The sequence below is a fragment of the Myripristis murdjan genome, chromosome 14, assembly GCF_902150065.1.
Source record: "Myripristis murdjan chromosome 14, fMyrMur1.1, whole genome shotgun sequence".
NCBI lineage: Eukaryota > Metazoa > Chordata > Actinopteri > Holocentriformes > Holocentridae > Myripristis > Myripristis murdjan.
Genome location: NC_043993.1, coordinates 22,703,331 through 22,819,059, shown reverse-complemented (window position 1 = coordinate 22,819,059; position 115,729 = coordinate 22,703,331). Strand labels below are relative to the sequence as shown.

Here is a 115,729-nt window from a genome sequence, read left to right as displayed (position 1 = left end):
AATGGCTTATAGTGCTGTGTGTGTTTCAATACAGAGGTGCAGTAGTTACACTTGCATAAAAAACAATTTTGATCTTAACCAACCAACCAAGGTTTGTAACTGTTTCACCATAAATGCATCACGACTTTCTGTGTGCTGGTTCCCTTTTCATGTTTTTTCGCCCCTGCCCCTCAAACAGCCTGAGTGTGTTTCAGTGTATGATATATTGAAGGACACATACCCGCTCAGTGCAGCCATGTCTCCTTCGTCAGTATCCCAGTAGAAATAGGGAGCAGCTGTTCAGCCGCTGAGATTTTCCCCTGGAGAGAAGGACCAAGTTTCTAATGAAGCCAGGCCAGCTGCAACTGCATAAACCCTTCAAGGCTCCCTCTTGGGCTCCACTTCATCTGATGCTAACGTAAGGCAGAGCAATGTGGATAGAGCTAGACAGGCCTGGGATCATGAGCATGTATAGAAATGTCCTGATCCAGAATATATCATTTTGGGGGGGGGCAATAATGTCGATATCTTACAGCATATCATGTCTCACTGCATAGAAATTGCCAAATTCACCACAGCATGTATGTGTAACAATACATTCACATTTACAAAAATATAGTGTTCATTGGCACTCAATGCGCACGTTTCTTGTCAGTGTTACAAAAAACTGGATTTGCACATGCATTCATAATCTCCACTCTCATAACAATCCATAAATTATTTAGGTAGTTACCCCTTGTAGACAAGGCTGCATGAATTGAGAAAAAAAAAAATCATATTTTAGTATTTCAAACCAAACCAGAATCATATAAAAATTACATATGGCAGACATAACACAAATTGCTGAGGTACTATATATATATATATATATATATATATATATATATATATATATATATTTTTTTTTTTTTTTAAACTTGTGCTGTAATCCTAAAACTACATAAACATGATACAATGACGATTCTAAATTAGGTCAGTTATGAGTATAGGCAAACATTAGATTGTATGACCTGTATGTATGGCTGTATCCCACATCCAGATATTTTGGAATGTGCATACAAGATGTGCCAAATATGCACACATCATGCTCAACTTAAAATAAATAAATAAATAAATAAAATCCATGCATCTTTGTAGCTAAATGCACTGCTTGTGGTCCATGTGGATACGAAGTACAGAGGGAATAATGACCGGTGTTAGATTTGTGTAAATTCTTGAGGAGAACCTGGCCCAATGTAAAATAATTTGACTCTCGAAAGGCTGTTGATAGAAGTTCACTGATGCTCCTTGACCAAGCTGACTGAGCTTGAGCAAAACTGCAACTAGGAAAACGAGAGAAAAAATCTAAATGCGCCAAGCTGTTAACAGACAGATGAAATAAGACTCAAGACTGTGACTGCAACAGAAGGGACTTGGGGGTTGAATACTTACTGAAATATCTAATTTCAATAAATCTGCAAGAATAAACCACCCTTAAATCAGTTTTGTATTCAAGCTGCAACAGGAGCTCAGTACACAGCATATTTAATATTCAAAAAGATGCACATGGCACTGGTCTTGGATATTTTATAACTTTGAGTCTATTAAGGGGGAACTTAAAAACTAAATCTAAGAGTTAATACTCTGACAATACTGGCTACTGACAATACAAACAATAAATTGATTTTCCATTCACTGCAGCTCCAGTTTGCATTTTCATGCCAGCGAGGGGCTTTTCCCTCTTGTTCCACATCACAAATGTTGATGCTAAATTGTTCAAGATTAAATAACATATGTCCTTTGAGTTTAAATTTGGATTATGCCTTTAAGGGGGAATTATGTCCATTCACTTCAAACAAGCGGAAAGTGTTAATTTTCAATGTGCTCTATTTATCCACTGACTAAGGCTCATGCCAGATAATCTTGTGATGTGTTACATCTTCTGGGATTGTAGAGTTTCATGACTATAATAATTCTGTCTTAGATTTACTTAGTGAGATTGACATACACAGAAATAATAATAAAAAAGATCCTTACAGGTTATGGCATGAAGATCCCAGAGAAGGGGAAACCCTGACCTAACCATGAAACACATGGACATTTAAGCAGCAAATCCTGTGCTGAAATTCATTTATTCACCTATTTACATTTCCTTTATCTATTTATTTCTTTTCGTGGTTAGGGCCTACCCAGCACGCGCTGAGCATTAGACCCTGGTCGCTTCACTGAACTGACATGTTGTTGGCCTGTTGGAGGAAACCGCAGACTCTGCATAGAAAGAACCAGGGCTGTGACTTGAACCAAAGTCCTTCTTGTTAAGTCACAAACCACTAAACCACCCACCATGGTGAAATGTTTGCATTTTCTAAATAAAAGATTTGAGACACAAAAGGGACTCGTAGTGCCATTTATAGGTATAAAAAGACAAGAAAAAAAAACAGAAACTGGCAAAGGTTTAAAATAAAATTTGATTTACAAGTTTCTGTCAACACTCAGGTACTGTGAAACTTTACAACCAGATATCCACCACAGTTTGGTGAGGTTGACATGGTATAAAGGAACAGGGAATGCTACACTCAGCAGACAAAATAATCTTTTAAATTAATAAAACCTTGGCATAAAAAAAAAATCATTGTAAGCAGTCCACAGAAATTAGCTCAAAGAGCTTCACAGTGGTAGCTACTGTACCGTTTTCCAGACAGCAGAGGTCCAGGGGGAGTTCAAGCCACTTATATGGACATGTGTCTCTGAACCCATCAATCATGTGTGAGTCATGATATGGGCCTTCGTTAGTCTGTGCATAGTAAAAGAAATCCACGGCTCTGGCTTGAGCACTGATATTGTGCGATTTCAGAACAATGATCCCAGTTCCAGTGTTGTGCTGTCAGTGTCCTGTGTCCAGGTCCCTCATATAGTCCTGAAGCGCCTGCAGCCTGGCATCGATCTCAGACAGCTCAGCACCTGTGTCTATGGAGCTTTCTGTGGTTGGAAATATAAAAGGGTAAGCAATTAAACATATTAGTAATTATGTGTTATTAGTGCCTGTATATTCTGGAGGACCTTTTCTGAGCTTAGCAGCAATTCAGAATCATTTCATTAGGTGACCTGAGATGGGTTACCTCTGTCTGACTTCATCCTATGTGTGGGCGTGCTGCATAATGGCTTCCGGGTCACAAGGCTTCCCCTAGACTACACAGAGATACATCACTCATTAAACATACATGTGAGAGACCAAGTGAAGATTGATATTAAACTTCAGTAATGGTAATGCTATGACACTCACCACTGTCGGGCCGTTGTAAGTCTGTTTTCTTCCTCTGAAAGCACAAAATAAAATAATTAAACAAGCAGCTGAGTGCATCTGCTTCCTCCATCGTAATAACTTCACAAATCTTGTCCAAAGGGTAATCCCAGATTAGTGCAATGACACTCCAGAGAGATAGATGAGGCAGGACTTCACCTGAACAGAGTTTTGGCCATTTCGTCCATGTCTACCAATGAGCTTTCAGACGAGTTCCTGCTCCTCCTCCGCTCTACAGATAAACTCCTGCCTCTGCTGCCAGACCGGGCTGCCTGAGGAAAGGCCTCTCTCGAGCGTGAACGGCCCCTTTCAGGGACAACCGGTGACGTCAGCATGTCCCTCCGGACCTTCCTCTGTCTGACAGGGGAGAGATGGCTGTTTAACCACTGATCCTGAGCAGCCAGAGCATCAACGACTGGTGTACTTTTTTGGATAAAAAGACAAAAAGGGAACAAACTTCTTGACTTCTGCTTCCTTCTGTCGGCGCTGTCTGTCCTGGATGTAGGCAGTGGGGTCAAAGCGTGGTCCCCGCGATCCTGAAAAAATTGTCAGTGGGTATATTGAGGTATGTACATACATATATATATATATATATATATATGCATCACTTTATAAGGATCATACTGGTTATTTTGCAAGTTTAGCATATCTACAAAATGTATACACTTCATGTTTCTGTTAATGTTTTCCCAAGGCACGCAGTCATACTTCAGAACTCTGATATTTTTCCTACCTTTTATCCAGCTATTGGATTCCATTCAATCTTCTATGATATGAAAATATGAACAAACCTTGAATGAACTTTCAGAGCCTTCAAACGTTCCTCACACCAGTATTCCATCACCATAATAAAATGAATTAGTTTTCCTAAAAGCATCACCACTGTACTGTTTTGATGGCTTGAAATTGGAGTGAAATTGTCTCTCTACTGGAAAACAGTTCCTGGGGAAATGTTTGCTTTACACAGCCAATTATCAGTTCCGTGGTTTATCAATGGTGCCGACTTTGTTAACTACAGAAGCAGAACATTATAAGGTGGGTGTTTCAACCAAAAAATAAATTTTGAATTGAGCAATTTTGATTACATTTACACTGTGGTAAATGGACCAAACATTCAAAATCACTAGTATGATCCTTTTAAGTGTATAAAGGTAACTTGACTGACACCACTTGCAATGTGGTTGGTAACTGACAACTTCTTCCAAACAGATTTTTGATCTGCAAAACATCATTTAAGATTTTAGATAACTGAAAGAAGCAACATCATTATATTAGGACTCAGGAAAACTGAAAGTAAAAAATTCTGCCTTATGTTAGAAGAAATAATGACTCAAAAGTGCAAGGGGTACTAATAACAAACACAGAGTCAAAATGAAGCCCCTGTGCTTATCTCAACATCAGGAACACCAGAAATGACTGGAGCCAGTACCGGTGGGGGAGGGTGATGGCCTCGGGATGCGAGCACGTGGTCCTGAGGAGTCTGCTCTTCTTCCTCTTTCCTCTGACCTTTGCACTCTGTCTTCTATCCTTTCTCTTGATCCTGAGCGAGCTCTTACTGTCCCGTACCCAGACCTCCTCTCACGGGAGAGTGAGCGATAGATTTCTCCATCACCCCGTGTCCCGATGTAACCAGACCGAACTGGAGTCACTCGGCTGCAGACACACAAAAAGGACACATGTATAGTAGTTAAGTGGGACATTAGAAAGGACTGAAAAATCAATGTACATTAAGTGAATGAATGAAAGAGAGAGGAAGAAGTTAAAGATATACATGCTGAGATTGTCTAACCCTCTCCGTAGTAACGCCAGTTCATTTGTGAGACTCTTGACACGAATCCGGAGGGCACACTCTGACGCCCTGAGCTCCTCCAACTAGGTAAGAAAAAAAGAAAAAAAATAATAAAACAAAACGTTAAATGCAGCTGAAAAAGACACTTTAGAACTAGGGTTTGCTGTAACTGATTGGGCTGTAAAGTGAAAGGCTCCACCTGCTCCACTAGGAGGCGCTGTTCCTGGCCTCTCTTGCTTGCTGAACGTTGGCTTTTGGCCCTCTCCTTGACAAGCTGCTCCTCCAGGGTCCTCACCACATCTCTGAACCTCCAATCCTCTCTTCCAGGTGTGGAACTGCTTCCACCAATCTGAAGCCGCTCCAGAGTCTTGGCCATAGCCTCCTTCTCCTCTTTCACCAGCGCCAGCCTTCAAAACAATAACGGATATCAGCAAAACCCCGTATCTCTCCATAACTGCAAAGACAAATGAACAACACAGTCCATGATGATGAAGATAAATGCCACTAACTCTGCTCGTAGCCGCTGTATTTCTAGCTCTGCTGCTTTGTGAGTTCCATGTGAGGTGAGAGCACTGAGCTCAGTCCTCAGGGCTCTGATTTCCCTCTGCAGAGCAGCTGGGTCAGGCTTTCCCAGGTAGGGCAGGGGTAAGGGGTAGTGTATCCTGCAGAAACAACATATTGTCAGTAATTCAACCCAGTTACTATCATCCACACAGGAAAAAATACAGTGAATCAAACCACAAGCATCATAAAATACAGAAAATCAATTTATGTGGCTATAATACGCCTACAACTCCAACTTATGCTCTGATTTTGAGATCATATATCAGCTGTGCAGTGGATTAAAAAGAGATACAAACCTGTCAAACTCCACAGTGTAGATGAGGATAAGATATCGTTTGGCACTGAGAGCAGATGACTGCTGCTGGCCACGAGGACGACTGACAACCCCTGCTTTTCTGTTTCGAAGGAGCTCCAGGTCAGCATAGGTCAGGAGGTCAAGGGTAACAGAATCGCTCATCTGCAAAAAAAACAAACAAACAAACAAACAAACAAACAAACAAAAAAAACAGTTCATGTTAAAACTACAGTAGGTTAGGAGGAAAAACAGTACGCATCCAGCAGCAGCTGACTAGAGTTTGCCTTCACTGGTCAAGTCTCAAAATCTATTTTGGGAGGAACGCACCGCCACGGCGAAATAAAAGCCGCCACGCCTTCGGAATGATGATTTTTTTTTTTTTTTTTTCATTTGAGATGTTAAAACAATTTAAAGTATATTGTATGAATGGATATATATATATATATATATATATATATATATATATATATATATATATATATATATATTTGCGCACATATACTTACTATAATCAGAGTTTGAAATGATAATTTAAATATCATGAAATGTTACACTACACTGCAATTAACTTTATTTTGAAAAATTAACACCGGAGTCATCACCCGCCTGTTTGATTCTACTGCTGCGTGCTCGCAGAGGGAGAGAAAAGGGCAAGAGAAAGGTACCTAAACCAGATTAGGTTTAATCCATTTTTTGTTCAAGCCTGTGAAAACAACCCGAACGTTATCGTTAATGTTAACATTGTAGGGCCCTATAATTTCCGCAATCGCGGACAGAATCGCGGAATTAGCCAAATAAAACAGAATCTATTTTTAACACAGAATATCGCGGAATTTGACATAATTTGAATGAAATTCTGTTTTTTTTTTTGGGGAATATGAAAGTATGTCTGGGGAAAATTACATGGAGGGAAGCAAATCTGGGTGGCACAACCCCTCCAGTCATTTCACCTGCACCTGCACCACCAAGAAAAAAAATTACAACAACTGCACCGGCACCGTACAAGTCCAAAAGGCAAAGAAAGCCTGGAAATTGGCTACAGCGGCATACTGACATAGACTGTGTAACAAAGTGAAGAGTTGCCACTCCACTCTATTTTAACTGGCTAACAGCAGCACACTGGCTTAGCTTGTCTATTCAGAGAAGCAATATCACTTCAGCTTATTTTTCAATCAATGTTATCACAGGCATACTACTGCTCATTCATTGGTAGTTGAAATGTTAGGTGTGTTTGATAATTAATTTACATTTTTAAAACAAATAATAATTTAACATATTGTTAAATTATTGGACTCAAGGTTACTGGTAAACATCTACTCCTTCAAGATCATTTATTATGTTCTACAACTCATAAACATACACTAACACTACATACGGAGTGTTTGAGCAACATATCTCCACTGTGCTACAAAAGATCCGTGGTAAAAAGTATTAACATTTAAAAATATTCTTGAGGTGGGTGGGAGGAGTTGGGGGGGAGGAGCTTGTCACACAAAACATTAAGATTAGGTTGTTGCAGTAGAAAGTCTAAAAGAGGGAAACAAGTTGCATTGTGTGCAGGGAGACTATTGATGTGCATCCTTGGGCTGTAGACTACATCACAGTATCACTCGTAACAAGTCACACCACTATCACACTTCTAAGTCCCAAACCAAAAATTAGGTCTACTTCCTATCCATGTAAAGCTTACCCATTTTCATAATGGAATTGCGATGGAACCACACTGATTTATGCAACTTTGAATTCACCAGGTACTCCTGCAGATAACTGTACACAAGCTAGACAAGAAAGAGTGTGCATTGTACTTAACAGTGACCCTAGAGATCTCGATTCAAAAGGACATCACATTTATCCACCTTGGAGCCAATCTGCAAGAGCTTTTCAGCATTAGACCTACCTTTTTGGCAGCAGATTCCAACATGCTGCAAAAAATGGGAAACTGCTTGAAGTTGCCAGTTTTGCGGGTGAGGTCTTCAATGTCTACAAAAGAAGGGGCTAGTTAGAGTGTGTCTATTTATGCCCATGGAAAACCTTTCAGATATGCCAGTCATATGCCACTTACATGCTGGATCAAACTCCCCTCTCCACTGATCAGCTGTCATTGAGTCAGAGATCTCAACAATCAGCAAACCCTTCTCCACTTCAATCTTTACATTGAACTCCACACCTCGAAATACAATATCCTCCAGCACCACTGAGCCCATCTCCATCACTCTGGGCCTGTGTGGGGGGGACAAAGGATAAAAGATTAAAGTACATTAAGCTGAAATCAGCCAACCCTCAACTGTTAAAATAAAACAACTGAGTAGTGCTAGTTGACAATTTTATCATCTTTTGCCTGTCTGCGTATTACCATGCCATACAGCTACCTCTCACTGGGAGGAAAATAAAAGCAAAAGCCACGTTAGCTTAAAGGCACACACAAAACGTTTTGGAGCTGAACTCGAGGAGAAGCATCCTTCTTGGCTGTCTGTGCTGTTCCTACCTCACCTCCAGCTGCAGTGCATTGTTTGGGCATAAAGTTTAGATTTCTGGTCCTTGATGTGGACCAGAAATCCTATGTCTATGTCTACACTTTCTATGTCTACAGATAATATGACCAAGGGAGAGCACACAGTTAAAGAATAAAATAGGAACCTTGTGGTGCCCCACAGCTGAGGAGGATACAGGACTACCGACCAACAACATACCACATGTCATCTTAAAACATAATTTTACACACACTGCTGTCGCAAATGTATTTGTTCTCACTTTATCTCTTTGTAACTTCTTTATAATTTCCCTCTATAACATCATGAATATAGTACTATTCTCACTCTCTCCTTATGGGAAATCTGTGAGTAGGGCTGGGACAACATGCGTATCTCCCGATTTGATACTATCACGATACCTGGGTGCCGATTTGATTGCATTGCAATTCTTCAAGTATTACAATTCAATACTGCGATTTGTTGCGATATTGTTTTTAGTCTGTGGATGTAGTTTCATGAGGCTCTGATCATCCTAGAGGTCACAATGGGTTTATACAGTGATGTCAAGTTGCAAAAACCGGTCTCACTACAATGAAATGGCTACTACAGGGGTTAACATCATCACATATGAATAAAATTGGGCTCACTGAATCCACAACAGTGTCAGCTTTTCAGTCAAATCCTATTTACACAATCCAATTTTAGGCCCCAGTATGCAGAAATACACCATTTTAGAATAGGCCAAAATAACACATTTATTTTGCATGCACAAACCTGCATGGCTTTTTCCCCACACTGCATGGTCCGAGCATAAAGTGGGGATGTCTGCATCCCCAAAACCTCTTTTTTCCCCGCACCAAACGTTAGCCTAACTTTAATATTTAGTCCCCTTCCTCACAACCGATTCAGTACTAAAAAAAAAAAAAAAAAAAAAAAAAAAAAAAAAAGATTAAAAAATCGTAAGTCAAGTGAATAGATTTGTTTCCCACCTCTATCTGTCAGTATAACTTAAATGTATGTCTCCTTTACAATCTGCCTCCATCACAACACACTGTAGGGGGCGGTAGCACGTCCAATTGAATCGGTTTCAAAATGTGTAATTTTATTGAAATAAGCTCTGGTTGATAGATCCCATATGCTGAATTTACAAGTAGACCTTAACGACTCAGAAAGGGTGGCAAGTCATGTTTTATGAGGTATGTACAGTCTGTCGCTGAGCCGGGCAACATTAGCGACAACTTGCTTGATTTTCATACTAGACTTAAACGTCAGTCTTTCCCACGAAAAGAGAGACAACGGCGTAAATCTGTGCTACTTTCGGCGTGAACTGCCTGTGCATAAACAACGTGGATCTCGTCTCCTGTGGACAGTAAGCGATGTTAAAGTGTTCACTGTAGAAATGCATCTTCTATGTGTGTCTCCGTTGCCTACAATCTAGCAAAGACGCGGCTCTCCTCTCCGGACCGTTAGCGCTCTGCTAACGTTAACGCGTTCAGTTTGTATCTAACCGACGCTAGCTAACGTTAGCATGCTGACAGTTAGCGTTAACATTTAGGGGCGACTGGACTAGCAGCTAGCTCCGTGTCAACTTCACTATCACGTTATTCCCTGTGAATAAACGCATGAGTAAATGTGCGGTGACTTACCCTGTCGTTGCAATGATGAGCTCGACTCAACGCCGGGTGTCAACTAAAAGCTACGCCATGGAAAACGTTGCTGAACTTCAAGTGAAATTCAGTGATTTAGCCGCTCGGGTCTCGCTGCGCCTTAACCCGGTTTCTAAACAGTTTGTAAGTCGCCGCCACTGCCGGACGAAGCGGCACGACAACCGGGAAGGTTTAATTCTTCTTCTTTTGTTTCTGCTGCCTGGCCCTTCTTCTTCTTCGGCTCCTCCTTGAGCCGTTTTCTTCTTCTTCGTCTTATTTTTCTTCTTCTTCTACTACTACTACTACAACTTCTTCTTCTTCTTCTTCTAAATCTGGAAGACGGTTGTGGCATGCATCCGAGGAGCGTGTCGCTGCCCTCCACAGTTAATGAGCAGGCAAATTCAAGATGATGTCGCAGTTTAAAAACAATATCACTAACTACCCATCCTAAATCCTGCCTAAATCCAGTCTAATCCTGTGTTTCTGTCATATACACTACTCTTCCCTTCAAACACACGTGCAAACTTCTCACATCACGTTGTAGTCCACGTCACTGGGCCTATGAAATACACAAATATCTCCCTTTATATATTTTTAAGTATATGATATGATATGATAGCACATATGCAAAAGTAATTAAATTACTTTTCATATTTTCCGTGTTACAAATTAATGCAATCTATAACTTGGTGGCTCTGACTCAGACTTTTTGTTTTCAGCTTTTCTATATTTCATATCCTAATTGCACACATTTCCAGCATAATATCTCAACATGTCAGTGTGCTCAACATTTCATGATGTAGTTATGTGGTTAGTTGCTTGTGGCAGCTCAGCTCGGCACAAAAACAAGACCGGGCCTGTAAATGTTTGATGGCTGCGTGCACCTGTTGCATAAGATCAGAGTCGAACCACTCCTCTACAGTTGATATATTCACTCAGCCTTTGTGGTGAATGGCTGTTTCCATGGAGACGTGCACCCATAAGGTAAAAGTTGAGTGACTTGAGTCTGAAGTCTGAGGTCCCGTTTGTGCATGGAGGCTCAGAAAAAACGCAGCCAGCAGAGGAATGCAGCCCTGTGGCACGTAAGCTGGAAAATGCCTGTGTGAGGTCTAACATGCTCCATTCCCATGCAGAGCAGCGCATGGAATGAACACAAAAACCGAGGGACTTCATCTCCCCTTTCTATGCCCTCCAAGAAACCACAGCAGTGGCTGCAAGTGGTCGGACATGCAGGTTTGTCCATCGCCTTAGATTTTCTTTGCTGGCTGTGTTTAACCACACAAAAATATGTTTGGCTTCTTCTGTCCTCTGACTGTTTGCTCTGCGGTGTTTTACAGGGACCTTCCGTGTCGGGGAATATGGAATGCTCTTGAAGAAATTTTGTGAGGGGGAGCAGCAGTGCTTCCAGAAGCTGATGGAGGACACGCTGAAGCCCTACGTGCCAGCCTACCACGGCGTGGTGCAACAGGACGAGCATGACTACAACATGATGGACAACCTGCTGACCCATTTCAACTCCCCTGCCATTATGGACTGTAAGATGGGCAGCCGGTAAGTTTTGAGAGTGTGTGTTACTAGTCGCTGACTGCAAACAAAACGAGACTGAGCAAGTTTGTACAAATCCAGGTTCCCAGACAGAGCCCAGATCACGACGGATTAGACAGTCAGGATGTAGCGCACATGCTTGTCCAGAGACAGAGTTTTCCACAAAAAACCTGTGACAGACAAAACACAAACACGTCACATTAACAATTCCCTGAGGTAAGCCTCTTGGTTTGTTTTGTTTTCTGACAAATTTGTTCCAATTTGAAGAGCACTTCTCTTTGGTGCACCTACCACAGTAGTAACACCGCTATCAAAATGGAGAGAGAGATGGTGGCAGCGTCCATTGGGGACATCTTTGCATCATAGGACAGGACAATTGTCAGGTTGATTAGAGTGGCAATAGTTGTCCATGTTGTGTATGTAGCCACACCATTCTGAACCTGTAAACGTATTAAAATGTATGTAAGTTTAATTTTCTCACATAGGCACAGTGCATCTATGGCTGAAACACAGTTAATTTAAAATATATCCTTCTTTGGCTGACTGGTCGATTTTTATTATCTGAGGTAAAATCTTATCTGTCACACCACCACTGCCATTAACTAAACTGAGTAAAATAGATCAACATAAGAGGTACCTGCAAGTGCATAAACTTTGACTACTCAGTAATATAAGTATAGCTGTCATACTAACCAACACACGGAGGAGCCACAAGTCTGCTTTGTAGTATTTTTTTGAGCCAGGCGCTGTAAATGTGGAGCCTGTGGCAGGAGAAGCCAATCATGGCATAGTTAGAAGAGATAACCAGGGGAAGAAACACCAACGCGGCAATCATCAACCAAGATGGAAAACAAGAGGACAGGTTAAATGTTACAGCCTTATATTCCATATATTATGATGCATTGTGCAGTCGTCATGTTGTAAATACATGCTGTGACACAGAAATGCACTGTAATTTTTATTCATAAGGCATAAATGTATCATTAGTGAGCAATAATCTCCTTTAAAGAGCCTCACCCTCTGTCCCACAGGAGCAGCCAGCCAATATTGAAGCACATATTGAGGCACCAGCTGATAAAGAATCCATAAGGCAATACTGCAGGTTTGCAGTATACATAGCCATAGCCATTCCTGAAAGCAAAATGAGCCTAATGGATTATCTGTTTATTCAATGTACATAAAACAAATTGCATGACAAATTAGGCAATCATTACATATTATTTTTGATTAATTTTGACCAAGTTAGGACTTTTTGTTAAAGTTTTAAGAGAGATAATATAAATAGTCAGAACTAACATTCTGCAGAGACCAGTGAGGATGTAGACAAGCATTGCAATCAGCCAGATGTAAATGACGCCCCAGATGTTAAAGGTCCATCTCAAGGGTGTGACCTGAGTGTCAAACACATCAGACACGTTGCCCATGGTGCTCAAAAAGGGACTTGGGGTGGGAAATGAGAAAATAAATAAAAGCATGAACAGAGCTGTCGTCAATGCACAAACTTTAGATTTCTAAGTAATCATACACCATGGTATTCATTCAAAAGGCAATCCAGCAGCTTCCAAAGAAAAAGCAACACACCGTTGCATTATGAAAGAGTTGAAAAAGGGTTTAACTTACCAACTCCTACAACAGCCAGTCCATTGAACACCAAGCTAATTGCAAAGAAAAGCACAGACACCAGTATTGCAGCAAGACGACCAGAATGATGTTTTCCCATTGTGATCAACTCTGATGGAAGAAACAAAGCAAAACAGTTTATCAAAAGGTATAAAACATATTTTGGATCTGTACCCCTGCACCTATTCACATAAGGAAATAGACTCACTGGATAGGACTCTTTCTCATTTATGAGATAATGCTTTTGTACTCTGGCACATCTGCATTAGCATGAATGGCTTATAGAGAATGAGCAGATATTGTTTGTAATGTTGCCAAGTCACGCTGCTGTTGACAGAAGCTCACAGATGATTTGAATGGAGGAATGAGCCAGAGAGGTCACTCTATGCCAATTTGTGGTCCCAGGTCTGATTGGCAAATGTTGTTGAGCCAGTGATGGTGGCATAGTCAGGGTGGCAGTGTGACGAGAAAGCGGGACAATTAAGACGCACACCTCTGATTCAGGAAGTGTGTCCATGTCCCTGGGCAAGACAGTGAACTGCAACAGCAACATTATAGCAGTATCACATTATCATCACACACTTCCCACAGGGATGTTTATCTCTAAATGATGCCTTTTTCATAAGTCTTCAGCCTCCTCATAACCCTCGCTCAAGCATATTATATTATCAAAAGAAATATATAAATACACAAATAAATAAATGTAGAAATAAATAAATATATAAATAAATAAATGTAGAAATAAATAAATAAATTCATGCATAAATGTATAAATACACAAATAAATAAATAAATACATGAATAAAAACAGAAATAAATATACATGTAGAAATATTTATTCATTTAATTATTTATGCATTTATATATTTCTATGTGTATTCATTTATTTATTCATTTATTTATTGTTTTGTCATTTTTCGTCCTTCATAGCCTTGCCAGCTAATTACACTGTGTTATGTTACTCAGTTTAATTCTAAGGTTGTACCATGTTGAATGCTAACTTTACACAGCCATTTTATTAGCCCGCTGTTTGCACTGCACATGTCAGTATAATTGGTGTCGCTCAGGCTGTTGTTATTTCATTCATGTGAAATAATTGCATACTTTATATTTTCTTTGTCCTGCTCACAGATTAACCACTCACAACTTTATGAAGTCCCATTCATCTGTAATGCCAAAGTTCCTTATGTAAAAGACAAAAAGGAAAATCTCTGTGTCCAGTCTGCTCTGTGACCGGAGTTGCTATCCAGGGTAGAGACGTCCCAGCGTATATTCATAAACACAATATTCTTAACAAGAATAAACTCGAAATATTACGAGAATAAAGTTGTAATTTTACGAGAAAAAAGTGACGATTTTACGAGAATTAAGTTGAAATATTAGGAGAATAAAGTAATTCTTGTCTCTGATATTTCAGGAGAGAGATATCAGGAAACCTGGGTTTACACAATGAGCAAAACCGTTCAATAAATGTTTAACGTGTAACAAAGTAGACACAGACAAAGAGTCCCTGTTCCCTTGCAGTACTTACCTTGAGGAGGAGCTGGTTTTGGCACGGGAGCGGCCCCAGCCCCGCAGAGATATGTACGAGAAGATGGTGGCTGTGGATCCAGAGGCCCCGACGGCTCAGGAGCAAGCCCAGCAGGCAGTGCTGAAAACCAGATACATGCAGTGGAGGGAGAGCCTGAGCTCCACAACAACACTGGGCTTCCGCATTGAGGGGGTCAGGGTAAGATGGCCTCGTTAGTTACTGATGTGTCTCGACTGAAATTAACAATTAAAAAGCAAAGAACCATTGTGCTGCAGCAAAATAAATCCTGTGAGATTTTGTATTCCTGTTCTATATTTATTATTTCATGTGCAGAAGGCAAATGGAGAATGCCGCACAAACTTTAAAAGGACCAAAAGCAGAGAGCAGGTGATGGACGCGCTTAAAGACTTTGTCGATTCCAACACACAAATTGCGGTGAGTGTGTGCTATTGTCCTTCATTTACTTCTCGAATTGTGATTCCTGTGACTCCTCTCACTTCTGAATCTTTCGTTCTCCCCAGAGAGGCTATCTAAGACGGCTCAAACAGTTGCGACAGGTGCTGGAGACTTCAGATTTCTTCAGAACTCATGAGGTCAGATGTGGTACATTTTGTGCTAGATTTGTTTTAAACACAATGTGGAAAACTTAAAGGACAAAACCACCATAAATCACGTCAACACTGTTAGAAAAAAAATGGTATATTCCTCTTATTTCTGGCCAAACACAAATTAGATAATGTCATGTTAGCATATTTCGAGTGTGATAGAAGAAAAAATTAAACTCTCCAAAGCAGCAAAAGTATAAACAGCAGGTTTCTGAGTCAGACGCTCAGAGTCTGCAGGGAGAAATCTATCACAGAAGAGGCAATTACACCAATTTCTCCATCAGCACTAGCCCTCAATAGACCAGAATGCAGAGCAGCCGCAAGGTGTGGTGTGTTTTGATTAAGCTCTTTTGGTCTTATTTTGACTGTATCTGTATCACTAATGCGCTCTCCACCTACACACAGCTGAATGAAACAGGTTCAGGCACATTCTCTGGGGGGTGCAGAAAGGCTTTCTGGAGAATGTAGGAAATTCTTACCTGGAGTAGAAGCTGACAGTGCAGGTTCATGATATACGACAGTGTACAGGTGTTGAGTTTTCTTTTACGGTGCTCATGTGTCTCTCTCTGCAGGTGGTAGGCAGCTCCTTGTTGTTTGTGCATGATGGAACAGGCAAAACAGGAGTGTGGATGATTGATTTTGCAAAGACGGCGGCCCTCCCGCCGCACCTCACCTTGGACCACCGCTCTCCCTGGGTGGAGGGGAATCGAGAAGACGGCTACCTCTGGGGCCTGGACAACCTCATTGACATACTGACAAACATCCTGCCGCTCACCTGAACGCCACTCTGATGGTGTGTGGGAGCTCCCTCTGTTGACTTTTAAACCCTCATACCTTCCTGACACAGTTAGAGATCTTTGAAGTGGACTCTGTAGAGGGCTTTAGCAGATCAGGGATGTCAGGATGTCAGTGTTAGGTACATGCAGAGAGCACATTGAACCAGCAGTTATAAGCTACACACAGCAGACGCCTGCCTCTCCTAGTTTGAAATGAGCATTTTGAACATGACACCGTATCAGCAGAATGGTGCTAAGACTTCAATGCAAAAATAAACACCGGTGGCCTGATAAATAAGTTAAGCTTTTTTCTTTAATTTCATTTTCCTCATAAGGTCTAATGATCCATTGCATTTAAATTCACAGTACTTTGGCTAAGTATATTTACATGGTATTTTGTTAACACAACAGTGTCTGCCATAATGACTTGCTAATTAGGTTGTGAAATTGTTTATTGAATAAGAGGTAAATTGCACCTTTAAGAAAGCAGTAATTCACAGGAACCTTTGCATGCCTCTCGTTCTGCAAACTTTCATCCTCTACATTATTTTAGCCTTAGGGCCCAATCTCTAATTGAAGAATGGGCTTGCCAGTAGCCAAACAAATGGCTCTGTTTGGATAGAGACGTTTTTATATGGAAATGTTCCCAATTACTCGTGTTTCATCTACAGTTCAAACTCTTAAGACCTAAATGCACTGAGAGCAAAAATAAATACACATCGTCTGTTATTGCAGTTGTCATACAGCAGCAGGCAAATTTGAGGCACTGGCGCCTGCATTTATTACCATGACAAGTAACGTCACTATACAATATTTGTGCCTCATCTATTTGGAGACCAACCACTAGCCTGCAGGGTGGATTATATTACTTATATTTTATGCATCTGATCAACTGTTTGATTTAACTTGAACTGCCTACTTAGTTAAACTCTTCATATAGCCTACATCTAGAAAGATTAAAGCATGCATGACGTGTTTTTGCCTCAAGACAGATCAGTTTAAGAGAATGCAACAAGACCCAAAATTTAAAAGGTGAAATATTGTGAATTGGAGGCCCCATCTTTTGTTTTTGTTTTTTTAATGCAGTTTATACTGACAAAAATGTATGATTAGAGTTAGAGACAGTAATGTAAGTTGTGCTGCAGACTCCCTTCTTCCAGGCTGTTTCTGAGTTATAAAAACCTTTTTGAAAGATCCTGTTCATCTTAGTATACAAGTCAGAGATTGCAGCATTTAGCTCTTTCTTTTGGCACTGTTCTTAGTTTTGTTTGGCAAAGACCTTATGCTGTATTATCAATTATAGCAACATATAACTAGACAAAAGTTGTTCATAGACATTAAAACTACAACAAGTAAATCTTAGACAGTGATGTTAATGGATGGGTTTTATATCTCTAGACAACAGCAGCCAGCTCTCGAAAGGCAAAATCTGACAGAGAAGAGAGAAATCAAAAAAATGTGGATCACAATTCATTTTTATACATGATTAACACATGATTTTTTTAACATGATTTTTTTTTAAAGAAAACATTTGTATGAATTTGTAAAATGATATAAAAAAAATGCCATAATTAACTTAATTGACACTCAATTAAATTAACTTTTGTTAATTTAATTAATAAAGGAACAATAAACAAAACCAACCTCATGAGCATACAGTGTTGGTGGTTCTTTCGTATTCAAAATTTTGGTAAATTAGGGTTTTATTTTTAGGATGTTAATAACAGCTGTTATGTCCAGCAGCAATTATATATTTGAATTTGTTAGTTATTAATTCTTAACATGCAGAAATTTGGTACCTGATGATTGAAAAAAGTATTCTCTTTTTGGGGCGTGGGGTGACATCAAGCAAGACATTCAAGGTCATCAGCAAAAAAAAAAACTGAATAATTTTGTGTATGACAGTTTTATGTGCGCATGTGTGCTGGAACTTCAGTTCATAGTTGCTGTTGTGTTAATACAAATGAGCAAGAAATGCACTGGTGGATTTTATGCAGATATACTTCTGTACATTTTTGAAAAGGAATGAAACAATGAACTGTGTAGAGCCTATTTTGATTAATGGGAAACTGTAAAATTCAGCTGCTGATAAAGGGGCTGGCTGGTGAGATGAAGGCATTCGTGATCTCTGTCTTCCACACCTGTCCACTCCAGTCATCAGACGCCAGGCAGAGGAGAACAGCACCATCCAAGATTAAAGGAACAAACAGACAGACAGAGACACTGATAGCCTTGCTCAACAAATCCTCCCACGCAGTCTGGAACAACAACAACAACAACAACAAAAGCCCTCAGGGTAAGCTGAGGTTACTGAAATAAGTCCTTTACATTAACTAAAGTTAGTAACATGAACAAATAGATCAGTCAGAAAAACGAGAAAAGTCAAGGTCTGCTATACTTCAGCCATTCAGTGTCAATCAAAATGCACTGGCACTCTTAATGAGATTTAATTAGAAGCAACTGGTAATTGGTAGAAGTGACCAAATGTCTGCTGGATCAGTCATTTTAGGCATAATTCATGTCACCCGTTGCTAATCCAGCAAGAGCTAAATTTATCTTTAATTAAAGGCTGGATGAGAAGGACAGTGCTTTTAAAATGAAGAGATTACTACAGCAATCAAGGTGTGTTCAAAGACGGAGTGGGTGGGTGGGTGGGAGATGATGTCAACACGATGAAAGAGCAAACATCAGACAGCCTCTCACTTTATACAGAAAAACAAGAAGCCTCGTCTCGCTGGTCATTGTTCAGCAGATCTGTGGTGCGAGCACACTAGACCAACACTGTTTACTGGATGGGCAGTCTGATCAACGAGACCAGGTTTTGTTTTTATTCCTCTTTACTTTGTATGTTTCAGATAAGGCTATTGGCTAAAATTTTATTAAATTTGCAATATTAATTAGGCTATGAGATGAGGTATTAAGCTGAAATAGTGATGAATTTCTTTGTTATGTGCTGATAAAATGTAAGCCAAGCATATTCTAAGTAAGTGTGATGTTTAATGTATATGCATTACATTTTATAATCACTTTCCTTGTAAAGGAATCACTTTAAAGTATAGATTTTAGTAAGCTGACAACTCTGTACTGAAGTATTTTCTTCTGTTTTATTTGCAGGCTACATTGTCTCCAGAGTCATGATTTTTCACTCCACTAAATCAGCACTGCAACTCTCCGTTGCCTCCGAGACGAGAAGTCCTCACAAACCTGCAGCTGTGTAATTTCAGAACCAAATGTAGAGCCGCCGAATGCCTACGTGTGAGCCGGAATGCCTTTCAAGTGGTAGTTAATGCATCTGGGGCGGCGTTTGACGCACATGTGCACTGGCAGAGGCGGTGCATGTCCGTGCTGTGGTGTGTCTGTGCTGCTGCAGTCATGGCTCAGAGGAGGGGGGGTGGAGGCTGCTGCTGCCGCTCCAGGTCACCCATGAACGAAGACAACGCCCGTTTCTGCCTGCTGGCCGGGCTCATCCTGCTCTACCTGCTCTGTGGAGCAGCTATCTTCTCGGCCTTGGAGCATCCCTTCGAGCTGCGTGCCCGCCATCTCTGGAAGCAGCAGCTGGACAATTTCACCAAGCAGTACAGGGTCAACCTGGGAGCCCTACATACTCTGCTGCGTCAGTATGAGGAGGCAAATGGAGCCGGCATCAGAGTGGACACTTTGAGGCCCCGATGGGACTTCTCAGGTGCTTTCTACTTTGTGGGCACGGTGGTCTCCACTATCGGTAAGTCTAGCAGATATCCTGTTTTACCTAAACATCACAGATACGGATGCAGAGGCTCTTTAATGTCACTCTTAAATAAGATACAAACTCAATAACACTGTTTTACAATACATGTGACCTGGAAAATGAGTGCCTGAGTGTGAAACTTTCCCAAGTGTATGAGGTGTGATGATTCCTCTTGAATCACTGACTCAGTCCTAATTTCAGAGTGAACTCCCTGTGTGAATTAGTCATAAAGAGCCCTCCCTCCTTTTTGAAGACCCACAATTAACCTTGTACTAATATTTCTCTTCACAAGGTTTTGGCATGACCACTCCAGCCACCATAGCCGGAAAGATATTCTTAATCTTCTATGGTCTCATCGGCTGCGCTGCCACCATCCTCTTCTTCAACCTCTTCCTGGAGAGGATCATCACCATGCTTGCTTACATCATGCGCTGGTGCCACGAACGCCGGCTGAGGTGTGCTGGGGTGGGGGCGATATCAGGTCGGGAGGAGCCACGTGAGGATGACAGTCTGGAAGGGTGGAAGCCTTCAGTCTACTATGTGATGCTGATCCTTGGGGTGGCATCCGTGGTGATCGCATGCAGCGCCTCCACCCTCTACTGCTCCATGGAGGACTGGAGCTACGTGGATTCCCTCTACTTTTGCTTTGTGGCCTTCAGCACCATCGGCTTCGGGGACCTCGTGAGCAGCCAGAGACAGCAGTATGAGGCTCAGGAGGCATACCGGCTTGGGAACTGCCTTTTCATCCTCATGGGAGTATGTTGCATCTACTCACTTTTCAACGTTATCTCTATTATCATCAAGCAAACTCTCAACTGGATCCTGGGGAAGCTGGTCTGCCCCAGGCGGGATCAGCCGTGCTCGTGCTCTGCAACAGGCTGCTGGCGGCTGTGTTGCCCCTGCCTCCACAGCAAACACCCCAACAGGAGGCTTCGACCTGCGCAGCTCGGCCGGCGGCGCTTCAAATGCAACACCGTGCAGCCCATCTCTTCCCACTGCCCCACAGGAAAAAATCACTACGCAGATGGCTCGGTGGAGACGGTGTATGACAGTGAGACAGATGCTGGTCCAGTGGCGGATGGGGTCTATGGGGGCCGACGTCTGTCAGGAGAGATGATCTCTGTCAATGAATTCATGGTGTCCAATAAGGTGTCTCTGGCACTGCTGCAGAAACAACTGAGTGAAACAGCTCACCAAGGACCACAGCAGAGCTATGGCCACCAAAATGGTTTCTCTGGGGGTGTGGGTGCATTGGGCATCATGAATAATCGCCTGCAGGAAACCAGTGTGGACAGGTAGCACGACAGAGATCCACTGGAGAGACACTGATATTGCTTGGTACAGTACTTTGTATTCTGTATGTTGGAGCCCCAAAACAAGTTGATTTCATCTAGTCAATAGTCAATCATTTGTCTCCTCAGCAGGACAAAATCAAATTACAAGAATACATTGATTTCCTTCTGATTGCCATATGTTTAGCTTCCTTTTCCTAGAGCAATTTCAGTGGAAATCTATGGGAGATAACTGCAGACCTCCACCATGGATCCAGGACATTGAAATGACTGCTCATGTTTTGTCCTATGAGGAGGAGAGGAAAAGATGCATATCATTTGAAGAAACATCATTGTGAAGAGGGGTCTGATATCCTGAAGTGATTGCCGCATTTGGAAGGCAATCAGATGGAGGAAGCAGTGAAGGACCACTTCAAGAGAATGGCTGATTTAAGAGTGCGGCAGATGTCCCCAGAGCTCCTCAACAACAACAGCTGTATGTGAGGTGGTAGTCAGTGTTAGCCAACATACAGACATGAGCGTAACGCCTAAAGTCTTAGCGTCCTCTTATAGACAACCTGCTGAATATGTATAACATCTGAATTGTGCTTTATAACTGAACAGAGCTTCTCAGCCTCACTGTGGGCATTCAGGAGACCCGAGGAAGAGACATCTTAATTTGTTGATTGCTTGCAAGGTGCCCTTCTTGTTTAATCAATGTATGTCATTGAAATTCATAGTAATCATGAATTCATTGAGATACAAGAGTTTGAACAGAGCACATCTAATCAAAAATAGGCCTTTGGATGAGGTCCTTATGTTAATAAGCACTGCAGAGATAGTCATACACTCACATCAGCAGTCCAGAGATCACGATGCAGGCTCTCATGCTGGTCTGGAGGAGATCCTTTCCTATGCAAAGATAATCCTTTTTTTTTTATCCTTTCTGTTATTCTGTATCATCTTTGCTGCATGTGTGTATCGATGCTTTGGACATAACAGCAAGTCAGAGTGTTTGGAAGACAGTTGTAGCCCAAAAGAGTAGATAAAATCATCAGTCATAAAATCACAGACCTATCCTAGTGGGTATACTAGAAAAATGTCTCCATTGTGTCTTTTATCAAAACAACAACAAAAAAAATAACATGATGCTTTCGTGAGGTAATGTGAGTATTCAGAGGGCTGCAGCTAGTGAGTCAAATAATCTTTATTTAGGTTCAAAACAATCATGACTCTTCACATGTAATGTCTATACACAGACTGTAAGGAGATTACTCATTGAAATCATACAACACTGCAGTAAGATGCTGATAAATTTTCCGACCCGCTCATTCCATGTTCTTTATTTACATTATGATCTGTTCACAATGTATTCAAACTACTTTGAAAAAGATAGGTAAGGCAGCACAGTACACATCATCCAGCCCACAGGGGAAAAATACATCTCACATATACTATAGAGTGTTTAGTGATACAGTGTGTTGGAAAAAATGGCACAAAATCTGTACATGCAGATCATTCATTTGAAATATATTTATTCATCAAAAAACATATTTTGGATAGACTTGCAGATGTTGTAAACAGTGCCTAAAAACAATGTATTTCCAGTGTCCAAAATATAGTTTGAATCAATGTCATGTACAAGAAAGCTGCACATACATTTTTTTGACCAGTTTTTGTAGGACTATATTCTGAAACTTATCTCCAAACATTTTCCGAAGTATGTGTGAATTGTATTTTGTTGCATTTTGGGAAACCAGATTAAATAAGTGGGACAAAGACTGGTGATGTTTTGCAGTTTTACAGTTTAAATTTTACTCTGTAGTGTTTCTTCACCTGAAAGAAACACCTTGTTTCTTCAGCCTTCAGGAGTAAAAGACAATTTTCTACATTCTTACCAGCTAACCCACATAGCATTCCCTGTTGAACCAAATGTACACTGTAATCTAGTTGTTTTCAACATGCTCTCCCTGGTGAGGAAAGATAGCAGACAAAAATTAAAACCTTAATTGTTAAACTCTAATCTTAATCAACTTGAAATATAACCCCACATAGTAAATTCCTTATTTTATCTCCTGTCTTTATACAACACTATACCTAACAAGATGTACAATTTCACAATAGTTTGCTCAATCATCGGTTTTCCAGTAGGCTGATATCGATGGAAATTATCCATGTCTCTCCATTCTTTAAATATGAGGCAGAGGGTTGTTGCTGGGTCAGTGTTTCTGAGCGAGTTTTACAAAATGTCCTCCTTATAAATATAAAACATATCAGGCTTTAAAACTCTTTTGCATTGCGTTTTTTTTTTTTTTTTTTATGTCAAAATATTCCTTGCTAGCAAGATGGGAGGCAAGCCTCCTGTCAGTCTCTCTTCATCACTTCCCTTTTTGTCAGATTCCACACAAGAAGAAAACTGTTTTAATATTGATGTTAATTATGAGCCGTCATCCTGGTCGGGCTTCTCAGGATCCTTCGAAACCCTGGAGGAAAAATGGTGAGTTTACACACTGTCATACTGCCTCCCAATGTAGGCATATATTAGAGCTGGGCGATATCAATAAAATCATCAGATATTGTAGCGACGACTGTTGGTGTTTTCATAAGATATTTGCACCCAAGAAATTTTTGCCAAACACTCATTAATAATGTGGATTTGATGGCCACACAAGTAGAAACAAATAATAAAACAGCTAGGACTGTCTAATAAATTCATAAATTGTATTTCTTTACTGAAATGCAGCCTAAAGACCATACTTGTGCCATATCATGATATTACAACATCTGACAATGTCTTGTCTCATATCATGATATTGATAAGATATCAATATATCGCGCAGCCCTAGTGTATAAATGATGATGTACACAATTATTATTGATGTATTTATACATTTACTCACATTGGGTAGTGTGGGCTTGTGTGTCTCTCTTTGCTGATAGTAAGCAGAAATGATGCAGTTTCTTCTGCAACACACAGACGTGACATGATGTAATTTCTCTATACACTGCCTCATTACAATACACACACACACTCACACACAAACACACACACACACACACACACACACACACACACACACACACACACACACACACACACACACACACACACACACACACACACACACACACATTTCTAGTCTCTTACTTGCTCTGTATGCCTCCACCTGGAGGTAATCCAGGGATGACAGTGGATGCCAGGACTGTGAGGACAGACAGCAGGTCAGGCTCCTCCCCTCTGGCACACAGCTCCTCATAAATCTCTATCAAATGTCACACAAAACAGAAAACACAGAGACAAACACATGAGCACATTAAGCAATGCGGCAACTCAGAGTTTTATGGGAATATTAAAAAAGGTAAGACAGTAAAAGGTGAAGATGGAGGATGTCTACATGCACACATCTTTGCATGTGAATAATTGTAACTGGCTTTCATACTAAATTATGACAAATATCAAAGGGCTTCAGCTCTGTGGGGCTGGACCGCACACAGTAGCCAATAAAACAAACAAACAAACAAAAGGGTGTCAGTATTTCAGTATTAAACCATGACAAAAATAATTTTTTAATAATTATTATAATAATTGTGATGTTAAAATGATATACTGGTGACAGTATGGCAGGACAGGATTTGGGCTTTTGATAGCATCCCATGCTGCAGCAGAGTCTGCCCACTGTGACTCCCACCTGCTACTTTGGACTCCAGCAGGTCCTCCAGCTCGGCCTCCTGGTGTAATGCCTCTGCTGACAGCTGGGGGGCACCAGGGAAGCACAGCAGGATGATGCTGATGTTGTCCAAGCTGCCCTGTGGAGCAAAGTCAGAGGAGGTGAATGCCGATGGCTGACCTCACAGATGTCAACATGTAAAACATTATTTCAAGAGGAAACCAGCACTAAATCACACAGAGCAGAAAGTCATCATTGTGCTGCTCTCCATGCCTCTGTGGGTTTAAACTCTCAAGCATGAGGCACACATGCTTAAAGGTGCTCTTTAAATCTGGGTGAACCGTGTTAGAAATAGTAAGGTCATTTTCCCCTCAAGGACATGAACACAAGAGTCCCAGAGATGCAGCAGAACTGAAAACTGTAAACGAAGTGTGGAAGAAACTGTGACATTTTGAGGTCATTGTGTGTGTCCAAGCTGAAGTCCTGTTATATAACATGGTGACATGATGGACATGATGGCCAAATCGAGCGCGGTTCAACACTTAGCCTATGCACATGGGGCCCATATTTACCCTGATGTGTGGGCGATATAACCCAGTTTGTGATAGTCATTGCCTTGAGGCAATGTGAGGAGGTTGATTGATTCATTTGACGTATTTCAAACAGTTCTGCGGGATGAAGATAGCAAAAAGAGTCAGGGCAGCACAATAAAGCTCATGGGCTTATTTCATTTTGGTCTTTTAGTTAAGATGGATTGGAGGAGCAGTTTTGCCAACTTATATTACAGGTTCATATCAGTACAAACAATAGCTTGAAAGTACATCAGGTTACATGAATAATGAATACAAATGACAAAACAGACAAAACAATAAATGACCTGTAACTATTAAAACTTGATTTTTGTTTAACTATCCATCATAAACTGCTATCTCTAGGTCACTTTCATGCTAGATTTTTTCCATTCCATCTGCTGATAATCTTCAGTTTCCCTGGCGAGACTTTCCACAGCTGTAAAAAGAAAAGTGGCCTCCCCAAGCCACTCTTAAATCTAAGCGGAATAAAATCGGTGGAGCAGCTCCTAATAGAGTCACTATGAACCTCCCTCGCTGCTCTGGAATGATTTATTAAGTATTTAGGGCCAGTGCTGTGAGCAACTCATTGTATCATACCTAGTTCAACTTGAGAGACTCTCAAAGTGATTGGGGTCGAGATGAATCCTCACAGGGGCACCCAAAGTCATCCTTGCTAATCTGCTCTGATAGACTTGCAGCCTATTTTTAAGGTGGTTTGTCAGAGTATTGTAATATGAGCAGGACACAGAGTCAAAATGGGGCTGAAACCATGCCCCTGCTAGGTGACCTTTACTTTTCTGTCTAAAAATGTAATACTGTGTATTATTACTGTATATACTGTATATTACTGTATAAGGCTGTAAAGTGTTGCGAGTACTGTTGGGCCTTATGGCTACATCTGAAGTATTTGCCTAGGTTCTAGGTTCTGTAGCATGCATTAACCAATTTAAATTCCAAACCATGGGATGTTTTGGATGTTACTACTGATTCTGCTTTTCCATTATGCAATAACAACATTTTGTAGATTTGCACTATGTAGACTTTCAACATCTATACCCATGGGAAACCAGCCACCACAAGTTATTCACATATAAAGAGACATCACAAGAATACGAGGTGGACCCAATACACTGCCTTGTGGGACCCCACATTTTGCATGTCTAGATTTAGAGTTACCCCAGGATCCACAACAGGAGTTGTATTCTCTAAAGAGGAGCTCACCCATCTCACTGTAGCATTGTTAAAAGTGACAGAAATGTATTTTAATTTAGTTCTTAATTTAGTCAAATATTCTACGATGGGCTGTATCAAAAGCCTTACGTAAATATGACAGAACCACATTCTGTTGCAGTGATATAGCTCATTTTTAACTGACAAAGGTTTGTTTTCAAAATTTTCTGTTACAATTGAATGTCTGCCTTCTTCAGTGGGTGTCAAGAGGTAGAGACCCTACATGTTCTGACCTTATAGAGGCAGAGGTCAATGACCTGAGAGCAGACATCCCTCAGGTCAGTGCAGACGCGCAGCCGACTGCGGATGAAGGCACACAGCTCCTCGTTGGTGATGGTGTCCCACACCCCATCACAAGCCAGCACCAAGAACTCATCCGCGGGTGAGCGCTCCACCACACACACCTCTGGCTCCGGCGAGACCATCTGCTGGCTGGGTGACCGGTTCTCTGCACCCTTGTAGCTGAAGTCCCCCAGGGCGCGGGACACAGCCAGGGAGCCATTGATCCGCTGGAGGGACACCGAGCCGCCTGCACTCTCGATGCGCTCTCTCTCCAGCGGGCTGTATGGTTTGTGGTCTTCAGTGGAGAAGCAAACCTGCCCAGACCGGCACAGCATGGCCCTGGAGTCGCCACAGTTGGCAAAGTAGATGTAACATGGTGAGATGAGAGTGGCCACCACGGTGGTGCCGCCTCTTTCCCAGCCTTCTCGACGCGCCACAGTATGTAGGTGTTTGTCTGTCTGCAGGAAACCCTCTATTATACCTCCTCTCACCCTCTCTGGGTCGTCCTCTGGTCCCATTCCACCTGGGGACACAAATAGAGACAATATTGAAATACTTAATGTGTTGTTAAAGCAATCGTCCTGTGAGAAGACAACTGAATGAATATATTACATATTACCACATCTATACAGAATAAAATGGCAAATGGTAAGTCCTGATATTGATGTCTGACAACAGGGAACTTTCTCTATTTTATCTCTCCTCTCTCCATAATCTCCAACAACATTTTAAGTACAAAAACTTCAGCAGAAATGTACTGTATCTCAAACAACTACCACTGCAATGAATTACTGACCCCTTTTTACTCATAAAATGTGATTAAGATGTCTCTATTTCAGCAAGCTTGATCACATCTTAGAAAGACTGAATGACAGCAGCATAAAAATCAGCGTCAATCTTTTATTACTCTTTCACCTGTGGACAGGATCTGACTCAGAAGCTGCTGGGAGCAGTACTGTGCCACGCTACTGCCCGCATGTCCATCAAACACAGCAAAGAAGCTCCAGTTGGCCAGCTCGCCACCCAGCTGTGGCACACAGTTATGGAAGTCCTCCATGTTGGCCCTCCAGCCCTGCATGCTGCCCAGGGCATAGGTGAGGCCCCAGCGGGAACATCCTTCCTCAGTGAGCTTGTCTAGGACAGGACGGTCCAGGTAGGGGCTGGGGATGACCTCCTCTCCTTCTCCATCCCCTGGCTGCTCTCCTTCTCCTGCTCCTCCGCGGCCTCCTTTGAAGAAAGAGCTGACCCTCTTCTCTGTCTCTTTCACCAGCTGACGCACAAATGCAGGCATCTCCACGCTTCCTTTCCTAGCCGTCCTCATGGCTCTTGTGCGATGCTGGGATGTGTGGAATCTTCTTTTGTCCCTGCCGGATGTTTGTGGCCCGGGACGGAGGGCTGAGCTGGGCCTAATGCTGGGCCTGTGCCGTGTCTGCGTAGCCTTGCTGCTCCAGGGCTCAAAGCATGGCTGCCTAAGCTGATGGATGCTCTCTGTGCTGGCTGCTCAACCCCCTCTTCCTGCTCATCTCCTCATTCTCCTCTCTTTCTACCCTCTCTGGAGATGTTACTGATCTGCACTCTCTCCTCTGCTCATCCTTCCTCTCCTCTTTGTTTTGTCTCTCCTCTGTCGTACTGTTATTTCACCTTCTCCCTCTCTTTTTCATAGCTCTTCCCTCTTTTACCAGCTCTCCCCTTGCCTTGTTATTTTCCCTGCCTCCTCTGTGATTGGCTGGCTATTTGTGTGCACCAATCCCTGAGCAGCATACATCATTGCTGTCATGTTTGAGCTGTCTCTCTCTACCGCCCTCCCTCATTCTCCTCTTATCTGCAACTCAGTTGTTCATCCTGCCCCTCCCACATCTTCACTAATCTCAACCTTTGATCAGTCTGGATTACCAGGCTTTCACCGTTGTGGATTACAGGACTGTCAGCCATTTAGCACGCAGTCCTGCATGTGCTAGGTGAAGTGAGAAAGAGGCAGTGTGAAGTGGAGGGAAGAGAAAAGGGTCTCTTTATAGGCTCACAGATGCTCCCCTTAAACTGATATTTCATTTTAGTAAATTAAAAAAGGGACTGTGCACATTCCTCTATAGATATTCATAAGTGTTCATTCACCAAAACTGCCAGCTCTGTGAACCTGCATTCTTAAAAACAAACAAAAATCATAGTTTGATCAACATAATATTTTATTCTGTCAATAAGTGTTATAATATGATAAAAAAAAAACATATATTTTCATGTATACATTATAAAAAATGCAATACATTTTATGCATTTTATATAATTCATGCAAAAGAGATGAAGAGGCTCCGTCTATGCAGTCAGATCATACTCAGTTATAGCCACCTGATGACAGTATTACTAACCAAAAGCCATGCTGTCAGAATTTCACCTTGTGAGCTCACTGCTAATATAAAACTAGAGAACCAAACAATTACAGGGTTATACTAAGGTATGAGTTATTTCCTTATGCAATAAATTAATGTTTTAATTATGTAAGGATATGTGGCTTGTGCTTGTGTTCCCAGTTTTAATCTGACTTTAAACAGTCAGCATAGAAGAACATATTGAAAATTTTAAGTGCACTGTTTTGGCAGACTTTTTAAAATTTATTTATAAAAGTAGACCTCTACTTAAGTCTCATATTGTGAGAAAACAAGCTTTTCCATGTTCTTCCCCATGTCAGCATTTTGTCATTGCATTTGTCATTGCATCTAATTGCTGAGAAAAAAAAAATCTGTAAATGTTCTATAGGCTATAAATCATGCAACTCAACAAGCAGTTTTGATTTGGAGACTGTAGGCCCGGGACACACCAAGCCGATGACAGAGGACATGCACCGACCGAGAGGAATGGTCAGATTGCTTTGCCACCTCATGTGTCCTGCTAAAAGTTGTACACAAACACCCCTCACACACAAACAGCGTGGCATCACTCCAGGCTGACAGTCAGTATTTGCCTGCCTCAAGGTGAAAAACCACTCCCACTCACGATTTTCTCGCTTTTCTGAAAGTCCAACCCTTTTAGTGAGGCGGCCAATCAGAGCAGAGGTTCATTAACATAAAATCAACGCCCACAATAGCCTGTTCTTTACAATGGAGACCCTGAGAGGCTGAATACACCCTACAAAAGCTGAATTTGGGGTGAGTTTTTCTGTTTTTGTGGGCTATACAATTAAAAAAAAAAATTTAAAATAAAAAAATAAAAAAATTTAAACTGTGTTAAATTACTAAAAAACAGTAAACTGGAACTTTAAGACAGCTTATGTACACTTAAGTAGGTTCACACATTGTAGAACTGAAGTATACGTCAGCCTGACCCCCACAAAAACTGAACTAAAGTATATCTGAATTTTTGTGACCTAATTTATTAAAGTATGCTTTAATCTTTTAACTTTCACCAAAGCCTAGGTATACTGAGCACCTTTTCCAAAAGTGTAAAAATGTATTCAGTAAGTCTAAATGGCATTAAAAGGGCAAGACTGAGTGTACCATTCTATACTAAATGTGCTCTACATTTTCTAGGGGATATCTTGATCATTTTACCTCACTAGTTAGTCTATTGCTACATTACGATAGGGCTCAATCCAAGCCCAAGTTAAAAGATTTGTTATGAATGCTGAATATCCTGCACTTAACAAGTGGCGCATGCAGCCTCCTTATTTCGCTGAGCTAATGTTGGTTATGTGCTTGATACTATGCCAGCATGCAAATAAATATTGTATTGAAAGCTGTTAATTTGGCAGAGAAAACTTGTGGGCGCATGTAGGCCACCAACTGGCTAAGGAGCCACAGGTCACTCTGAAAACTGAGGGACCGTCTTCACTTAAGTACATGCTGCTGTCTCAGGTTCCCAATTTGTGTGTGTGTGTGCATGTGTGTATGTATGTGTGTGTGTGTGTGTGTGTGAATGCAAACAGGGGGTATCCAATACAGGATAAAATTAGGCCAGCCAGGCCTTATATTGCTGACAGAGCTGGGGTGGCCAAAAAAAGCCTGGAGTGCTGGCCAGCAGTGGAGGCGCAGGGACGCTGACAAGAGGAGAGACGTTGGATCCCTGCTGAAATGGCCACCAAAGGTAAGAAAGTAAAATGGTGACAGCCTTAAGCAACATGAATCAGAACCGACAGGGAGGTAATGAACAGGGAGGGCACAGCTGACTGGAAGGTGGTGAGATCTGGGAGATGCAGAGCACATTATTTTCCTCAGCTGGTGTGCTGGACAGGTGCTCTGAATAGAGATAGGGTGACCAGTCAAATACTGAACCTGACTCATCGTGTCTATGTTGGTGGACAGATGGGCAGAATGGGACTAAACTAAATGAGAACCTGTTGCTGACAGAATATTGCTGTTTGTTTCATTCTGGCTGTCCGGACTGATGACTCCACTGAGATTTAGTATTAGTATATGTATTATATGGCTTAGCTTTGTTGATGAATATACAGTGGGACTGTGAAAGGCTTATAGAGAAAGACAGAAATGCCTATGTGTGTGTGTGTGATTTGTGTTTAGTTTCTTAGGGTCCAACTGTTTCCAAATTTGAGGTGGTCACTTGACAGGGCATTTTCTAGATTTCAGTTAAAACGTTTTTGTTGTAGAATTAATTTTAGGTTAAAGTTATGGGTTAGGGTTAGAAGTAAAGTAACAAAACAAGTTCATAGGTGTAACAGAGTAAAGGTGTTTTTATTTGTGATCTGTGCTTCCCCAGCTTGTGGTACAAATTTACTCACCAAATAGAAAAACCTGGACAAAATAATAGCATTATGTTGTCACTTGTGTGTGTCTCTACAAGCACGAATCTTCTGTCTGTTGGAGTGCAAATTGTGTCTGTTGTTTGTCTGTGCATGTGTGTGTGTGTGTGTGTAAGATTCCTGGATGTTTGCTTTAATCAGATAATTACCTCTAGATTTACACTATGTTAAGTGGCTCATTTATGGTTTCAGTTGTTGTTGTTGATGTGTGTGTGTGTGTGTGTGTGTGTGTGTGAGAGAGAGAGAGAGAGAGAGACAGAGACAGAGAGAGAGGAGGAGACATATTTGTGTCTTCCTATTTTTTCTTTCCTTTTGCTAAATGTTGCAATTACATAATCACTTCCAATGCATGCACACAGCTTTTATTCAGTCAGTCAGAAAAAAAGGTGCTAGTGTAAATATAATGGAAGATTCACTGAGGAGTGAAACTTGATATGTGGGCTAGTGTTTCTGAACAATACCAGAATACTTGTGACCTGGGAGTTATAAAAAGGACGATCAATGTGCTTCCTGTGGTAAAAATACTTTTGAGAAACTGACGATGAATTTAAATCTCTTGCCAGCCTTGCCAAGACAAAGAGGAGTTGCTGGCTTTTCCTTAAACAAATGTGCATTTCACTGTTGGGGACTGATACAACAGTGATTAAACATATATCCACTTCAAGACAGCTTTTAAATCTGCTGTGTACACTGTGTTTGGTATCTGTTTTGTGGGAGGAAACCTCTGGTGCACAGGCGGTGATGCATTTACATTTCTGTTAGCAGCAACGTACAGCACTTCATTTGGAATAAATAGAAGATGTTGGTAGTAAGTGCTGGGCAGTTTGAGTTATCTATGATGATTTATTCATTTTGAACCTGTACCTGAGTTTTTAGGGTTTTCCAGTTTTTCCTTAAGCACCCTGACACACCAAACAAACAGGAGGCAGTCAGATCTTGTTGAGTCACATTAGCGCTCACGACACACACAAATTCGTTGCGACTCCCACACACATCAGCTAAAAACCCATGTGAACAACAGAAAATAATCAGTTGAGGTCAGTGCGAGGGTCAGAGTTCACGTTTGTTGAACTTTCACCTGCAAATTCGCACGTACGAATAATAGAAACACAGCTCTCCTTGGTGGTCATGTGCTGTGTCCCCCAACATGGTGCTGAGTGATACAGTGCTCCCAGATTATCAACAGCCTGGTGCACCATCAGCTAGGAAACAGGAATAGATGATGCACCACTGAACATATTGTGAATAACATTAATTTCAGCTGAATTGCCAGGTTGCTGGCTGCTATGGCAGCTTTTGATACTTAAACGTTTCCCTTTGCCCGCAAGCAATGTCACATCCAGAGTTGCAGAGATGTGCAAAAAAAAAAAAAAAAAACCATTGAGATTGCTTCTTTGTTTCAGAGCGTTATGAAAAGGAAAGCTCGTTGCTCGTTTGAGTCTTTATCCTTGTGTGATCTTGAGGTTTCTGGTTGCCACTCTTGAGACTACTGCCCCCTCATGGCATGGAGGAATAGCTCCTGTCCTGCAGGAGCAGAACGTGCGTGCCTATTGTCTGTCCGTTGTGTTCGTAGACAATTTTTAGAGGTGAGGGGAGGCACAGAGGGTAGCTATGTGTTGAGATGTCTTTTTGTAGCATATATGACTGGATCTTCTGTGGAGCTGCAGGGCGGAGTCCAGAACACATTTCCCTACGGGGACATTCAAATATACCTCATCTATCTTATCCACAGTGATTTTCCCATCTGTCATCGCCTTGGTGTGTCCTATGCCTTAGATTAAGATGTTGCCTTCGTGTTGGCTGTTTTCTGTGAGAGCAAGCGATCAGTATGTGTTTATTATTTCAGCGTGACTGCTTCTTTTAACCCTAACCACTAAATCAAATTAACATAGAACAACAATAGCATCAGGTTTCTCTTTGACGCAAACGTTACCCATCTCTTCAAGTACTGAAGGGGCTGGTTGATATATATAAAACTTTTGCCAGATCCCATGGGGAGAATGGAAAAAGCACCACCCCCTTGAAGAGATGCCTTTGGTGCATAATGCAGCTCGTGGCTAAGAGCTGTTAGTTTTAATCTATTTCAATATGGCAGCATTACTGGAAAGGGATGATCCCTGTAGCGTATCAGCCACTTCACTTCTCTCTCTCTGATACTCACTTTATGACCTTAACATTGTTTCTTAAATGTCTTATTGCTGCCTCTGTCTCTCTCTGCAGTTGTGGATCTGATATACTGGCGTAATGTGGCGAAAACAGGGGTGGTGTTCACAGGGCTGGTGGTGGCCCTGGCCAGTCTGTTCCAGCTCAGTGCCATCACGGTGCTGTCCCACCTCTGCCTGGGCGTCATGTGTGTCACCTTCCCCATCCGCTTCTACTACAAGCTGCTGGAGCTGCTGCGCTGGAACCCCGGGGTGCACCCCTTCCAGTGAGTGTCCTGCAAGGCTCTGAAAGGCCAAGACAGCTCACCAGAGTCAGGCCTCTTTTTTTTTTTTTTTTTTTTTTTTATGGAAAATGTAAAAGCCTTTCAAAATAAGTGTGGTAGTGCTGTAGTCATAAAAACTGAGAAGGTTGAAGTTTTAGGCCAAATCCTTGAACTTGTAATTCCTAGTCAGAAATTCTTTTTCAGACCTTCAGTTTCTACTCCTTCAGTTTCAGTAGTTCTGTTACTTCACATAATTGTAGTGTGATTACTTGAGCCACAATGATAGGCAGTCAGAGGAGGAAATCTTGACTAAGGCCTCATTGATTCAGATTCATTAATTAATGGGATGGAAATAATGTGTGGTTATTCTATTGTTTTTTAGTAGGCAGTCAGAGGAGCACACATTAAAATGTAATTAAAAAACAAAACAAAACATGATCCTCACATGCCTTTTCTCACTTGGGCTTTTGGAAGAGAGTTACCTTTACTCCAGAGCTTTTGTTGTTGAGACAGCATCCAAACAAACACATCTTCACTTCAGGCATCCGTTTTGTTACACCTTCAGCCACCTGGACGCTGTGAGGTAGGAAGCATGAAGCTCCAAGTCGGAGATCAGAGTCAGAGTGTAGTTGGTCGTTTGGTGTATAGTTCAAAGTCCTTGTGGAAAATTTGAATGGAATTTGCAATAAATACCACAAATTTAAAGTCGTTGCTACGCTGATACATTAAGTTGTCTTCTGTGAGATAAAATACCAACTAACATCACTTTTGTGAATTTTAATCCTTAAATTAGCTTGTTATACTGATTGTTGCCAAATGAGATGCTAATCATTTGGGAGAGAGAACTTTGTCTGAGGCTAGAGGCAACTGGGAGCAAAAACCACTTGGAAGAGAGTTCATATTTAACAGGAACAAATCAAGCCCGCTATATTTGAACAAGAACATCTAAAACGTCAATAATTTGAATGTAGGCTACAACACAGCCAGGATGAGAGGGAAACGTCAGCATGATTATCATCTTAATTCATGATTATCATCTTAATTTGTACTTTAACCCTCGGAACAAAAGCAGTTTATAGGTTTATTGTGTTTATCCATCAATAAAGCCAATAATATTTCTCCACAGTGATTTTGGATCACATACCAAATGGCACAGATACGACACAAAACGGCAACTTCTAACAGTGGCCTGTGTGTGTGTGTGTGTGTGTGTGAGCTCAGGTCCTATCTGAATGAAGACAGCACTCTGACAGACAAGGACACAGTGATGCTGGTAGAAGAGGTGGTGCTGCTGATCGCCTTCGCCGTCACAGAGATCAAACGTCTGCTTTTCATTGAAAGCGTGATCGACTCCGTGAAGGTCTGCACTCACTGTTAATGTGACCATGAGAGTCCAAGTTAAAGTGTGAAGAGCAACTGAACTGGAGCACTTGAAAGCTTAATCTGGAGAGCTTTGGACATAAATGCATCATGCATCAAGAATGTGCAATGTGAATGTGCAGCTAAACAGGAGTTAAGACAAATTTTTCCCCATCCTTCTCTCTCTCTCTCTCTCTCTCTCTCTCTCTCTCTCTCTCTCTCTCTCTCTCTCTCTCTCTCTCTCTCTTTCTCTGTCTCTCTCTCTGTCTCTCTCTCTCTCTCAGTTTGTTGCACTTCTGTATCTGTTGACCTATGTGGGCTCCCTAACCAACGGACTGACTCTGGTTATAGCTGGTGAGATACACTCTGTATTCATAAAATTTACTCAAGTTTGAATTCCTAACAAGTTTTCCACCTCCTGTCTTCCTCAACCCTTATGGAAAGAAAATATATTTACCAATATATTAAATGAAATATATGATATTAGAATATATTACATTTAATCTATGGAATTACAATATATTGAAATATATTTTTATATTTGAAAATGTCTTAGCAATACATAGAATAATATATTGGTGAAACATATATTAATGCAATATATTTATATATTGCATCAATATATTGTAATATATTTCAATATATGGAGTATACATAAGTAATTGTGCATTTCAGATATTGCAATATATTGTATATGAATATATATGTGTTTATATCCCGTAATATATGTCATTTTATATTTATAAATATACTACATAATGTATTTAGATTTATATGTGATGAATACTGGGTACATATATTTAAATATACATGATCTATGACTTTCCAATTATATGGGAACATGTATTGGAAATATATGTACAGATATATGCCATGTATGGTCTATGTATATGTTATGGTTGTTTAATGGAAAATATGCAATGTTAAAAAAAATCCCAATATATTTTTATATATGTTGCGATATATACATATGTGGTATATGCATATATTGCAGTATATTTGAACATATAAAGACAAACTATTACATGTAAAAATATAGTGCCATTTTTGGTCTTGATTGCAATATATTTTTTTATATGTATCAATATATAGACATGTATGGTCTATGCATATATTTCATTATTCATATATTGGAAAATATAAAGACTAGTTCCCATATATGGAAATGTATTATCTAATATATCACATGATATTTTCCAATATACTGCATTATATATTTGTTTCGTAAGGGAACCTCTTCTCTCTGCCGGCCTTTAGGACGATGAATCCTCCACCGTTGTGATTATAAAGTTGAGCTGTGTCTCCTGTGTTCTTTTTCAGCTGTGATCGCTCTTTTCTCCCTTCCTCTGTTGTACAAAAAGCAGCAGGTGAGATACTGAATACAGGACCAGAATATTATTTCTTGTCACAATACTATGTCATCATCAAATAACTTTATACAATTATGGTAGAGAAGGAGAGAGAACACATGATGAATAATGTTTAAAAAAAAAAAAAAGGAATAGCCAAAAAAGGAAAACAATTAAATAATTTAGAGGTGTTAAAATCAAATATAATCTGCATTTTTTTTTATTTGCTCTCAAAGAATTTGTCAAGTAATAAGTTGCTATGTTTTGGGTGACATTCAGAATATTTCTGTTTTGTGCATGGAAACAGCTACCATGCAACAGATTCAGATGCAATATGATTTTTCAACTAAAATATATTTTAGTCAAATAATCCATGAGGGCAGAAACGGAGGTGGAGTCAGATAAGGTGTTTTGGATGCCCTGCAGCAGGCGGATGACTTACCTATGCATCATTTTGTTGACAGGGACGGATAAGAAGGCTGGTTAGAGCTGTGAAGGCTTTCATAAAGAAAGTCAAAAACATGTAAGTTGCTCAAACCTCATTAAATAATTAAATCTGACCTCAGAATTATTTTCATCTAAATTATAAAACTCTTTGCTGATGCTTGTTTTGTGTGGTGTAGCCTAATGTAACTTCCTTTTGTTTTGCAGATTTCTTAACATATATGATATGGTGAAATCCTCCTCTGCCTCTGCGCCTACCCCGCCTCCTGCATCTGCCCTCAAACAGAAAGTCAAGTCAAAGTAACAAGTTAGAGTGTGTGTGTGTGTGTGTGTGTGTGTGTGTGTGTGTGTGTGTGTGTGTGTGAGGGCGATGCACACACATGAAAAGCCTTCAGGAACAGGATTTGGGAAAGGTTGCAGTGAAACATCCTCTGCGGGGCCGCTGGAGGGGCAGCGCCATTCATCCCTCCACCGTGATGTTTGTTTACGGTAGCAAGATTTAATCGATTCTGACAGCCGATACAATGCTGCCATTCATTCAAGGAGAGGGAGGGGGACTGCACGCAGAGAGGAATTTCATTTATTCAAGTGTCTTCTGAGGGAAGTTTGTGATATATCTAGTTTACACAATCATCCAGTCAAACCAGGACAGAGACAGCTGCTTGATTTTACAGCAGTTTACACTGTTTATTTTTATAGGAACAGAATTACAAACTAATGTTGCATGTTCCCTGTTGAACAGTCACATATTATAGGTATGTATTATTGCTGGATGTGTTAATGTTATTTTCATCAAATTGCACATCACCAACAATAGTTTCAATATTACAGTGAGTTAAACTTGAGGTCAACATTAGCTAAAGCAGCTGGACAAGATAGTGACACCGTAAATCAAACACAAACTAACCTACATGAATTTCTTAATTATGTGTGCATTGCTTTGAATGTTGCTGCTTTTTGGCAGCTTGTTACAGCCACTGGTGTCCCTTTGTTGGAGGGGAAGCTTGTTGTTTTGGAGCAAACATTGCTGGCTTAGCCCATGAGGTCAACCTTCTGCTGAACAGTACTATGTGTAGCAGTTTATTATCATTATTAACATGAATTAATTTTGAGACATTAATATCGTTAACTTGGAAGCCTTCACTGGTTCATACACAACACTGTGTGCCGCTCAGGTCAGATTGCAGAGGAGATCTGCTGTATTGCTTTACAGCACAAACATTGCTTTATGACACAAAGCAGGAACCATTCTTACCTAACAAGTAATACGCAGCTCTATTCCTCGTCCACTATTGTGACAATAAGGTTTCAACTTCATGCTGTCTTACCTTGCTGGAGTGCATACCTCTTTGCTGTTATCAAATCAGAAACATCCCTCTAGGAAGTGACGGTTTATGGGCATTTTGAGAGACACAAAATACTGCATGTAGCTCCTCCAGGTTGTTGCTCTGTACGTCCAAACCGGTGCTCTGGGCTTCATCTTTATGTTCTCAGGGCAGCTTATTCAAGGCATACTACCTCCACCCTGTTTTGACTGGATAATTGTGTCAAACACCGGCGTCTGAAGGCATTTTAATAAATAAGACTCCTAACTATAGATTTTATCATTTAAAAAAATAAATAAATAGCATGATGAGAGCTGGTTTCTTGAACTATGAATTGAGACCCCAAAATGGGTCTGAGGCGTACATCTTGGTGGTGTCTGTGGTGCAGCGACACCCCAGAGTATCATGAGGAGCTGCAGCACCAGAATGAGGAGTGAGGAGTGAAGGGCTTGAGGGGAAACTTAACAGGGTGGTGAACATCACCATCCTACCAGTTAGCCTCACATTCAGTCTTAAAATATTATTTTGCTTAACATAAGTGAGTTTTTTTTTTTTTCCACTGGTGTGATGAGAGAGCTCTACCTGTTCCCAATGCAGTTTCACTTGTTTCCCCCAAAAATAAATAAATTAATTAAAAAGGCAGAATAATGCAGATCACCCATCCCCCAAAATAAATAAATAAATAAATAAATACATGCACAACTCAATGGACAGTTTTTGCAGTGAACATGAAAGCTTCATTTCAATGTCCAGCTAAACTTTTGCCACTTGCCTGCACTTAAAGGAAAGATACACTTTAAAATACGATAATGTTCAAAAACAATCAACTCCTCATTTTTGGCCAGAACTTGACATAACCTGCACAGTGATTTAAATTTCAAAGTATGATCCAAAAATAGGTATTCATTTCAAGTTAGATGCTTAGCTGCCAGCTAATGTTCGCATGCCAGGTGTGATGTGGTGCGCTCTCTCACAGCCTTATAGTTAAACTTCCAGACTTTGTTCCTCCCATAGTAACAAGGCTGAAATAGCCTGAGATTTAATTTAACATTATGATTCCAAATATCTCTAAATCCCTGACAACGGGGTTGACAAATGAGATGTTCACTTATCAGCTGAAGTGAATGTGTGCTGAATACACCACCTGATGGAGTTTGTTAATGAATACACTGTCCTATTGATGTCACAGTGTGGTCTGTCTATGCAGAATAACTGGTAACACACAATGGCATATCAAATGGCTCACATGGAGCTGTAAAGGCATGCTAATTTAACTAGCAGGCTGCAGATTGGCCTGTTTCACTCTTTTTTGGCTCTATTTTTCATAATAAAGTTAAATTTGTACTCATCAAAATCATTGAAAGGGATCATTTTATGATCCATCATGTGTCTTGTGTTCACACTGTTCTCAAATAGAGGTAATATATAGGCATTAATGTGCTTTAGTTCCAAACAGCCAACCACACAAGCCCAATAATTCAGCTGAAAACTATGTGAAAGTACTTAGACAACTTCTGCCAGAGTGCCCTTGAGCAAGGCTTGCAACCCACAGTTATTCCAGCACAGCTGTGTGAGTGTGTATGTGTAACTGTGTGAATGTGAAGCAGGCCAATCCTGAACAACAGAGTTTCTAACCAGCAAAACCCTCACGAGAATTAAATAAATTCATAGAAAGTCTATGAATGCATGTTACACTCCAGCAGTGACGGTTAATATCGAAATCCAAATGAATGTGAAACGACAAATGAGCTCACGAATCATGAGCAGGAGACTGCAGAAAACTTAAGGAGTTTATTCTGCAGTGTGTTTTTTCTTTTTATCTCACTGAGCTGCCAGCAGGCATTTAACAATGGATTGCTTTGGTGGCTGTTCACCTTGAATGATAAATGGCAACTGGGTAAGGCAACTGACAAATGATGAATGGTAGATAGTGATGAGTAATACCTAAATGTTGCTCTGTTTACATCACATTAGTGCTGTTTCATTCAAATCTGTGACATTATCAAATATACAGAAAACCATATGTGAGGTGAAAAATCACCTCCCATCATTATCAGATCATTTTTCTAAGTCTCAGTCATACTAACAATGTGCTTTGCCTTATGTCTTGGTGGTCACTTAGTCTTCTCTTTTAGTTAAACTTATTTTTCTATAGGTATTTATACATATTTTTTATTGTATGTACTTCATTGCTCCCTAATAAAAGTGTTTTGAAAAAGAAATCAACATTACTCAACAGTTCGCAGTGCCTCTAAAGTGCATCTAAAAGTTATCTATGTTTGTATGTCATCGCTCTTGCATACTCACCAGGAGAATTGTTCCAGATATAAAACTGATACATAAAATGCCAGTTTGCTCATGTGTGGACAGTTTTGCCAGTTTTACCAGGTCAAGAGCAAATGAAGCCATATCAGCCTTAACTGCTGGTAATGCAGAGAGAGTTGCTGGAAACACACAAATCACAGGACCACATGGAGCATTAACGTCCTGCCTGGATGGAAAAACAACATCAGACACCAGCTGACGACAAAGCCATTGTTAGCCAAGTGGGAATCCAAGATGAACAAAAATCATACTAAATACTGACGTATAAATGGAATCAGTAAGTAAACAGTGGAGTAAACAAATGTGATGACACTGGGGTAAAAATGGGTTCCTGTGAAAGTTTTCAGTTCCATAGGAATGACAAATGAGTGCAACAATAAATGATGAGCGAGGATGAGTAAATATCTTGGTGAGGAAATGTATTAACTGCAAGTGAACCATGTCTCATGCATGAATAGGACATGATTTGCACACAAATCCATGAATTCAAAAAGGTATTGAAATTTGGTTTTGCTTAAGAAGTTACACATACAATTTAGTATTATTAAAAAAAAAAAAAGCTATATATTTTCACAGATTAGCTTCAGTTAATGCTTCATGAATGGGTTTGATCTTGATTGGCATCCGTTTCCAAACAGTTGATACTGTCTGTCACACAGACAGTGCAGCAGAAAACTGTCTACTGTATCTTCAAATTATCTTTCAATAGGCAGCTTTGTCAAACTTCTCTGATATAAACCATGGTTAAGTAAGTTTTAGTATAGGTAGATGACTGTATGTGGTTCAGTGGACAGAGAACAGCGATAATACATCCAGAGCCGTTGGCATGATACCTACTGGGCCAATTTATACTCATATAATAGCAGTGACCTGAGAATATATAAAAAAACAAACAAACATCAGAGCTGTAAATCTCCATCCTTTATCAAACATCTCCTGCTAAACATCTTGTAATGTTAAAAAGTTGTGTTTGGATAAACCAGATTTCCCCTGAGTTCTGTTTGTAGAGCATCCAAGGGTCGTTTTTGTGTCAGCACACACTGCAAATAGGAGCTGCGCTCACAAGAAGGACCACTAGGTGGTGCTCTTGGAAAGTGTCAACAATTCGCTGACACAAGAGGATGCAGGAAATCTGAGCCTGTGAAGCAGAGGAGCCTAGAGCAGCTCTGACTGTGGTCAAGAAATAAATGGATCTAGACAAAGCTTTTCTTTGTCATTGTGCTGCATCATGTGGCTGTCTACTCCTCAGTCAGAAACATTACAGCATCCACAGTCTGGTGCAAAAAGGCAAAAAGTTATGGCCAACAAAACCTGTTTTCCCCCTCTGTTTTTAGAAGCAATGTGACAGTGACCTTCAGAGGAATTTCTCTGAAAAGCCTCAAACATCAGATGAAACTCTCCTTTCAGCTGATCAATGGCAGAAGCAATTTAGAGACTGTCTTATCAGACCGCTGATGATATGTGCTCCCACAACACACGTTCAAGGCTTGCGTCTTTGAGAGGAATTGTTCACCTTCAGGAGGAATGCTGAACAGCAACTCATCTGACGTTACACAGTGGGTTTAGAAATTGCCTTTCCTTTGTTTTGATCTCTGAACATGGAACAAGTGTCATTGTTTGGTTACGGTTTATGTTTCCACCCACCTAACTCCAAAATTATCCTATAAATAAATATGCTTCTTAAAATGTCATTAAAAACTTCCAAATTCAGGATCTATATTTCATTTTAAAGTGAAAATTTAAATAATAACTATCATTTACAGTCACATCAAATTAAGCTTTAGTTAAATTCACCGTGTTAATCAGTGTGTATGGTTTTATTTGTTGTTAAAAATGGGTAATGTCAAGAGGAATATCATGCTGCTAATACAGTTTAGTGGGGACGGCAGGCAATTTTGTGGGCAAAAGGTAGGCAGAATAATCTCAACAATGAATTCCTAAATTGAAGATATGGCATTGTTGCTATATTTAACTTCACTGGGCTAAACACCTTATATTTTCACACAATATGAATTCAGGGTGCCACATTGTGTTAACACCTGCATGCTGTCAGTCATCCACAGCAATTTAGTCGTTGGATTATCAGCAAAATTTCAAAAGCTGTAGGGCTCATTTGATAGCTTCAGTGATTCAGAGAACATCATTAAAAGTAGAACCAAGCAGCAAGAAAGGTTCAGTGTAGGTTAACATTTCCCCCTGCGATGTTTTAATCACGGAGGGCACGGCTTCCAGCTGATGATTTTAGGCTCACTATCTCTGTAAGGCTACAGCAAATTCTGATCACAATATGCAAGTTAAAGAGCAATTTTAATACATATTTCAAGCAAGAAAACACCTCAAATTCATCTACTTACAATGGAGAAATGAGGACATTAAGACACACTATCTAATCAGAGGGATTTCCCCACAAAATGTCAGTATGGCACTAGCTGGAGAAACTCACCAGATATTTAAAATAAAAAGGCCGGACAGTATATTTACACTGGTATGGAACGGAGAATTTACATCAATGAATGTGACCCTTCTGTGTTCAATTGCTTCTGTGAGCTTTTGATCATTTACATGTCATAACAACTGCATGTATATTATTCCTATCTCATATGTAGAGAAAAGCCTGAAATCACACATGCTTCAGATTTTCAGTGTTAGAGTTTCTGCTCTAGAGGAGGTTAGGACTCTAAACTACAAATTCTAATGCTAAACAAGCTTACTGTCTTGATATGAGAGCTGCTACACACAGATCTTGAAAAGAAATGTCTTAACCAGTCCCTTCATGGCCTGTCTTCCAGTTGGCACAGTTGGTCCCTGGTGACCTTGATGGTTCAAAGTAGGTGTGGTCTGGTCTGGGGAAACAGCTTCTCTGATTTATCCATCTAGATACCATCTCAGACAGGGAACAGAAGAAGAATGGGGCTTGCCTTTGGTGGATAGCTCAGAGCCTCAGCTGTTTTCTATCCACAACTGGTCATGTATGATGCACAAGTTGAAAGGGGGGCAGATTTGGCAAGTTTTGCTCTCTTGGTCATCGGGTTTCTGTGTATCATCGTTATATATTTAGTGATACAATAAAATGGTAACAGAGAATTGGTAAATGAGAACTAACAAAGAAAAAAACAGAAAAGTAAACTGGAAATGATGGGCAAAACATAAAAAAAAAAAAAAAAAAACTGGTGAGGAAAGATTGTCCTGTAGTGCCACCACCTGCTTCCTCATATGGACTTTCACAGTAAACTCAGTAAGTTTAATGTCGGTCAAAGTGAATGACTGTCAGTTTCCCTGGTAGACTGCGGTCAGGATGTGTCTGTCACACATAGTGTTCACGGTGATTGATGTAGACAAGGTCTGTCCCACTCTGATGACACACCCACCCCGGACAGGACAGCTGCTGAGTACAGTGCTGGGTCCCCTGCTGCGCCGGCCTTGTGGGTACTCTGTCAGCCGGCTCATTCCTGTGCTCTGCCCTGCGAGCCTGCAGACACCAAATGAGGACATTAAAACCCAGTTGTCACTGATATGTGCAGCTTTATATATACTTCATGCTCAACCAGATCAGAAATATCCACTTTGTATGTACATGGAAAAAAAAAAAAAAGCCACTTGGAAAGTAGTGTGAATAATAATAATGTACAGAGTATTTAGGCTCTGTTTCTTTTTTCTGAGAAACTGAGGGTTAGCATCAGTTCAAATTATAATTTACAGACAGCTAACAATTTTTGTAAATAATTTCTAAATACATTTCTAGTTAATTTGTGGTGTTCCACAAGGCTCTGTCCTGGGCCCATTGCTCTTTTCGATAACCATTATAGCTCAAGAAATAACATTTTCAGTAATGGTGTACAATTTCTTTATTTTTCAGATGGCGCACATTTTTACACGTCCATCAAACGCAAAAAACTCTGTGACTACTTTTGTGCTCTCTGTGTTGTGCAAGAATGAACAGATTCTGCAGTTTAAGCACTTGTGCTTGCTTTTTCTTTTACCTCCCAGTATGGGTAAAGTTAAAAAAAGAAGCAGCTTATGAAAGCATGTTGAGAACACCAATTAAAATTTAAACCATACTACATATTAAATGAGTAAGGCGTGGTGTACATATTTTGGCAACAAGTTAGTTGTCATTCATGTTTATCAAACTTATTTGACGCAACATTTCAGTGATTCCCAAAAGCTGGCCATATCTGAATATGCAGCACAGCTCACATCTGCATAAGGGTCATGAATGTCTGAGTATGTGAGTATGTGTGTGTGTGTGTGTGTGTGTGTGTGTGTGTGTGTGTGTGCGTACCTGGCAAAGCCAGGCCACCTGTGAGGCGTGGACACCCAGAGGAATAACCGGGGGTCTCTCAGTGTAGGGAGGGGGTGGTTTGTGTGTTGGAGGAAGGTCGATCCTGCACAGAGACGGCAGTGAGGAGACAGTTTAGTTTTCAAGAACAACCAGATCTCTGAAATTGCCATTTAACTGCAAAGAGTTGAAGAGTTGAAAGTGAATATGATAATTACAGTTGTGGTAATGGTGTCTGCTTTGAACAAAAAGCAATTACACGATACAAGTTAAGTCTTTTTAATTCAAATGGTTCAAACAGGAACAAATAATCTGCCCTGTGATACATTGTGGAACTCAGTTGAATGATTTTGTGCAGAAAATTATCACTTTCAAAAAGGCTGCCATACAGTAATCCTGGTATCAATTCTGTGATACTAATGACATCAGGGTTTAAGTGGTCTGACAAGGAGGATGTATGGGTGATAGAGTCACACACATAATCGTAAACTGGAAGAGTATTGATGCCTGCTCTAAAATCTCTCGCTGTGGGAGTTCTTTGTAGCCATGGAAAGACACTATAGTTAGAGTCATTTTCTCATTTACTGAAATCCCCATTCATTACTCAACTGAAACCCAGATACTGACCCGGGCCATTCATAAAATGATGTCATGAGTGGCATTGATTTTTTGACGTCGTATAGCAGCTAATGGTGCGCCTCTTCCTGACTGGGGATGACAAGCAGTGAGAGATTATTTACAGTTTATGTATTCTCAGTGACCTGCTGTCCCAAATCCACCGGGAAATGGGCTTTCATATCTATGTGATGACAGAGAGGGATGAGTCCTGTGCTCATCCTCTCATCCCACAGGGACATCCAGCCACGGTCACATGTAAGATGGTGAGTTAGTCTTTGCATTGACCACAGACCGAAAGACCACTACCTACTCACCTCTGGACCCAACTACTGGTATTCAAATAATCATACAGTGCAGCCTGAGGAGGTGCGTGCACGTAATTGTTTTCACACAATGACTCTGAAACCCTGCAGTAAGCAAGGAACTCAATTTGAGGCATGCTCAATGAATTTCATGCCGATTTCCCCAAAGAGGGCACTATCATTTAAATTCATGCACAACAAAAGGTGGAAATGTCAAATAGGGTGAAGTTTGTTTTTGCTCAGAGGCTGACTGACTGCTCTCATGAGAGAGATAGAGAGAAAATGGCGATTCAGGGAGAGGGAGGGAGTGACTCAGGGCTGAGTGAGATACTGATATTGTAGTTGACAAAGGGTGCCGTAATGCCACAATCATTTCACTGCTTTATGTGAAGGCTAATTTTGCACAGTGCAAATGTGCAAAGATTTTCTAAATTGATGCAGCATAATTAAAGAAAAACTATATAAACTGGTTGCAGTTGTATCTACCACCACCCAGCACCCAGCACCAGGGGAGTACTTGATGATCTGGGGCAGCACTGCAAACTCAGGTGTGGGGCCCCACTCATTCCCTGCTCTCTCCCCTTTCTGTTCTTATTGTTCTTAACAATCTGACCTACCTGTAAACTGCCAACAAACTCTGAACGTAATCCAATAAACAGACAGTGAATAAATAGTATGATCTGTCTCTCATCTGCCCACAAATGAAAACACATCCTTTTGACATTAGCTGCTGTCTGACTTTGCAGCGCATTGTGCTCCTGGCTGTTTTATATTCAAAAAGTGATAAAAGAAGCATATGTTGATATATTTGGAGTATAATTATTGGATGGCCTAATTTTAAAAAAACAACAACAAAACAACAACAACAAAAAAAAAAACTTATATCTAAGTTATATGACATTGGGAGCCAACACTAATAATTAACAAAATCAGAATAGAACTGGACAAACCCATAAGGTCTCATCCCCATGGATTTGAACCCATAAAAATGGGTGCCATTTAATTTTGTTCTGTCCATTCTAACTACATGTCACAGAGTTTTTCCATGCCACAGCTACTGTAATCCCACAGACTGAGAACAGACAGACACACACACACACACGCACACACTGTTTATGTCAGTCACACAGGACTCTTTGGCAAGAGTGTGACTCAGCTCCTTTTGTAAATAATTGAATGTAAAAGTTAGCTTTCTTTGCGCCAACATTAACACAAACTCCAGTGCAGGTCTACCACAGGAACAGACCCAGCAAAATAGGACGAAGGGCTCACTGCCAAGACAGCAATTACCTGCCACCCCTCAACCTTGTCCCATCACCCCCCCGCCCCTGCGCTGGTGTGTGTCCTGCTGCAGCGCTCTCTCTCTCCACGGGCTCCAAACTCCACACTGACAGGCTTCACTCAACCTCACGAGGTCACACGTCATTAATTAATCAGCCGAGCATGTTCTGCAGCAAATGAATTATTTGTTGGACTCACACTTTGTCGGTGAAAGTCGGTGCCGGGGCCTTGCGAGCCGTGAGGATGACGATGGTGAAGACTGCGATGAGGAAGAGGGAGAGGACTGCACCCATCACAGCTCCTGCCACAGCGATGGAGTTTGACCTCTGCTCCTGAGACTGGTCTGGGACAAAGCAGAGAGGAGTAGAGGAGGCTCAGTATCAAAAACAATCCTAACAGGACAACAGAGTGGCCAAGTGTGTGTTTGTAATGTGCATTTTGAGCTATAACTGGGGTTGTTTTGCTTTGCTTAGTCCAACAGGCTTTGGCGTCCTGCAGGTTTAGACTGTATTCTTCACTAAGAATCACTCACTTGACACCTCAATCTCCCTCCATCCATTTATTTTCCTCCGTCCCCCCCCTCCTCTGTAAGATGTTGCAATGTTTCTGCTGAATTGTCTTTGTTAGACCATATGCTTGTTACGCTCCATGTTGTCCAGAGAGGGGATTAGGATTAATCATGATTAAGATGCATTAAACTCAGAACAGTGGGCTTTGGCCAATCTGCAGCCATTATACAACTCACTGGCGCATGCATAATCCTTTTGGGCCAGGTAGTGTGTTAAACTGTGATTGTGGAAGTATTGAAAGAATTAGAGGACAAAAGGTGAGAAAGAAGGGGGGGAAACAGTAATAAATTGTGTGATGGTCAATTCCAGTTGATTTAGCCAATGAGGTGGAAAAAAAAAATCAATGTACTGAGATGAGAATCTTTGGCAACATTTCAATTATGATGCAGATTAAACAACCGCAGGCTCAATACCACTTCTGTCTTACCTCTCTTGACTATTCTCCCTTCATGTCCTCTAAAAGCAAAGAGCCATTTGGTAACCTTTGATGGCTGTTGAACTCTGACAGCGGCCACGAGTTAAGTGACTTCTTAAAAAATGCAGTTCATCACGCTGTCCACTTTTGTGCCTAATGAAAGAGTTTCGCAGAGGCACTTGACTTGGCAAAAAAGGATTTTTAAGCCCTCTATATATGGAATACCTTCAGAACAGGTGCACTTGACCATGAATACATCAGCATGAAGTGCACACATGCAGTAGATACAGTTTACCATGGTATTAAAAACTGCAAAGCAATTACTCAGCATTGCAGTGGACATGCTACGGTTAGCCAGTCAACTCTGATGTTACATAAAGACTCATTGGTTGTCTTTTTTTTTTTAAATCATAAGGCAATTTTAAAGTTATTGCCATCCTATTTTGTCCCTCTATTTTCCAGAAATCCCAGTCAATTACAGTTTGTGCTTGCAAGAATTATATGTAGTGTCTGCTCCTTGTGCTTGCACAGATATTGGGAAAGAGGATTTAAATATGCTGCTCCCAATACTTTTCACATCTTCTGTCATGTCGATCTTATCAGTGGGTTCACCATTACAAATCTATGCTGCTTTGTTCAAACACATGGAAAATTATTTTAAATGCTGGTGGAGATCCCATGATTTCAAAAGATAGAAGTCCTGTTGAACAACAAGGAAATGAGTGTAAAATAAAATGATGCACAATGTGTCTACTGGAGATGGTTTGTATTTTTAATGGAGCAGCCATAAAACAATGGCATCTTGGGTTGGTATAAACATGATGTAACTTCTATAAAGAGTTCACATTTTTTCAAAAAGGGTGAACTGTCCCGTTATGGGGAAATTCCATGGAAAATCAAGGGGTTAAGCTTGAATACTTGGTTCCCAATAGATTTTTACGTCATTAATAGAGGCCTTTTTATATTGATATTTACTGTACATTGGTGTATTTTGAGAAGTGTGTGATATTTGTGTGTTTGATAGCACTTTATGACTCATGTCGGTTTTTGTCTGAAACTTCATGTGCTACTGCTCATCTTGCCAGGACTTTTTTTTTTTTTTTTTTTTTTTTTTTTTAAATCTCAATAAGACTATCCTGATAAAATAAAGGTTGAATGAAAAAAAAAGAGCACTTATACATCGCAAAAATATTTCACTAATTGTTCAGTGGTTGCTGATAAGCTACTACAGGTCATTCTTCGATAAATACGTTTCATATGTGACATATTTGCATGCATCTTTTCCATTGTGCATATAAAATGCTTTCGTGACTCACTCAGTCCATTTCTATCATTTAAACATTAGTTCCGATCCAGCCTGGAGGGGCTTGGATTAGTGGTTAGTGGTGGATGCGCTGTCCCCAAACTGGAATCTGGCTCAAGTGCAGGGCTCTGTCTCCAATATCTGGCTCCTAATTCAGCGCTTTTAAGAGCAGACACACAGCACGAAGTTCATGTCGATGCTCAGCTAGGTCAGACAAGAGAGGAGCCTTTCATGAAGTAAACACAATACATCTCACCGACCGCAGGAGGAGAAGTGAGGGAGCGAGAGATAGTGAGGCAAACCCCTCCCTGCATCCGAGAACCTCAACAGTGAGGTCAAGGGTTCAGCGGTCAGACTATTGCCCAGACAACAGACCCCCAGTGGAGCAGATGCTGGTGTAATGGGGGTTGGGGGGTCAGACAGATTTAGTGGGGAAGGGCGGTAGGTGGTCTGTTGTCGTTTCTCAGGCATCTGTCTTTTGCAAACCCAGGCGTAGTGCTCTGTTGATGCAAAATATACACTGAAAAATTGCAATACCAGTAGGATGAGATAATCACACTTGTTTCCAATGTAGTTTCACTTGTTTTTTTTCCCCAGAGAACAAGCATAAATATGTTGAAGCAAGGCAGAATAAGGCAGATTAGCCCACTAGTGTTGAGAAAATGACACTTCTGGAGACAAGTGTATTTATTTTATCTGACTGGCATATTTTTTCACTTGTTTTGAGAAAAAAAACAAACAAGACTTTAAGACTCAGTATGACTTGTTAAGATGGAGATTTTTTTTTTTTTGGTATGCAGTGTTGACAGTTGAACCCCGCTTCTACTTGAGAGTTAAAGTTAAAATTGAATCTCCCTCACGCGGTAATCAAGTATTTAGTGCTGAGCTGTCTGGCACATTTTCACACTTTTTCCGCATGTTTGAAAAGTATCCTTGGCAATTGTCGCGTTGAATGCAAATGATGGACTTCTAAATGGAGGCTTTTAAAGAAATTCAAACACCGATCGGCGTTCTTGCTGCCTTGTGGCTCTTTGTTAGGACAGACCTTGGTGCAGCTTGTGACTGAGCATGCTCTGTTTCAAGGTCAGAGTGACAGCAACTCCTGTGACCACGATAAGATCTACTGAAGTGAAGAGAGGGCCGGTTGAAATAAAGAGTGTGTGGACGCGCGTTTTGAAGATGTGGACTCCAGGGGCTGAACAATGTCAAGGTTACGTCGGTGTGATATTTCCTCAGCCCAGCGGCGCTCTCTGTGGAGCAGCAGGATGTAATGGACCATTTTTTCGATTCCAGTAGCTAATTCTCTCATTCTGCTCTGCCTTTCAGCGGCACAGTTAACCTTTCAGCTCCCTGCAGCCCCGTCCCTCCTCTGTCTCTCTCTCTCTCTGGCCAGGTAGAGCTTGCAGGGAAGACAGCCTCCATCAGCAGCTCCAGATGAGCTTGTTGCCATGGGGACAGTCAATGGCCTGGAGAGTGGGGACTTTGGGCCAGACATAAACACTCAGCGTTTAATTTTACCAGCTGGTAGACTGTGGGAGAGAGAGACACACAGGGGGAATTCACAAAAGGGACACACTGCGGGGGAGAACAGGGGCCTTTCTGCCCCGTGACAAAGCAAACCAGGACCAGGACAAGCGGACAGGGAGGAAGCAGAGAGGGGGGTGGCTCCATTTCCACCTCCCTTGACTTTAAAAATGCCAGCAGAAAGGAACAACCTAAGATTAAAAATTCAGCCGTAAAAAGCCCAAATGGCAACATGTTATAAATTAACATATAAAGCACGGCTGGAGTAGTGAAAGATTAGGTTAAGTGAGGAAGTGTGATTTTGAATTATAATATGAGCAGCGCTCCACATAAGAGTACTGGATTTAGGGAGGGCTTATGCAGCATTATGGGTTAGAGGAGCGCTGGAGATGATGTCATTTTTAGAAGCACAAAGAGGAGACGCATCAGTCTGGCTGGCGGTGAGCACAAAAACTGTCAGGAAAAAAAACCTCACAGGTGCTAAGGTGCTTTATTGAACTAAAGTATCTCAAAAAGATTGACAAAATAACACTCCACCGTTGGCATTGATACAGATAATTTTTTTTTTTCTTCCAGTCCCTTAAACTTACATTTTTTTTTTCTCTCTATGTACAAAACCCAACATGAACTCAAGAAGGTGCTTTTAATGACAACGTGAGATTGAAGTTCGGTCCTTTGAACAGCGCCGTTGAAACAAAACAAAACTTCTGACAGTTTGATAACCAACTATAATACCTGTGAAGTGCACAGTGTTGTTCACTTTACATATTCATTTATTCTAGTTTTAAGCAGTTGTAAAAAAAAAAAAAAAATGAAACAAAACAAAACAAAAGGTTTCTAGCTTTGCAAATATGCTGTTGTCAACTATCATGGCGATGAGGACAGAAAAGTGAATATGGCACTATACTAGGAGTATAGAAGACTCCTTACAGACAAGATGTAGGGAAAAACAAGAGAAAGGGGAAAAAGCAAAAAAACAAAATCTCTGAACCAAACAGGTTCCTACACGAGTCAATGATAAAAAGAAACTTTAACATAAAAAACACTCAAAAATGTTGCTGGGTATCTAAGGCACTCGTATTTCTCAACCCAAAGTGAAGGACATCTCTCAAAGTGAGGAAACCTGATGACTGGTCTTTATACTGAACTTAACAGCACAGAGGAACTTCATTAATACAAATTCAAGGACTTCCAAACTGGCCAGTCTAGCAAAACATATTGCATTGATTTTCAACTTCCATCTTAGCACATATAGAAGCAAAAACAAGGAGAAATCAATGGTTGCTATGCCTCCCATTATTCTTTTCACTTATGTGGAACAGATCAGAAAGGCAGAATTAATTGGAGTCAGCATCAAAGTATAAAATCCCAGTGGAGTTAATGGTTTGGAAATATCTACATATCCACTTTTACACAAGTTTTTTTCATATCTAAAACAGATTTCCATTTTTAATCAAACTGTTAAAGTAGAAAGCATCCATACTTTTTGCGATTTCTGCTCCCTGGCTGCAACATGAAACTAAATTTGCACCCAAGACGGCACACTAACCTCTCAGAATGCATGTGTATTCACATATTGTACTGTACGATTGTAAGATCAAGCTTTAGTTTTGAATTTCAATGCATTTCAGGGTAAAAGTACCGACCGTTTCATTCTCCTAAATGTCCTCTATTTGGATAAATCAGTTCTGCTGTGCTGTCTTAGTGCTAAACAGATGAAACCACATGGAATGAAGTATTGGGTCATTTTTTCTGCTTGCAAGTTACTACGTCAAATAAGCTAATTTCACTATGAGAACTGCAGCTTATTCACTGCACAAAGTACCCCGACGAATAATTAACAAGTGAGGGTTCCTAAGATTATAACTAGTTCCACTTTGACCACTGTTACTGTGAGATCTAATTGGCCTAAAGCATCTTTTTACTTCTAGTTCCGGCTACGAGACCCTGTATAAAGCGGTGATAGGTTAGTCATCGATGTAAGCTAATAATCAATTGTTACTCGTTAGTCAGTAATACCATATGTGAGACACTGTCACCACCAAATTGATACGTACAAGCTAAACAAATATTTGGCATCTTGCTGCAAATACTGTGACCATACTATTGAAGTTGGCATGTATTCACAAACACTTATCTGTGTCAAGAAATCACTGTTGAATTTTTTTTCTCCTCCATGCAATCTATCAAGTGTAAATATGTGCGTGTGCCAAAAATAATATTGTATATTACATCAGTGGGTGCAATATCACAGAAAGTAAGAGATTAAATTCAGAATAAAGATGACCTTTATCCACGGCTTTTTTCATAGCTTTCATTAAGTTTCACAAATTTCAGTTCATTCATGAACTGTTTGGGTTTACAGGCCAACTGACATCGACTGCCAAACACTTATTGTGACTTGGTCAAATAGCAAATAACTTGTGTGGCCTGAAAAGCTGAGGTGAGCTTGTTGTCATGAATACCAAATCCAGTCTGACTTCTTGGTTAATGAAAATGAAATAACAAAACAAAAGCAATAAAATCAAAGCCTGGCATAATCATGGCACATAGGACACTATGCCACCCAAAAAAGTAAACAAATAAAAATTGATTTGCATACATTATTTTCTTTTTTTGTGGTGGTAATAACAAATTCTAAATTTTAAAGAAACATTCAGCTACACTGTTGTGTGCGCACATGCACATATGGATCAGAGACATAAGCCTATTAATGCCTAGGATACCAACTCTGACACAAACATGTCTCATTTTAGGAGTGGAGTCAGACCACTGGTGGCTATTTGTGGTAGGAACTAACAGCTGCATTCTTGAATAATTTCTTTGTGTATCAAAACAGATTTGACAAGGAGGCCAGGGTACAGCGACTGCCATACTGTATCCTGCCTTTGACAATACCCCGCTGAAAATCTTGAATTTACAAATGCCTTAGTTTGGTGTGGTATAGCGCTTCAAGTACACATTTATCAACAAATCCATAATTATCTGTTACAGCACAAAGGGCTGTGTGGCTAATTGAATAAGTTAACTAACCTTGAAGCCTTCCCGAAATGAATAAATAATGTACAAATGTTATAAAGGTATTCTAACCTATTTTACTTTGCACTGTCTGACAGAATTTTACAGGAGGCTTAGATATGGAGGCCTGAGTGTAGGTTAGAGTGGACTGTACCACATACATGCAGGCCTCCCTGCTGCTGCTCCATCCCTCCCTCCTGGGGATAAGAGACCGTAAGAGCTGAGGACAGAGAAATGCTCTCTCAAGGTTCTCACTCTTTTTAGGGCAGCATTTTTTTTAGGACGTTGCAGGGAGATTATTGGTGAAATCATCAATCTTGTCTCATTCTAATTTGTATGCAGTGTAAACATTTTAAAAGAAAAACAGTGGTTAAATGATGGGGTGGTACAAGACATGGTTATGCAAAAGGTTTAAAAACATATTTCAGGACTGCAGATCAGATTGTAAAGGTCAGCACTAATAGAGGGAGGGATCTTAGCGTATGCTCGCTGAAGGAGAGAGCTTTTTTTTTCATACCCTCTAATGCCTCCTCTACATTCTGGTGAGGATTGGATGGAAGGGCCTCTTTAAAATATCCACCCTCAAAAACAACGTAGAAGTGGGTGTGGAGCAGATTCAGAGGTCAGACTGTTGCACAACTCAGTGCAAGTACTGTCAACAAACACAAATATTGAACAGGCAAGTTTAAGAATGTCACAGATGGCAAACCCATGTAAAAAAACATTACTTCTAATATAACCATACACAATGTCAGATATCAACAGAAATACTCAAGTGATGCAAAATTAACTGGCATTCCCCAAGACCCTGAACTAAGGCAGAGACAGTAGCGCATATACTGCAAGCTTCAGTCTCCATATGCCCACCTGTGTAGGTTGTTGGCATGTAGATGTGGACTTTCAGAGTGGCAGGGCGGTCCGCACTCCATCCACATCGAGAACAGAAAAATGATCTCAAGCGTCAACCAGGACTCTTGATCGTAACGAGGGAACTACAGAATAGAGGTTAGTGTCAAGTGTGTCTGTGTGCGTAGGAGAGAAATTACGTGTTTCTTCCTAAATAATAAAAGGAGACCCTCCAATTTCCGTTGTCTCTCCTCTCCTGTGGGACCAGGGAGGTGGTCAAACGTACCACTCCCTACGAGAGATGACGGAGCCATCCGTGTGGGACACGTAGTCGCCCTCGGGCCCGCTGTCGTAGCAGTCATCTGACAAGTAGGGGGAGCCGTTGGTCAGTGGTTTTGTTGGAGGAGGGTACCTGGCTCGCCCCGTCTGCTGTGGACTAGAATAATGTGGGTGCTCATGGTGATGCTTATGGTGATTGTTATGGTGACTGCTCTCCCTCATTGCCCTAGTGTAGCCGTTAGAAAAGTACTCCTCTCCATTGTGGTTGCCATGGTGACGACGCTCGCGGTCACGCTCCTGTTTGAGCTGGCGGTCGCCCCACTCCTCTCGGTCGTGGTCTTGTTGGCGGAGGCTGCTGCTGGCCTTGGTGGGGTGGAGTTCGTGCTGCTGCGCGGGCGCTTTCTGAAGGTCGGCAGGGCCCAGGTACTGCTTGGTATAGTAGTTTCCATGGAAGGTTTGCTGTTTCCGTAGGTAACAGACGCCGGCAAGACATAACAGCAATAGCAGGAACAAGGCCCCTCCCACAGCCCCGCCCACTATGGAGCCAAGATTACTCTCAGGTAGGGCTTCAAGTGTGGGGGAGCTGAGGAGGATGTGGCGCTTATCGTCCACTGAAGTGGAGGAGGCAGCGCCGGTTAAGATGGGTGCAGTAATGGTAGAGGGCATGGTGGGAGGATCTAATGGAGGGAGGGAGGGAGGGAGGGAGAGGGAGCAAGGGAGGGATGGACAGACACAAAGCAGAGAATGTCAGTGCCATCTACATCAGCATTTTACTAAGTAGGGACAGACTGACATGAAAATACTAACATCAACTAAACTGCTAAACAAATACTCAACTACATGCTTACAACAGCCTTTGGTTTGCATCACCAATACCAGAATTTACCTTATTTTTTATAAGGTCTGAATTACTGAAGAAAATTATGATTTTAATAGTTGAGTCTGAGACATCTTCCCTGTTTAAGTAGCAGCATCCTGTCTTGAACAGATACAGAGGCTGGGAGATTTAAAGCTTTCATTTGTGGTCACTGACAGAGTTTGTTACGTTTATGAAGTGTTTCATAAGATTGCATGTGCTAACTCCACCAAACCTTCTCTGGCAAGGTGGGCAAAGTAAGTATATAGCTAAAACTAGTAAAGAATGTTTTTACAAAATTCTTTCATTTTGACCTATAGTGGAATAACTGCAAAATTATCAGTTGGGCCAATGATGAGAACCATGTAGACTCAATCAAACATACCTTACCTAAATCGAACCGGGGCAGTTCTGCATTATGCACCTTTAATTGTTATTTTGTATCCACACTTTAAGCTGTACTCAATAACACTGGAATGTGGACCATATATTATGAACTACAATGGAGTTACACTGAACACTGATGTAAATTACAGGATCAGCAGAACCAAGCAAACTTGCCACTAAATTATGTCTCTCATTAAGGCTAACTGTTTTGGGTCATAATCTGCGTTCCAGTCTTAATGATTGCAGGCTTAAGTATAAAGTGTGAATAAAGATATCTAGCTTGCACAAGTGGTCCCTTGCTTTGTTCAATTTGCTGTCACATTGGGAAAAAAATTTTCAACTTTTCACACCATGTCACTCAGAAATGCTCTGTGTTTGTACATTATTTTTTCCTTTATATTTCTTGCTAAGAGAAAAACACAGCATATCCCACACACAATCAAAATACTTAATAAAAGAGGTATAAACTGGCCAAACTATGGCATATGCACTGGCATTACTGAGGTGCAGATGTTCCTCCCTCTGTTATTTCTCTGTCATTCCAGTCCAGTTCTAGTTGTGCTAAAGAAAATTTAAATAATTCCCTCTCTATATGCAAAAATAGAGGCTGCTGTTTCAGTGCCTTTTTACTGTCAAATGTCCTCATTACATACAATATTAACATTGAAGAAGAAAATGCCTCAGGAAAAGACTGAAGCTGAGCAGGAACAAACCAAAGGCTGTTGAAATAAGCATATTGTATGTAAGCAATAAAAACATAGAAAAACATGGGTGAAGGATTATTGATGTGACTAGTTAAGGGAGTAAAGATGGAAGATCAGTAGCAATGTCAACACAGCAACAAAACTGTTCTTTTAAGCTTGGCAATTTAAGTTTTGGTGTTGCATCAGAAGCACCGCATTTGAAGTGATACCAACTTTTCATAATGTGTAATTATTATTACTATAGCAGTTGCCATTATGCTAAATCTCGAAGCATCTGTAATATTGAATAGGACATCTGTTAATGATCAGTGTTTCAGTACCAGCCATTAACTTGTCAAGTGCAAAAAGGTGAGATTGAGTATCATTTCAAATAGAGGTAGACATCCTGTTGTTAATGTAAATGTGGAGGGAGAAAAGGGACCTGATGAGGAAGAGGGGCGATTTCTAGAGGTATGTACTTTCTAGAGGTGGGAAGAGTCTGCTATGAAGTTAGGACAAATGCTATGTACATTAAAGCAAATCTTTTTGTGTTGCTTTTTCAAAAAGGCCTTTGAATAAAACGACATGATTTCTGTGAATTTCAAACTAATTCATTCCCAACACATCATATAAACTGCAAAAAAGGTTGTCAGCACAGCACAAAACCCTCAGTGTTACACAGAGTAACACAGTAATATTGGTGCTGATCTGAAGGTGAGACGCTGTTTGTGACCGAAAGTTTGAATCTTTGGCCCTACTGTGAAAATCTGCAAGGGAGAAGTGAAACATTACGGTCTGCTCCCTTGACAGATACTTTGAAGGTGTGTTTGAGTAAGGCACTGCCGCAGTGGAGCTGTTCAGTAGCCGGTGGTAGTATGCTGCGGTTGTACTGGGCAGCTCCCAAGTGTGTAAGAGTGTAACTGTATGTGTGAGAAGTAGGCTGTTGCTGAAAGAGAGCATACAGTATGTGCTGAGCCAGCTCTTTGCTTCCTTGGGCAAAACAAAGGTTTAAAAAAAAAAATCCATAAGCATTCCTCAAACAATTAGCCAAACACCAAAATGAAGCAAAAGCAGTCAGATGCAGGTCCAACCATGGAGGTTCACCAGAGAGCTAATGGGATTTTCTAGAAGAAAAATAATCAAATAATAGAATTTTTTTCAGTTAAATCATCTCATGCACATGCCTATCCAGGTAACTGTAATCTGACTAATTTGTCAGAATTCAGACCTTCTGAAAGAGTCAGGTGACCCTTCAGTAATCTGCTCCAAAGGAGCTGGTAAATATTAACATATCCAGATATAACAGTGTCTTTATTTGTAATAATTCAATATTAGCAGCAAACAGTTAACTCTGGGATTAAACTTGCCTTTTCGCTTTCACAACTATGGCTCGCTTTAGAGCGGGACAGCTAACCTACTCGAGAGCAGGTAATTTTCAGCCAATCAGATCAAAACTCATAGAAATCCTGCTTCCTAACCGATTATCTGTCAGGAAAATTTGCATCATCACTCCAACAGGATCCCATGGACGTTTTCAAATAATATTCACCATAAAAAATACCATCGCCAAAGCCACATCTGAACCAAAATATTGTGCTTCACTGAATGACAGAAGTAATAAAAGAACTGCACAGGGAGATAAGCTGAAATAACTGACAGTAACGTCTATGCTTTCCATGATGATTTATTATATCAGAGACATAAGAAATATTTATGGTGTTTCTAGGTCATTTATAAAATAAGGCCCCTACAAAGCAGCAGGTAGCATACATTATTTGACCAGTCATCAATAATGACTAAAATTTACTAGTGCATTTTAATTTGGCAAAATTCTTTTGTGGGACTGATTCACCTAAATACTACACCCCTGGGGAGCATTAAGCCAGCTGAGTGAATAAATCTTTACAATGCCTCCATGTGATGACACAATATGGTATCAGTGAGCAGTATAACCACTGGGCATTAATGACAGGCAGTGATAAGACTATTGACTTGCATAATACACTATCTGTAATTTTCCTGCAGTAATCCTCTCTAGCCTTGGCAGCAGCAACAGTGTTACGTTGCACTGTTACAGCGCTTGTGTATTGCTCATATTAATTCATTATAATAGTTGTTCATTTCTAAAGAACACGAATGTTAGTCATCAACTTCTTTGCCATATCCACCATTAAAGTCTACGTAATGTGTCAACAAACAAACTCAGTGGCATATGTTTATCTAATCCATAATTATTTATAGTGTATTACTTGAACAATTTTAGTTTTCTACTGCTGTTGCTGCTTCTTGCTCTATTCCAATTGTGCATTGTTGTATTTCCTCTTCTTGCTGAGTTATGACACTTTGCCACTGCAATGACCCAATTTGCTAACAGGGATCAATAGTTTAGGGTTAGGTTATTTTATCCCATATTAAATAGGATGGTCTTAATCTGTTTATGTTGCATGTGATTGGCTATTTGTTAAAAAAAAAAAAAAACCTCCATCTTTTATGTGGATGTGCTCAGAGCTCGACTGGAAAATCCTGGGTTGATACAGCTAGTTGATAACCAGATTTTTCTTTTTAGTAGCTTTTTCAAGTAATAAAGGAAATTCCTTTTTAGGAAGACCTTCATTGCTAAATGCTCCTACTCCACAAAGTAGTAGTAAGTGGTAGACATAAAGGCAATAGTTGCTCATATTTTTCACCATGTTTACTTGTCTTTATTACTGAAGGTGTCCGGAGGGAGCTCATAACATTGACTGCTAACAGTTTCATTTTCTAAATTTAGAAAGAACATGCTTGATTTTGTCAGAATGTCAAGGACAAGACAAGTGTTCTTTTTGAAATGAGATGAGCACCCAACTGGCTGCCCTCCAATCAAACCAAAACTCTGATCACACTCCTCCAACACTGAAGATCTGCCTCCAATGATGAAAATTTGTAAAAGTAGATTTACACAAAATATTGTTTATTGTATGATGGAAGTTCTGAACTGGATTTACAGTACAATGTTAATATTTGGGTGGTAGGGTAACACCTGTCCACGTGATTTTCTGTATTCATTTAGTTGTGCGTGATATAATGCTGGCAATCAAATTTCCTGGGCATTTTTTGTTGACTCACAGTCCAATGATGCTGTCTGTCTGTACCAACAGAAATAATGTAAATAAAAAGTTTTATAAACACAGCATATACACTATGCTGAAGAGGAAATTAGCTATACATTGTGTTTGTTTTACTAAAGTTGCGATAATAAGATGCAAATTTTGCAGGATCAATTTAGGTGCTGGTTGATTAAACTTTACCAGACTAACAAATGAGCGCCGACTCTACTACTCAAGTTAACTGCCAACCTGTGGGAAATGCAGAAAACACCACCCATCTAGCTTTTAAGTAGGATAAGACAAACAATAAGAGGTACTGACCAGAAGTTTTATCTGATCAGCACAAGTGGATGCATCTTATTGGATGCATCTTATTGAAATACCTTCATGAGATGGAGTTTCTATAGGAAACTAACCCCAATGTAGACAACAGAGAAAAGCCAACAGCTATAATCTGAAGGACACTAAAGTGGTGGATTGAGTTCTAAATCTAAAAAGTTTGGTGCCACTTTAAACCTTGTGCCAGGCCACATGTGAGGTGAAGATTCACATTCAAGGGAGGAGGAACATGAACCCTGAGGACTGTAGCTGAACTATATGAATTGTACCACTCCATGCAGAGGCAGCGCGCTGACGTACATGCAAGCATAACCACGGTGAAACACACACCCAGGGGGGCACCGATACGTGTACGCTTGCGCACAACCGTACAGTTCCTCTCAAAGGAAAAAGAAATAAGGATGATAAATAATAAATAGGAGTTGAAAAGAACTGGTGAATGTTTTATGAATCTGGGACATCATCTCACAGTCAGACTGCAGGCTTTTGCCTCTCGCTGCATGACACATGCAGAAATAAAAGAGACACAGAAAGGAAGCGAGAGAGAGATAGAGGGAAATCACATCACACTCAAGAACTTCATTCAGGGGGAGAGCTTCCAAAGGCAAGGAGGGTTTAGCAAAACCACAGGGACATGCTCATAATACGCAGCAGAGAGACACACATGCCAAGCTGAGAGAGGACAGAGAGCGGAGGCAGCGTGTTGTGGGCTGAAGAGGCCCTAAACATTAGCAGATGCATCTGGCCCGGGACAGTCCTGTTAAACATCTGGAGACCTAATGTTAATCAAGGCTAATCAGCCTGTAATTAAGACTAAATCTAAGGGGCGGAAATAATCTGATGCCAACACACCATGCCATTCACTTCACTTAAAAATCATAGACACACCCTGAGCTGAATGGAAAGACAGACTGTTAGGATGCATGTGCAAGAGGAGTACTGCCTCGGATTTCTGCTTGAAGGACAATGTCACAGACAATGATACCCTCAGTGATGTGTGTGCTGGAGGCATGCACAGCACTTCCTGACGAAAGACAAGGCAGGCGGGGTCAGCTGCGCTCTGATGTGTGTGCACTGCTCACCTTGTATGAGGATGCGCACGTCTCTGCTGCGGAGGTTGATGTCATTGGCAACCTCACACCTGTAAACGCCAGAGTCATTCCGATGAAGGGGACGCAGGAAGAGCAACGTGTTGTTGATTATTTCCACCCCTTCTGGCATTTCGCTGTCCAATCTGGGATACATTCAAGACAAAAACAATTAGACACACCCACAACAAAACAGCATGCACATGTGCCGGAGATGTTTTATTTTTCCTGTTATTAAGTTTTTGGTTGGAATTCCATTTATTGCACAGGTTATCAGAACTTAATCCCTATTTAATCTTGACTTTGACAAGATTTGGCACCAGCAAAAGATATTTGAAAACCAAACTTTCCTGACCTAAAAATGAAACAGGCATGCCTAGGATAACAAGAACAGATTTTCAAAGGCAAGGGTGTGCCTGTGCTTCAGCCCTGAGCCCCATAGTGCTCTCTTCTAACTCTTTATCCAAACTTTTTCAGTGCGTCGACTGGCCAAGAGCTGACTTCGCCTAATTGGAGGCTTAACTTTGTTTATATGCAAATGTAAGAGCAGGGCTGAGCAGCCATGTGCCATGGAGAGCTGATAGTGTGGAGGTTTTTCTTCCAACTAAAGACTACAGGCACTGGTTTTACTGATTAGGTCACCCTCAACCAGACAGGAAAAACTAATCAGTGAAATCACCTGCTGTAGTGCTTGGTTGTTGTCAAGAAATGTATAGGCTAAAAGAAGGAAGGGACAATGCGTTATAGCAACAGCAATCCAAATGTACACTGTGTCAAACTTTAGGACCACTAATAGGGACAGGCATGGAGGCATGGAAAAGCCCACTATAAACCACCTATACCTATATGCAGTACTTGAGTTGAGGGGGGATGAGGGAGGATGGCATCCCCCGTGAAATAAAAATGGTCAAAATCATCCCCCCTGTAAAACTGCCATCCCCACTTTTCATCAAGTGAAAAAAATTGACCATCCCCCCTGAATTTTTTTTTCAACTCGACTACTGCCTATATGTCATTTTCAAGTTTTACATGAAAGAGATTTAATCGCATAGCAAAACACACTTTACATGATGTGGACAAATGGTGTACATCAGCTGTCCTTGTTACATTAGGACTCTGTCCAGCGGGTGCATTAAGCTCAGCTCTAACCCTACTATGTCCAAATATTTGCATAATCTAAGGAAAAATTACAAAAACAATATACCACATTAACAAATCACATAAAATCCAGCACATGGCTGGGGTAATAATAACCGTTAAACTATCTTTATTGGAAGCCTAAGGCAAACAATAGGGTGGCAAACCCACCCACCACAATGCATTGAGTTTTTCCACACTTGGCACCAATTTGGGCTCCAGCGCAACGCAGTGACGTAATGGTATTTCCTTCTTGAGTATGTTCCTTGGTTGGAGAGAAACAGGCAAACTCCTGGCACTTCACAGCTGCCCATCCCTGTGCAAGAGGCTAAGTGCAATATAACTTTGATCTTTCCCCAACCAGCCTAACAATTAAAATGAGGAAAACGTAACATGAGGGCTATGCAGTGCAAGCAATTTACTCACATATGCTTAAGATTTTACTTTAAAACTTAGGGGAAAAAACAAGAGCACAAGCACAGGTGCCAGTTTTGACTGAACATGCTCTTCATTCAGCTGGAATCACAAGTCAGTCACATGCAGCCATGATGTTGACACATGCCTATCCAGTTGAGACTTCAGAGTCTAACTTGTATTCCATTCAGTAAAACATGCAGGACATAAATTAGCTGTTTTTAGCTTTACTTCAAATAGCAGAGGCAACATTACTTAAACATGACAGTCTGCATACTCCACTTGCCCTGCTGAGAATTTGATGTTAAACTATAAAAATTAACAGATCTTAACAACTTACAATAAAAACAGTCTCATATTGCCTGTGTTTCATATGCACCAGGGAATGCATCATCATTTGGTAAATTACTGTGAGTCTGAACTTGTCACTGAGCTGGAAAAAACGTCTGCCTGCTCCTTAAAGATCAGCTTGAGAAAGAAAAGCCTGGGCCTCAGAGTAAAAGAAAAATAGACCATGTATTCACACCCAGCAGCCTAGTTGATGCAAGTAAAATACATGATTGATAGGGAGAAAACTTATGCTTCAGGCTTGCAAATTCGACAGAAAAGCCAGCAGCATGGCAACAGGAAACTTACTTTAATGTGAAATGTATGCTACAAGTGATCAGATATGTAGAGCAAGAGTCAGAAGATAGAAAACATAGACATTTCTTGATGGATACAGAACATCACTAACAAAAAAATGCATACCTAATGAAACAAATACTTGTCTCTAATAGCACTGGGTGCTCTTCATTGTTGAAGCAAAGACACACTGAGGCTATTGAAGAAAGTTTTACAGTCAGTGTGCAGCACAGAAAGTATGCCTTTTAGTGAATTTTGAGACTCAGCAAAATACAACCTGGTTTGCTGAAAATGAACATACCAAAGTTCTTGATCATGTTTTCAAAACATATCAGGATTATTTAAAACTAAACCTGCTCATGGCTAATAGTTAATGTTAGTGGTGGTTAGCTAGCTAACAACACAAAACACCAACTGTTTTTGGTTTAGATATATTGAGCTGACTCTTCTCAAGCTACAACTTGTACTATTTTGGAGTAGAGCTTTGGAAAAAAAGACATTTTAGTGTATTATACTAATCTAAATTTTTATTTTATATTGTTATTAGTGATTTGTTGGCATGCTTGGCCCTCAGAAGACACAAGTATAATATCTCTCTGTCACACACACGCACCTGATCCATCTGAAGTGATGGGCTGGTGGGTTTGCGTTGGCTTTGCAGGTCATCTGAACGTTCTCCCGGCCCACATACCAATCTCCATCGTACCCCACAACTGAGATATCAGGGGCGACTGCACAGACAAGAAGGTGAAAATTACTGAGATCTCAATAAGGGCAAGAAACAGAAAATAGTGTTAAATAACACTGACAATAGTGTTTCTGCTTAATGTATTTGACCACAACAATCTGCCACGGTCATTACTTGGTACACTAAGGCCCATTTTCCTATTTTAAAAACGTTTCTGCTTTGATACAGTGTCAAATTTCCCCTGTCAAACACAATGTAATTCACATCTGCAAAAAACATGCAATTTGACTGATTGCCTAAGTTGTATGTAGCATTATCTGGAATCTGTGGGCACAGCCTAGTGGCAAGATGAGCAGGCTTGGGTCTACCAAATGTGCAGTACATGCATGGGAAACTACAAAAAAACAGACAGAAAATCCTACAGTATACATAGATCCAAATCATCATGACTGCTGTGTACAACACAGTTCCAAGCCTACAGTTAGGTCCATAAGTATTTGGACAGTCATACAATATTAATAATTTTGCCCTTGTACACCACCACAGTGGATTTGAAATGGAGTAATCGGGACATGATTGAAGTGCAGACTTTCAGCTTTAATTTAAGGGGTTGAACAAAAATATGGCATTAACCTTTTAGTAATTACAGCCAGTTTTATATATTGTCACCCCATTTTCAGAGGCTCAAAAGGAATTGGACAAACTATACATAACTGTAATTAAATGATTATATTCAATGAAAAAGCCTTTGCAGTATATGACTGCCTGAAGTCTGGAATCCATGGACAACGTCACCAAATTCTGAGTTTTCTCCCTTGAGATGCTCTGCCAAGCCTTTACTGCAGCTGCCTTCAGTTACTGCTTGTTTGTGGGTCTTTCTGCCTTCAGTTTGGTCTCCAGCAAGTGAAAAGTATGCTCAGTTGGGTTGAGGTCTGGATACGGACTTGGCCATTGAAGAATATTCCACTTCTTTGCTCTCAGTAACTCTTGGGTTGCTTTTGCAGTATGTTTTGAGTCATTGTCCATCTGCATTGTGAAGCACTGTCCTATCAGTTCTGTGGCATTTGGCTGAATCTGAGCAGATAGTATAGCCCTATAAACATCAGAATTCATCCTGCTACTTCCATCAGCAGTCACATCATCAATGAACACCAGTGACCCGGTTCCACTGGCAGCCATACATGCTCATGCCATAACACTGCCTCCACCATGCTGGACAGATGATGTGCTCTGCTTTGGGTCGTGAGCTTCTCCTTTCATTCTCCACATTTTTCTCTTCCCATCATTCTGGTCCAAGTTAATCTTTGTTTCATCTGTCCAAAAACTTTGTTCCAGAATCAGGCAGGGTTTTTTTTAGCGTTTTTTGCAAAGTTTAATCTGGCCTTCCTGTTCTTGACTGACACCAGTGGTTTTCACCTTGCTGTATACGCTCTGTATTTATTTTCTCACAAACGTCTCTTGACTGTAGATTTGGACAGTGATATGCCTACGTCCTCCAGAGTGTTTCTGGCTTACCTAGACGTGAATGGGTTTTTCTTCACCAGGGAAAGAATTCTTCAGTCATCTACTTTAGATGTCTTCTGTGGTCTTCCAGGCCTTTTGGTGTTGCTGAGCTTACCAGTGCATTCCTTGTTTTTCAGGTTATACCAAACTGTTGATTTGGCTTCTCCTGAAGTTCTTGCTATCTGTCTCGCATGTTGAGGGTTCTGATAAACAGCTACCAAATGAAAATGCAAACATCTGGTATCAACTCCAGCCCTTTTATTTTCTTAATTTGTCATGGAATAACCAGGGAAAAGGTCACACCTGGCCATGAAACTGCTTTTTCGTCAAGTGTCCAATTACTTTTGAGCCTCTGAAAATGGGGTGACAATGTATAAAACTGGTTGTAATTCCTAAGCTCTTAATGCCAAATTTTTGTTCAACCCCTCAAATTAAAGCTGAAAGTCTGCACTTCAATCATGTCCTGATTACTCCATTTCAAATCCACTGTGGTGTACAAGGGCAAAATTATTAATATTGTATCACAGTCCAAATACTTATGGACCTAACTGTATATGGCCCACTATTATTCATTGCTGGATCATCATTACTATGGCTTTTTTAGAGCATGATCTACACTAAGAGAGAGCCTCTATGAATTTGCACTTACCTCACACACATTTACTCATACTGCCTACAGTAAAATGCTGTTCCATGCACAATTTATTCATGGAACATAAAGAAAACATTTGGCTTTTTTGCAAAAGTGTGGAATTTTATGTTCAAAGCCTAATACATCAATCAGCTGTAAAATACATTTTGTCACTATCATTGGTCATAACAGAGTAAGTCAGATAAAAGTTAAATCTGTCACACAAAACAGATTTTTCATACAAGGAGGTAGACCTCTCTCACCAGTTCTATAGGAACTGGTCTTATTCAAGTCTTATTTTTGCCCCATAAAGTACAGGTATGTGTTGTAACCACTGACTCATTGATACAAAGCCTCCTCAATTTTGACAGTTTAAGGACACACAAAAATCTACTGACACAGAAAAGCTTAAGAAATACAGAAAAGAAGAAAATCAAGGACATGACCAAGGACAGATTTTCTCAAAACCATGTTAATTAATATCTCATCAAAAGAGCTCTGCATGGGTTGTCCTTGTTCACTTGGTTTCAAAGTTAAATTCTTGTTGACGTCTTCCTAACAGGTCAAAGTTCAATACTAGGAATATCTAGTACCATCAACTGACTGCTTTTTAATTAAAACTGAGACATCTAATTTTTCAAAATGTCCCTATGTATTTTCTGTATAAACAAAGCGTTGATTTTCAGAGTTACGCAAAGAAATATTTGCCCATTTCAACTGACAGCTGGTTGACCATTTCTTAGCGTCCCCTAACCAAATCAATTGGACTGTCGAGTTAAACCTGGACTCCATGGCACTTTAAACCCATCCATTCATGATTTTAGTGGGACTGATAATTTTTGCATTATATTTTTCATTTAAAATGTTGATGATGACACCATTTTTGCTGTCTCCTGGCCTTGGCATCTGTGAAGTACCACAGTACTTCTTTTCATGGTATTTTGTCGCATATTTAACTTAATCAAAATGCTGCTGCCTGTTTTCAAATAAATTTCCCCCCTACCCTTTGATTTGGCACTTCAAAGATGGAGTTCATGTGGAGTGTTTTCCTACATGGGTGTTTGCCAGGCACTCACACTGCACATTGAGCTGGTAGGGGATCCTGAAGTCAGTCGGCAGAGCAGGGTGTCGGACCACACAGGTGAGGGCGTGGCCCTGGACGTGGCGGGTGGGCTGCCAGAGGTAGCGCACATGCGTGCTGATGGTGCCACTGGCCTCGTCGAACAGCTGCACTTCTGACTGACCGAAAAGATTGGACTCCCAGGACACCTCAGCTGGAGGCCGGGCCCGCTCGGCAATACAGGTGGCCACTACTGTTTCATTGCCACCGTCGATCAGGGCAACAGAACCTGCAGACACATACACCTTGGGCTCCACTTATATCCAGAGAGCAAGCAAGGCAGGGAGAGAGAAAGAGTTGCAGCATTAGTTAAAGTTACAGGACTCCTCTGAGGTTATCCTGAGTTCCTGAGGTGGCTCTGGTCTGTGAAAGGTTCACATTACATTTCTTTTTCATCAATTATAGCTTTCTTTCCCCCCATCTTTTAACCAGCATCTTTCCACTGACGTCATTCCACTGCAACCCAGTGCAACCAACCGATAGCAGCTCTGGCCATCCCTCTAATGCTTTCTGGGAAAATGGTCTGTGTGTGGGCGCACACAGCATTTGTGTGCCAACACAGACAATCCTTAAAACGGAGTGGTGTTGCAAAAGAGTAACTAAAAAAAAAACACAACACACACACACATCACCCCATATCCTCAGTATTGTTTTATCTCTACAGCACCCTGTTTATGTGCCCTTCCCTCAAAGCAAAATTATTATTATAGCTTTTTTTTTTTTAAATGACACAGCCCAATTCTGTTTACTACTCCACTACTCCTCTATTTCTCCCTTCTATCTTTTCCATTGTCCGTCCTCCACTTACTCTTAATTCCTCTATCCCTTTTCTTTTGTCCCAAAGATGATTACAGAATAACTTCTCCACACAATATTTTCATGACTTATTGATTGCAGATCTGGGCAAAACAGTAACATAAATGTCAATAAACATGGCAAAAAATATCCATCCTAACAGCCATTCAGTATCATACTGAATCAAAAAAAATCTTTCTTTTACTTAAATCAAGTGCAAAAGGCAGATAAAGCTACTTGTCTCTGATGAGATTTCACGTATTTCAGGATTTTTCCTTTCTTGCAATAACTATAAATATGTTGAAACAAGGTAGAATAATGCAGATCAGTGTATTAGTATCAAGAAAATGACACTTGGTTCAATACATTTCTGGTAATTGATACACATTACAAACAAGACGGATTATCTCTTCCTACTGGAAGATTTTTTTAAAAACTTTGCTTTAAAGGCCCCATGCTGTCCACTTTTCCAGGGTTTTATTTTAACTGTGGATATCCCTGCAAGATGTATTTGTGGTTTTGAGTACCTGTGGACCGCTAAATATAGTTTTACAGCTCCTCTCTCTTGCCTTTCTCCTGGAGCTCTGGTAGCACGGTTTGTTTAGCCAATCAGAAGAGATAATCAGCATCTCTCCACTGATTGGCTGTTTTCTGAGTGACATATGGTCAGGCCAATTGCAGGCAAGTAACTGAAACCTACGCTGCTAAACTGTGCTAACTGGTAAACAGGAATTATCATCTTATATAGATCTATAAGATTGTCATGGCTACTGCTGAGCGTGCTGTTGTGCGACTGTACATGTTTGAGCCCGACTCAGATCCTGAACCCCAGACGGCAGGAGACACCAAACCACCTCAAATCCGTTAATTACAGGATGTTTCAGAATGGTAAGTTATGTTTGTTAAATATGTTGTGACGTTAACAAGCAAATGTCACAGTATGGAGTAACGCTAATCAAAATAACAATAATGTCTGGTAAAAGGTATTCAATACTCTACCTATTTGAAAATTTAGCAAAAACCGATGGTTCAAAGTCTGGCGTTTTTAGTTGTAACGAACATTTGTGTGTGAGCTTGTTGCCTGGGGAGCAGAGGCGGGCTGTGGGCGGAGTCACCGTTTTCATGACATCATGAAGTAACGGAAGTGCAATCCACTCATTTTACAGGGAGAGTTTCAAAAAACAGGCTGTGTGTACTTCTCCATTTATCACAGGTTTAATGCATGGGACAGTATTTATGTGGCCCCAAGACCGTCCCTATCACGCAAAAACAACTAAAATTGCTTTTTTCATGCCATGGGGCCTTTAAGAAAAAAAAGATGGGACTTAAGACTGAAATAACTAAAATTGAGATTTTTGTAGTGTGTTGGCTTGCATTGACCTATTTTGCTGCCACATGGGTAGGAGTTTATTCACTCATTCATCAAGGATATTTCAGAAAGTGTCAGGTAAGTTGTTAAGCACAGAAGAGCAAACAGCATTAGTAATTACTTTATATTTTGAAACCTGCCAACTATAATGCAATCTAATCTAAAGGGAGCCACTCCCATGTTATTACCAGCCAAGTCTTTAGTCATGCATATTTTTTAGTCAAGAATGTAAAAAAAAAAAAAAAAAACATTGTAGCAAGACAACAACCAAAGATTGTCCCTAAAACAACCTCAAGGATACGGAAAAGGTTTGGTCTTTGAATGTCAGATGAGTAATGAGATGTCTTTTGTAATGTGGTTGAAAAGGCAGATACCAAAAGTAGTAATGCAAATCTGTTCCATTACCTCAAACAATACCCTGTGCACTGAGTAAACTCTGCTATGTTTTTTTTTTTTTTTTTTACTTATTCTTCCTTTCTGCTTATTCTTCTCCCCCAACTGCCACAAGAAGTACTCCCACTGTTCATGTGCAGGCAATAACAGCTTCCATCTCCTAGTTGTGCACCACAGCCTCGAAATCTAATTTGGTGCTGAGTCTTGAGCATTGCTTACTGAGCAGCCATCCAAAGTCCTTCCTCCACCACAGTGAATCTATGGCCCTGTAAGTAGCCGACATGTGAGTCCTTCAATAAGTGGACAAGGCTGCACTGCTTGCCTCACCATCTTCACCTAAATATTATTTAAGTTTGCTGAGTTACAAACTGAAAACCTAATCTGAAGACTATTCTCAATAATGAATGTGAGTTTACTAATTTCATTTAGAGAGAATCATGAGGGACCCGCATATTCAGTGGAAATTTGAGGTGATGTGAGAAGTTTCTACTTCAGCTGGAAGATAGGCATAGGATTCAAACTGGGTGGGGCTTTAGAGAGAAAATGATTGGGGGAGTGCTTGAGTGGGAGTGAATTATTGCCCATGTCCTGGTGTCTGATATGACACCTGGCAGCAACATGGTATGATATACAGATCTGGCTTTCATGTACAAAGGTCTATATGCACTGTAGGACTTCACTGCTGCACAATTAAGCAAAGACTACATCACAGTCTTCTCTATGAATCCAATGCTATATTCATTTAATACCAGCATCTTTTCACGTCATGGAAATGAAACTCATCTGACCAAGTCTATTGAAGACACCACTTTGCAGAACCTTAACAGAAAGTAACAAAGGAAGTACATTGACCCTGAGAACAACAACTTGATGTACATGTCCACTTCAATGGCCCCAAGGCTACGACAAGAATAGACTCAAAGCGACAAGCCTGAGGAGGCTCTAGCCTGGCATAACCATATTCTAATTTGTTTCTGTTGTTCACATCATAAACCGGAGTCCAGGCACCGTTGGGTTCAAACTGTCAGCAAAAGGGGCAGAAACAACAACAGGCCGCTACAAAAAAATAATTATCATCACCTAACTCGTGCAGTCAGACAAACCATATGACATAGTGTAAGAGTAGTGAAGCTAAACAATAAACCATGATACTTATGTTTTTTTCGGGAAAATCTACCTTGATATTTTGTTGTTTTCAAAATCAGTGCACTGTAGCTTCTCACTGTCTTCATCAGCTACGCTACACATGTAGTCCCTTTATGAACACTGATTGATTTGACTGTTTTGTGTTTTGGAGTGTGACCAGATGGTTAAACTTTACAGCATGTTTTGTAGCATTCTATGTGGCAAACCTCACCAATCTGGGAGCAAAGTAGGCTTAAACAAACCAAGCACTTTTTGACCCAAATCTGCTTGGATCTTTTTATAAGAGTAAAATTTTGTGCTGATCTTTTCAGCTCAGTATCATTCATGCAAACACGAACTACTTAGAAAGGTACCCAACTCTTTGCATGAAGCTACAGACAAAATGCATGTAAATACAAACACTTACCAAGTACACTGACAGTGGTGGAGGCCTGAGTGTTTCCCAGAGGAAATGTGGCCACCTTGCAGGTGTAGACTCCAACGTCAGCAAAGCCCACGTCCTCTAATATGATGGTGGCATCATGGGAGGAGGGTGAACGAAAATACAAGCGATGGAGAAACTCTGGAGGGATGGAGATGCCAAACTCTGGGTTGTAGACCGCTACTGTGACGGAGCCGGAAGGCAGACGGTGCTCCCAGGAGCTCTGGGTAAGAGTTAGGTTTGCACCCACCTCTACCCTGCACTCTAGTGTCACATTCTTCCCCAGGACAGCGTTCACCTTCTGGGGCACCACCACCTGACTGCCCCACACCCCTGCCAGAGAGAGAGACACAGGCAAAAAGTTTATTTGGGTTTAGTTGTGTTCATTTGCCACAGGCTACATTGGTAACAAGGCCTGCTTTGAGCCATCATGTGGTATCAATCAAAACAGCGAGGACTTTAAAAAAATGTTCCAACATCTTCATAATCTATTATGCACTCTGCTTTAAAGGCACTAGCCGCGGATGAGTATTTATCACTGTCATACTTATTATTTTGCGCTCATCACAGGTGCACATTTATGTTTGGTAGAGTGGATTCAGCCAAACAGCATTTTTCCTTGTTTCTTACAGATGAACAAGAGAGGATGTATGAGCATGCCATGAGCATGGACATGATGTAGTCCACAATATGCATAGAGAAGAAGGAATTACCTTGTCGTTTGCATGGTAATTCATCTACAGGATGGTCTAAGGTCTACAGGATGCCCGTTACCAGCAATATATGTGCGTTTTTACAACAAAATTCATATTTGCATGTTTTGCTTTGAAAGTATCTTCTGTGCAAGGTTTTGCGGTGAATACATGAACACTTTTAATCCAAAATGAGATAGTCACTACTGACATTAAACTAGAGACTACTGACTTACTTATTAAAATTACTATCTATCTTGAGCCCCTCATTAAAATAAACAAATACATTTCAAGACAATAGTTATTTGGATGATTTTTTTTAAGCAATTATCTGAGCATTTTGGACTGAAACCCTTAGAATTACTGCATTACAGTTATGGTGGAGAATTTGCTTTGCCAGTAAGAAATGGAATGCACAGAAACATACCACTCAATTAGAAACGGGTGACATCAGCCTCCACTTCACAATATCAGACTGCATTATCAGGGCGGGCTAATTATCAGTCTTACATAGGCTAGAATGAATGATGCTACTCGTGACTGAGGGCATTTGTAGTGCAATTTGATATCAGTACAAGTTCAGTATCATTCAACATCTGTGCTGATCAGACTGGAATCAAAAAAGCATGATATCACATCAGCATTTGCTGGGTTTCTAAGCAATAATACACAGCTGACCATATGAATTTGTGTTCCAGTGAATTTGTTATGTTTCTATGGCATCCATACTCTTGACCTGAATTCAGGAATTAAAACCAGGCCTTTAAAAAGTCCTTTGTCCAAATACAGCTAACCCATGAAGCTCTGTCACCCACCCCAGTCATTGACGTGGTTCGTCTCCAAGGCAGAGAGCTCAGAGTGAGGCGAGTCAAAGGAATATGAAGAGGAAAAACTGAGACAGCCAGAGAAAAAAAGAGGGGAAGTGATATGCTAACAGGATGACATCACCAGTGAGAGAAGAAAAGAGGGTTCAGAGGGAGGAAAAGAAGAGAGCACAGTCGAGTATGAAACACAAATGAGAGGAAACATACAGTATCACTAAGATTCCGGTAAACAAAAAACAGAGGAATTAAATTACAGATTAATAAAAGGCAAAAACAAAATATAACACCGCTAGACTGCCAGACCCTTCAACCACATCACTAATTGCAACAAGCTGCCAGTGGGTGGACATCATCATAAATCAAAACCTGCTGCTCTGCTTGGCAATTTGTTCCAAAAATTCTATTGTTGTTTTGCCAACAACAGCTTTGTCTCTGGCCCAGTTTCCCACCAAAAAGCCATGTCCCCAAATATTAAACTGTGGAATGACATGTCTATAACCCTCGACCCAGCTAGGACCTATTGCAAAAATGAAGCACCGCATTAAAAGGCTAAAGTGAGAGCATTGTGATAGTGCCCAAAAACGTTATATTGTTAGAGCCAAAATTATTGTCTCAGAGACATGTGAATCCACTTGTATTGCATGTTTAATCTTCCAAAATGAATATTAATTAAATGACTGATATTAATATGCAAAATACTAATATTACTAATATGCAAAAGAATGCAAACAGGAGCTCTGTTTGGTTCTGCAGGGGCTTTAAATGAAACAAATATTAGTGTTGGCCAGATATTTGGATATTAATCAAAAAGTCCTCCAACCCATGTGACCACACAGGTCTTTTGTTCCAACCCTCTAATACGACCATACTACCAGCAGCAGGAAATATGCCATCAGCCATGACCAGCGTCAGAATGCTTGCAGCTTAGCTATGTTTCAGCACCAAAAATACTTGAAGGACAATGATAAACATAATTAGTTTAAATTCACACTCAAATGCACAAAAAATGAATATTTTTAAATGTAAATGTATATCTAGTCTATATATCAGCTAAGAAGCTCCTCTTCCAATGAATTATCAGTGTCAGAAGGTCAGCCTGGCCTACTCAAGTGAGCTAAGGTCACAATCTAAAAAACTGCTAGTCAGCAGCAGTAATTATTGATGCCATGGCAAAAAAAAAAAAAAAACTTCACTGTTTTAGCATTCACTCTCTATGAAAATCCCACTATAAAAGCACAGTACAACTACACAAAAAGTAACTTTGTGACAAAAATTTTAATCTGGAAAAGACAGTAAATCCAAACAGCAACCCCAAAACCAAATTTCAAACTGTGCAGCTCATTACCATTTCTGCTACACTACAATCAGCTCATTTAAAACATAGGACAAGTCATAAATGTTTCATAGCAGGTCGGGATAACTATGTGAAATACGTGACATTCCCAAGAAAAATGGAACGCCTGGTTACCCAAATCAACTCACATCACTGAATATGAATTAGATTATATTTGAATGCCAAGTGTCACCCTGATGAACCAACTGAAACACTGGTGAGGTCTATCTATAACACTATAACACATACACACTAGAACTATAACACCATAACACACAGCAAGCTACTGTAACTAGTAGCTAGTAACTAGTGCAGCTTTGTAGCAGCCTTCTCTAATGGAGTGAATGGAGTTTCTTTAGAGTTCTACAAAGGAGCAAATGACCATAAAATTAATTATCAGCATTAATCAGTAAAACCATTGTGATGTGGGCCCAAACGTCCAATATTTATCTTATTATATGGGTTGAACCCAAAAAAGCATTCACAAACAACGTTTGTTTCCAACTGACCATGGTGGCAGATCTGTTATGGCATGGGCAGCCATATCATTACAAGTCATTAGGAAGCCATTATGTCTGATTGCTCTGCATGAGTGTATAGGGAGGAAATCCATTTTGCTGGAATCCACTTCTGGTATACAGCTGCTAGCTGTGCTCGAGCAGATACCAACTGAACCAAGAAGTACATGCTCCTATAATCAAAATATACTGCACTGTTCCCTTCCCTGTTTCCTTATTCATATCTTATTTATGTCCTTCACATTCATAAATAAATACATCAATGTATGATTGTCCACTGTCTGCAGTGGGGACACGGGATCACAAATTTGTGTACTGTCAGATGCAGCTTCAGTAGTCATCCTGGAGGTTCTCTGTTGATAAGCACTGGGACAAACCAAAACTTCATCTACTATCCAGGTTTCTAATGGTTTGAAGGTTGTTTTCCAGATTTACATCAGATATCAGGCAACGAAGATGGGAAATGAAGTTCTTCTTTATTTCCACACTGTTCAAGAAATCAAAACTGTATTTGTGACTGAATTGCCCTGAAACTCTAAGTGGGAACGTGTCTCAAAAAACTGACATATTGGAAAGTCAAAACAGTACTTGCAGACTTTGCTTATATATTGTAATTTATGCTGTACAAAGTAGGTCACTATAAATCAATGTGACATTGACTTTACCTTCATATAGCCAAGGAATAGGAGGGTTTTTCATAGGACAAGGTCCACCTATAGTGCATACACATTTTCCTCCCTCCAGAGGTGCCCATATTACAAGATGATAATCATGCCCCCACTCGTACTGCTTAACAAATTAAAAAGTAGTTACATGACTACCAAAAGGCTTTCCCTAATTAAGAACAGCTCAATAGCTGACTACACACATTTCAGGACTTCTACGACAACAGTCCAAGGAGAGTGAGGTTGCCCTGAGCTATATTTGCTGAGGGTTGAGATGGTAATGCTAACCAGCAATCCAGCCTAACATTGCCATGCTCTCTGCAGAGGAGATTAAAGCAGGCGGTCAGCTAAGGAGCAAGAGAGTCGAGATCAAATAAACTGCTACTTGATTGCGTCGATGTGTCATCACCATAAATGGGCCATGGCACTGTACAGAACAGGCACTTTGGTAGAAATCACACAGCAGGAGCCCACAAATAAAGTAGAAACACTGGGATAGCAAGAGATTTCACAAGTCTTGATTGGAGACTTAGCAGGCTGAAAAACCTGCTTAGCGTTCTGGGGACAATGATTAAACTAGATGTTAAGTATAACAGCATGCTGAAGGAAAGGAAGCATTTTTTGCTGCACTAAATATGTAATAGGAGAGGTATAGCAACTTTATTAAATTTTTATTGGTGAAGACGACCTTACATAAGCCTGTCCTGGTTTCCTCGAACACACACACACACACACACACACACACACACACACACACACTAAAAAGCAGAGCATAAGGGCAAAACTGATCCAGTCCTATATGTAGCTATTCTTAACATGACAATAAGCATTTTTTTCCTGTTCTTTGGTGTTATTTCTTGTACTTTTACTGGCAGCAAAATAATACATGTAAAAAGAAATCACAGTGGCATTAAATTCTTTGCAACTGTTATCAAAGAAGCTGCAGTAGACACTTTTTCAGTGTGGTTTGCAGATGCAATACAACACAATGTCTCTCAGTCACTCACCCGCGCAAACCCACACATACGTGTATGAACACACTTACACACACAGTAGAAAAAAGATTATAGATGTCCTGGCATCAAGGACACATTGCTCCCTGAGGACACTCTGCTGCTCATTCTGCCTTAGTCAATATTACCTTCAGACGCACTGCTCACATGGCAGCAAGAGTATTAATGTGTGTGTGTGTGTGTGTGTGTGTGTGTGTGTGTGTGTCTTGCCAGAGGGCTGCGTGTGTCTTGTTAAAAGTGGAAATCAGAACATACATGGTGAGGCTGGGTGGAGTGGAGTAGGCGGGGCATACTGGGGTGGGTGGGACAAGGTGGTGTGTGAGGTGGCGAGTGGAGTGTGTGGGCGGTTCGGTGTCCTCATCTGGCCCCATAGAAGGCCCCTCTATGTGCTTTAATGGTGCAAAATTGTAACTGGCTTGACTCCTTAATTAATTTGGTACATGCTTGTTGTATTGGGGGGGGGGTGTTTCTAGCATGTCATTCAACTGGCGGCCACTGTTTAATTAATCAAGTAAATGGCAAACCCACTGAACAAACAAACGCTCACACTGGTATCACACTGTGCCTTTTGCCCAAGTGGAGGAGCTGAATACTTTGTTCAGTTCAAACAATATATAATACTGTTTGGGTATCACATAGATAACAATAAATGTACAATTAGCCTATATCTGAAAATTAATTGAGTTTGTTGCAACAGACTGAAGTCATGGCTGAGGTAGGCAGGTTGACAGTTTTTGTTTCCAATGTATATTTGTCAGCTCACTTATCACTGTGCAGCATGCAAACACTGGATATATATGTAATCATGTGGTCTTGTTTGAAAGACAGACTATTTAGCACTTACTCTCAAAATGATAGCACAGTGCAAGTTGAAAAACAAAAAATAATGTGGGGAATATGCAGGTAAAAATACCTACAAAACAGATTAGTCTATTGTTTTTACCTTGAGACTGTCCACACATCAAGATTTCACTCCCACAAATAATGAGAAATGATTATTGAAATGCCTCCCAGGCTCTGGAGTTCATTTTTCAATTATGTCAATCATTCCAAGCAAGACAATTAAAAAAAAATTAACCATAAATGAACAACTTTGCCAGCTGGAAAATTATCCATTGTGATTGACTGAGTCCAGAAAAAAAGCCCAGGCTGTAATATGGAGTCAGGCTGTACTGATAAAAGAAAAATTTAAATTGTGAGAAAAGAGGTAACCCCTGGAGTACACAGAGTCAATGGGGCATAAATGTGTGAGCAATGAAGTCAATACACTTCCTGCTGTTGTCATCTAACTGCACCAATGCATGACTGTGCATCATTATGCACAGATAGAACATACCATGGTGACTGCTTAGTTTCACATTCAAACTGATTCAAACTGTATGCACATGCTTGCTAGATTGTGAAGGCAGACATTTTCACCTCGGGTCAACTCTATAAATCTCACTTTATGTATTAAAATGCCATGCACAATTTAAGGAGCATTTTGACACAAAAAAGGCTTAATTACAGAGGACTCATCCCTCCTTTTGAAGCTGAATTGCAGGCAGATCAAAACAGTGGTCACAGTTAACTTTGACTGTCACTGTGTTACTCCACCTATTTTAACCTACGAAGGTTAAAATAGGCCTGGTTCAAAATCACCGAGATAAAATTAAGTTCAACTGGGTGTAAAAGCAAACATTTTTACTCCACAAAGTCAGCCCTCCATCTGCTGCCAATGTCAGCATATGTGAACTCGTAACGTTGACGGTGTTCCCCTCTAAAGCCAAGACATTATTAGCTGTGAGGGTGTGTGCACCTATTTTACATTCAACAAAAGCACAAGGTCAAACCCCTCATTGAAATGTACAGCCGACTTAAACTGAGGCCAGATAAATGGGCAACTGTCTCTGCTCTGCAGCCCCAACACTCTGAAGGAGGTAACCAGAGTCAGGGCTGGGAATGGACTTTGAAAGCCAGATAATCACAGTGCCGGAAATACATTATGTTATGTTAGGCAGTACAATACACAATGTTATGATGGGAATCTCAATAGACCATTGTCTTGTGACCTGCTCCTGTCACATAAAGACAACTCATTTCATTTGGACTTTTATTTCATAATGAATCTACTTTGATTCATACTTTTGGATAAAAATGGAAATCCTAGTGTTCGTGTTTATGTTTAGGATGTAATTAGCTTTGCTCTCCAACACAGGCTAACAAAAATAGGGACTCTGCTTTTGTTATTTAAAAAAAAAAAATTATGAGCATCCCCAAACCACTGTCTGTCATTACGGGGACATCAGGAAACTTTAAAAGGCTAAGCTTTCCAACAATTATTTATAAACTAGCACATTTGTATTTAAGACAAGTTACTTCATCGAGCTATTTCCAACCTGTGTCTCTCAGGGGAGGAAGACAGATCTTGTCCTCTAAGAAGAAACTAACTTTCAAAGATGAAAATGAAAATACTAAAGAACCATACTTTAAGTATCAGACAGAGAAAGACAAACTAGACAGAGACGTGGATGAGTGGACAAGTGTGCAGGGTGTGTCGTCAAAGCATGAGCCAAACAAGCATTAAAACGTCCAGGGAGTGCTGTTTTTTCTCCCATCTTTACCAGAACCCCACACATGTTTTATTTTCTAAAAGTCAACATTACCAACTCAAAATAGCTGTGTTGCATTAATAATATTAGTTTAAAAGATTAACATGGATAGATTATCAACTACAATCCAACTTTGATGAGTGTCACTTTGATATTTCCTGGGTGCACACGGACAGTGTCAACCTTGACAGACTGCAGCCTGGACAACAGCACCACATGTCCTGCACATGTGACCTGCTAAACGTGCCTCGCAGGTCATCCATGAGTGAGTGAGTGACCACAGTTTGCCATGTAAAAGTGGCTGAGAGAATGGAAGAATGAAACATGACACAATAACAGTAAAAAAAAAAAAAAAGAAAAAAAGAAAAAAAAAGAAAAGAAAAGAAAACATAATGCCTTCTCAAACATGTATTGCAGGTGAGTTAGCACAACAAAAATAACTACAGTGATTGAAAACTATCAGTGTGTTTTTCTTTTAAATGGGTATGAATAAAGTGCACTGAGGGAATTTGAGGTGACTGAGTTGAGCAGAGTTGAATTACAAATATTATTTGAATGTTGCCTCTGGTAGTGATATGTGCAACACTAGCCGCTGTCATCCAAAAATTGTGAACTGCACCACACACAGACTGCTAATTGGCTCCAAATACAGCCATAGCATCTGTTGCAGAAGACGTAGAGGGGATGGCAATAAAAATAATCATCTAGATTGCCACTCTCCTTTACATTATTCCTGATAATTTCTGCACAGTCAGCATAGTAGGAGATGTCAGAGCTCATCTTCCTATTGCCAGAAGAAGCCAGTTGCTGCCCTTCGTTCTTGTTAGGGATGACAGCTTCCACAGGCTGGAATATTGTTCAACCTATATTATGCATTCGTTAACATAAAAGATAAGATGAAGCTATAAATTTCAAAATGTATTTTATCAGCCTTGTCATTGTGTCTGAGTTAAGTAATGAGTGAGTGTGCAACTGGCCATCCTAACTACACGGACACAAGGGGTACCAAACATTGCAGTCAACAACAATGATTGCATCATTTTGTTTTTGCACACTATTGTTGCTCTGCTGTTTTTTTTTTTTTTTTACTACTCAAACTGGTTGCAAAATAACTCTAACAAATATTCTCCTTACAAAAGATAGCAAGACTTTTCAACTGAGAAGTCAGCAAACTGCAAACTGTCAACATTAATTAGGCCTACAAGCGAGGCACAAGCTACAAGTAGGATAGAGTGAGCAGTGCAGTCCCTTTTTTTTCTAGTGGGAATGTAGCAAGGGAAAGTAAACATCAGCAAACAACACTCTCAGGCCAGTATGACCAGTGCTGGCCTGATTGACTAAGGATGCACACATTGTGGCAGAGACATGGGACTAAACTACTCAACTAATTCTGGGCACAGTGGTCGAACAAATTTTATCTCAATTTTCAACAATTTAGCGTGTCTGTCTTAAGGCGTACCTCCTGGTGACATGAGGGTGAGGTCAGACATGTCCTGTGCTTTATGATTAGGCTCGTTTAAGGTTACTTAGATACATTTCTAACCCATATTTAACAATAAATATCAATTGAGTCCACACAATTTCCTGGAAGAAAAAAACAAAATCATAGAATTGACTACTGGAACAAGACTATGTTTCAGAAGCCTACCAAAGAAAGAACTGTCGTGCATCTGGTGTGACGTATGCTGGCTTTACACAATGCAAAACTCACTTTACACAATGCCATGCATGGATGCAACTAAGTGCATTTTACTGTTGCTGTGTCGCCAAACCCATATGGAAAATCCCATATGAAAATGCAAATGGAATTCATGATTTTCACTGGATGGTTCTCCTGTGGAGCACACAACTAAGCTATAAGAAAGTTGCATTTCATCTGCACTATGTAAACCCAGCAATATCAAGTTGCATATTTAGAATCAACTTATGGTGATTGGTATCTAATTTAAAAAACAGGAAAAGAAAAAAAATCTGCACCTATCAAATTGCAATATTTAGCAATACTGCAGTATGTGCTATTAATATCACAAAGCTCAAACCTGACTATGTCAGTTTAAAAAAATAAATAATAATACTCAATACTGTTCACTCAACAAACTATGCTTTTGAACACTGTTTTGCCAGAGAGGTCAAGACTAGTGTTCACCAATGCAATGTTGAAACGTCCATTATTAACAACGGGAAGAACAGTAGAACAGAATGGTGTGTATAGACAGAACAGAACTAAACTGTTACAGGCTATTCTTGTTCTTGTTCTTTTTTTTTTTTTTTTTTTTTATCATGTGTCCCATATTCTGCAATACTCAGCTCCAAGTTCGCGTGTTTTCAGAAGTGGAGTTATTAAATGACCACTGATGCCACCTCTTGGTCTTTGCATCACAAGCCCCGGCTCCACCACAAGCACCATGTTGCTGACCCTTAGCAGGACCTTGGATGGGGGGGTAGTAGGATACATTCATTGCTGCCCTCCATGACATCGCCAAGGTAAGTTGCCAAACATTTTAACCCCCCCAGCTGGCGTAGCAGCACCATGTTACTTTCCTAGAATCAGTTTGTGGAGCTAATATGGCTGCCAGTGAAATCTGCAATGACCCAACAACTGTAGGCTGGGTAACGTTACGAGTAACTGTGTATCAGCGGCTCCGCTCCTCGGCGGTTTCTAGGGAGTGTTTCTATGGCAGCCGCGGGTCACACCATCATCAGCGGTGGTGGCGCTAGCTAGCTACCATTCCCCAGCATTGAAGTCAACTTCTTTGCAAGTTTCCTCTGCTGTGGAGATGGTAGTTGCTGTGCAAACAAGGCTTTAGAATTGCAACTTGAAATCATTTTTTTAATTCAAATTTAAGTATAAACAACGTAGTTAAGACATTTTGCCGGCTACGCTGAGACTTATTCATGACGAACAGGGTGAGCCGGCTGTTTCGCAAAACTTCTGTTTAGTAAGAAAAAAAATTCAAGTACCTTAAAGATGTGCAACCTACCTGAAATCGTGCATAAGAAGAGGTGAAGTAATGCGGTCTTGCCCTGGTTGGCGGGGTAAGTCCAGTGACAGGACAGTAACATTTTCAAAGCAGTACTGTGTTCTTGTGGAGAAGAGGCTTCTTGCAGCGGCGAACCCATTTAACGGTATGTGCTAAACGATGGAACCTCCTCGGCAACAACTCCAAACTGCATTTGGACTGTACCATTACCCGGCGCGGAGCAGGGAGACGGGAGCTCACCTGCCAATCGAAATGAACGGTCATCCATACGGATTGTACTACAAACTGCCCCGCGAAGAATGATCCATCCATGTACACATTACGTCATCTCTGTTGAAAAGCCGACATAGATTGTGCCCATCACATCACTGTGAACTGTATTCTTTGTTGCCTTCTCCCTGCTGGGCTTATGCCCACTCTGTGAAGATGCATGTTCATGTATTAATGTGTTATGCATGTAAGAGAAACCCACAGGATGTAGTCAGGTTTCATTAAATGGAATCCCCTGTTAAAAAAAAAAAAAAAAAAATACCATTATTATAATAATATTGTCATTAGGGTATTCAGTTTATAAAGATACTGAGTGGCATTTGGTGGTGTCACTATATTATCCCTAAAAGAAAACTCTATTTGGCTGTGAACTTTGCATAGCTTGCATTGCATCCTTCCAGGGCTGCACGATATGGACATTTCATACCTCGATATTTATTCCAAATATCTTGATTGCGATACGATATATGATGTGACAATAGATTCACACTTGATTGAAATTTTAAGTGTAGCAACAGTAAAAACTGGACATTCTTCAACAAACAAACAAACAAACAAACAAAAAACAGCATAATAATACCAATTGCATGTACAAAAATGCAGTTACTTAGCAAAAAATATATATATATATATATTTATCAGAACAGACCAATCAGTGTCTATATCATTCAGCTTTACATCCTTCCCCTTCCAAATTTTATTATAGGCTTACTGTGCTTTTTTTCCCCCCCTTTAAGGATATACACTTGACCCGGTGATGCTTTCATATAAAATATTGAACAGCTGAATCTTTCATGGTCTGCAAAATAATCCTTGATTGGTCCCGGGGTTGCTGTGAATATGACACTTCAGTAAGGTTAGTGAGTATTGCACATATGCCACTGGTAAGTCTTCATCTGTCAGTTGCGTGTGTCTGTTCTTACTGTGCAAACATATGTCCGCTGGGCTGCTGCCCATAGTTCAGCCAGTCAAGCAAGTTAATCTTTGCAAAGTAAATGTGGGGGAGCACCCCTCCTGCTGACAGAAAGCTAACCGGGTCAGTGCTTTAATTTGAGTCTCAGCGCTGTCCTCTGGAGAGTCACAAGGGATACAATTTCTCTCCTGCTATCCCATTCATCTCCAATTCGATACTGCAAACGTGAGTGTGTGAGCGTGCCTGTGTGCACATGAGCACAAGAGCATGTCTTTGTATCTCCCTGGAAAGGCGTAGAATCAGTGCACTGGATGTTCTCGCTGTTCTTTGATTTAAGATTGGGAGAGTAAGTTCAGACAAGAGGCAGCACCACACAGAAACGTACGCCTCGGCTGTCACACTGCAACATGAAAGTAACATGTTGCTGTGAAAAAAAAGCATTTTTCCTGAGGGAGAGAGAAGCCCAGTTTAACAGACACGCTCAGCTGTATAATCTGAGGGCTTTCGCAAAATCACAGCCACATTGGATCCTGTAAAGTTTTCCTACTCACTTTTCCAGAACCCCTCATCATGCAACAGTGAACTTTTTTTTTTTCCAGCAGTCTACATGATCTTTCTTTTAGCTCATGATGAGCCCCACTCAGACCTTAAATTATCATGCCCTGCAAAATACATCCAGTACACCATTGTTTGTTTTTCTGTCTTCTGCCTCACATTTTTCCTTGCTTTATGTCCTTCTCACCTCAGCAGTCTGCTTTCAAAATTTAACTCTCAGCTCCTCCTAACATCTAAGAAATCTGTATTTCCCGAACGTGCCAAATCAAAAAGCACAATAAAATGTTTTGCAATCCAAGTCCACTTTAGGTTTCTATCCTAATGCACCTGTGTGTATATTCACCTCACTTTTGTGCATAAAACCTCTAAAAGGTTACTGGCAAGTTTTGACCTTGCCAGTAATTCAGATGATGCCCATATTTAGTTGATAGAATTTTAATAATATAGATAAAGTCAAATTATAGCCTCCATGTATAAAAATTTCACCATAGAAACAAACATCGAATCTGAAATCAGCTTCAGGGTTTTTCCTCATGTTACATCTCAGTTAATTACCAAACAGATAAGCTCTTCCTCTGTCTTTCTCTCTCTCTACCTAATACTGTCCCATGTCCACATATTTAACTAGGAAATAAATTCGCATTTTTGTAAAACATCACCATGGATAAGGTGATGCAAATCCTGCAGGAGACCAAAAGTAACACCCATGCCAATTCAAATTAAAAGAAGCCATAAGTGCCAAGATGTAGCCACCATTAAGACATCGAGCATTCACTTTCTTGGTTGAGAATGCGAAGGATTTTGTGATCATGACAACAGCAGTCCCCTTCTGCTCCCCCTCTAACTCTCTGCTCTCTATCACCAGGTGCTTTTTTGTGCCTGGAATGTTGTTCAAGGCCTCAAGTGTTCTTTCATGTGGGCTGGGGAGGCATTGAGAGGGACTTCAGGACTGTGCCGAAGTAAAGATCAGTTAAATTAGTCCACCTCCCTCTCAAACACTTCTTTTATACTGTGGGTCAGCATCTCCCTCCCTGTTTACCCACATAAATTGGTCTCTCTGTCTCTGTCCTTTCTCCTGTACAAGTGCCCATCTGGACCGGGGGAACAAACAGAGGGAGCAGGAATTTAATTTTCACATGAAAGCGTGATAAATAATTATAGAACACACCGTGAACCTCACTAATTTCCACAATAACCAGCTTTTCTTTTCTTTCCCACCACATTCCTTTACTTAAGACTTCCTGCAGTGAAACTCATTTCAGTTTGTTGCAGGTTGCAAATGAAACGTCAACTGTAGCTATGTCACTGTTCTGAATTTTCCAAATGATGATGCAAAGCAGTTCTTGCTTTTCATTGGATGGCTCCACTATGTAACCCCACTACAACTAAGTTCCACTGCCATGAAGCTGCACTGAAGTTGCACCTTTGTAAAGCCAGCCTTACATACAGCGCTAAAGGGATGCAATCACTGATACAGTCTGGGCAATTATTTGCAGTCTGTGGTCAGGACGTCTGTAAAACTACTCATAAACCAAAGGTGACATCTGCTGGCTAAAACGATAAACTGTTTACACGTAGGTTCAGTAAGAGTGAAGAGACGATCTGCATGCTCAGAATTTGTTACAATTTACATCAGGTTTTTTTCATATTATAATATCACTCTCTCGTTAACATCACCTAATCATTGGCTATAGCTCCACGATCCAGTTTTATCTGCAGATGTATGAAGGCCTTTCCTCCCATACCTCACCTTATACTTGTTCTCTGTCTTCAAGGAGCTGTAGTTACATAGTCAAGGCCTGGAGAATAGCATAAGCTGCTAGAGATGTGTTTTCATGACGAGTATTCTGCTTCTTTCATATTCTGACCCTGAAAATTAAAAGGTAAAAAGGCACTTGTATCTTCATTGAAATCCTATTGTGTTGAGGTAATAGTTACATAAGGTGGTTGGCACTGAACTGAATTTTCCTTGATTTACAGTAATACTTAGACTCAGGGACGAAATCCCATTATTGGGGGGGACAATAAACAGCAAAATTTCTGAGAGTAATTGTTGGCGGGGGGGGGGGCATGAAAAAATTGCTGTCTGGTACAACTGTACCTCCGTCTTTCTCTCTTACACTCCTTTGAAATTTGCCATACAGTGTTGAGCCCTCAGCATGTTCATGTTTTAAATAATGCTATTTAAAAGCAATAACTCTCTAACCAAATGTCTTTGCTCAGTGTTCTATTTCCACTACAGTCTATCAAAGTAGCTTTACAAGAACTAGAAACTCAAAATAAGCTGTAAAACTAGAGGAAATACCTTGAATAATCCAACTACATCAAACTATTCTTCAAAAAACATATTTATTGTAGTGTCAACAAAAAACAAAGCAAGATATGGCATCAAATAGTGACATGCAGTATATGTTTGAGCTGTACACTGTCCCTTTTAGATAAAATAAGAAAATGAAATAGATAGATAGATAAATAGATAGATAGATAGATAGGTATACTTTATTGATCCCAAACTGGGAAATTCACTTTTTTTTTTTTTTTTTTTTTAGATAGATAGATAGATAGATAGATAGATAAATTAAACTATGCCACATAACAATGCAACTTAAATTCAAAATAATAATAATAATAATAATAATACATAGATATCTATCTAGATACAAATTCAAAATATCAGTAAAATATGAACTATATCTGACATTAATATCCTGACAGACTTTTTGAAAGAATAAAAAGCTCAGTATTTGCTCCTCCTGTGGTCTGTCCTCTCTCTCCTCCACTGTCCTGCACTTGCTTGAGCTTGTAAACAATCATTAGCTATTAGCTTAAACAGGGAGCTGAAAGAGGCAGGTTTTGGATCAAGCAGGGGAAAAATATCGCTTTTCATATTACAACCTTGTGCTTGGTGAACAAGTGGTGTGATGACTTACTGGCTTTCACTTGAGGAGGTTTTCTTGCTAGTTCTTATCAGGCTGCTGCCTCTCGGGCTGACGGACTGACTGAAAGTTACCGAGCTGAGCAGGATGCGGACCAAACCACTTTGAGGCATGGGGGTTCATGAATTTTTAACACTTAAAACACACTATTTTACATTTATAAATAGCACCGCTTGCATTGTGCTGTCATCGAATATTACTATATTTAATTTAATTATTTATTAGTGTAGAAATGAAACTTTATTCGTAGGATAAACCCCTTGAGTTGTCGCAACTCGTTTTTGATGCAGGCCCACACACATCACTTTCAAAACAAACAAACAAACAAATAAAAAACAAGCACGTGCAACCCAGTACCGCGCAATACAAAAGAGTAAGATACAATACAATAAAAAACAGACAATACAATGGAAAATAATCTAACAAGACAGGACAAACAAACAACCATTCAAACAAGTTGCGATGTCAGTTTGTACAAAATGTCAATAACAAATGGTGACAGATTCAGTGAAAGCATGAACAAGTTGTTTCCAAATAGGAAAACAGGGCTTGTTTAAAACAGCTTAAGGATGGAGAAGATCTAATACCCACAGGTAGGTGATTCCAATCATTTGGAGCTTTAAACATAAATGCTTTTCTACCAGATAGATCATTTGTACGTGGAACAGAAAAATAAGGTTATCTATTATTTGAAGAATAAGTTGATTAGCACCTATGTAGCATATTAATTTGACAGTTAACCTTACGGACAATATAATCAATGTGCACTTTAAATGATAAGGTAGGATCTAGCCATACACCAAGGTATTTGATTTTTATCAACTATCTCCAAAGGAGTACCATCTTTACATGATATAACACCTGAAGTGGATTTCAACTTATAATTGGTACCAAAGATCATGGTGAAAGATTTGTTTTTATTAAGAAGTAATTTGTTATGGAAGAGCCAGCCTTCAAGTCTGTTGAAGTCAGATTGAAGGGTGGCTTGAACTTCGGATAGAGTTGATTTCGAGGTGTAAATGACGGTGTCATCTGCATATAGGTGAGCACAAGAGTTATTGAAGATAGATGGTAAATCATTAACATATAAAGAAGAAAGAAGGGGTGTCAAGGTTGATCCTTCGGGTACACTCCTTTCCTGAAACAACAAATCAGAACATTTGCCATCTATTGCAATGGAAATAGGAGTTAAACCACAGAATTGCATTACTAGAGAGACCTATATTATGAAGTTTACCGAGCAGCAAATAACGGTCAACAAAATCAAAAGCCTTGGTTAAATCTATGAATATTGCACCAGTAACTTCACCTTTACCAGCAGCGGTAAAAATATCATTCGTTATTTTCAACAGGGCAGTAGTTGTTGAGTGATTGGATCTAAAGCTGAACTGAGAGGGTGATAAGATATTGTTAATCTTGAGGTATTCTGAAAGTTGATAATAAATCAATTTTTCAAAGATTTTTGCAATTGAAGAAAAAATAGATATAGGTCTGTAATTATTACAGTTTAGAGCATCTTCTCCTTTATGGAGTGGAGTAATTCTTGCACATTTCCAGATAGTAGGTAATTCACTTGTTGATAATGAAAGATTAAATAAATCTGCAAGAGGATACATTAGAACATTGGCAGCTAATTTAATATATTTATTTTCTGAACCGTCAAGTCCAGCCCTACTGTTTCCATTGGATTCTATGATGGCACTCAATACTTCAGTTGGCATAATTTTTCTGAATAAAAATGAGGCGCTGCAGGAATGTGGAGTGTTACCGCACAAGTCACTGGTATATGAAACAGGAAGGAGAGTAGAACAGAAAAGAAGAAAAATGCTGATTTAGTGCTTGAGCTACAGAAAAAGGGTCATGTAAAATTGTATCATCAACTCTTATTTGAGTAATAGTACGATTTTCTTTGGTATTCGTAATAGATTTAATTTTTTGCCAAAATTGTTTTGGATTTTTGAAACTAGAGTTCAAACAATCATTGTAATAATTAGACTTGGCAGTATGAGTTTTAACTTTACTTTGGTTTCTAAGTTGCTTGTAAACTTCCCAATCAGCCTTGTTTCTCGTCCTGCGATAAGTTGACCATGCTTTATCTCTCTGCCTAAAGAGACAAATAAGTTCAGGGGTGATCCAGGGTAGATGTTCACCCCTGACCTTAACCATTTTCCATGCAGCATGTCTGTCAAGCACTTCATTATACTCAGTGTTAAAAAAGTCCTAGGTGTCATTAGGTATTAATTGAAACCGGTCCCAGTTTATGTTAATCAAATCATTACAAAATAAATCAGAATCCATTTACTTATGCTGTCTAATCTTGATCAACTTTGGTGGTGACTTGGGGAGTTTAATTTTCAATACGCAGTAAATGATTGAATAATCACTGAAGCAATCTGACATAACACCAGACTTTATAATCCTATTTGGATGTGAAACAAGTATCCAATCAAGCAAATAATTTGTTGTCTTGGTGACTCGTGTGGGTTCATTTATTAGTTGAGTAAGATTTATACCATTAAATTTTCTTTTAACTGTGTCAGACGACTTGTCTAGCCAATTTCTATTGAAATCGCCTAATAGGATTAATTCATTCATGGTAGAAATAGAAGTAATAGATGAGATGATTATTGAAGAAATTCACTGGGGAAGAGGGTGGTCTGTATACTCCCTATGTGCAAACACTTATTTGTATGGAAAACAATTTTCACAAAAACTGACTCAAAATCCTGAGGTTCAACAGGGGGAATAACTATTTCAGATGCAATGTCCTCAGAAACATAAATAGCGACACCTCCATGTCTGGAAATTCTGTCAGCTCTGTATAAGACATAATTTGTAATGCTAATTTCATTATCAGAAATATCACTGTTAAGAAATGTTTCAGAAAGTGTAATAATATTTGGTCTATGAAGAAAAACCCATGTACGAAGCAAATCAATCTTGGGTACAAGACTTCTAATATTTAAATGAATTACTTTTAATCCTTTAATATTATCCAGTGTGTTTTTCAGAGTAAACAATACAGTCACCAAACAGAATAAATGAAACTAGAAAAGGGTCACAAACATTGCAAATCACACACACACTCACAACAAGTGACAAAAAACTGGGGGGCAACTTTATGGATGGAGGGGTCTTGTCCCCCCTGACCCCCTGGGATTTCCGCCTATATGCTTAGACTTATAAAGCAATGCTGTGGCTGGCTTTAGACATATAGGGCTCTAGTTTCCCGGCGCAGTGCAGGGTGGCGCAGTGAGGCGCACCCCGCAGAGCTAGTTTGGACCAGCGCAACGCGAGAGGCGGACGGTTTCCAAGTTTCACAGACCGAGGTGCGCCAAGGCGCAGTGGGGCCTGCGCAGTGGAAGTTTGGCTGACAGCCGGGCAGTGCGCACACGTCACCAAAACCTCACAGATTGTCAGGCACATTAACAATGCAATAAATACCCACAAAACCACTATTCAATGCTACTATCTCAATCAGCACATAAATTTATCTCCATATCGACTGTCCCGTCACATCTGATGTCAGATCAAAGGAGATTGGCACCGTTTGGCATGCGTAATGAAAACCCAATCTGATCACCTGTCAGTCAAACAATGTGTCCAGTATGGTGATGTCTTTTTACCAGTCATGGTGTCTGGCGCTGCTCGTGTTAACTACACAGTACTTCTTCCATATATATAAATATTCCACTCTGGGTTTTCGTTATCGGGTGATCACCGGACTATGACTGGTAAAATCTGCCAAAGTCCAGTAATTTTTAAATGTCCGGTGAAAATATTCACAATTTGAATTTTATTATAACAGTCAATTTCCACGTAATTTTATTTTTATATATTTAAAAAAAAAAAAAAAAAATAGACTGCGTGATCCCTGTCTCCGGTGTACCAGAGAGAGAGAGAGAGAGAGGGTTTTTTTTTTTCTTTCTGCAGAACCGGATCAAAACAGCGCACCTTGTTCTCCCCCAGTCGCCCGGGGGAGAACAAGGTCACAAGACTGATGCGCATTGCAAGTTGCGGAGAGACACTTGAGACTTTCGAATTCTTCGAATCCTTAAATTCCTGAGTCCCCTGTCTTTCCATTACCTGCCTGCCTCGCATCTCTTTTTTTCCAGCTCTGTCACCGTCTGTTAAAGTTATTGATTTTTACGAGCAAATAAAAATTTTACTGTGAAGCCCCCATTTTTAATGAATGTTTTTACCTCAAAGGATAATCCTCGCCATATTCATATAAATAGCCTACATGTTTGTTTTGCAACTTTCGACTCCATCACTTACTGATGCAACAACACACTAGAGATTAAAACAAAATCCGGTTCATGGAAGCTTTTACATTCGCTGTTCTAAACGCCCATTGTCTGGCAAGGAACCTATGCATTTTACATTTTCGATATGTGTGGAATCAGGGTTTCATTCATTCATTCATCTTCTAAACCACTTATCCTCACTAGGGTCGCGGGGGGGTGGTGGAGCCTATCCCAGCGCTCATAGGGCGAAGGCAGTGAAACACCCTGGACAGGTCGCCAGTCCATCGCAGGGCAAATCAGGGATTCCGTTAGAAAAAATTGGCACCGGACAACGTGACCGGCAGGTTTTCAATTTACCGGACAAATGTTTGAAATTCCGGTCAAATATTATCTGAATTTACTGAGCTTAAAATTATATGCAGGGTATATAAGAATGATATCAAGGCATGTCAATTTATAGCGTAATCTTTTTATTGAAAAGCAGGCTGTATCAAATTAAGTTAGTGCCGTCAATTGACTCACGTGCGTAACGTCTAAAATAAATAAATAAATATTGCACAAGCCTGTGCTCTTTTAACATGAACGTTGCATACAATTGCAACTACAATTTGCAAACAAAAAAATGGGCTCATATCATTTTAATAACGCGGCGTGCTGCCAACTTGAAATCAAATAGATGCAATAAAAACTTAATTCATCAGCTGAATTAAAATCAAAAGTCTCAAGTGTCTCTCCGCAACTTGCAATGCGCATCAGTCTTGTGACCTTGTTCTGCCCCAGGCCACTTTGCTGCGCTGTTTTGATCCGGTTCTGCAGAAAAAAACCCTCTCTCTCCCTCTGGTACACCGGAGACAGGGATCACGCAGTCTATTTTTTTTTTTTAATTACAAATAAAATTACGTGGAAATTGACTGTTTTAATAAAATTCAAATTGTGAATATTTTCACCGGACATTTAAAAATTACCGGACTTTGGCAGATTTTACCAGTCATAGTCCGGTGATTACCGGATAACGGAAACCCAGAGTGGAATATTTAAATATATATGGAAGAAAAACTGTGTAGTTAACAGGAGCAGCTCCAGACACCATAACTGGAAAAAAGACATCACCGTACTGGACACATTGTTTGACTGACAGGTGATCAGGTTGGGTTTCCATTACGCTGCCAAACGGTGCCAATCTCCTTTGATCTGACATCAGTTGTGACGGCACAGTCGATATGGAGATACGTTTATGTGCTGACTGAGATAGTAGCATTGAATAGTGGTTTCTGTGGGTATTTATTGCATTGTTACTGTGCCTGACATTCTGGAAATCTGCCTGTGAGGTTGTGGTGACGTGTGCGCACTGCCCGCCTGTCAGCCAAACTTCCACTGCGCCAGCCCCGCTGCGCCTTGCGCCGAAAGTAGACGTGGTTTCAGGAGGCGAGCTTTTGGCGCACCTCGGCGAAGCCTTTTGGCACGAAACTGTCACTGCGCCAAGCTGAATCTGTCGACACCTCCCCCTGCTGCGCCGCCACTCCCATCTCGGCGCAGATCCGTCTGCGAAACTTGGAAACCGTTCGCCTCGCGCGTTGCGCTGGTCGAAACTAGCTCTGCGCAGGGTGCGCCTCACTGCGCCACCCTGCGCTGCGCCGGGAAACTAGAGCCCCAAGTGTTTGAACTGTTTGTCCTTTCTTAAACAATAACAAGATCTGAACCTCTGACACTGTCTTCACTGATATACAACAATACTGTATTTTCTGCTGATGGCATACAGCAATTTCTGCAGCTTCCTACAACTACAACTTGACTTTGAAAGACTACTTTGCATCAAACAAAAAGAATATCTCAAATAGCCTAATTGCATTTAGAGTAACTGTAGTGCAGACATAATGTAAAAATCTAGGCAGCTGTTTGCAGCTGTTTATAGATGCGGTCTTTCTGACATCATGGATAAATACAGTGTACATTCAGTCATTAAAGCCATGTTTTATTGACATGGTGCATGGAAAAGGCAGGGAAACTGAGAATCAAAGGAATCAAGTAATACCTGCAATACTGAGTTAATTCCTGAAACCAGTGCATTTCAGCATGTGGTCCTCATTGTGTACTTGAGAAAACTGAGAAAAAGCAAAAGGCTATCACAGTGGCATCAAAGTTTGCCATATATTCAAAAATGTAATCATATTTCTAGAATCCATCTAGCACCCTAAAAAGTTAACCACTTTTGAAAGATTTTTTTTTTACAGAAGACATTTATTTAACTTGAAGGGTTGAGTTGAAAAACATGTTGTATTACTCTACAAATAAACAGAGAAAAAACAGCTTTAGTTATAGAGCTGTATGTGAGTTCATGATTGTCTGACTCATCTTTTTCACATGCATGTTTTTGTGTCCTGCAAAATAAAACTCCTGCCAGGCTGCACAGTTAATCCCGGGTTAATCCAGGGCCCTCAAACACACTGACCACATTTTATCCAGATACTAGAAAACTTGGTTCTAATTTAAATTATTCATACCCATCTAAGTTATCTTAATTCGATCACACACGCTAACATCTCCCTCAGAAAATCGAAATCATCTTTGTTTATGTATTCGGCCATCTCAAAAAGCAAATGCATTCAACTTTGACATTAGCACCTAATCATTCAATTTACCATACACTAAATCAAAGGACACAGTGACACGTCATTACATATGTTTATTTTGAAGTTCAAGCAGCAGAAAACCTACTGTAAATCTAGGTTGATGCTTACATATCTGCTCTGTGGCAGAAAAAATCACACCATCTACAGTGTCATCATTTGTCAAATGGCTTTACTGGATTTCTGAGACCAAATGAAAAATAGTATTTGAAGTAATGTTTGAAGCTCTGATCTCTGAGGCCATATATGAGAGGGCTCAAGCATCTAGGGAAAATGATAAGGACTATAAACAGGACATACCGAACTTGTCGGCGCACCACAGGCATCATGTTCCAGTATACAGTAGTGTTAATCATATTAAATGTAGTGGAGACAAGGTATAGGCATAGCTGAAGCAGATGCATGAGCACCGTCTTGTGGGCCTTACTGGCTGTAGATGACTTGGACGAGGCTGACCTTGCGGCAACTATAGTAGCAATGTATGTGTAAATGATAATGATACCAACCAAAAGAAAATACATTATGGTGAAGGTTTGGTTTAACATTTCATAAATTCCTCTTTGCGGAAGACTGTATGCACTGCAGAAAGTTTGCAAGTTTAAAGCTTTTTTCTCCAGAATGACAAACACAGAGAGTTTGATGAGTGAGTCTAAAGAGCCCAGTGTCCACACGGCAGCGACAGCTATGCGTGTCCTCCTGTTGGTGGCAATCTCAGCATGCCTCAGTGGGAAGCAAATGGCAGCATACCTCTCCAGAGACATTACAGCAAGGTTGAGGGGTGAAATATGTGTGATGGTGCGACTCAGTGAAATCACAACCGCACAAACAAAGCTATTCATTTTGACATTGGTCACAGCAAAGAGGTAAACCACTATAGACATTGTAAGGTGCAGGGAATCTGTGAGGAGCAAATGACCAAAGAGAATGTAGCGGGCGGACTCCTGAAAGAGAGGCTTTCTCATCAAAGTAAACAGCATGACACCATTTACATATAGAAAGAATAGACATGGTATTAAGGAAAACACAACTTTTACAGGCTTCTGAAACAGCACCAGCAGGTTTGCTCCTGTTGTGTTATTCATGGCCACAATGTAATGTAGTATCTGTCAAGGCAGGGCACACATAAAGACATCAAACCATTTCCTATAATTCTATACTAATATCATAAACAGCACTTTTACTAATCCTGACGCATGAAGCTGTTTAAGAATGAGACTTTGAAAAAAAATCTATCTATCTATCTATCTATCTATCTATCTATCTATCTATCTAGATAGATAGACAGATGCCACAGATGCCTGTGTTTCAGTAGATAGATAGATAGATTTGCCTGAAACACAGTCACTGTCAACTACTTTAGACATTTAAATGTAATTACTAAACATGATGCAAAAAGCATACCATAATTTAATCTATAAAGCAATTGTATAACAATAATTAAAAAGAACTATTTAAGAACAAAACACAGAGCAAGGACATTTAAAGACACAATCAATTCACTGTCAGTTTGATATGCACCAAAAATACTTACATGTTTGTCAGGAGCTTACACTGCTTTGGTCTTAATACATCTAACTATATGGAGTTGTCATGCAAGTGAATGAGACAAATGAATCAAACACTGGCTCAGCATACCCTTCATATACAAGGTCCATGTGTTCATGACATCATTACATGTGTCAGTCTAATCTAACAAATCAGCAGTGGTTAATCCTTAATGCATAGTTTTCCTGGAGGGAGTGCAGCTTTGTAAAGGGGTGTTACAAAACAAACAAACAAACAAACAAACAAACAAAAAAATCATCACACCATCTACCCTTTGAATATCTTCATTTTTAGTTGCTGCAGCCATTAAACATTGCTTACCTTAAATGCACCTTAAATGCACCTTCTAAAACATTTTAAAGAACAGCTACAGAAATTAAATTGTCACATTTCAAGGCATTTGACCCCTTGCTGTCTTAAAGCAGCATTTTTTGTCTGCAATTGTAAAACAGGAAAATTACATGTAAAATAGCATTATTTGTGAGACAGTATCTTCAAAACATAAATGTAGTGTAATGCTGACAACTAGTGCATCTAGTGATATTTGTTGTGGGGCGTCATGGTGGCCCGATCACATGACAGCAAGAGAGTCCTGGTGTAAATTTCAGCTTTGGTCTTATTCTGTATGAATGATGTTATGTCCATGTTTGTGTGGGTTTCCTCCCACAGTCCAATAACATGCAGCTCAGGTGGACTCAGTAGGCGATTTGAAGGGGGATGCCATAACCCTTGTTGGTAAAATGACCAAAATGCATCCCTTGTTAACCTCCTTTCTCCACCTCCTTGTAGCAGAGAGAGTGCAGGGCCAGAGGACTTGTTTAGTTGAATCTGTTAGTTTAGTCTGCCTGACTCACTGATGCTTTATCTGACTGAGGTTTCTGTAAGTTAGAGTCTATGGCCTCTTGTTTCCCGGCGCGGTGCAGGGTGGCGCAGGGAGGCGAACCCCCCGCAGAACTATTTTCGAGCAGCGCAACCCGAGGCGCGCTCAGTTTGGTAGTTTGGCAGACCGAGGTGTGCTGAGATGGCAGTGGCGGCGCAGCAGGGGGAGGTGTCGACAGATTCAGCTTGGCGTAGTGACAGTTTCGTGCCAAAAGGCGTCGCCGAAGGTGCGCTCAAAGCTCGCCCGCTGAAATCAGGTCTACAGTCAGCGCAGCCGGTGTAGTGGAAGTTTGGCTGATAGGCGGGCAGTGCGCATGTGTCACCAGAACCTCACAGGCAGGTTTCCAGAATGTCAGGCACATTAACAATGCAATAAATACCCACAAAAACCACTATTCAATGCTACTATCTCAATCAGCACATAAATTTATCTCAGTATCGATTGTCCCGTCATATCTGATGTCAGATCAAAGGAGATTGACACCGTTTGGCATGCGCAATGGAAAGCCAACCTGATCACCTGTCAGTCAAACAATGTGTCCAGTACGGTGATGTCTTTTTTCCAGTCATGGTGTCTGGCGCTGCTCATGTTAACTACTCAGTTCCTCTTCCATATCTAAATATTCCACACAAATCGAAAATGTAAAATGCATCAGTTCCTTGCCAGACACTGGGCATTTAGAACAGCGAACACTGTAAAAACCGGATAAGTTAATTCAACTCAAAAAAATTGTTGTAACTGATTACATAAAATTTTTGAAGTGACACTTAATCAATTTTGTAAGTTAAGTAAACATATTTGGTTAAGTACTTTTTACTAGGTAAAAGTGAAACTTACTACTTTTTTTAAGTTAAGAAACTCTTCTTTATTTTGTTATTTCTACTCAGTATTTTTGTTTTCAGAGTACTAATTAAAATTAAGTATAACTAACTAAAACATATTTGATATGTTTGACATAAAACATTTAATTTTTTAGCAAGACAATGTTCACTTTAAATTAACTTAACTTATTTAAGTTCAATATACTTAAATATTTCACTTAGTTGTAACTTAAAATTCCATGTTAAGAAACATGAAACTTAATACATAAATTGTATTAAGTAGCTTTGACTACAAAATACAAACATACTTTGAGTAAACATTAAAAACAGATTAACATAATTTAAATACAAGTTACTCTTCTATTAAGTAACAGCAAGTAACAGCAAAGTAACAGTGCAAGTGCCTTTAGAAAATGGCAAGAGGATTATCCTAGAATCCTAGAAGTGGACAAACTCCTTTCATGGTACAGGTACAATCCGACAATCCAAGCATTTCATCACACTGATGCCAAAATTATAGTAATCCAATATTGCCATAACCATTATGTATATAAAAATAAAAGGAATTGCATGCTTATGAACATGGCAATATATCTAACTGTTAACTGTCACCGTATATAGGATATCGCCAACCCTATTCACTTCCATACAGTACAAACACTGCAACAGTAACATCAAAAATACAGCACTGGTAGTACTTATAAAACAGTGCAAAGGCCTAAGGAAATGGCCGGAGGAAAGAACCACCACATCTATGAGTGGACAAACACATGTGATTTTACAAATACACAATTTTTCTGGGGGGAGAAAAAAAAATCAATTAAGAAAACTGTTTATTGATAAAATAAACAGACAGTAATATCTGTTTGGTTAGTTAAAAAATTTGAAGAGCTTAAAATCGCTAAAATCATTTAAGGGATAGTTCAGGTTTTTTGGCATGAAGTTGTATGACATCCTCACCATTAGTGTTGTGCATCAACAGTGACTTTTCCCCCACTGCATCCTGCGAGCAGAGTTCTGGCGTTGTAGTAGGTAGTCCGGCTAGTTTGTTGGGGTCACAAAGATAAAGTGTTTTGCTTCAAAAAAAAAAAATGTGTTCAAAAGAGTAATCACAAAACCGGTGTCCTGAAAAAAGTCAGACCTCACATTCACGTGGCGCTATTTTCTCTCCCTTCATATCATTGCACGCTGCTGCCTGCTGAGAGCTGCGCACCTCTCCATCAGCTGTTTCAGTGTTTACATGCTCGAATAGTTAACGTTAACATGTCTGACTATGAAACAAGTGATGAAGACAATAGCAGAGCCAAAGGGATAGCTTTATGAACCAGAATATACAGGTGCCGAACTTCATCAGATGGAGTTCTAACAGGCAGAGAGAGAGAAGAGAGACAGAGAAGTGCGAACTGAAGTTGGACCTACACCTACACTGTGGCACCACCATTTATTGTTCACTCTGTCTCTCGCAGCTACAGCTGAGGATTACTCTTTTGAACAAATGGTCAGGATGTAATACAACTTCATGTTAAAATACCCAAACTATGCCTTACAAATCCAATATTATCATAAACAGTTCTGTTCATTGATCATCACCCATACATTAACGATACCACAGAAATGGCTACAGCAGTACAGTACAGCAAAAAATGAACGCCCTACTAAGAAACTACTTGTTTTACATTACTTCCAAAACATAAACTGTTTTCCAAAAAGATATTTGTACTGCTGTAGCCATTTCTGTTATACACATCCATACAGTACAAACACTACAGCAAAAATCACTTTTGAACAGTAACACATTCAAAATTCACTGAGAATACTGTAGAAACAGATCTCTAAGATGTTTTCAAAAAAGAAAAAACAAAACAAAACAAACTGTATCAAGTGCATCCTGTGCAAATGTATCAAGTAAAGGAGGATCAAGTAAAGGAGCAACTTTGTTTTTGTTTGCCATACACATGAAATTACTCCACTTCCAAAATGGCATTTTTAAGGCTCAACACCCTAGGCTTCAGCTTCCCATCCTCCAGGCCCATCAAGACTTTCTGGGTAAAGTCAAATGTATTGGCCAAGGCTTTTGGGTAACTTAGATGCAGCACATAAATCAGTGCAAAAAGCATGACAAATGCATCAGCAAATGTGGGGAGATCAATAACCATGTTACCCTCAAGCATGACTGCAATCCTCTCTGGGCAGAAGAATGTAGCATCTGTTGAATTGGCACTGATCAAGAGGAGCCCAACTGGTACGTCATCGATGTTTGGTTCGTCAGACTGCGACATCTGCGGACAAGAACAGAGATGTTACCTGTGACCCCAAACTGCCACAGCTATTTCCCAAAAATACTTGCAGCAAATACATCATTGTTATGGACAAATAGCAGACCACTACACAAAAATTCTCACAAGCTCTTATCTTGAGTAACCAGGTCATGCTTTATGGTTGAAAAATCGCAAATACTGTTGTAGTTTCTGAAAGTCCAGTATGGATTATAGGTTAAAAGTGAAATTAGCGAGAACTTATATCCTTTCAGTTCCCTACAGTTTGGGCTGTTGTTGGCCATAACACGCTAGCATTTGCTAATGAATGCTGATTGGTCAGTGACGGACTTGCAGCTGTTTACAACGAGGGATCCCACTTGATGGCACCTGAAGACCAAGAGAAACGGGAACCCCCATCTTAAGGAGGACTTTTCCATCAAAATTGATATTTGTGTGTACAGAGAATGTCTAATATAGCACAGACGGGCTCTCTCGAGTGTCTCCGTCTGCTCTCCGGAGACGGGCTCTGGAAATCGCCGTAAAGCAGCACCTCTCAAAGTGTGATGTCATCACACTTTTTGAACGGCTTTTTAGAACATATAGGTGAACTTAAACAGTATTCAAATTACTTGACAAAAAATTATTTCCAGAGAAAAATGGATTTTTAGGGGTGTAGCCCCATAGACTCCCATTCATTCTGCACTCGTCCGCGAGCGCCCTCACATGGACAGAGGCGTGTTTCCGAGACCCGGAAGTTAGACGAGAGTGGCACTTCTTCCCATATTAGAGATTCTCTGGACAAACTCCCAGTTTGCCGGACAGGCACGTCGAATCAGCGTCGAAGCACGTACGGACGTATGTGACGTCATCACGTGGTTTAGGAGTTGCTGTCAGATGATTTGAGTACAATACATCATAATTATCAAAGTTGTAAATGAATGTAAACTTAAAACTGGAAATTTGTTTAAATGACTCAGCCCGTTTGTGTTGAAATGGTTGGTTTTTAAATTATAAGTTAATACATCTCATCTTGTTTGACCTGGTGAGACTGTTCGGTCTTACAGTGAATGTAAAAGCTTTCATGAACCGGATTTTGTTTTAATCTCTAGTGGGTTGTTGCTTCAGTAAGTGATGGAGTCAAAAGCTGCAAAACAAACATGTATTTATATGAAGATGGCAAGGATTATCCTTTGAGGTAAAAACATTCATGAAAAATGGGGGCTTCACTGTTAAATTTATATTTGCTCATAAAAATCAATAACTTTAACAGACGTTGACAGAGCTGGAAAAAGAGAGATGCGAGGCAGGTAGGTAATGGAAAGACAGGGGAATGAGGAAGACAAATTTAAGGATAGATGCATGGATGGATGGATGGACAGATGGATGGCAGGTAGCTCCAGCATCATTCCAGCAGCCAAGACTGGCCTCATTGTCCTGAGTGTGTGTTGCTGCTGCCAGTGCCGTCGTATAGGGGGGAAAGGTGATGACAATTCTAAGGGCCCACGGCCCACTAGGGCCCACACACAGTTAAAAAAGTGGCAATGAATGGGGTGGAGGAGCCCACACTGCTATTCTTTCAGGGAGCCCAGAATTCCTAGCAACCTCCTTGGCTGCTGCTCTCTTCCTCCATGTCAGTTGTGTAAACTTTCATTACGCCTTTGCGCAGCGCATTTAAAGGCAAGGACAGGGGCTCATTTGATTGGTTTAATGTGTGTTAATGTGTATTGTTCTTAAACAATAACAAGACCTGAACCTCTGACACTGTCTTTACTGATGTACAGCAGTACTGTATTTTCTGCTGATAGTATACAGGAATTTCTGCAACTCCCTACAACTACAACTTGACTTTGAAAGACTACTTTGCATCAAATAAAAAGAATATCTCAAATAGCCTAATTGCATTTTGAGTAACTGTAGTGCAGAAATAATGTAAAAATCTAGGCAAGTGACTCTTTTGCAGCTGTTTATAGATGCGGTCTTTCTGACATCATGGATAAATACAGTGTACATTCAGTCATTAAAGCCATGTTTTATTAACATGGTGCATGGAAAAGGCAGGGAAAGTGAGAATCAAAGGAATCAAGTAATGCCTGCAATACTGAGTTAATTCCTGAAACCAATGCATTTCAGCATGTGGCCCTCATTAGGGTCATGTAACGCTAATCAAGGACACATGCTAAAACATGTTTTATCATGAAAAAGATGTGACGTCATTTATTCCAGTGGAATGTTTAATCCCTTTGTCAACTCAGTTTACAAAAGTACAGTACAAATTGTAGATCACTGCCTTCTGTCACAGCAAGTTTCACCAGATACATTGTGTACTTAAGAAAATTGAGAAAAAGCACTGTCAGTTTCAAAAGGCTATCACAGTGGCATCAAAGTTTGCCATAAATTCAAAAATGTCATATTTTTTAGAATCCATCTAGCACCCTAAAAAGTTAACCACTTTTGAAAGAATTTTTTTTTTTTTTTTTTTTTTTTACAGAAGACATTTATTTAACTTGAAGGGTTGAGTTGAAAAACATGTTGTATTACTCTACAAATAAACAGAGAAAAAACAGCTTTAGTTATAGAGCTGTATGTGAGTTCATGATTGTCTGACTCATCTTTTTCACATGCATGTTTTTGTGTCCTGCAAAATAAAACTCCTGCCAGGCTGTACAGTTAAACTTGGGTTAATCCAGGGCCCTCAAACACACTGACCACATTTTATCCAGATACTAGAAAACTTGGTTCTAATTTAAATTATTCATACCCATCTAAGTTATCTTAATCCGATCACGCACGCTAACATCTCCCTCAGAAAATTGAAATCATCTTGGTTTATGTATTTGGCCATCTGAAAAAGCAAATGCATTCAACTTTGACATTAGCACCTAATCATTCAATTTACCATACACTAAATCAAAGGACACAGTGACACATGTCATTACATATGTTTATTTTGAAGTTCAAGCAGCAGAAAACCTACTGTAAATCTAGGTTGATGCTTACATATCTGCTCTGTGGCAGAAAAAATCACACCATCTACAGTGTCATCATTTGTCAAATGGTTTTACTGGATTTCTGAGGCCAAATGAAAAATAGTATTTGAAGTAATGTTTGAAGCTCTGATCTCTGAGGCCATATATGAGAGGGCTCAAGCATCTAGGGAAAATGATAAGGACTATAAACAGGACATACTGAACTTGTCGGCGCACCACAGGCATCATGTTCCAGTATACAGTAGTGTTAATCATATTAAATGTAGTGGAGACAAGGTATAGGCATAGCTGAAGCAGATGCATGAGCACCGTCTTGTGGGCCTTACTGGCTGTTGATGACTTGGACGAGGCTGACCTTGCGGCAACTATAGTAGCAATGTATGTGTAAATGATAATGATACCAACCAAAAGAAAATACATTATGGTGAAGGTTTGGTTTAACATTTCATAAATTCCTCTTTGCGGAAGACTGTATGCACTGCAGAAAGTTTGCATGTTTAAAGCTTTTTTCTCCAGACTGACAAACACAGAGAGTTTGATGAGTGAGTCTAAAGAGCCCAGTGTCCACACGGCAGCGACAGCTATGCGTGTCCTCCTGTTGGTGGCAATCTCAGCATGCCTCAGTGGGAAGCAAATGGCAGCATACCTCTCCAGAGACATTACAGCAAGGTTGAGGGGTGAAATATCTGTGATGGTGCGACTCAGTGAAATCACAAAAGCACAAACAAAGCTATTCATTTTGACATTGGTCACAGCAAAGAGGTAAACCACTATAGACATTATAAGGTGTAGGGAATCTATGAGGAGCAAATGACCAAAGAGGATGTAGCGGGCGGACTCCTGAAAGAGAGGCTTTCTCATCAAAGTAAACAGCATGACACCATTTACATACAGAAAGAATAGACATGGTATTAAGGAAAACACAACTTTTACAGGCTTCTGAAACAGCACCAGCAGGTTTGCTCCTGTTGTGTTATTCATGGCCACAATGTAATGTAGTATCTGTCAAGGCAGGGCACACATAAAGACATCAAACCATTTCCTATAATTCTATACTAATATCATAAACAGCACTTTTACTAATCCTGATGCATGAAGCTGTTTAAGAATGAGACTTTGAAAAAAAATCTATCTATCTATCTATCTATCTATCTAGATAGACAGATGCCACAGATGCCTGTGTTTCAGTAGATAGATAGATAGATAGATAGATAGATAGATAGATAGATTTGCCTGAAACACAGTCACTGTCAACTACTTTAGACATTTAAATGTAATTACTAAACATGATGCAAAAAGCATACCATAATTTAATCTATAAAGCAATTGTATAACAATAATTAAAAAGAACTATTTGAGAACAAAACACAGAGCAAGGACAGTTAAAGACACAATCAATTCACTGTCAGTTTGATATGCACCAAAAATACTTACATGTTTGTCAGGAGCTTACACTGCTTTGGTCTTAATACATCTAACTATATGGAGTTGTCATGCAAGTGAATGAGACAAATGAATCAAACACTGGCTCAGCATACCCTTCATATACGAGGTCCATGTGTTCATGACATCATTACATGTGTCAGTCTAATCTAACAAATCAGCAGTGGTTAATCCTTAATGCATAGTTTTCCTGGAGGGAGTGCAGCTTTGTAAAGGGGTGTGACAAAACAAACAAACAAACAAACAAACAAAAAAATCATCACACCATCTACCCTTTGAATATCTTCATTTTTAGTTGCTGCAGCCATTAAACATTGCTTACCTTAAATGCACCTTAAATGCACCTTTTAAAACATTTTAAAGAAGAACAGCTACAGAAATTAAATTGTCACATTTCAAGGCATTTGACCCCTTGCTGTCTGTTGTAAATATTTTTTCTCTGACAATAGAGTAATAATAATAGACTAATAATAATAATATAGGTTACAATAACAAATGTTTTTATTTGAATTAGGAATGTGTTGTCTTCAGTTAGAGTAGCATTTGGATGTTAAGTTGCAACAAAAGAACTTTAGGTTGCTAAGCAACGGATCAGTTAGTTTTTTTTGCTCTCTCGTTTCCTTTTATGTCGCGTCTGTTTCCTCATTGTAACTGTTCAGCATTACTTTTTTATCAGTAAATATCATCAGCCTGAATGAGAAGCGGTGTTGACTGTCATTTTTTAGAAGCTCCAACATTTTTCACAACATTTTTTGGTGCCGAAACCCAGGAATTCAAGACAAAAGACTCTGAACGTTGATAAAGTTGGAAGCTACTGTTAACTGCCGTTATCAGCGGAGATGGCTGAGCACTATGAACGGATGAAAAAGAAACGAAAGACGATCCGCACCTCCACAACGAAACTGTTAACTCGTATGGAAGAGGAGGTGAGGAAAGATGAACCTGACTGTGACAAACTCCATGAAATGCTGTCAGTTTTGGCGATCAAAGAGGAAACTTTAACGGACTTGGACAACGGCATCGAGGAGGAAACGCCGACGGATGAACTGGAGGCAGAGATTGCGACCACTCAGGACTACCAGGACCGCATCATCACACTGAAAACCCGGGTCGATAGGCTCATTAGGACGACACGGGACCCCGTGAGTGAGCGGATGAGTGATGCAAACTCTGGTTCAGTAAGATCAGAAAGCAGACAAACTGTTAAACTGCCGAAACTGGTGATAGAAAAATATGACGGAGAAGTAAGCCAGTGGCAAGAATTCTGGTCCCAGTATGAAACGGCTATTCATGAGAATGACGCACTGTGCAAGAGGGAGAAGTTCAGCTACCTGAGATCCTATCTGACTGGAACAGCAGCAAGAGCTGTAGCAGGACTAAGCATGACTGATAGGAATTATGATGCAGCAGTGGAATTACTTCAGAACCGTTTTGGAAGAAAAGACATTGTAATTAGTGCACATATGTCCAAACTGTTGAACCTTGCCCCTGTTAAAAAATCATCAGATGTTGCAGCACTTAGACAACTATATGATGAATGTGAAATTCAGATCCGCAGCCTGGATTCCATGGGGGTTCACAGTGACACTTATGGCTGCCTGCTATGCCCAGTACTATTACAGCTGATACCAGAGGACATAGCACTAGCTTACACACGCAAGTCAGATCCAAATGGTGAATGGAAAGTGCATGAGCTCATTCAATTCCTTCAGAATGAAGTTCAGAGTAGAGAAAGGGCACTTCAGCTGACCAGACCAGGTAACACACAAAGGGACATTCTGCCAAATAATAGACCTGTCTGTAAACCAGCACCCTCTTATGACAGAAAACCTAAAAGTTGGAGTATGCCCTCAGCTACTGCACTGCACACAGCGAGTATAGCACCACAGACCTGCATATATTGTGATAGTCCCAATCACAAACCAGAACATTGCCCTGACAGTTCTGTGCTAGCTCGCAAAGAAAAATTAAAGAGGCTGGGAAGATGCTACGTGTGCCTGGGTCCAAAACACATAGCGAAATTCTGTAGAATTAAAAGTGTTTGCACTTTATGTGGACGCAGACATCACCAGTCAGTGTGTGACCAAAATAAACCCCAGACAAGTGTGAGTAGTGGTAGTACAGAGGCTGTTGTATCTTCTGTGTCCAGCACAGCAAAACCAAAGGCTAATACACAGAATACAGTGCTGCTCCAGACAGTGAAAGCATGGACAGAGGGCCCAGCAGGGAGAAAAATCGTGCGCTGTCTATTGGATGGAGGCAGCCAGAGAAGCTTCATTCATGAAGGTGTGGTGAAAGCTCTGGGATTACCAGTGCTAGGGAAAGAGACACTGCATCTGCACACTTTTGGATCCTGTGACAGTACAGAGCAACATTGTGAAGGTCTCACTGCAAAATGTGTGGAATACAGAACAGAAAATAGAGATTGAGGCAGTGGAAACACCTCAAGTGTGCACAGCGGTGATAAAGGTCCCCAGCGAACACATCCAAGAGGAGCTAAAGAGAAAGGGTCTGCAGCTGGCTGATTTTCCACTGGATGGTCCTGATGATCCAGAACTGTCACTGCTAATAGGAGCTGACTATTACTGGCAAGTGGTATCTGGCAAGGTCCAGAGAATTTCAGAATCACTTGTGGCCATAGAAAGCAGCTTTGGGTGGGCTCTGCAGGGGCCTATTTCATCATCCAGTGTGACCGACACCACTTGCATGCAAATCAGCCTAGAAGAGGACACAAAAATCTCAGACCGGTTACATGCCTTCTGGGAAGTGGAGTCACTGGGCATTGTCAATGAAAAGACCCAGAGCCCAGCAGAAACCGAGACTCTACAGAACTTTGAACAGACTGTAACTTACAAAAATGGTCACTATCAAGTTGAATTACCATGGCGACCTGACAAACCAGCACTCCCAGACAATTTCAGAGTTGCAAAAAGACGGTTTGAAAGCCTCAAGAGGAGATTTAAGATGGATGCAACTTTGTACTCCAGATACAATGATGTCATCACAGATTATCTACAGCAAGGCATCTGTGAGGATGTAACTGAGAGCACCTCAGCAGAAGAGCATCCAGAGACTGTGAAATACTACATGCCACATCATGCTGTTATTTGAGAAGATAAAGCAACAACTAAATTGAGAGTAGTGTTTGATGCGTCATCACATGAGGAAGGTTGCCCCTCCCTAAATGACTGTTTACTGACTGGGCCAAACCTTAATCCAAATCTGCTAGATGTGCTAATCAAATTCAGATTACACCAGATAGCCTTTACTGCAGACATCACTAAGGCATTCTTGCAGATAGCTCTAGCAGAGAGAGACAAAGATGCTGTTAGATTCCTGTGGCTCCATGGACCTCCAAACAAGAACTGTGAAAATGAGCTGCGCATTATGAGAATGAGAAGAGTAGTATTTGGAGTGTCACCCAGCCCATTCCTGCTAGCTGCCACCATAAGAAAACACTTAACACAGTATGAAAGTCAGCAGCCCAGAGTGGTGGAGGCACTGAAGGAATCTCTCTACGTTGATGACTTCATCTGCAGCTCAAGTGATGTTGATGAAGCACTTTCAGTTTCCACCACAGCAAAAGAGATCCTGTCCCACGCTGGCATGAACCTGTGCAAATGGGTAACAAATTCACCAGATTTGAGAGCCAAGTGGACACAACGTGCAGTGGAGCACACAACAGAGACAGATGCTGGTGGAAATGTGCTGAAGGTGCTGGGATTAGTATGGAGATCAGAGAAGGATGAATTTGTGTTTGACTTGAAGGGACTACTGGACATTGTAAAGGGCAAAGAAAACACAAAGAGAAGCGTGTTACAGACATCAGCACGCATCTTTGACCCTATAGGATTCCTCACTCCATTCACAGTACGGGTAAAATGCCTGTTTCAAGAGCTGTGGGAAAGAGGAATCAGTTGGGATGAACAGTTACCCACAGATTTGGCTGAAAAATGGGATGAGTGGTGTGCAGAGCTACCAAGGCTACATCTTGTGGCCATCCCGAGATGGTACCACATTGAAATCCAGCCAAACTTACAGACACTGAAACTGCACATCTTTTGCGATGCCAGCGAGAAGGCATACAGTGCTGTTGCCTACCTGCAAGGAACGAACAAAGATGGAGACATTGTAACAAGTTTTGTGGCATCCAAGTCAAAAGTAGCACCATTAAAGAAAATGACTTTACCAGGCCTGGAGCTTATGGGTGCACTGATAGGAGCAAGGTTAGCAAATAACCTACTCAAGCCACTTCACATGGAGAAGAATCAGCTTCATATGTGGACAGATTCAATGATTGTTTTCCACTGGATACGCAGTACAGCACAAAAATGGAAGCCATTTGTGTCAAACCGAGTGACTGAGATACAGAATCTGACAAACCCAGAGCAATGGTCCCACTGCAGTGGGAAAAACAACCCTGCTGATTTACCCACCAGAGGCCAGAGTGTCGACAACCTCATCCAGAGCCAGCTGTGGTGGAGAGGCCCTCCCTCACTGCTGCCAACTGAGGAGGCAGAAAGCATAGATGAGGACTTTGTTGCAGCTGAGGTGAGCTCTGAGCTTAGGTCCAAGTTTCAGACAACAGTACAGCTCACCAGCACTGAACCAGCTGAACCACTGTTAGACCTAGACAAGTACAGCAGATTAAAGAAAGTGCTGAGAATAACTGCATGGGTAAATAGGTTCATAGCTAATGCTAGATCTAGTCAAAAGATTCAGGGAGAGTTAACTTCTCAGGAGCTCACTTCAGCAGAAAGGTACTGGGTGAAGATGACACAAGAGCAGAGTTTTAGCCAAGAAATCAGTCAGCTGGCATCAGGTCAGAACATCAGCAGGGACTCTAAAATCAAAGACTTGAAGCCATTCTTAGATGAAAATGGGCTTATTAGTGTAGGAGACAGGTTACAGCACTCTGATTTCAGCTTCAGGGAGCAACACCCATATGTGCTACCTGCAAACCACAGATACTCTGAGCTACTAGTCCAGCACTGCCATGAGAGAGTAATGCATTCTGGAGTCAGGGATACTCTAGTTCAAATGAGGGAGAGATACTGGGTTTTAAAAGGGAGACAGCTAGTTAAGCAGGTGGTATCACGTTGTTACATCTGTAGGAGATTAAAGGTGAAACCAGCTCAGCAAGTGACAGCACCATTACCTAGAGACAGAGTCACAGAGTCTCCGCCCTTTGAAGTAACTGGTGTAGATTTTGCAGGTCCACTCTATGTTAGGTCTAGTGGACAGCCTAAGAAAGCACATATTGCACTTTTCACTTGTGCAGTCACTAGGGCAGTGCATTTAGAGTTAGTGTCAGACCAGACTACTGAAAATTTTCTCTTGGCTTTGAAGAGATTTACTGCTAGACGAGGGCTCTGTAAGATCATTTATTCAGACAATGCCAAAACATTTAAAAGAGCAGACCAAGACTTAAGAGAACTTTGGAAGTCCTTGAAGGGGTCAGAGCTCACAGAGTTTTTCACTGATAGAGGAATCACATGGAAGTTCATCACTGAGAGAGCTGCTTGGTGGGGTGGTTTCTGGGAGAGACTTGTGAGGTCTGTAAAAACATGTTTAAGGAAGATCCTGGGGAAAGCATCTTTAAGTTTTGAGGAGTTAACAACCATACTCACAGAGGTGGAAGCTGTGTTGAACTCCAGGCCCCTCTCATATGTTCATGAAGATGCCTCAGAACCCCAGCCACTCACACCTGCCCATTTCCTGGTTGGTAAAAGACTGACCTCTCTACCACCAAAGACTATGCTTCCCCCCTCTCATATAACAAATGTCAATAGAGAAGACATGGGCAAACGATGGAGATACCGGCAGAGACTCCTAACCAGCTTTTGGAACAGCTGGCGAAAGGATTACCTGATGGACTTGAAATCAGCTCACAAATGTGAGACACCTACACCAACTGAGCTGAAAGTGGGAGATGTCATCCTGGTCGGTGAGGACAACACACCCCGACAGACCTGGAAAATAGGCAGGATAACTGAACTGTTTCCAGGGAGAGATGGACTCATTCGCTCCTGTATAGTTCATACATCCACAGGCAGTTTATTAAGAAGACCTGTTCAACTACAAGGATACAAGGATACAAGGATACAAGGATACAAGGAAGTTTATTTGTCATTATACAACAGGTTGAATAATGAAATTAAAGTGTGGTTCCCTCTTGATTGATTAATTGATTGTATAGAAAATAAAATTATTAAACATGGAGGAGTGCAGATGGTGCATTTAGTAGTCTCACAGCCTGAGGGAAGAAGCTGCTCTGTAGTCTGGTTGTACGGCAGCGAATACTTCTGTATCTTTTGCCTGATGGCAGCAGGGTGAACAGGCTGTGGCTGGGGTGGGTGTTGTCTTTTAGGATCCTTTTGGCTCTGCGCAGGCACCTCACCTCCCCGATATCACTGATGCTTGGTAGATGGGTGCCAATGATGTTTTGGGCAGTTTTAATCACTCGTTGCAGAGTCTTCCTGTCCTGGGCCGTGCACATCCCATGCCAGTTTGTGATGTTTCCAGTCAGGATGCTTTCAATCGCTCCTTTGTAGAAGCTGACAAGAACTTGGCGTGGGAATTTTGCTTTCTTAAGTTTCCTTAAGAAATACAGCCGTTTCTGGGCTTTTTTAACCAGGGCAGATATATGTGAAGTCCATGTTAGGTTCTCTGTTATGTTGATTCCCAGGAACTTAAAACTGCTCACTTGCTCCACCTCAGCTCCATTAATGTAGACAGGGTTGTGTGTCTTTGCCTCTTTTTTTCGAAAATCAACTATCAGCTCTTTGGTTTTGCTGACGTTGAGCAGAAGGTTGTTGTCTGTGCACCATTCTGCAAGATGGTTGATTTCCTCCCGATATGAGAACTCATCATTGTTGGAAATCCGGCCGATGATGGTGGTGTCATCCGCGAACTTCACAATAGAGTTCTCTCCATGTCGGGGGTTGCGGTCGTGGGTGTACAGCGTGAACAGGAGGGGGCTGAGCACACAGCCCTGGGGCGCTCCGGTGTTGAGCACTAGAGTGGAGGAGGAGAGACTGCCAATCCGAACTGACTGGGGTCTGTTTGTGAGGAAGTCCAGTATCCAGTTGCAGAGAGTGGTACTGATGCCCAGAGTGTTCAGTTTTCCAATCAGCTTCATGGGGGAGATTGTGTTGAAAGCTGAGCTGAAGTCAACAAACAGCATTCTGATGTAGGTGCTGCTTTTCTCCAGGTGAGTGAAGACTGAATGGAGAGCAGTGGAGATGGCATCCTCTGTGGATCTGTTGGTTCTGAATGCAAACTGCTGAGGGTCCAGACTGGCAGGGATGTTGTTCTTTATGTGCTGGAGAACCAGTTTCTCAAAGCACTTCATCAGGGTGGGGGTGAGTGCCACAGGGCGGTAGTCATTTAGATTAGACACTGCAGACTTTTTAGGCACAGGGATGATGGTGGCTGTCTTGAAGCAGGTGGGAACACTCTCCTGTGACAGTGATATGTTGAAGATGTCAGTAATGACATCTACTAGCTGGTTGGCACATGTTTTTAGTAAACGGCCAGGGATGTTGTCAGGCCCAGCAGCTTTACTCATATTCACTTTCAGCAGGACTTTCCTCACATCCACTGTGGATACTGACAGTGGCCGGTCCTCTGGAGGTGGAGTAGACTTTACAGCTGATTCCTTGTTGAGGAGGTCAAAGCGAGCATAGAATGTGTTTAGCTCGTCTGGTAACGTGGCCTCACACATGATGGAAGCGCTCCTGGTTTTGTAGCCTGTCACATTTTTGACCGCCTGCCACAAGTCTTTGCTGTTGTTGGTGTTGAGGTCTCTCTCCAGTCTCTGCTGATGCCTTCGCTTTGCCTCCTTGATGCCAGCTTTCAGTTTTGCTCTGGCAGTGTTGTAGGCTTCTTTGTCACCTGACTTGAAGGCAGCTTTTTTGGCTCTACATAGAGCTCTCACCTCTCCATTCATCCAGGCTTTCTCATTCGGGAATGATTTAACTGTCCTTGTTTTTACCACATCATCAGCACATTTGCTGATGTATGATGTCACTGATGATGCATATTCTTCAAGGTCAATATGGTTCTCCTGGGTAGCAGCATCCCTGAACATCTGCCAGTCCGTGCATTCAAAACAGTCCTGTAGAGCTGCTGCAGCTTCATCTGTCCACACTTTAACTGTTTTTACAGTTGGTTTGACCCTTTTTGTCAGCTGGATGTAGGTAGGCAGGAGAAGCAGGGAGATGTGGTCTGACTGGCCAAAATGAGGACGAGGGAGGGCTCTGTAGCTGCCAGGAACATTGGTGTAGACATGGTCCAGTGTGTTGTTTCCTCTGGTGGGGATGTGGATGTGCTGGTGGAATCTTGGCAGAACAGTTCTGAGGTCTGTTTGATTAAAATCCCCAGCAACAATAATAACAGCATCTGGCTGTTTTGCCATCTGGCTGCTGATGACCTCATACAATTCCTGGAGTGCATTTTTTGAATTTGCATCCGGGGGAATGTAAACAGCAGCAACAAACACACTGGTGAATTCTCTAGGCAGGTAATATGGCCGACATCTGAGCAGTAAAAACTCAATGTCAGGTGAACATTTTCCATCCACTCTGACTGCACCTGTGCACCAAGCATCATTGATGTATACACAGAGCCCGCCCCCTCTCGTCTTACCGGAGTCTTGTGTTCTGTCGGCGCGGAACAGGCTCCGCCCGTCCAGTGTTAAAGCCTCATCCGGTATGTTTTCATGTAGCCACGTCTCTGTTAGGATGAGAACGCCGCAGTGTCTGATCTCTCCCTGCTGGGTCAGCCTGAGCCGTATCTCGTCCATTTTGTTCTCCTGTGATCGGACGTTAGCCAGGAGTAGGCTGGGTAACGGCACAGCCTTGGGTCCAAGCCTCCTCAGCCTCAGTCGCACCCCGGCTCTCCTCCCCCTCCTCCTGCGTCGACTACACCGCCCGCGATGACGTCCGATCCGAACGCCCTGGTCGTCGGATCTTAAGATGCCGAGTGCAGATATAATCCCAAACTAATTTATCCTTTAGAGATTAATTAATTAATTAAAGTGATTGCAATGTGATGTGATGAACATGATAGTGATGAACAACTGTTCGTTGGGTGGGAGGATGTTGTAAATATTTTTTCTCTGACAATAGAGTAATAATAATAGACTAATAATAATAATATAGGTTACAATAACAAATGTTTTTATTTGAATTAGGAATGTGTTGTCTTCAGTTAGAGTAGCATTTGGATGTTAAGTTGCAACAAAAGAACTTTAGGTTGCTAGGCAACGGATCAGTTAGTTTTTTTTTGCTCTCTCGTTTCCTTTTATGTCGCGTCTGTTTCCTCATTGTAACTGTTCAGCATTACTTTTTTTATCAGTAAATATCATCAGCCTGAATGAGAAGCGGTGTTGACTGTCATTTTTTAGAAGCTCCAACATTTTTCACAACACTGTCTTAAAGCAGCAATTTTTGTCTCCAATTGTAAAACAGGAAAATTACATGTAAAATAGCATTATTTGTAAGACAGTATCTTCAAAACATAAATGCAGTGTAATGCTGACAACTAGTGCATCTAGTGATATTTGTTGTGGTGCGGCATGGTGGCCCGATCACATGACAGCAAGAGAGTCCTGGTGTAAATTTCAGCTTTGGTCTTATTCTGTATGAATGATGTTATGTCCATGTTTGTGTGGGTTTCCTCCCACAGTCCAATAACATGCAGCTCAGGTGGACTCAGTAGGCGATTTGAAGGGGGATGCCATAACCCTTGTTGGTAAAATGACCAAAATGCATCCCTTGTTAACCTCCTTTCTCCACCTCCTTGTAGCAGAGAGAGTGCAGGGCCAGAGGACTTGTTTAGTTGAATCTGTTAGTTTAGTCTGCCTGACTCACTGATGCTTTATCTGACTGAGGTTTCTGTAAGTTAGAGTCTATGGCCTCTTGTTTCCCGGCGCGGTGCAGGGTGGCGCAGGGAGGCGAACCCCCCGCAGAACTATTTTTGAGCAGTGCAACCCGAGGCGCACTCAATTTGGTAGTTTGGCAGACCGAGGTGTGCTGAGATGGCAGTGGCGGCGCAGCAGGGGGAGGTGTCGACAGATTCAGATTGGCGTAGTGACAGTTTCGTGCCAAAAGGCGTCGCCGAAGGTGCGCTCAAAGCTCGCCAGCTGAAACCAGGTCTACAGTCAGCGCAGCCGGTGTAGTGGAAGTTTGGCTGATAGGCGGGCAGTGCGCATGTGTCACCAAAACCTCACAGGCAGGTTTCCAGAATGTCAGGCACATTAACAATGCAATAAATACCCACAAAAACCACTATTCAATGCTACTATCTCAATCAGCACATAAATTTATCTCAGTATCGATTGTCCTGTCATATCTGATGTCAGATCAAAGGAGATTGACACCGTTTGGCATGCGCAATGGAAAGCCAACCTGATCACCTGTCAGTCAAACAATGTGTCCAGTACGGTGATGTCTTTTTTCCAGTCATGGTGTCTGGCGCTGCTCATGTTAACTACTCAGTTCTTCTTCCATATATAAATATTCCACACAAATCGAAAATGTAAAATGCATCAGTTCCTTGCCAGACACTGGGCATTTAGAACAGCGAATGTAAAAGCTTTCATGAACCAGATTTTGTTTTAATGTCTAGTGGGTTGTTGCATCAGTAAGTGATGGAGTCAAAAGTTGTAAAACAAACATGTATTTATATGAAGATGGCAAGGATTATTCTCTGAGGTAAAAACATTCATGAAAAATGGGGGCTTCACTGTTAAATTTATATTTGCTCATGAAAATCAATAACTTTAACAGACGGTGACAGAGCTGGAAAAAGAGAGATGTGAGGCAGGTAGGTAATGGAAAGACAGGGGAATGAGGAAGACAAATTTAAGGATAGATGCATGGATGGATGGATGGACAGATGGATGGCAGGTAGCTCCAGCATCATTCCAGCAGCCAAGACTGGCCTCATTGTCCTGAGTGTGTGTTGCTGCTGCCAGTGCCGTCGTATAGGGGGGAAAGGTGATGACAATTCTAAGGGCCCACGGCCCACTAGGGCCCACACACAGTTAAAAAAGTGGCAATGAATGGGGTGGAGGAGCCCACACTGCTATTCTTTCAGGGAGCCCAGAATTCACGATTCCGACCCGGAGAATATAGCCAATAGGATTGGCCGATTTCACAAGACCACGCCCCTCATAATTCCACGTACAACTAATGTCTCACAAACAAAGTTCTTTAGCGACGATGTATCACTAGGTTACTAGCCTGAAGTCTTGCGGTGAAGAAAATTATTCTCAGTGCATTTACAATACATTAGTAACGTTACTAGTCCTTGACACTAGAAGGCGCTCTAAGACCGCCCAGCTATCCAGTCCCAAACCAGAGGTTGATTCAGTTAAGGATTCAGTTCACTCAAGGAGGTCAAAAGGAGTTCACCAGGCATCTTAGCTCCGGACTTAACGAACGTTAATGTGTGCTCAGTCTGCGAGCATGTTCAGACTTCAGAGGACCCCTTTGGATTTAATGTTCGCATAGCCTTAGACGTCTGTCCTCTGATGCATATTTAGCAGGTAAGCAGATGAATTTGTTTAGAAGTAACGTAGCCGTGAGTACTGCCGTGGGATATACTAGCGTAATGACATGTCCAACAGTGCAACGTTAGCTCTAGCTATAACCAGTGGTTAAAGTGGAATTTGACCGGTGGGGG

The 115,729-nt window shown here is 40.7% G+C and overlaps 8 protein-coding genes across 10 annotated transcripts; 3 read left to right on the top strand and 5 right to left on the bottom strand.

Moving 5' to 3' along the window:
* Window positions 1–2,349: 2,349 nt before the first annotated feature.
* Window positions 2,350–10,310, bottom strand: ccdc61 (coiled-coil domain containing 61). 2 transcript variants are annotated; one of them, XM_030069270.1, is made up of 13 exons: window positions 10,025–10,310; window positions 7,970–8,127; window positions 7,805–7,887; window positions 5,909–6,069; window positions 5,558–5,710; window positions 5,248–5,455; window positions 5,031–5,131; window positions 4,689–4,912; window positions 3,717–3,795; window positions 3,419–3,616; window positions 3,242–3,275; window positions 3,078–3,147; window positions 2,350–2,937 (listed from the first exon to the last, which is right to left on the bottom strand). In XM_030069270.1, the coding sequence occupies exons 2-13, from the start codon at window positions 8,115–8,117 to the stop codon at window positions 2,843–2,845; spliced, it is 1,554 nt and encodes a 517-aa protein (XP_029925130.1). In that variant the 5' UTR covers window positions 8,118–8,127; window positions 10,025–10,310; the 3' UTR covers window positions 2,350–2,842. The 2 variants fall into 2 exon arrangements, with proteins under 2 accessions (XP_029925130.1, XP_029925132.1); XM_030069272.1 differs by having other exon boundaries at window positions 5,049–5,131; window positions 10,025–10,309.
* On the top strand, window positions 9,409–17,687 carry itpkca (inositol-trisphosphate 3-kinase Ca). The gene is made up of 7 exons (XM_030069274.1): window positions 9,409–9,574; window positions 11,158–11,257; window positions 11,362–11,575; window positions 14,714–14,918; window positions 15,054–15,155; window positions 15,242–15,313; window positions 15,898–17,687. The coding sequence occupies exons 1-7, from the start codon at window positions 9,563–9,565 to the stop codon at window positions 16,102–16,104; spliced, it is 912 nt and encodes a 303-aa protein (XP_029925134.1). The 5' UTR covers window positions 9,409–9,562; the 3' UTR covers window positions 16,105–17,687.
* A 1,837-nt stretch (window positions 17,688–19,524) lies between these two features.
* On the top strand, window positions 19,525–21,127 carry kcnk12l (potassium channel, subfamily K, member 12 like). The gene is made up of 3 exons (XM_030069273.1): window positions 19,525–19,822; window positions 20,121–20,673; window positions 20,740–21,127. Exons 1-3 carry the CDS (start codon window positions 19,525–19,527, stop codon window positions 21,125–21,127), a joined length of 1,239 nt encoding a protein of 412 aa, XP_029925133.1.
* A 1,161-nt stretch (window positions 21,128–22,288) lies between these two features.
* ppm1nb (protein phosphatase, Mg2+/Mn2+ dependent, 1Nb (putative)) lies at window positions 22,289–28,543 on the bottom strand. Its single transcript, XM_030069572.1, has 6 exons — window positions 27,767–28,543; window positions 26,803–27,374; window positions 24,789–24,906; window positions 24,248–24,362; window positions 24,000–24,063; window positions 22,289–23,582 (listed from the first exon to the last, which is right to left on the bottom strand). The coding sequence occupies exons 1-6, from the start codon at window positions 28,170–28,172 to the stop codon at window positions 23,565–23,567; spliced, it is 1,293 nt and encodes a 430-aa protein (XP_029925432.1). The 5' UTR covers window positions 28,173–28,543; the 3' UTR covers window positions 22,289–23,564.
* Window positions 28,544–30,912: 2,369 nt separating this feature from the next.
* On the top strand, window positions 30,913–38,937 carry rtn2b (reticulon 2b). The gene is made up of 8 exons (XM_030069174.1): window positions 30,913–30,925; window positions 33,819–34,026; window positions 35,245–35,383; window positions 35,667–35,736; window positions 36,703–36,749; window positions 37,196–37,254; window positions 37,383–37,475; window positions 38,889–38,937. The coding sequence occupies exons 1-8, from the start codon at window positions 30,913–30,915 to the stop codon at window positions 38,935–38,937; spliced, it is 678 nt and encodes a 225-aa protein (XP_029925034.1).
* Window positions 38,938–43,113: 4,176 nt separating this feature from the next.
* nectin3b (nectin cell adhesion molecule 3b) lies at window positions 43,114–82,694 on the bottom strand. 2 transcript variants are annotated; one of them, XM_030069660.1, is made up of 8 exons: window positions 82,557–82,694; window positions 71,925–72,272; window positions 67,772–68,071; window positions 64,487–64,604; window positions 61,693–61,844; window positions 47,504–47,648; window positions 45,108–45,210; window positions 43,114–44,294 (listed from the first exon to the last, which is right to left on the bottom strand). In XM_030069660.1, exons 1-8 carry the CDS (start codon window positions 82,636–82,638, stop codon window positions 44,130–44,132), a joined length of 1,413 nt encoding a protein of 470 aa, XP_029925520.1. In that variant the 5' UTR covers window positions 82,639–82,694; the 3' UTR covers window positions 43,114–44,129. The 2 variants fall into 2 exon arrangements, with proteins under 2 accessions (XP_029925520.1, XP_029925519.1); XM_030069659.1 differs by lacking the exons at window positions 43,114–44,294; window positions 45,108–45,210; window positions 47,504–47,648 and adding an exon at window positions 51,559–55,936.
* Window positions 82,695–94,259: 11,565 nt separating this feature from the next.
* LOC115371699 (odorant receptor 131-2-like) lies at window positions 94,260–98,326 on the bottom strand. The gene is made up of 2 exons (XM_030069173.1): window positions 98,288–98,326; window positions 94,260–95,144 (listed from the first exon to the last, which is right to left on the bottom strand). The coding sequence occupies exons 1-2, from the start codon at window positions 98,324–98,326 to the stop codon at window positions 94,260–94,262; spliced, it is 924 nt and encodes a 307-aa protein (XP_029925033.1).
* Window positions 98,327–102,649: 4,323 nt separating this feature from the next.
* On the bottom strand, window positions 102,650–103,576 carry LOC115371698 (odorant receptor 131-2-like). The gene has a single exon (XM_030069172.1). The coding sequence runs from the start codon at window positions 103,574–103,576 to the stop codon at window positions 102,650–102,652; it is 927 nt and encodes a 308-aa protein (XP_029925032.1).
* Window positions 103,577–115,729: the final 12,153 nt, after the last annotated feature.

Coding starts and splice junctions, on each gene's coding strand:
- ccdc61 (XM_030069270.1), bottom strand. CDS start 8,117: ATGGAGATGGGCTCAGTGGTGCTGGAGGATATTGTATTTCGAGGTGTG. Junction 7,888..7,969: donor AGGGGAGTTTGATCCAGCAT/GTAAGTGGCATA, acceptor CTTCTTTTGTAG/ACATTGAAGACCTCACCCGC. Junction 2,938..3,077: donor TAGGATGAAGTCAGACAGAG/GTAACCCATCTC, acceptor TTCCAACCACAG/AAAGCTCCATAGACACAGGT.
- itpkca (XM_030069274.1), top strand. Junction 11,576..14,713: donor GACTGTAAGATGGGCAGCCG/GTAAGTTTTGAG, acceptor GTTCCCTTGCAG/TACTTACCTTGAGGAGGAGC. Junction 15,156..15,241: donor ATTCCAACACACAAATTGCG/GTGAGTGTGTGC, acceptor CGTTCTCCCCAG/AGAGGCTATCTAAGACGGCT.
- kcnk12l (XM_030069273.1), top strand. CDS start 19,525: ATGAACGAAGACAACGCCCGTTTCTGCCTGCTGGCCGGGCTCATCCTG. Junction 19,823..20,120: donor CACGGTGGTCTCCACTATCG/GTAAGTCTAGCA, acceptor TCTCTTCACAAG/GTTTTGGCATGACCACTCCA. Junction 20,674..20,739: donor GGGAAGCTGGTCTGCCCCAG/GCGGGATCAGCC, acceptor CTGCCTCCACAG/CAAACACCCCAACAGGAGGC.
- ppm1nb (XM_030069572.1), bottom strand. CDS start 28,172: ATGAGGACGGCTAGGAAAGGAAGCGTGGAGATGCCTGCATTTGTGCGT. Junction 27,375..27,766: donor GAGTCAGATCCTGTCCACAG/GTGAAAGAGTAA, acceptor TTGTGTCCCCAG/GTGGAATGGGACCAGAGGAC. Junction 24,907..26,802: donor TTGACCTCTGCCTCTATAAG/GTCAGAACATGT, acceptor TTTGCTCCACAG/GGCAGCTTGGACAACATCAG.
- rtn2b (XM_030069174.1), top strand. Junction 34,027..35,244: donor CCCGGGGTGCACCCCTTCCA/GTGAGTGTCCTG, acceptor GTGTGAGCTCAG/GTCCTATCTGAATGAAGACA. Junction 37,476..38,888: donor AAACAGAAAGTCAAGTCAAA/GTAACAAGTTAG, acceptor TCTGTGGTGCAG/CGACACCCCAGAGTATCATG.
- nectin3b (XM_030069659.1), bottom strand. CDS start 82,638: ATGTTACTGTCCTGTCACTGGACTTACCCCGCCAACCAGGGCAAGACC. Junction 72,273..82,556: donor CTTCTTATGCACGATTTCAG/GTAGGTTGCACA, acceptor TCTCTCTGGCAG/GGGTGTGGGGCAGTCAGGTG. Junction 61,845..64,486: donor CATCACTTCAGATGGATCAG/GTGCGTGTGTGT, acceptor AATGTATCCCAG/ATTGGACAGCGAAATGCCAG.
- LOC115371699 (XM_030069173.1), bottom strand. CDS start 98,326: ATGCACAACACTAATGGTGAGGATGTCATACAACTTCAT. Junction 95,145..98,287: donor AGGATGTCATACAACTTCAT/GCCAAAAAACCT, acceptor GTGCTGTTTCAG/AAGCCTGTAAAAGTTGTGTT.
- LOC115371698 (XM_030069172.1), bottom strand. CDS start 103,576: ATGAATAACACAACAGGAGCAAACCTGCTGGTGCTGTTTCAGAAGCCT.